Raw genomic sequence first — 144,179 nt, 5'->3', positions numbered from 1 at the left:
ATCACCCTGACACAGTCACCAGCACAGCCCTCATTTTCATCTGACAGAACCACAATTCATTTTACATCTTCATACGTTAGATAAATATGTCCAAATGTCTAATTCCATTATGTTTTGCCATCCATTTATTTAACAATTACTTATGAGACTCTAACTCTATGCCGGGCAATGTTGCCGAGATAGATCAGTGAGAAAAATACAAAGTCCTGTCAGCATGACTCACGTGCTCCGCGTGGTCCTGTATTCTCTTCCTCCAGCTAATAGTTGCACAACACTCAGGAGGTAATAGGCACTACTCACAGCCCTTTACATGCTGGAGGGAGGGCCTTATGTCCACATTATAGGTATGTTACGTTCTAAGTTAGATATACTTAGATATATTGTGGCTTTTCGGGGCAGATAGAGGAATTGTCACGTCCTCTAGTTTTCTCTCTTTATGCTAATTATATTACACGTAGTGAATTTCTAGGCCTGATTAAAAAAAAAAAAACCTAAAAGTGTCATATAAAAGGGCAATAAATAGTCAAAACTGTGGACTGCATTTTCAGATGGCTTTGGCCACAGAATGCTGAGTGATTTTCCTCACTGCTTCTAACTTCAGAAGTTGAGCACCACGTTATGTACTGTCACCCATATTTTAATGAGTCCTTGGTAAACTGCCAAACCTCGGGAGCCATTGACCAAAGAATCCAAACTCTGTCATGGAGCAGCTGTTCACTTAGAAATATCTGGGGGAAACAACTCTACAAAGCCACATATGCTGAAATAAAGAACCTATAGGACTAAGAGATTAGTGTCCGAAATTTCTATTTTTTGTAGTTTCTACCACTAAGAACCTTGATTAAAAATCAGATATTTACGAGGACTAGTTAGAAGTGTTGTAAGCTAATTTTTAAATAGTTTATTGACAGAAAATAGGAAAAACAAAGCAGCATGTGGTTAGAAGAGATATCACAAAGGAGAGCATAAACTTAAAGGCATAGCAAGAGTGCTCACTTTCTAGTCTTGTCCTCAGACACCTCCGAAGAAGCTTTGTCTGTCTTTCCCAGCAGAAGTTAGGGGCCACGATGGCTGTATCTATGGTGTCAGAGCAGTTTGGGTACATGACAAGTGCTCAATTAGTATTGGAGTCAATAGTAATGTGAACCTCCACAAGTTAAAAGAAATAATATGTAATTCCATTGGCTCAGTTCCCATTACTTAAGGAAGATGCCCACAGTGGTCAAGACAGCTACAACACTGGGTTTTCATTTTAATGTCTTTAAGGACTACAATCGAAATCACAGGATTTTAAACTCAGTAACAGAAGGGATAGTGTTTGTTTTCTTTCTTCTTAAATCTCTACTGAGTGAATAATAAATGAGTTGGCAGGGAAATATAGGAGACAACACTGAAATAGGTGGTAAGTAGGAAATGCAGCCTTATTGTCATATGCACCCACTTAATAATGTTTCATTCAGTTATTTATTTGGAGAATAGGCAATGTAGGAAGAAAAGAGCTTTCTTTTAAATCTATATTTTCAAGTCTTTTTCCTCTTGTGCTTTGAGCTTACTTCTGTATGATGGACTCCCAATAAATGCCTATTGACTGTTTTATTGATTTCTATCCTCACTCCAAAATCAACAATCCTAACTGCAATAATGCCTTGATTTAAAATGGATTAAAAATAAACATTTATTTGACTTTTGTGAGCTCATGTCATTGAGACTCATTTTTGTTTGTTAGAACAAATATGCAAATTACTAATACTTCAAAACTCTTCTTCTCACCTTTCACACTCCACACTGCCTCATTCATTTCACCATTCAGTCGTTTATGGAATAATGTTTGTTGAGTGCCCATCACCCACATGTCTGGCATGGATAGACATTCAACAGACAATTCTTTTTGTTTTGATTTGATAAAGCACCCTCTTTGCAATGTGGAAGTTGGGTTGGAAGAATGTAGGCAGGAGGACCAGTTAAGTGTAATTATCTTGACAAATTTTGATCATGCCACATCAGAATAAACCTCCTGAGTCCAAACATCCCCAAAACATGTCTGTTTGTTTATGACATATGAATGTGGGGTACTGCCCTCATATATAATATATATGTTATAAAACATACATAAAAAGAAATAGAAAATGCCATCAAGTTGAAAAAAATTATTTGTCTCTCGTGCTATTTTCTATAATTAACTAGAAATTTGGGGCAAATATATACACTTTGGGAAGATATAAACACCTATGTCAGAGAGTTGCAACTTTCTGAATTCTCAACATATATTATTGGGTGATCGTTGTTTATATGCCATAATACCGCTGCAAAGACTGTGTTCTCCAAATGGGAATATTTCTGTTTCTGTTTGCTTGAAGTCTGCTTGGGCTTGAATTTTTAAGATTACTCTTATTTTCTTGTGGGGGGAGTTGCAGTAATTTTTTAAGCCCTGTATCACGAGGTGAGAATTGGTTTTGTTAAAATGATAGGCTATGGAAACCCACTTTTTAGGTACTATAATGCTTGAGGTAAGTTAAAAGTAAATAAAATTGTTGGTACAACATCAACTCTGCCTCATGTTACAGAACTCTCACTCTTTCCGTGAGATTCCTTTGCCAATCTAACATGATATTTGAACATCTGATGTGCAGATCAAGAAAGGGTACAGAATAAATTTGTATATTTTACAAAAGTAAAGCTCAATTTAAGAAATTAAGTACAAAATAGAACGATCTAGTATTTTTCCCCAGGGAATCATCATATGAGCCCCTGGGGTTCATCTGTTTATTTTTCAGGTCATGCCCTGGAGGATGCCAGAATGAACTGGTAGAAAAGGAGATGTGAAGAAAAATGTGAGTTAGAAGAAAGCTAATGTAGTGCTTAAGTCTTACTCTTTTAATAATTCTTTTTCAATAGAATTTTTTTTAATTCTTCTACGAATTTCATTTTGGTCCACACCTTCTCTCTGAACTTCTGCAAGGTACAACTGTAATTTTAGGTTATTTACATTTTCATATTTGTGCTTATTTATATTTTCAAAATGTTATGCAGCAACCTGCACTGGGAAGTATAAACAACAAAATCCCTTGATTAATGAAACTGAGAATTTTGATATATTTCATAAAGTCATTTTTTTCTGTTTCCTTATACTTTTGCCTATTTTTTCTATTGAATTACTTGTCATTTTCTCATTGATTCATAGATGCCTTTATATAGTCTGGATAATGATATGCATTTGAGATATAAAGATTATAAATATCTCCTAGTTTGTGAGTGGTTTTTTATTTTACTTATTTTGTCCTATAAATGTTTTTAACTTAATATTTATCAAAGTTTTCTTCTATGCACTGTGCTTTTTATGCTCTGTTTAGAGACTCTCTCTAAATTCTTACATGAGAATTTTTAAATCCAATTGCTATTTTGAAGTACCCTCTCTTTTCAACATTATGATGAAATCACAATTAGTACCAAGAATTTAAATTTTTAAAAACAAATATTTGGAAAGAAGTCAATATGAAAAGGCTACATACTGTGTGATTTCAACCATAGGACATTCTGGAAGAGACAAAATTATGGAAATGGTAAAAACATTAGTGGTTGCCAGAGTGTGGGGGAAGGGATCAATGAATGATGGGGCACAGGAGATTTTAGGGTAGTGAAATTATTCTGTGTGTTACTGTAATGGTGGGTACATTATATATTTGTCAAACTGCACAGAACGTACAAACACAAAGAATCAATCCTCATAGAAACTGTGGGCTTCAGTTAATGAGAATGTATTTATATTGGCTTATCGATTAAAACAAATGCACCATGCTAATGCAAGACGTTAAAAATAGAGGGAAATGAGTTGGGAGGAATAAGGGCTGTTTGGGAACTTTGTATTTTGTGCCTAGTTTTTGGTGGACCTAAAACTGTTTCAGAAAATAAAGTCTATTAATTTAAAAGAATGCATACTCTGAAACAGAATACTTCTTTCACACATAAAAGTGATTGGAAACCTTAAGGAAAGAATTAGAGAAGAAGTTTTTGTGCAATTTGGAGATAAATTATCTGGTAGTGAGGATGCCCAGATCAGTATTGGTTCATGCCTGTCGCCCTGGCATAATTATTAATAGTACTCTCTATCACTCTCAAAAGTGTCCCATTTATTCAATAAATTATGTGCGTGTTCTGCTTGTGATTCTACAGGCTTAACAATCAATGATGAGACATACAGGTTTCTTTTGAACTAAAACAGGTGAGAGGATGGTTTATAATGTTCTCCCAGGTTTCCTTATCCTCAGTATAAGAAGCTGTTTGGATTTTGGTGTGATGATTACTTCTGGCTTTGGGCTCAGACATGACAGTTATAATTAATAACTAGGAAAAAAAATCATAGTTTATGCTAGGAGACAGGTGTGGTATCAGTAGAGGTATGTGTTAGAAAGCAACAAATCTTATTCACTAGGAAGAGAAATTGAAATATTCTTGATATGAAACATAAAGATAAGCTTGTAATTCTTGATTCTCTTCTCAGCTCTTTACTTTACTCACCATCCCCCCTAACCACCTCCCATGTGGGAATTCTAGCACCAGCTCTGCTAGGTGGTCTGAGAGAAGCCATTTAATTTGGGGAGAGCATCAGTTTTCTCATATGGAAAATGAGACCCTTGCAGCAGATAATTTTTTTCTTTTAGTTCTAAAATTGCATGATTATGTGTTCTACAATTTTAGCTATACCACTAGAAGGTAAGAATAGTGGGAGATAAGGCTGGAAAAATTAATGAGACAAAAAGCTGGAGGTATCTGAGAAGTTCAGACTTGAGACTTGTACTTCCAGCTGTGAAAGAGTAGCTGTCATCAACCCAACATTCCCACTGAGAAAAACTAATTTGTCTTTTTACTTAATTGATTTTCTTACAGTTTTCCTAGAAAAACTAGAAAACACAATACAATAAACAGCAACTTAAAGCCATTCAACAGAAACAATCACTATTGGGGAGTCCATGTTTATAGAGAGAGGGAACAACATCTTATGCTTTGCCTCTTTTTTCTGGAAATTAGCCGATTCTTCAAGTAGATGTACAGTTGAGAACCTGGGAAGAGCTCTTGCTAAGAGACAAATGAGCCAGCAAAGCCATGACGGTCATGTGGAGCTGCAGGAAAAAACCCTGGATTTTAAGGCCGTCAGCATCAGCAGGACTTGAGGGTCCAAGTTCCTGGGGTGAAGAGGTGCACAAGGAAGTGAGTCTGTCCCTCAGTGTTTCTCCCTTTGAGGAATACACGCTATATTCTTTAACTGCAAAGGACTAGAATTTAAGAACTTCAGCAAAAATGTTCTGAAAACAATGTATAGTTGTTGGTAGTCTTGTGGTCTCAAGGAGAGGAAAAAATAGCACTTAGGATATCTCTAAACGGAGGGGCTCAGTAAATATCCCAGCTTCTCAGTCAGGATCCTCAGAGGGCTATACTCTAGGACTGCTGGGGCAGATGGCGCTGAGATAGAATAAGGTTTACTAGCTCTGAAATCCAGTCTCAACTCAGCACAGTCCTAGGCTAGATGAAACCATTCTGGTTTAACTTCCACTGAGTGGGAAGATGACAAACAATGTTATCTTAAGGCTGTACACATTTTAAAACAAAACTAATAATGCTCAGTAAAGATAAGCATGCAAAGATACATGCAATAAACAGATTTAAAAAAAAATAAACAATAGGAGGTGGCGAATAGGCCACAAACCATCATCACTCAACCAATAATGGCAGGATGTTAACAGAACCAGCAAAAGGGTGGGGACATCTGAAAGGACAACTTAACCACATCTGTTTTATCAGTTTGGAGATAGCATGTTGTAAATAGCAGAAAACCTACTTTTAGCTGACAAAAACAATAAAGAGAATTTGTGGTCTCATTAATTTAAAAATCTTGCACTGTACTGTGCTTCTGGGTATATTTGTTTCTGGGATTCAGCACAGTCACCAAGGACAGCCTTGTATTAGATTACACCAGCTATACCCTTTTCCTCATAGAAGCAAAATGGCTGCAATGACTCCAGCCTTCACACATGCACAATTCTTTAGAAGACAGGATAAGGTTATTCTCTAGTTGTTTTCTCAGAATTATGAGAAGCATTCTAGAGCTGAAACCTCCAGGAAACATTTTTTTCAAAACTAATTGGCACAATTTGGGTTCCATGTTAATTATTGGACCCTTCCCTGTGAAATGGCAGTACTGTAATTGGTTTAAAATAATCAAGCTCTCTTCCGAACAGAGCACTACACTACATTCATTTTCACAGTAAAGGAAGAGGTGTGGGGAAGCACCTATAGTTGCTATAGACATTTTGAAGGAAATACACACATGATGAATGAATAAGCAGTTGTTTAAAAAACTACAAAAAAGGGAAATATATTAATTATTGAAGGTAAAAAGAACATCTTAGAAGAATATGTGCTATAGGAAACAAGACATTTCCCAGAGTAAATGTTGGGAAATATCCAAATTTAAGTTGAATATTTAATACATAGAGGGGTGGGACTTACAAGTGTAGCAATTTAGAAGACTGTATAAATTGAAAGTGGATATCTATATATCAACTTTAAAGAAAACTTGAGTAAAACTAGCTACATTACTGGGTTGATTTATAAATTGAAGAAAAAGTATATAGAATCAACATGGGTATCAACCAAATCAGTACCATGGGGGATTTTCTTAGGAAAATAACACAAAGTAAAGCTCTAAACTATAAAGAAATGGTATCAAAAGAGGCTGTAACACACATGGAGACCAGAAACTGGCGATTAAATACATCAATAATTGGTGCCCCCTGAAGTGGAGAATGACATAATTAAAATGGACTATTTTCAAAGGTATAATAAAAACTTCCCTTGAAATAAGAGAAAATATGATCCTGTACATCAAAAAGTCTGCTCTATACCAGGAAAAATTGTTGACAGAGAACACATAAACACATGCTGGGAGATACTAAATTTCAAGAACAGCCCCTTCTCACTACCAAAAAAACCAAAATCAAAATAAACCCGTTGGCTTTAAATTCAGAAAATGAAAATAACCTGAAAGGATAAAAAAAAATCAATCTGATCCCTAGGCTCAACCTTATTTCACTAAAAATCTCTAGTTTGTGTGAGTGGTGAATATTTATATGCATATGGAGCCTGACAAAGTAATTTAAATTTTTATCAAAGAACAAAGATGAATAATAGCCACAACACACCTAAAGAAGAACAAGAAGAAGGGACTTGCCTTACCAGAGCTAGAGTTACCTAGGACAATTATGACCATACGATATTGATACAGTATGAACAAATAACACAAGTTTAACAGAATCCCAAACATATCAACCTGTAGCAAAGCTTGATTTTTGACAGAGTTGGATTGCAGTTATGTAACAAAGAATGGATTTTTCAATGCATAGTGCTAAGATAATTGGTTAGACATGAAAAAAGAAAGAAATTGGACTCCAGCTGTATACTTCTGTAAAAATACATTTCAACTGAATTAAAGACTGACAAAGTGACAAAACTGTTAAAAATAGGAGAGAATAGTTTTAATATCTTGAGTAAAGAAGGAATTCTTAAACAAGACAGCAATTGGTAAAAGTTAAAGGGAAAAAAAAGGATAAAATTGACTCAAGTAAAACTAGGAACTTCTGTTTATTAAAAGATAATTTAGAGAAAGTATTGGCAAAGGTTTAAAGTAATCAGAACTCTTAAGACTTGGATGTTGGGAATATATAAATCATTACAGTCATGTTGTAAAGCAGTTGGCATTGTCTCATAAATAATCTTAGCAACTCTCCTTCCTTGGTATATCCTAGAGAAAATAATGCACCTGAGCACTGGAACAGAGAATAAGAATGTTGCAGCAGCACATTTTGTAAAAGTACACCACACACACACACAAAACCACTCAAAACAATCCAAATACCACTGAGAAATAGGAAGGATGAATTCTTGGGGTATAGACATTTCACTGATATAAACTCTGTCCACTGCAAGAACATGGATAAATCTCAGGAACATAATATTGAGGGAAACAAAGAAAATCATGGCAGGATACATAGAATATGTTTCTATTCATATGAAATGCAGTTAGAAATGATTTATTAGAGATTATTGAACTAGAAAAAAACAGTGGCAGAATCAAATATGAATAAAATATGAGTTGGATCTTTGAAAAATCCAAACAGAACCATAAACTAGATAAAGCTGCCTAATGTAATCAAGAAACAAAATAGAAATATATATATAATATAAAATGTGTTAGTTTTCTGTTGCTGCTCTAAAAAATTACCACAAAGTAGTTTAAAACATCACAAATTAAAAAAAGAACAACACAACACATATTTTTATTATCTCACAATCTGTAGGTCAGAGTAGTATAGGTGGGCTCGCTGGAAATCTCATTCCTTTCATTCAGAGCTCACAGGATAGAGATTAAGATGTCAGCTAAATTGGGTTCTGCTGAAGCTCTGGGGAAGAATTGGCTTTCAAGCTCATTTAAGTAGTGGCAGAATTTATTTCCTTGTGGTAGTGGGTCTAAGATTATTGCTCCTTTCTGGCTGTCAATGGAGAGCCTCCCTCAGCAACTTCTGGTTTCCTGCATTTATCAACTTGCCCCTCCATCTTCAAACCAGTAAGTGTGGCAAATCCTTCTACTTCCAAACTCTAAATTTCCTTTTGCCACATTCCTTTGGTCACAGAGTTAGATTCTAGAAGGAGAACGTTCTCTGCTTTTAAGTGTTCTGTGCTTTGATTGGGTGCATCAGAATAATCAGAAAGACTCCAGAGGCAGAGTTAAGGAGAAAGGCTGCAAACAAGGTGTGCAGGGAGTATAATGGACTAAGGTGGTGAACCATGGGTACTTTGGTGGAGGGTGAACTGTGGTAATAATATTTGAAGGGAGGAGAGGTGTGTGTCCTATACTCCCAAAATGCAAACAACAATGTAAATTGACATTACCTCAATTTAAAAAAGAGAACACAAAGCAAAACAATAATCAGGAAAATCTCTCCTTCTCAAGGTCTATATAGCCTTAACCACAACTATGAAGTCCCTTTTGTCATGTAGCATACTATATTCATAAATTCTGGGGATTAGGGCATAGACATCTTGTAGGATCAGGGAGACAGGGAATTAATTTGACTACTATAAAAAATGGGAAAGGGGAAATAAATGATTGGTGCAGATAAGCTTAAATTGCAAATCTATGCAAATAAATGTAAAAAGCTACTGAAATGGATGATTTTGTAAGAAAATACAATTTACTAAATTTTACATGAGAAGAGGCAGGAAAAAAAATCTATTCATGGAAAATAAATAAGAATATCGAATTTCCCACAAAATCACCAGTCCAAATGTTTTCACTATTGTTTTTTTTTTTTCAAACCTTCAAGAATAGATAATTTCAGTGTTATATACATGATCCAAGAATATTGAGAAAAAAGTATGTCACATAGTATTGATTAGTACCTATCCTCTTATCTGACCATCTGTGTTCTCTGTATGTCAAGGGTCTGGAAGTACAGCTTTGATCCATCAGCAGGGTCTGGTTAGTTCTGCCAATTGGAGGCACTAAGGCAAGATTAGGAAGGAAAAGGAATGGAGAAGCCAAGCTTTGCTTCTGGCAGTGGTGGCAGGTCCAGCACTGGTGTAAGCAGGCTCATGAGTGGTGGAATCAGGAGCCAGAATGGTGTCCACAGCAAATGCCTGGATTTTAACCCTCAGAGCTGCAGAAGCTTCCTGTACGGCCTGATGTCAGGGTAAAATGAACTTTTCTCTTGCCCTTCCAGTCCTTCCAACTACTTTTAAGCCGAATTTTCTACTTTAATCCTCTCTCTCTGCTTGGAATACCCTGAGTGTTTTCTGTGTTTCTTATTGGAGCCTGACAGATATAAAAGTAAGCTTTTGAATTATTTTTACAAAGTCCATTCAAATTGGTCACATAATCTGATGAAGACAGTATAAAAAGAAAATGACACACTGGTTTTATTAATGAATGTCGACGCAAAACTTTGAAGTAAAATCTTAAAGAAATATTAAAATAAAAACAGTTTAATGAAAATTTTATAATAATAAATCATGAGTAATCAGCTCACCTCAAAATCATTTATCATATTGACATGTCAGAAGAGGACAAGGGAATGAAATCCCAGGTGTAAATTTTCCAAAGGGATAGACAAACTTGTTTTTTATGGTAATATACTTATATAGCCCCCAAGAATCAGCCGAAAAGCTATTAGAAACAATATGAATATTTAATAAAGTGACTGGTTACAAAATTTATAAAACAATAAGCTTTTATTTTAAAAACAATAACTGTGTGAAAGAAAATATCTCAGTCACAAAAGCGAAGAGAAAAATAAAACCCGATATAAACTTTTGAAAATTGCAAACCTGCATAAAGAAAACTTCAGAAACTGATCAGGGGCATAAAAAACAAAAACACTGAAGATATAAAAAGATATTTTTATTAGAAATCTCAACATTAAAAAGATATTTTTTGTAAATTAACACTGCTAAAACCATATATTCCCATCAAAATCTTTAGTGTTTTACTATATTCTACTTTTCATTTTTTGAACCTTACAAAATAGTTCTAAAATATAAATTTAGGTGAATACTGAAAGAAAAAGAAAGTAATGTGGGCGGTCTACTTCCAAAAATAAAATGTACCATGAATGTTACAGTAATTAAAACAGTATGGCACTGATGCAAGAATAGACTTGATGACAATGAAACAGAGCAGGAAGTCCAAAATAAACCAAGTACCTACAAGAACTTGGCATATGATGCAGTTGATATTTCAAATCCTTGAAAATATCTACTTCTTAATAAATAGTAATAGGACAATTAGCTACTTGAATGATCAAGTCTAAATGAATTCAGTTTTTTCCCTCTTGTCATATAAAGTAAATTTGAATTGGTCAAAAATATGATATACAAATGAAAATTATAAATGTTAGAAGTGTGCATGAGTGGTTTAGCTTTTATTCTGGCGTGGAGAATGTCTCTCTAGCAATAAATCAAGAAATGGAATAAAACTGACATATTTTGAACATAAATATATAAAATTTTGTTAGACAAGGTAGATGGATGGATGGATAGGTAGATAGATAAGTAGAATCAAAGGACAAATATTTTTACTGAACAAACTGTTCTAAACATGTCAAGCAAAAGGATTGAATTTTTAAATATATAGAATAGCATGTCAAAAACAATATGAAAAATACTAACAATCTATTTGGTCAAAGATATGACCAAATAGTTGAAAGGAAAGAAACACAATTGATACCTTTAGGAACATTCCTAACATTCTAGAAATTAATAAAATGCAATGTAAAATAACAAAACATACTTTCTCATTAATTACATTAACAAAAATTAATAACTCTGTAATCCCATTGTTGACAAAATAGAATATAATAACTGATTTACTTTGGGTATATATAATATGGTACAACATTTTGGACATAACTGCAATTTTTACACAGATTTTAGATTCATATGTCTCATAAAGGAAGACTAAACTGGGATTTTCCTTACATATTTCACTTAAATATTTAACCCATATTTATTAAACAGGTGTCATTCTTGATGTTATGACCAGCAATACAGCTGTGACCGAGATAGTGTTTGTCCTTGAGGTGCCAGCAAACTAACATGTGGCATTGCATATAATACTTTTAAAAAATGATGGAGGAATCTTTGTGTGTTGGTAATCCATATAGCATGATACCATAAAATTATTAAAGGGAATTAAATAAGCATAAATGCACTTTGCAGGAAAAGTTCATGAATTATCATGAAGCAGAAAAACAAGTCACAGAAGGTATGCATAGTAGCTTTTCCCCTGAACTTATATGGATTCTCAGTCTCTGTCTCTCTCACACACATACACTTACATATAAAGCAACAAAATATCTGGAAGAACACACATTTCATTTAAAAGGTCACTTCTGGAAAGTTGCATGGGGGAAGAGGATGATGTCAGATGGGGCCTCTTAATTTCAGAGAATTCCAACTTGTTTATTTTTCCCCTCAAAACCTCATGTTAATTTTAAATAATTAAAACAACAACAACAAATAACCCACAGATACACCACAGATTCAGAGACAGGACTCTCCAGGGCTCTTCTGGTTTTATCTCACAAATGGAGATCTGCTGGTGAATCCCAATTTCTGGCCCCACCATGGGAAGAGGATTCCTGCCTAATTAAGGCCACCCAGGCGGCTGGGAAGGGACAAGCAACACCACTCGGCACACCTGGACTCGCAGCGAGAGCTGCACTCCTTAATTGTATGGCTGTCCATCTCAGCTAGAATTGATTTTATTCTTGAAGTTCAACACCTTCTAGCTTTGTTGATTAAGTCCACCTGGCAGTTATTTAGTGTTTGGAAGTGCCAAAGGGAGGGCTATCCTTTGTTTTGTAATGCATAAGTAATCGCTGGGTGGCTATTTTGAAACTCTCCCCCTTTTTATTGAGTGCATGACCAAACAGGGAAAAAAAAACCGTGGTCTTGATGCTTCCTTTTGAGAATAAACCTTTTCTGGCTTGAGCGTGGTCCCAAGGCGGCAGTGCCTGCCTTCTTACCCAGAACAGGTTTACAATTTTGTGAAGGTTTTGTCATGGCATTTAAGTGGTCTGACATTCTACAGTGCAGTCATACCTACAAATATAACGGATTATATTTTAGGCACAATGATTGTTTTCGGTGTGTGTGAGGGGGGACCTCTATAGACGAATTGATACCGGGTTCCATGCTGGGTCTTATGCATTAATCATGAAGTATCACGCTTATGCAAATGTGAGGAAGCCCAATTAGGCAGAGAGCACAGAGCCCTGGGAATAATGTTATGGGCTATTGGGCCTTTGAAATACACTCCTTGGCCAAATTTTCAAAAGCAAAGCAGATTTGAGATGCCTTTTTACTCTTGAAAACAGGTGTACAATTGTCTTCTTAGTGCTTATTTCATGCCTTCAACCTTAAAATAAAGCTTTCTCCCAGTTGGCATGATTTTCCCTTATTGCTCAACAGTAGCAGTGGAAATTCTGAATCACTGACAAGAAAATAAAATGTTCATTCAAAATCTAGACGTGCTGAGAATATTGAGGCTACATCAATATTTGGGGTTTTTTGCCACACATTTTGATGTTTCATATATTCAGTTTTCCTCTGGCAAATGCTGCCATCTCTTATATTTTGTGTGATTAATCAAAATATTCTGGTTTCTATTTTGCAAATCTTCTGCACACAATGCAAATATTGTGAGGAAAAAACACAAAATTCTGCAAGACAAGTTCTTGCTTTTTTGTATTACTTCCCATTTCCAAACTTTATTTTGCTAACTTGAAACTACTGATGTCTAACCCTGGCTCTTGTTTTCCTAAGATGCTTGTAGGAACAGTGCCAATATTTAGAGTATGTAAAGGTAAGCTGGAGTAGGGGAGAATAATAAAGATTAGAAATGCTTGCTATCCTCCATTTAAATGTCTATAGCTAATTTACAGGTGGTCATTTGCAACATAGCTATGTCTACACTGCAGTTATTAGATTAGGCAGCTAAACTGGGAGACACGCATTGCTACATGAAAAACAGGTTCACAGGTTAGGAAAAAAAATGAAAATATTTTTGCAGTCATATACACTATTTATTAATAGTTTACTTCTAACTATCTCATTTAACAAAAGCTTCAGACATGTATTTGAATATTTTCTTATTTGACTAGAAACCAGCTTAGGCTCTTAAGACCCCATTCTGTTAATCAAAAATGTCCAGAAAACATCTGATTGATTGGCTATTTTTTATATAACCCTTGCTTTCAATATAGATTTTACTGATGGCTGGAGGTGGGGTGGAAGATTGTCAGGGAAAGGAGGCTAGGAGGGGGAACAGTGGCAGGGGAAGAGGAAGACTAGAAAGTCCAGGAGCAAGAAAGAGGAGACTATCTTTCTTGTGTTTGGCAGTCCAAATTTCTGTTTGGAAAACTCTCCTCCAGGAGGAGAGACTTCCTGACTTTTAAAAATGGTGTTAATCCACTGGTCTGTTTCTTAGATGGCCCCTGGCTATATGAGCAGCACTTCCGATTAGCTCTGGTTTAAAGTTTGCACAGAAATGTAGAGCCTTCCAAAGGCAATTTTTACATGAGGCTATTCAACAAAAGATTGGCTTTTCTTAACCCAAACCATGTTATGGCCTTGGTAAGTTAGTCCAGTCAATCTATTTTTTATATAGTTCCTTCACCCTGGCAACAAAATCATTCTCTCTTTCACACACCCACCACCACCACTACCACCACCACCATCACCACCACCACAACTACCACCATGACTTTAATAATTAAAAGAACCTTTTTAAGTAACCACTGCTCTTCATTATCTGAAGACCAGATGAAAAAAATTCAATGTAATCATTGTTTCAGTGGAGAAATGCAGTTCTAAATATATTATTAATAAAACAGGACAGCAAGTGTTCTTTGTGGGACATGCAGTGTATTTCTTATGGCTTCTGAATAACAATGAAAAGAGAGCCATAACCATGTACCCAAAGCAGGACCTACTATTCAACTGAGACCTCCCCCCAGTTCCAAACTTGGAAGACATCCTCCTCCAAACTGGCCTTGCCCTCCCTGAAACCAAAACTCGACAAGGAAAATCATCAAGGGTGGGAACAAGGCCCTGGTACGTGCTCCCAGGAAAACATCTGGGAAAAAAAAAAAGGTAGAAGCAGCAGCAACTGGAGCAATAAGGTGATGGAAATTTATGATGTTAAGTTGAAATTCATTGAATGACAATTAATAAAGTTTGATGATACTCCAAAGTTTACTTTTTCACAATGAAAGCTATAAGAGGGTGTTTTGCTTGTTTGCAAGTCCAATATGTCTACCGAATATGGTTGCCAACAAAGGGGCAGTGATGATTGGAGCTGAGGCAAATAAAATCATATCCATAAGAACATATACTATGACCTGGGAAAATGGACCCTCACAGGATAGCCTTTGTCAGGGGAGGGTGGTCGTCTCCTGCAGAGAAAGTAGAAAAAAGAGACTTACATTTTCTAGAGTAATCTAATCCATTGCTTCTATCAAACAAAATCGCCAATCCTGCTTAAATCCTAAGTATTATCTTGCCATGAGTCTTCCAGTTAATTGTCAGCATATTTGCTTCAACATTAGCATTATTTTGTCTTCTCCTACTTAGCAACATACATCATTTTGCATTTATTATCTACTGCATTTCCTCATTGAATTTAGCCTTTACATCCTGTTTAGAACATATAGGAATTCTCAAAAGTGTGGTCTGGGAACCCTTGGATGAGGTGCACAACCCTTTAAGAGGTCCTTAAAGTCAAAACTATGTTTTTGCAGGGTTTTTTTGTCTTTTCTAATGTTACTTTTTATAATGTTATTTCTCTTTTTCTCTCACAAGTGTGCAATAGGGTTTTCAGGAAGCAACATGAAGTGTGATATCACAACAGACTGAATGGAGAAGTGGATACAAGATTCCAACTTTCATTAACCACACATTAAAGGAATTTTCGAAAATGTAAAATAATATCATCTTCTCACTTTCTTTTCTTATGGAAAGTGCAGCGATGTTTTATTAAAATATGTTGGTTGTGTTAACATTGAATGGATTTATTATTATTAAATACTACTAATTAATGTTCTTAAAATTTCTGTGTTTTAATTTCTAATATGATGTCTACTGATAGATACAAAACAACCTGATAAAAGCTCTTGGGAATCTTCTGTGATTTTAAGAATATTAATGTATCCTGATACCAAAAAGATTTGGGAATCTTGGCCTCAGAGTGAACATAGCTGAGCTGATTACTGATTTAAGAATTGATGTCTTTAACTTTAGTGCCACAAACTATTTAAAGATTAAATATAACTGGGTCAAATGTATTAATATTAGAATTCATAAGGAAGACATATTTATTGGTGAAATTCAAACTATAAAAAGATTTTGATGATATTCTTTTAGATGTATTTCTGTTTAAGGGTATTTAAAATAGGACCAGTTTTCAAAACCAAGCAATTTTCAGCTTTTTAAAAAAAGATTTATTGCATTTATTTATGCATACAAGAGCTGGGGTATAAGCCAGAGGTGTGGGGGAATGAGAGGATTCACCAGAGACAGAGTGGGGAACAGAACAGGCACAATGACTGAAATACACTGCTGAGGGGAGCAGTAGGCGAGATAGGAGAGGTCTGTTGCACCATGTGGGTTAGCTTTCTGGCTGGGGATCGAATTCATGCTGCAGTGGCTGCAGATAGCTTAATAGTGCTTAGAATTAACCCCTTGCACCACCAGGGAGGCCCAATTTTCAGCTTTTAAGGATACATATAATGCAACCTGGTGAACACCCTGCCTTAAACCTTGGTGGGTTTAATGGGATACTCTTTAGATATGAGAATAAGAGTAATTTCAATGGGCTTTAAAGAAAATAAAATTGAGAAATTTGGCCTTTTTTTTTTTTAAAGATTTATTTATTTATGCATACAAGAACAGGGGTACAGGCCAGAGATGTGGAGGTGAGAGGATTCACTAGAAACAGAGTGGGGAACAGAACAGGCAGACTGACTGAAATACACTGCTGAGGGGAGCAGCCAGAGAGTCAGTAGAGGTCTGCTGTGCCATGTGGATTTCTCACTGGCTGGGGATCAAACTCATGCTGCAGAGGCTGTGGTTAGCTTCATAGATTGTGTCTTAACCCCTTGTGCCACCAGGGAGGCCCTATTTGACCTCTTTTATTAAAAAAAAAAAAAAAAAAGAGAATAAGAGACAAGGGGTCTTCCCAGAGGCACAGAGGTTGAGCACTGGGCTGTGAAGCTGCCCGCAGCCTGTGCAGCGCTGGTTCCACCCCCGGCCAAAGGTGAGGGTCCCACATGGTGTGCAGAGCTCTCCTGCCGTGTCCACTGCTTCCCTCAGCAGTGTACTTCGTCAGTCTGCCTGTTCTGTTCCCCGCTTTGGTTCTGGTGAATTCTCTCACCCTCCCACACTTCTGACTGTACCCAGTGCTTGTATAAATAAATAAATAAATCTTTAAAAAAAAAAGAGAAACAGGGAAAGTGAAAAATGTGACTGGCTCTGAAGAAAGAGATTAATAAATCTTTTCAGAACCAGTTGATTTCAGCATGAGATTTTTTAAAGGTAGAAATAAGGAGAGCAAAGAATCATCCTAGGAGAAATGAGATTATTGATTATTCTTTCAGATTTGCAGCAGGGTGTTGCTATTTGAAACATTTTTTTTTTTAATTAGAGCAGGGGAACTCAATTAAAATTGGGTTGGGTGGAATCAAGGGAATCAGAATTATTCCCTTGGAATGAGAATTAGAGGCCCAAAGTTGAGTTTGGGGTCCTGCAGGGACAGCTGTTTAACGTTTAACTTGGAATTAACAAATGGGTTTGGGGTTTAACAGGAAAGGCTGAACTTGAACTACACAAGAACAAAAGAGAAAAAGAAAAGGCATAGTTAATGAATAAGTTGTACTTAGCTAATAAGAAGAGACTATGCTGGCTGAGTGTGCATGCACACGTGTGTGTGTGTGTGTGTGTGTGTGTGTATGTGAAAGAGAGTATGTGTGTGGTGTTGGTGCCCCGGTGTTTAGATCCTGCAAAGTGTGTGTGTGTGGTGTTGGTGCCCCGGTGTTTAGATCCTGAAGTCTACACACTCTTGGGAGTATGCACTGCTGATATCCTGAGGCGGAAGTTGAGACCCAGAGGCATATGGTCTTTAAGGAAGCCTCTCCTTTGCAAAAGGAAAAATGCACATTGACTTCTATTTCTGAAGTACAGTTTCTGTCCACAGAGTGGCCACAATTACCCCTAAGAGTCTTGTTCTTGACAGCTTTGTAAAGTGCTATGTTTTCAGCAAGGGCTACTAATTCTGACATTTTATTGTCAGTCATTTGGATCAGTTGACATTTGACTGACTCTCGAGTTTACTATCAGAAGACGGTTTTTGCTTCTCCGCAGTTATAATACTTGCTGAACTAATTTTTATCAATTTTTTCAAAATGTCATCATCTTTAGCTGAGGAAAGGACAAAGAACTTTCTTCGAATGAGAGCTTTTCACAGAGTTCGACATAAGCTGAACATAAAAGGTGAGAATGAAAAATTTTGGCCATCTTTACCACAGTTGTGGCCATAGCTTCTACTTCAATTTTCCTAGTTCCATTTAATATATGTCACATCTCGGTATGGCTAAATTAGAGCTACTGTAAAATCAAAGCTACCTAATGATGCTGAACCTTTTTATATGGTTAAATCCCCTTGGCAGGAAGTAGAACCAGCCTTCTTGTTCACATACTATAGAGTTCCAAAAAATTATGAGAAATTATTTTTTAAAACCTAGTATCTAACTGGTCTATAATTTCTAAGTTATCCAAGGATCTTTGTTCCCTACAGCACATACACTCACATGAACACCCCTAAACACACATCCTAGTGAATGCTGTTTAATTAATGAATGAAAAAAATAGGCATGGAAAATAGATACTTAAAAATAGAAACAGAAGCTTGACCTGATAGAACACTTAAACAATTTGTAAGGAAGTAAGCTGCAAAACATGTACAATCATAAATTAAAGAGGAGGGTGGGATCAGAAAAGTAAGGTTCTGTGGAATGACAAGCTAGGATTGAAAAAGGTTAACAGAAAAAAAAAAAAAACAGAGAAAATAGTCCCTGTTTTTACTAGCTGTCCACATTTTTTTGAAGGAAGTTTCAAGCATGAGCTATTGCAAATATGTACTTAAGTTAGTGGGCAGGTTTCCCTCTCAGAAGATGAAAATAAATCTGGGAACTGGAGGACTGCAAAAGATGCTTAAAATCGCCTTACTTCTTCCACCTTTAGAACCACAAATATAGGAACTTCATGTAGCTTTCCTTGCTTGGATTCTATGTCTACTTTTCTTTTACTTAAGAAGCTGCACTGGACTCTAAGTTTGTTCCAGACTCTTAGGCAGGTTCTGCAGTCTCCAATCCAAAGGTCTCAGGATGAAAATGTCTTTGTTGTTTAATTTTGTAAATGTTGTCATTATTATCATGTTCTCATATTTTTAAAAACTAATGGACTAAACATTATACAATGCTTTTTCTTGGCAAACTTACCCAAGAAGCATCAGGACAGTGTGTAATAACAAAAGGATTACTGGGATATTGACTTTGGTGGTTAAACTTCAAAGGGCCTGTGGCATTATATTTCTCTTGCCCTGAAAACCCTCTTGTTCTTGAAAATCTATAATAATTTGCTTGAGGCTGACTGGCTTGACTTTCCAAAGAAGAAGCCCATGGCAGATCTTTAGAGTGAATTATTTGACATTCATTGAGAACTTATACTCCAAACACTATGCAATGCTGAATCTGACAAAATCTCTGGTCCCAAGAAACTGAGTCTTGATGGAGAATGTAAGGAATGAAAAACAAATATTAAGATGAACATAATAAATACTAAAACAATCCAATTTACATTACTATCTCCATGAGGACATGGAACTATATTTTTCCACTACTGTATGTCTCACGAGGATAGCATTTTGTTCATTGCTGTAGGCTGAGTGACCCGGCACAATGTGGGTGCTCAATATGTATCTGATAAGGCAATGAATGAGTGTGACCATGAAGTAAATAGGTGACAGTAGAAATGATGATAACATCAACATTGGAAATGATAAGTTCAGCTACAAAACATAAAGATAGAGAATTTTTTTCTTTTTTCTCTTTTTTCCTTTTTTTCACATTTTATTTAAATTTTATTTTTTATATTCCCCATACAATTACAACCCCCTTATTTTGACCCCATTCCCCACAGAGTGTCTCTGGTTCATAGTTGTTTGTTGATTTTGATATTTTCTTTCTTATAGTTATTCTTTTTCCTGGTCCAAGATAGGGAAATTTAGACTCCTTTAAGATATGTCTTATTTTACATGAATGTTTCACATCATGGAAAAATTCAGAGAAATGAGAATTTTTTTTTTTTTTTTTTTTTTTTGGTAGGACCCTCGCCGGCGGCCCGGGAACGAACCGGCGCTGCAGAGGCTGCTGGCAGCCTCGAAGCCCAGCGCTCAACAGCTGCGCCACCAGGGGAGGCCCAAGAATATTTTTGCATGAAAAAAAAACCCCTACCAAATCATATCAAAAAACACGTAAACCTAAAATAACACTAACATATAGTAAAATCAGGAATGACATGATAAATACATGGCTTGTATAAAATAGTTCCAGGGATAAATATCAGATGGTTTCACTTATGTATGGAATGTAGAGAAACCGAACAAATCATGAGGAAAAAGACGAAACTTGCAAGCTGACTATATAGATCTGAGGCTTACAGCAGGGAAGGGGGAGAGAGAGAGGTCAAAACAAGGGAAGGAAGAACACAAGGGACTGTGGTGAAACAGGGAACATGGGTGCTGTGGTGGAGGGAGAACTTCAGGGAATACACCTGAAGGGAGAAATTAAACACTGTTCAAAATGAACAAGGGGGCCTCCCTGGTGGTGTAGGGGTTAAAGTCTCAGCACTATCAAGCTATCTGCAGCCTCTGCAGTATGAGTTGGATCCCGGGCCAGGGAGCTGACCCATTTGGCACAGCAGACCTCTCCTGTCTTCTGCTCCCCTCGGCAGTGTATTTCAGTAGATCCAGCTGTTCTGCTCCCCACTCTGTCTCTGGTGAATCCTCTCACCCTCCCTCACCCGCCATCTCTGGCCGACACCCCAGTTCTTGTATGCATAAATAAATAAAAAAAGACAAAAATGAACAATGACGTAAGAAAATAAACAAATTTAATAAAATAAAAAAAAGTAAAGCTCATTCCAGTCATATTGTAGCAGGGTGGTCTCCAGGAAGGGAGGAGTTTCCGGATTCCCTGCCCCACCCAAGGGAGGGTGGAGTTGAGCAAAGAGAGGAGAAGAAGCAGCAGAGGAGACTGAGGAAGGAAGGAAGCAGGATGGCGAGCCAGAAGGAGACCTGGAGGAGGCACATGGGGCCAAGAGACACGTGAAGAAACTGTGCTTGCCTTTTGGTCGTGGGTGACTGGGTGACACAGATGTGGGTGAGAGACCCGTGGGGAGGTGACAATGGCGATTTTTGTCTTGATTTTGATTTTGCTCTTTTCCTTCCACACTTGTCTGGTTGTTTCTGATTCTGTTCTGTGGGTCCCCACTGGAGGATGCTTAAGACTTGTGGCAGGTTTTCGGGCCTTAATCTGGGCCACTCCCGTTTGGGTGGACTTCTACCCACGAGGGGACGGGTAGCTTTGGGTACTTGATTTAGAAACTGTATTCTTTGCCTTTCCTGTATTGTTTCCTAATTGTATTAAAGTTCCTTTTCATTCAAGTCTCATATGTTTTGTGTTGAGGTGGCGGATGGCAGAACCTATTTAGAGCAGGCAGGTTGCAGGGTCTGGGGTGCCCCTCTCCCTGCCCTGTAACAATGTGATTCAAAGATTAAAGTAAAAAAGACAAAAGAAAAATAATGGCTCTGGGAAGGAGCTTGGCGGCGCCTGGGGGTGCGCGCGCAGGCGCATTGCCTCCCTGATGGCTGCCGCAAAGCACCAGTTTTGCTTTTGGTCTTTTGTCGTGAAACCAAAATCCTCTCCAGATTTCTTTCCGTTATGGTGTTTGCCATACAACATCGCGCGTGCTGATGTAGGCCTTTTGTATAGGTGAAGTGGTGTCCGTGAACTTTGAAAGGGTGGAATGTCTGTATGTAATACCCACAACCAAGTCCGGGTAAAGTTACGAAGTGAGTGAAATTATTTTCAAAATCTTTCTATTCTTTTTCATCCCTCTTTTTGGAAATATTGCACTTCAACTCCTGGAAATCACCCGTAGGTTTGCTGAATCTTCTGTGACCTCCTTCAAAATATGTTTGTCTATCGTCACAGACTAGAGTAAATTAAGCCCCATAAAAATCTCTCAGTGACTCGATTGTCTTTCAACTTGATTATTGTTTGAATAATAGATAATATTGTCTAGATAGTAGCCTAGCTGTTAACTCATTCTGGATAGTATTTTTTTATTAACAAGATAGATTTAAAATTTTTTTATTGAAATGCATTGCATTTCTAAGAAAGTGTAAGTTTCAGATGTTCATCATTAAGAACCAACATGTGTATGTAATGAATTAATGTCAGGTAAAATAAATAACATGACCATTTTAGACTCTAAAAGAATTGTAACAAAAATATATTTTTAGAAGATGGTCCTTTCAGTTCCCATTAAATCCGACTTTTAGGTGATTATCTATTCAGGTCCAGCCAAATAAATAGGCAGATTGTGGAAATACTATAATCATATAGACATAAACTATAGTAAGTTCTCCAGTTTTAATCACCACAGGGATGAAATGATTGGCAAATATTGATGAAGAAAATGAAAAAGAAATTGATATTATTTATGCTGGGAGGAATTTAGTTAATATTTTTAGGAACTGAATGTGAAATTATAGATTTCTGGATGATTCCATTTGATAGGAACAAAAGAAACATGCCCTAATTGTAGCAAAAAATATTTTGTCACCTTCTGGAACCTCAAATTTAAAAGATTTCCTATTTTTACTCTGTTGGATCATAATGACCAAGTTAGCTAGTTCTCTTGACTGACTGGTTTGCATATTAATTTAATGGCATCAAGTTTCCTTCTAATACCCAGATTAGAACTTTTGGAGTTTCTCAGCCTTACACAAAGCAGAATCAGCAAAAGTGGATGGTTCTTTCTTTGTTGGTAGCTCCTTCAAGGAATATCAAGAATTTACTGAAATCTCTGTCTAATTGCAGAGAATAAATTCTCATGCTGCTCTTTTGCAAATATTTCAAATTATTTGTCTAATGGCAAATTAGACCTGACATGTTAATTGGTTTTGGGAGCCATGCATGATGTTTGCTCATTTGTGACTAATTTCTAGTACATTAGTATTTTTGAAAAAAAAAAATACATCAACTTGAAGAAAAGGGGGTCTAAAGCGCAATCATCCTCAAGTTGTGTTATCAGAGAGACCACGGACACTAACATTAGGCTGAAAAGTGCAAGGGTGGCTCATTCCAGGCCTGAATGATGACTCATGTGACCTAACACACATAATTTCACTCCACCTGTCCTGGGCTTTTTCCTCCAGCAAAATAGATCCAATAATACTATATAACAGCCTCATAAGGAAATTGGCAGAATTAATGAGATAATAAAAATGGGAAATAGATGTTGAAAGGACCTCAGGGTCTTGTATTCATACTCCCTCCTGTGGTGCAGAAACGTCTGACCCATCCAAATCCGTTCTGTCAATGATTTTTGAATTAAATTTCATCTCTTAGGATGGTGAAGTCAAACCTTCCTCCCACTCAGTCCTCCTCTGCTCTCCTGACTTCATGATTGAATCATTTATCACAACATTGAACTAAATTTCCTTTTTGATGGTAGGTAGATGCCATTGTTCTGTGCCTTTTTCAGTGAACATGGAAACAATAGCATGTTTGTAAAACCCCACAGAATTCTGTAGAAATAGTACATCTTGCAGTCATTTTCCCTTCTGTCTTTTCTTAGAATTGGTTTCTGGTGTATGACAGAGCAGGCCTGGACACATCAAAAGGCAGAGTCTCACAATGAACATAATTTATTCCTCATTTGAGTCACTTATCAATGATAAACAGAGACATTTAGTAGCTTTATAAAAGCATTTTCTACCCAATTGTATATTTTTAAAAAATACTTTCAGCGTAGAGCTACAAACAGACCACAACTTGTCATGTAGTTAAGCAAGTTCTTGGCATTTAGGAACTGCTTTGTGAATTTCACAAACTTAGGCCATGAAATATATATGTATACAAACATATATATGTATACACACACAGATATATCAGATGATAATGGTTTTTTATCTGTGAAAGGTCAAAGAAAAAGAGCATGTTATCTTTACCAATAATCCCAATCTCTGGCCCAGTGAGGGAGCTAGGAAGAAAGTATTTTCTTTGAATTTCTAAATCGCATTTGGAGAAACTGAGGCATAGACCAGAGTCACAATAAAAAACAGGGGGGCTGTCAAATATGTGGAATGAAGGTGATTAGCTGCTTGTGCTGGTTGGATAAATGCATTGTGTTAATAAATTCATTTCTAGCATGAGAAGTGAGAAGTATTTGAGAAATCATCTATAGTTGAATTGAATTGTTCTTGGTCATTGGTGTTCTATTTTGTATAGTCTAATTAATTCTAACTGCTAGAGTCTGCACCCTGGGGTGATTTTAAATAAGTAAATACGTAAAGAGTTTTCATTTCCACCATGATGTTGACTCCCTGAGTGATATTATATTTTGGCTTCTATCCTTTCAGCCAGAATTAATTTTTTCTCTTTCTTTACAAATCCCACACACAGAAACACACACAGTGACTATTATATTCTGACCTTACTAAATTTTAAGCACATTTCTGCCTCAATTGTTATGTTTTCTGAAAGACTGTCTGAATATGATGTTCTTAGAAACTGCCATTTGAAATCACACAAATAGACAACAATAGGAAGATAGATTTTCCCTCCTACTATTTAGTATTTTCAGACTATAACCTTGAAATTCTAATATTTGTATGATTTCAGTATCCAATTTTACAAATTCTGCTTTCCCCCAAAATAGTGTTTCAGAAAATCAAAGTATCCAGCCCCATGTATAAACAGGTAACTTCTAATGATCCAGAAAAGTCATCTGCTTGATGGTTTCTGCATTTCTAATTTTTCACCCTTCCCTTCAAGAGTAGGGCAGGGCCCTGAGACAGCAAACATTTTTTGGACTTCGACCTAGGATTTGAAGTGAAATAGAAAGCAAAATGATACCCAAAACCGATGCAATTCCTTTTCACTTCTTTTCCTAATCAACAGCATCAAGTCTGACTGACCTTTATAACCTCAAATTTCTGAGGAAAAATGCAAGAATAGAAATTACAAAACAAAAAAAAAAAAATTGAGTGATGGGTGAGACAACTTGTAGCAAAATAAGAAAATCAAAACTTCCAAATATAGCTATATTTAAATATTGTACTTGAACTCAAGATATCTTTAAATCGTCATATTTTCCAGGAAGAAAATGAAGAGATGGAAGGATTGCCACCTTCTGTAGGTAAGTTAAGTCTATAATAAAGGATAAGGGTGGATATAAAGCCTTGAAATTGGATGCACCAGATAACCAAGAGCCTGCAGAGGGCAAGGATGGATGAAAGTCAGCAAAAGGGAGTTGATCAAAGCCACAGCAATCATTCACCCACTACCTGTAAGTGTGAAAGCAAGCGTGGTACAGGTAACAATAGGCAGTGGGCCATCCTGCCAGAGACCAGATGATTTTCTTGCACACCTGGGGACCTGTATCATACCAGTGTTCCCCACCCATGTCTCATGTCATTAAGACTAACCAGCCACACACCATATCCTGTTCAATTAGTACCTTAAGAAAAGAAACAGGGACTCAGAAATCTCATTTGTGAAATTAAACACTTTTTGTTGGTGTTTGCGAAAGACAATACAATTTAAGATGACTACTTTGATCATTGAATTAGGCTAAGTTTAAACTTTTATTAAATGTATGTTTTTTTCCTGCTAGCTATAGGGTGTTGTCTTGAAGGAATCTACAAATGCAATCAAAGCAATATATTTTCTCTGCATATCTAATTTATTGTAGTGACTACCTAATGCTATTGCATGTGTTTGATATGATACGAAAAGGGGAATTCACCTACGATATATACCAGTTTCAATGTTCTAATGCATTTTCTTTCTATGCATCTGGAAAGCAATTCCTTTTTTGAGAGGGATGCTCTTCAGAGTGTGGTAGAGGTGGTAGCAACCTGTTTATGTATGTTCTAATTGTGAAATACTTGAAAAAATTCAGCTCCATTTTCAATCTGTTTAGTTCTCTATGTTTGCACAAGGGAGTTTCCTGAAGAGCTTCAAAAATTCCCTTCTCCAACACTGATCAATTAAGGCACAGGGTCCCTTGGCAGTTCTGATGTTTAGCCAGGGTCTAGAACCAGGGTCTAGCCTGCAGGGAAGGATCCAATGTGGCACATTTTCTGTACCCTTCTAAATTTGGGATATTTCAGTACTTTTAGCACCACTGAATGGCTGCCAGCTTTCATCTGCACACGTAAGAAAGGCTGACTTTCAAAAGGGTAAATGTTTTTCAATTCTTCAACATCTATTTAAAGTTTTCCTTGCTGTGCTAATGATTTGGTGTCCAATATAAAGCACTGGCATTTTACTGTTCTCAACCATGTCTATTAGTTCCCACATCCCACTCTGTAAGGTAATTGCAATTTAAGTAAATGAAGAAAACCTGGAGAAATGTCTGTCTCTGATTTATGTTTTTTCCAGTCAGTGCAAACATCAACCTCTCGGGTCCAACAGATAAAGGAGGACTAATGGTTTTAGGTATTCATCATATGTGTAACTGGCATTTACTTTCATAAATAGTGAACCATTTATAAAGTGATGACCCCAGAGTTTAGACAGTCAGGGGAACAATTAGTCCAAGTTACTCAGGACTCTGGTCAGTGTTTAACTAGATTCTGAGGCTACTTTTACACACAGTGACGCTTTCCATCAAATCCACGGCCACTTTCAACTTATTAATTTGGATTTAACACTATATTATTAATAGTAAGTTCCCATTTTGGAAATATGAACTTTGAACTTTCTCTTAAAATACTGGTTTTGTAATGGCAATTTTACCACTGGTGAAGCTTAGCAACTTAAGATTTGTTTAACTTTGATATCGTGATATGAATACTCTGGCAATCCCTTGTGCATTCAAATAGTCTTGCCTGAAAAGCTGAACCAACAAATCTTTAACAGTTACAAGAGTAATGTGTATTGAGAGGCAGTTACTGGATAAAAATTGGGTTCAAGATGATTTTCAATCGAGCTGATTCAAACAAAACCAGAGAAGTGTCATAAAAATATAATTTCACACATAAGGAGCACATTCCGAGGCTGATGTTGCAATATTAATGGACAGTCTCCCCTTCCTATTTCTCATCAAAATTCTTAGCCATACAAATGAAAACGAGAGCTTGTTATTTTATTTTAAAACTTGGATGAGGATTTTAGGAGTAGCATCTTAGAAAAGACAACAGTTTCATATAGCCAAAATATTAAACCTTGTCTCTTGTCTTTGGACTTCAGAATTACAAATTACTAAGTGTCTAGGAAACCAGTGAAATATGTATGAAAAAACTTTGAAGAAAAATTTTTAGAAACAATCTTCATATCAGAAAAAGATCTCAAGGTTGTATATACTTAGTAAAAAAAAAACCAAAAACAACCCTATAAACTTTTCCATATATATTGGATTTATTATATTTCTCCAAAGCAATTTGAAGGGTACTGAATTATGTTCCCTTTCAGCTTCTAAAAAATAAAAACACCATAAGTAATAAAAGCAGAAAAGTTGACTCTGAAATTCATTTTCGTATAGATTTATAGGAAAACTGCTTTGATGTCTTTTCCATTCCCTTGCCAGTTTAAAAAAAAAGAAAGAGAGAAAGAAAAGGGAATGTCTATTAAGTTTAACATAAAAAAAATCCACTCTTCAAACCTCATTTATCTTTGATGGGCCCTGGGCAGAGTGCCATAATAACACTATGCACATTATAAGAATTCTATAATCATTCGGAGTCTCTTCCCTTTCTTTTATAATCAGTTGAGTGTTGCTATTGGCCCTCCCTCTAACGAAGTTAGCAAGGCTGGGTTCACACTTTACACAGTGCAGGTTGCTGTACACAAAGGGAGCTGAAAGCAGATTTCAACATGTCTCAATGAGGAAATCCACATTTCACTCTCAACGCATATGAATTTGGGAAGCTTTCTTTGGTATGTTGGGAGCTAATGTCTTAATTAAGTGGAACTTCTCAAGGCTCCAGGTGGTCCTACTGGTGCAAAGCAGACTCTGCCAATGCTCCTGGCAATTGGTGGGGAAATAGATCCCTGGGCCTTTACTGAAAGCTCAGGGTATATGAATTGCTCAGACCTCACAGATGTTAAGTCCTGGCTGAATCTTGGCTCTGGATTGTTTTCTCTAGGCATCGTGAATGCATGAATAGGGAGGACTCAGTTAATATGTTGGGGAGTATTTATGTTTCAAACCAAGTAGAAACCTCAGCCTGAATGGAGCTGGCACATCCGAACTTTTATTCTCTCTCTCTTTGATCTCTTTCTAGCTATTAGAATGAGAATATTTTATGAACTGAAAATTCAGGTAATCAGAGAGCTAATCAAAAATATTTCTGGTCCTGCTTTTTATGTCAGTCTTAAGGTTTTAAAAAAAGAAATGATGTACTTGTAAATCTGGCTTATAGATCTGCTGATGATACTAGAATAGAAAAAGAACTTGGAGGAGAGTAGCAATGAATGAGTGCTTTTGGCAAAGGTAAGTGGTCTCTCAGGATAAGCTCTTTCCTTGGTTTAAGTCCTGGTCAGTCTTTCTTAGACAAAAGTTTCCAAATTGCCTCCAGTCATTTTTTCTTTCAATACATATCTATTTTTTACAGCTGCCAGAAGTTGTTTTCTGAATACAAATCTGATACTACCTATGACTGTTGGTGCCAGTTTGTCCTCACATGTAAAATACTTACAGTTCTTAGTATGAAGACTATGAGAACTAGAGAGGACTCTTCCTGTGTGTGTGTGTGTGTGTGTGAGTGTGTGTGTGTGAGAGTGTGTGTATGTTTTATGTACCTAGGGACTCCACTGGCTTACTGTTCTCTCTTTACACCAGTTATCTGGATGTATTATGAGTATCTTCACAGTTTTGCTTTGTTCTATTGACTTTTTTTTAAATAATAAATTTTATTTTTATATTCCCCATACAATTGCAACCCCCCCATTTTGACCCCAATTCCTCCCCTCCCACCCCTCACCCCGCAAAAAGTGTCTCTGGTTCATAGTTGTTTGTTGATTTTGATTTTCACTTTCTTATAGTTATTCATTTTCCTGGTCCCTTATTTAAATTCTCTAGATTCCTGCTATGAGTGAGACCATCTGGTATTTTTCTTTTTCTTTCTGGCTTATTTCGCTGAGCATGATCCCTTCCAGCGCCATCCATGTTGCTGCAAATTGCATGTGTTTATCTTTTTGAATGCTGAGTAATATTCCATGGTGTATATGTACCACATCTTCTTGATCCAGTCATCTATTTTTGGGCATTTGGGCTGTTTCCAAAGCTTAGCTATTGTAAACAGTGCTGCTATAAACATAGGGGTGCAGGTGTTCTTTGGAACTGATGTTTCTGTGTCCTTTGGGTAAATACCTAGGAGTGGAATTGCTGGATCATATGGAAGCTCTATGTTTAGTAGGTCCAGAAATCTCCACACAGCTCTCCATAGTGGTTGGACCAGTTTGCACTCCCACCAGCAGTGCAGGAGAGTTCCTTTTTCTCCACACCCTCGCCAACATTTGTTGTTGCTAGTTTTTTTAATATGTGCCATTCTCACTGGTGTAAGATGGTATCTCATGGTAGTTTTGATTTGCATTTCCCTGATGACAAGTGATGTTGAACATTTTTTCATATGCCTGTTGGCCATTTGCATTTCCTCTTCAGAGAAGTTTCTTTTTAGCTCTTCTGCCCATTTTTTGACTGGATTATTTTCTTTGTTGTTGTTGAGTCTCATCAGCTCTTTGCAGATTTTTGTGATCAGTCCTTTATCATTAGTGTTGTGTGCAAAAATGTTCTCCCAGTTAGTGGGGTTTCTCTTTGTTTTTGTTATTGTCTCTTTTGCTGTGCAGAAGCTCTTTAATTTGATGTAGTCCCAGCTGTTTATCTTTGCCTTCACTATCACTGCTTTGGATGATGTGTCTGTAAAGATATCTTTGATGTGAATATCACGTAGTGTTTCGCCTATATTTCCTTCTATGTATTTTATGGTTTCAGGTCTTATGTCTAGTTCTTTAATCCATTTTGAGTTGATTTTTGTGTATGGTGTGAGGTAGTGGTCAAGCTTCATTCTTTTGCATGTAGCGACCCAGTTTTCCCAGCACCATTTATTGAACAAACTTTCTTTGCTCCATCTATTGACTTTTTTTATATATTAATTTATAAATGCTAAAACAGAGGTCTAGAATGATGAAATGACTTGACTAGGGACTCATAGTAGTTTCTATTTATTGCCCATCTTTGTACATTATCCTTTTCAGTGAGTACAATGTGGTTTTCAAATTAAATTTCTTAATTTGAAAAACAACCTATTACCTACGTTTCCCTGATAATAGATTGAAGGTCACTGCAGTCATTCATGTTCATTTATTGTAAAGGTGTCAAAGTGAGATATTTGGAACATCTAATTTGTTACATTTCATGTACACAGTCTTGCCCTATAAACAAGGCTCAGGAGCACCATTCCTGTCCCACATTCCTTTTGAAAGCTGCCTCTGAGGAATCTGATGCATGACTTTCAGGCTTACTTCCAGTAAACCCAGACAACACTGCCTAATCTTAGCCTACTTTATTTCTTGCAATGAATAGAAACGTCAGCATGTGAGGTGCAGTACAAGTAAAGAGGTTTGTGAAAACCTTGACAATTTCCTAAATTGAAGCCTGAATGATCTAATTATTTTCCTTGACAGGTATATTGTGACTTATGCCATCAAAATGTGTATTCTAATTCCCTTTGCATGATTCTTAGAATCACCAATTTTGTTAACACTTACTTAAGAAGTTGGAGTCATTTGGGGTTTCTTCTCAGGGCACATTTCCCCTTTCTAGGTCCTTATAGTTAATGAGTTTTTTAAGGAAAGTTTAGTTAGTCTAAAGCAGCCTAGGGGCCTCCATGGTGGTGCAAGGGGTTAAGCACAGCAATGTGAAGCTGTCCACAGCCACTGCAGCACCAGTTCGATCCCTAGCCAGGGAGCTAACCCACATGATGCAGCAGAACTCTCCTGTCTCGCCTGCTGCTTCCCTCAGCAGTTTATTTCAGGCAGTCTGCCTGTTCGGTTCCCCACTCTGTCTCTGGTGAATCCTCTCACCCCTAGCACCTCTGACCTGAACCCCAGGTCTTGTATGTATAAATAAATCTTTACAAAAAAAAGCAGTCTAGCATGAGAGAAAAAGTCTGTCTAGTTCACTGAAATGAACCCCTGGATCCAAAATATGTTGGCCCTATAAACTTGCCCCTTAATAAGCCTTATTTGGGGCAAATTGCCTAAGTTCCTGATTTTCAGTTTCTGTAATTTTTGAATGAAAATAATAATTCATGAACTTTCTTAGGGACTTTCTGAAAACAAGGTGAAACGTAGTTCTTTTTTTTTTTTTTAAAGATTTATTTATTTTTATACAAGAACTGGGGTACAGGCCAGAGGCATGGGAGGGTGAGATGATTCACCAGAGACAGAGCAGAGAGCAGAACAGGCAGCAGGACTGAAATACACTGCTGAGGGGAGCAGCGGGCGAGACAGGAGAGGTTTGCCGTGCCATGTGGATATCTCCCTGGCCGGTGGGGAATTGCACCTGTGCTGCAGAGGCTGCGGACAGCTTCACAGTGCTAAGCTCAACCTGCTGCACCACCGGGGAGGTCCCCATGTATTTTTAAGTTGGAAAACAGTCACCATATAGATGTAAGATCAACATCAATTTTTCTTCCAAACCCAAACACATAATAGTTGACTATCTGCTAGACAATCATGTAATGATACAACATCAGGCTTAAATAGAAGAAATTAAGCTCATTCCTTAAATAGATGTAGAATGGCAGAGGTTAAAATTCATGACAGAGCTTATAGGCTTGGTGATTATTATAACTAGCAGTTAAAATAATGGTATAAAAACATAGTTAATATAATCATATGCTTCATTAATAGTAGTAACATGCCAAGAAGGCAATAGTCCAAGTGGTTTCTTCAATAGACAGAAAATGGCTGACATATTAGATTCAGTTCTTAGCACCGTGATTTGAAGACTGGCATTATCTTTTTTTCAATAGGAAAGAACTTTGATACAATTAGTGTGCAATAGAAAGAACAGAAGAGAAAGAATAGAGTTAAAATAATTTCTAATTGAAACATCCAAGGTTACCCATCCCCTGTGGGTAAATACTCCCCAAATGGGATTGGCCCAAAGCAGGACCACTGAGGCCTGAAAGCATGCCCCATGTCTAGGGCACCTTCTGGTGGGATCCATAGGAAAGGGGCAGAAGGGGCCAGGAAGTCTGAAAGATAAACATTTTCAAATTGTCACCGGCCCAAAGGAAAACACCCATATGGTGAAGTTCTATGCATGAAGAATGGCAAAAGAAACTAGAGCAAGTGTAGCTTAGGAAAGAGAAGGCTTTGGTGTGGAGCTCAGTTGTGTTCAAACAGTGATGTGCTCTTAAGAAAGAAAGGGTTTAAGCCAAAGTTGAGGATTTTCTTGGGACCAAACTATAATAACAGCTTCTCAAGAAATATTAGGACACTCTACTATCTTTACGATCCCTTTAACTATTAGGGAATTTGATTTGTAGTCAGAGAAGCTGTCCCCTTCCTGACTCTGAAATTTCTTACCTGGTTGGAGATTAAAACTTTCCTAGAAAAAACTGACTTCAGCTGAAACATGCTCACCATCCTTAACACTATTTATGATATTTTATATGTATGGTGTATACACACAAAAGAATATTTAAGACTGGTTATATGGAGAGGAAGGTAAGTGTAGTGAGAGGGGGCAATTAAGCTGAGTAGTAATGTTCTTTATAATAGCTTATTTATATATTACAAATTTATATATAGGTGACTTGATAGATGCAAGCACTGTGATAATTAACTGATCTATGTACTTATCATTTATGCATTTTTGTATGTCTACATTATAATTAAAAATAATGTTGCTTTTAAGGACACATATATATTTAATATGTAAAAGACACAAAAATATCTTTGATTTTTTTAAGCTCTTAAAATCACCAGGAAGCCATTATCCAACTAAAAAACTTAAAAATGATCAATATCATTGAATTTATTTATCTGGTGGGTCCACTTTTTCCATCTCTGTTTCCTTTTCTTGGAGGTAACTGCTATCTTGATTTGCAGTTATTATTAATTTACCATTTCTTTAAAAATTAGTTTTTATCCAAACATATGTAACCTTAAAGAGAAGGTGTTTTCTTTTGTGGGTTTTAATACTTTATCAAAATTGCTTGTATGTTATGTATAATTTTCTGCAATTTGCTTTTTCCATATTGTTGTTTGGATGGTTCTTTGTACTGATTTACTGGAGACACACTTCTTGGCCTAATGTGTAGCAAATATCTTCTGGTATGTGACTTGTTTTGTTCTTCTAATGATGTCATTTGAAGAAAGGGATTTTTAGATGTGGTTGCATTTATTATCATTTCTTTTATAGTGAATAGTATTTTAGTATCTTATTTAAGAATATAATTCTTATTCCAAGGTCATACAGACATTCTTCTGTAATATCTTCTCAGTTTTTAAAGAGTTGCATTTTCTTATGTTAAGACTTGTTGTAACTGGAATGAAGTAGTAGTCCAACAAATTTTTTTTCTGTGGGCAATTATATCAACACCATTTGTTGAGTGGTACCTCATTTACCCACTTTTTTTGTGTGTAACGCCTGCTATATTACAACTTTTTATATATATATGTATGTTTTTAGATGTTCTATCAGTTGTTCGTCTATCTTTATGTAATATTACACTGCACTGTATTACTATAAATTAACAATGTCTTGATCATTTATAAGACAAGACCCTTGACTTTTTTTCTTCCTTAGGTTTGCCTTGGTTCTAAGTGACAATTTCCTTATTCATATACATTGTAGTACTAATCAAGTTCTGCATAAGATCCAGCCATTCTGATGACTTAATCATGTTAAATCTTTAGTTCAAAGTGGGCATATTTGACCTCTTTTACTGGTATTGTCATCTTATAACTCCTTTTTTCTTAAGTCTCACAGTGTTCTTTGGAATTTTATGACTTTTTCCCACATAGTTCTCGCATATCTTTATTTTACTATTTTTTTAACCTAGCTATATATTTTTTTTTTTTATTAATTTTTTTATTTTTTTACATCATTGTTCATTTTTTTTTTTTTTTTTTAATAAATTTTATTGTTATATTCCCCATACAATTGCAGCCCCCCCATTCTGACCCCAATCCCTCCCCTCCCACCCCCGCCCCCTAAAAGTGTCTCTGGTTCATAGTTTTTTGTTGATTTTGATTTTCACTTTCTTATAGTTATTCATTTTCCTGGTCCCTTATTTAAGTTTTCTAGATTCCTGCTATGAGTGAGACCATCCGGTATTTTTCTTTTTCTTTTTGGCTTATTTCGCTGAGCATGATCCCTTCCAGCGCCATCCATGTTGCTGCAAATTGCATGTGTTTATCTTTTTTGAATGCTGAGTAATATTCCATGGTATATATGTACCACATCTTCTTGATCCAGTCATCTACTTTTGGGCATTTGGGTTGTTTCCAAAGCTTAGCTATTGTAAACAGTGCTGCTATAAACATAGGGGTGCAGGTGTTCTTTGGAATTGATGTTTCTGTGTCCTTTGGGTAAATACCTAGGAGTGGAATTGCTGGATCATATGGAAGCTCTATGTTTAGTAGGTCCAGAAATCTCCATACAGCTTTCCACAGTGGTTGGACCAGTTTGCACTCCCACCAACAGTGCAGAAGAGTTCCTTTTTCTCCACACCCTCGCCAACATTTGTTGTTGCTAGTTTTTTTAATATGTGCCATTCTCACTGGTGTAAGATGGTATCTCATGGTAGTTTTGATTTGCATTTCCCTGATGACAAGTGATGTTGAACATTTTTTCATATGCCTGTTGGCCATTTGCATTTCCTCTTCAGAGAAGTTTCTTTTAAGCTCTTCTGCCCATTTTTTGACTGGATTATTTTCTTTGTTGTTGTTGAGTCTCATCAGCTCTTTGCAGATTTTTGTGATCAGTCCTTTATCATTAGTGTTGGGTGCAAAAATGTTCTCCCAGTTGGTGGGGTTTCTCTTTGTTTTTGTTATTGTCTCTTTTGCTGTGCAAAAGCTCTTTAATTTGATGTAGTCCCAGCTGTTTATCTTTGCCTTCACTATCACTGCTTTGGGTGATGTGTCTGTAAAGATATCTTTGATGTGAATATCACGTAGTGTTTCGCCTATATTTCCTTCTATGTATTTTATGGTTTCAGGTCTTATGTCTAGTTCTTTAATCCATTTTGAGTTGATTTTTGTGTATGGTGTGAGGTAGTGGTCAAGCTTCATTCTTTTGCATGTAGCGACCCAGTTTTCCCAGCACCATTTATTGAACAAACTTTCTTTGCTCCATCTATTGACTTTTTTTATATATTAATTTATAAATGCTAAAACAGAGGTCTAGAATGATGAAATGACTTGACTAGGGACTCATAGTAGTTTCTATTTATTGCCCATCTTTGTACATTATCCTTTTCAGTGAGTACAATGTGGTTTTCAAATTAAATTTCTTAATTTGAAAAACAACCTATTACCTACGTTTCCCTGATAATAGATTGAAGGTCACTGCAGTCATTCATGTTCATTTATTGTAAAGGTGTCAAAGTGAGATATTTGGAACATCTAATTTGTTACATTTCATGTACACAGTCTTGCCCTATAAACAAGGCTCAGGAGCACCATTCCTGTCCCACATTCCTTTTGAAAGCTGCCTCTGAGGAATCTGATGCATGACTTTCAGGCTTACTTCCAGTAAACCCAGACAACACTGCCTAATCTTAGCCTACTTTATTTCTTGCAATGAATAGAAACGTCAGCATGTGAGGTGCAGTACAAGTAAAGAGGTTTGTGAAAACCTTGACAATTTCCTAAATTGAAGCCTGAATGATCTAATTATTTTCCTTGACAGGTATATTGTGACTTATGCCATCAAAATGTGTATTCTAATTCCCTTTGCATGATTCTTAGAATCACCAATTTTGTTAACACTTACTTAAGAAGTTGGAGTCATTTGGGGTTTCTTCTCAGGGCACATTTCCCCTTTCTAGGTCCTTATAGTTAATGAGTTTTTTTAAGGAAAGTTTAGTTAGTCTAAAGCAGCCTAGGGGCCTCCATGGTGGTGCAAGGGGTTAAGCACAGCAATGTGAAGCTGTCCACAGCCACTGCAGCACCAGTTCGATCCCTAGCCAGGGAGCTAACCCACATGATGCAGCAGAACTCTCCTGTCTCGCCTGCTGCTTCCCTCAGCAGTTTATTTCAGGCAGTCTGCCTGTTCGGTTCCCCACTCTGTCTCTGGTGAATCCTCTCACCCCTAGCACCTCTGACCTGAACCCCAGGTCTTGTATGTATAAATAAATCTTTACAAAAAAAAGCAGTCTAGCATGAGAGAAAAAGTCTGTCTAGTTCACTGAAATGAACCCCTGGATCCAAAATATGTTGGCCCTATAAACTTGCCCCTTAATAAGCCTTATTTGGGGCAAATTGCCTAAGTTCCTGATTTTCAGTTTCTGTAATTTTTGAATGAAAATAATAATTCATGAACTTTCTTAGGGACTTTCTGAAAACAAGGTGAAACGTAGTTCTTTTTTTTTTTTAAAGATTTATTTATTTTTATACAAGAACTGGGGTACAGGCCAGAGGCATGGGAGGGTGAGATGATTCACCAGAGACAGAGCAGAGAGCAGAACAGGCAGCAGGACTGAAATACACTGCTGAGGGGAGCAGCGGGCGAGACAGGAGAGGTTTGCCGTGCCATGTGGATATCTCCCTGGCCGGTGGGGAATTGCACCTGTGCTGCAGAGGCTGCGGACAGCTTCACAGTGCTAAGCTCAACCTGCTGCACCACCGGGGAGGTCCCCATGTATTTTTTAAGTTGGAAAACAGTCACCATATAGATGTAAGATCAACATCAATTTTTCTTCCAAACCCAAACACATAATAGTTGACTATCTGCTAGACAATCATGTAATGATACAACATCAGGCTTAAATAGAAGAAATTAAGCTCATTCCTTAAATAGATGTAGAATGGCAGAGGTTAAAATTCATGACAGAGCTTATAGGCTTGGTGATTATTATAACTAGCAGTTAAAATAATGGTATAAAAACATAGTTAATATAATCATATGCTTCATTAATAGTAGTAACATGCCAAGAAGGCAATAGTCCAAGTGGTTTCTTCAATAGACAGAAAATGGCTGACATATTAGATTCAGTTCTTAGCACCGTGATTTGAAGACTGGCATTATCTTTTTTTCAATAGGAAAGAACTTTGATACAATTAGTGTGCAATAGAAAGAACAGAAGAGAAAGAATAGAGTTAAAATAATTTCTAATTGAAACATCCAAGGTTACCCATCCCCTGTGGGTAAATACTCCCCAAATGGGATTGGCCCAAAGCAGGACCACTGAGGCCTGAAAGCATGCCCCATGTCTAGGGCACCTTCTGGTGGGATCCATAGGAAAGGGGCAGAAGGGGCCAGGAAGTCTGAAAGATAAACATTTTCAAATTGTCACCGGCCCAAAGGAAAACACCCATATGGTGAAGTTCTATGCATGAAGAATGGCAAAAGAAACTAGAGCAAGTGTAGCTTAGGAAAGAGAAGGCTTTGGTGTGGAGCTCAGTTGTGTTCAAACAGTGATGTGCTCTTAAGAAAGAAAGGGTTTAAGCCAAAGTTGAGGATTTTCTTGGGACCAAACTATAATAACAGCTTCTCAAGAAATATTAGGACACTCTACTATCTTTACGATCCCTTTAACTATTAGGGAATTTGATTTGTAGTCAGAGAAGCTGTCCCCTTCCTGACTCTGAAATTTCTTACCTGGTTGGAGATTAAAACTTTCCTAGAAAAAACTGACTTCAGCTGAAACATGCTCACCATCCTTAACACTATTTATGATATTTTATATGTATGGTGTATACACACAAAAGAATATTTAAGACTGGTTATATGGAGAGGAAGGTAAGTGTAGTGAGAGGGGGCAATTAAGCTGAGTAGTAATGTTCTTTATAATAGCTTATTTATATATTACAAATTTATATATAGGTGACTTGATAGATGCAAGCACTGTGATAATTAACTGATCTATGTACTTATCATTTATGCATTTTTGTATGTCTACATTATAATTAAAAATAATGTTGCTTTTAAGGACACATATATATTTAATATGTAAAAGACACAAAAATATCTTTGATTTTTTTAAGCTCTTAAAATCACCAGGAAGCCATTATCCAACTAAAAAACTTAAAAATGATCAATATCATTGAATTTATTTATCTGGTGGGTCCACTTTTTCCATCTCTGTTTCCTTTTCTTGGAGGTAACTGCTATCTTGATTTGCAGTTATTATTAATTTACCATTTCTTTAAAAATTAGTTTTTATCCAAACATATGTAACCTTAAAGAGAAGGTGTTTTCTTTTGTGGGTTTTAATACTTTATCAAAATTGCTTGTATGTTATGTATAATTTTCTGCAATTTGCTTTTTCCATATTGTTGTTTGGATGGTTCTTTGTACTGATTTACTGGAGACACACTTCTTGGCCTAATGTGTAGCAAATATCTTCTGGTATGTGACTTGTTTTGTTCTTCTAATGATGTCATTTGAAGAAAGGGATTTTTAGATGTGGTTGCATTTATTATCATTTCTTTTATAGTGAATAGTATTTTAGTATCTTATTTAAGAATATAATTCTTATTCCAAGGTCATACAGACATTCTTCTGTAATATCTTCTCAGTTTTTAAAGAGTTGCATTTTCTTATGTTAAGACTTGTTGTAACTGGAATGAAGTAGTAGTCCAACAAATTTTTTTTCTGTGGGCAATTATATCAACACCATTTGTTGAGTGGTACCTCATTTACCCACTTTTTTTGTGTGTAACGCCTGCTATATTACAACTTTTTATATATATATGTATGTTTTTAGATGTTCTATCAGTTGTTCGTCTATCTTTATGTAATATTACACTGCACTGTATTACTATAAATTAACAATGTCTTGATCATTTATAAGACAAGACCCTTGACTTTTTTTCTTCCTTAGGTTTGCCTTGGTTCTAAGTGACAATTTCCTTATTCATATACATTGTAGTACTAATCAAGTTCTGCATAAGATCCAGCCATTCTGATGACTTAATCATGTTAAATCTTTAGTTCAAAGTGGGCATATTTGACCTCTTTTACTGGTATTGTCATCTTATAACTCCTTTTTTCTTAAGTCTCACAGTGTTCTTTGGAATTTTATGACTTTTTCCCACATAGTTCTCGCATATCTTTATTTTACTATTTTTTTAACCTAGCTATATTTTTTTTTTTTATTAATTTTTTATTTTTTTACATCATTGTTCATTTTTTTTTTTTTTTTTTTTTAATAAATTTTATTGTTATATTCCCCATACAATTGCAGCCCCCCATTCTGACCCCAATCCCTCCCCTCCCACCCCCGCCCCCTAAAAGTGTCTCTGGTTCATAGTTTTTTGTTGATTTTGATTTTCACTTTCTTATAGTTATTCATTTTCCTGGTCCCTTATTTAAGTTTTCTAGATTCCTGCTATGAGTGAGACCATCCGGTATTTTTCTTTTTCTTTTTGGCTTATTTCGCTGAGCATGATCCCTTCCAGCGCCATCCATGTTGCTGCAAATTGCATGTGTTTATCTTTTTTGAATGCTGAGTAATATTGCATGGTATATATGTACCACATCTTCTTGATCCAGTCATCTACTTTTGGGCATTTGGGTTGTTTCCAAAGCTTAGCTATTGTAAACAGTGCTGCTATAAACATAGGGGTGCAGGTGTTCTTTGGAATTGATGTTTCTGTGTCCTTTGGGTAAATACCTAGGAGTGGAATTGCTGGATCATATGGAAGCTCTATGTTTAGTAGGTCCAGAAATCTCCATACAGCTTTCCACAGTGGTTGGACCAGTTTGCACTCCCACCAACAGTGCAGAAGAGTTCCTTTTTCTCCACACCCTCGCCAACATTTGTTGTTGCTAGTTTTTTTAATATGTGCCATTCTCACTGGTGTAAGATGGTATCTCATGGTAGTTTTGATTTGCATTTCCCTGATGACAAGTGATGTTGAACATTTTTTCATATGCCTGTTGGCCATTTGCATTTCCTCTTCAGAGAAGTTTCTTTTAAGCTCTTCTGCCCATTTTTTGACTGGATTATTTTCTTTGTTGTTGTTGAGTCTCATCAGCTCTTTGCAGATTTTTGTGATCAGTCCTTTATCATTAGTGTTGGGTGCAAAAATGTTCTCCCAGTTGGTGGGGTTTCTCTTTGTTTTTGTTATTGTCTCTTTTGCTGTGCAAAAGCTCTTTAATTTGATGTAGTCCCAGCTGTTTATCTTTGCCTTCACTATCACTGCTTTGGGTGATGTGTCTGTAAAGATGTCTTTGATGTGCAAATCACGTAGTGTTTCGCCTATATTTCCTTCTATATATTTTATGGTTTCAGGTCTTATGTCTAGTTCTTTAATCCATTTTGAGTTGATTTTTGTGTATGGTGTGAGGTGGTGGTCAAGCTTCATTCTTTTGCATGTAGCGACCCAGTTTTCCCAGCACCATTTATTGAACAAACTTTCTTTGCTCCAATGCATATTCTTTGCTCCTTTGTCAAAGATTAGTTGACCATAAATCTGTGGGTTTATTTCTGGATTTTCTATTCGATTCCATTGGTCTGTATGTCTGTTCTTGTTCAAATACCATGCAGTTTTGATGATTATGGCTTTGTAGTATAGTTTGAAGTCTGGGAGTCTGATGCCTCCATTCCCTTCTTTTTTTTTCAGGAGAGCTTTGGCTATTCGGGGTTTTTGGTGATTCCATATGAATTTCATCAATAATTGTTCTATTTCTTTGAAGAATGACATTGAAATTTTGATTGGAATAGCATTGAATCTGTATATTGCTTTTGGTAGGATGGCCATTTTAATAATGTTTATTCTTCCAATCCATGAGCAGGGGATGTCTCTCCATTTCTTTGTGTCTTCTTCTATTTCTTTTAACAGTGTTTTATAGTTTTCTTTGTATAGGTCCTTTACCTCTTTTGTTAGATTTATTCCAAATATTTGATTTTTTTGTTTCAATAACAAAAGGGATGGTCTTTTTGATTTCTTCTTCTTCAGATTTATTGTTTGTGTATAGGAAGGCTACTGACTTTTGCGTGTTGATTTTGTATCCTGCCACTTTACTGAACTGATTGATGAGTTGAATTAGCTTTTCTGTGGAGTTTTTGGGGTTCTCTATGTATAATATCATATCGTCTGCAAATAGTGATAGTTTGACTTCTTCTTTTCCTATTTGGATTCCTTGGATGTCTTTCTCTTGTCTTATTGCCCTGGCTAGGACTTCCAGTATTATATTGAAAAGCAATGGTGAGAGTGGACATCCTTGTCTTGTTCCAGATCTTAATGGAATTGCTTTCAGCTTTTCACCATTGAGAATGATACTGGCTGTTGGCTTGTCATAGATGGCCTTTATGATGTTGAGGTATGTTCCTTGTATCCCCAGAATTTCAAGGGCTTTTATCATGAATGGGTGTTGCACTTTGTCGAAAGCTTTCTCAGCATCTATTGATATTATCATATGGTTTTTATATTTCTTTTTGTTGATGTGTTGGATAACGTTGATTGATTTTCGGATGTTAAACCATCCTTGTGCCCCTGGAATGAATCCAACTTGGTCGTGGTGAATTATCTTATGGATACATTGTTGGATTCTGATAGCTAAAATTTTATTGAGGATTTTTGCATCAGTGTTCATTAGGGAGATTGGCCTGTAGTTTTCCTTTTTTGTGTTGTCCTTGTTCGGTTTTGGTATTAGTGTAATGTTGGCTTCATAGAACGTGTTTGGTATTGTCCCTTCCTTCTCAATTTTTTGGAAGAGTTTGTGAAGGATAGGCACTAATTCGTCTCTGAATGTTTGGTAGAATTCATTTGTAAATCCATCAGGTCCTGGGCTTTTGTTTTTGGGGAGGTTTTTGATTACCATTTCAATTTCGCTAATTGTAATTGGTCTGTTTAGGTGTTCTATTTCTTCTTTATCTAGCTTTGGGTGATTGTAGAGTTGTAGGAATTTGTCCATCTCCTCTAGATTGTTAAACTTGTTTCCATATAACTGTTCATAGTAGTTACTGATTATTCTTTTGATTTCTGCTGTGTCCGTTGTGATTTCTCCTCTTTCATTGATGATCCTGTGTATTTGTGCTTTCTCCCTTTTTCCTTTGTGAGCCTGGCTAGGGGTTTGTCTATTTTATTGATTTTTCAAAAAACCAGCTCTTGGTTTCATTGATCTTTTGGATTGTTTTTTTAGTTTCAATTTCATTTATTTCTGCTTTGGTTTTTATTATTTCTTTTCTTCTACTGGTTTTGGGGTTTTTTGTTGTTCTTTTTCTAGATCTTTGAGCTTCGAGATGAGGTTGTTTCTTTGCGTTCTTTCTTGTTTCTTGATGTGAGCTTCTATTGCTATATATTTTCCTCTTATTACTGCTTTTGCTGCATCCCATACATTTAGGATATTAGTGTCCTCCTTGTCGTTCAATTCAAAAAATTTTTTAATTTCTTCTTTGATCTCCTCATTAGTCCAATGGTCTTCCAGTAGTGTGGTTTTTAATCTCCATGAGGTAGGAAAGTTCCTTGCCTTCTTTTTATGGTTTATTTCTAGTTTGATGCCTTCATGGTCAGAAAAGATGGTTGATATGATTTCAATCTTGGTGTATCTGTTGATGTTTGTCTTGTGCCCCAGTATGTGATCGATCCTGGAGAATGATCCGTGTGCGCTTGAGAAAAATGTGTACTCCGTTTTTTTGGGGTTTAATGTTCTATAGATGTCTGTTAAGCCTAATTGCTCTAGGTCCTTATTTAGAGCTTTGGTTTCTTTACTTATTTTTTGTCTTGTTGATCTATCCATTGTTGATAGTGGTGTGTTGAAGTCTCCCACTACGTATGTGTTTTCTCTGATGTCTGTTTTCAGAGAGGACAACAATTGTCTGATATATTTTGGTGCTCCTTCGTTTGGTGAGTATATGTTAATGAGTGTTATTTCTTCTTGAAGTATTGTCCCCTTGATCATAATGTAGTGACCATTGGGGTCTCTTTTTATCTTTTTGAGTTTGAAATCTGTTTTATCTGATATAAGTATAGCTGTTCCTGCTTTCTTTTTTGGCCCATTTGCTTGTAGGATTGTTTTCCATCCTTTAACTTTGAGCCTATTTTTATCTTTTGTAGCTAAATGTGTTTCCTGGAGACAGCAAAAGGTTGGGTTTTGTTTCTTAATCCAGGCTGCCACTCTGTGTCTTTTTATTGAAGAGTTTAGTCCATTTACATTTAGAGTTAATATTGATATGTTAACATCTGTATTTGCCATTGTGTTTGTCTTTCCTTTGATTTTATTTATTTATTCTTTTAATAACTTTTTTTTTTTTTTGGCCTTCTTTCATTGTTATTCGTCCCTCTGAGGTTCTGGCTTTAGGACTCCTTGTAGTATTTTTTGGAGTGGGGGTTTAGTTGCAATGAAATTCCGGAGTTTCTGTTTGTCTGGGAAGGTCCATATTCTTTCTTCAAAGAGGAAGGAGAGCTTTGCGGGATAGAGTATTCTTGGTTGGCATCTGTTTTCTTGGAGTCTGTTGACTATGTCCCTCCACTCTCTCCTTGCCCGTAGTGTTTCTTCGGAGAAGTCTGATGTCAGCCTGATTGGTTTTCCTTTGAATGTTATCTGTTTCTTCCCTCTTGCCAGCTTCATTATTTTTTCCTTGTCCTGGATTCTTGGGAGCTTTACTATTATGTGTCTTGCTGTATTTTTCCTTTCGTCGTGGAAGTTTGGTGTTCTTCTTGCTTCTTGTATATCAATTTTCAGCTCCTTCTTCACATTTGGGAAGTTCTCTTCAATTATCTCTTTGAATATTTTCTCTGTTCCTACATCTCTCTCCTCTCCTTCTGGTATTCCTATAACTCTTATATTTCCTTTCCTCATGGAGTCAGATAGTTCCCGAAGTCTTTCTTCGTTCTTTTTCCTTCGTACTTCTCTTTCCTTTTCTGTTTTGGTTCTTTTTATTTCTGTGTCTTCAAGATTACTTATTCGTTCTTCCATTTCATCTATTCTGCTTTCATTGCTTTTCCCAGAATTCTTTAGTTCTTCCATTAATTCTTTGATCTCCTGCATTTCTTTTACTTCCCTCTTTAGGGACTCAATTTCTTTCTTCTGACCATTGTTTTCCCTCTCTAGGGACTCAATTGCATTCTTCTGATCGTTGATTATTTTTCCCTTATCATTGTTTTCCTTTATGACTTCTGTCAGTTTTTTAATCACGGCAATTTTAAATTCTCTTTCTGGAAGGCTCAGAAATTCTTCCAAGTTATTGTCTTTGCAATCTGGGGGCTGGCTTTCTTTTTGTGGTGTGCTTTTTCTCTGGAGAGTTGCTAGGTTGCGTGTGGTTCTTCTCCTCCCTACTGTCTGTTTTCTAATTTGCCGTATGCGTTGGGACACTGTGTTGTTGGGACTGGCCGGCATCTTGGGTGGGCTTCTCTGTTCCCCTCTGGTTCTTCCAGGAGTCATCTGTCAGTTTCAAGCAGCCGGGCGGCCGGGGCTGTGTGCTGGTGCTGGTCTCCTCCTGGGCGGGGCTCTCTTTAATGGCGCCTGGAGCTCACCTCCGTGGCCCTGCAGGGTTCGCCTCAGCTCCCGTTCACGGGGTGTGGTGGCTGCAATAGTTCCTTTCCACTCACAGTCCCGCTTGCTGTGTCCGTTTTTCTTGTTGGCCGTTTTGGTTTGTTGTTTCCTCCTCTCTGCCGGTCGGAGAGTTAACCTAGCTATATTTTTAAGAATTATTCCTAGATGCCTTAAATATTTTGCTGCTATTATAAACTTTTTGAATTGCATTTTTGTATTGTTTATTTTTGTGGTATAGATATGAAATTGCTATTTCAATGTTGGGATTTTATGTAGCTTCTTTTAAAGCTCTTATTAATTTTAATAATTTATAAAAGTTAGCTTGACTTTTTCTATATGGAAAATCAGACATTTGTGAGTATGACCATTTATTTTTTATCTTCTGATCATTGTCATTTTGCCTCCTCTCTTCACTATGTACCTGTTTTTGCAGTAAATCTTCAAATAGCAGTGGTTATAGAGTGCAAACTTACCTTGTTAGTGTTTTTGATTTAAATACTTAGAAGGACTTCTTGTATAAACATGATTTCATAAGATGCCATCTCTCCTTGAAAATTGCTCAAATTAACAACAATTTTGGTAAAAAAGGATCACAATCTCTATCTTCATTAAAACTGGGAACAAATTGAGTTCACAGATGTAAAAATACATGTTAAAGCCTCCAAAAATAACTCAACAAAACAGGACAAAATCATGCACAGTTAAAGAAAGAGTTTTAAAAGATTAGTGAGAAAAAGGCATTCTAGAAGACAGGCAACCACTATCCAAATGATGCACAGCTGCAGTATCTGCACAACAAAACCAAAACAGTGGAACAGAAAATAAGGTGAACACACAACCCAAAAACTCTTCCTTGGGATTTAAAGATTTAAAGAACAACACACACACAAAATCCTTGAATCTACACATAGTAAGAGCACACTTCATCTAGGAAAAAAGATAAAAAAAATCTGACCCAGAAAACTCAACACTGGACCAAATCTAGTGAATTTTGTGGACTTTAAAGGTAAAGAATCTTTTGGACAGTGGTATAAATAGAGTAAAACACTTGTAGGAGGGAAAACAATCAAGCCATCTATATATTTCTCCACAGCAACAGAGCAGAAGAGCTACATAACACTCAAGGGAAAAAATTGAGTGCCAAGTATTTTTTCATTCAACCAAAATGAAGTATAAAGACCTAAGGCAAATAATTTTGAACATGTAAAACCAAGGAATACTTTCCAATGAGCCTTTCTTGAGAAAACTACTACAAATTAAGACAGAGAGATAAACTGGGGAAATGCTTGTGATATTATTTTGTTGAACATTGAACATATGTAACTATAAAACCAGAACTCAAACAAATGTGTGTTTCTGGTGACAAAACAGTATGTGACAATTACATGCCTATGCATGGAGAAATGATATCTAACTAAAATTGAAAGGAAGGAGGGAAAACATTCACTGATTACAAAGATACTCTACTAGCTAATAGTTAATGGAATCCTGTAACACTGAAAAAAAAGTAATGTAATTCCAGATGTATTTAAATGCATAAATGTAAATATTGATAAAGTTAATATTAGCAACAAAAATTAAGAAGTAAAAAAGAGGAAATAAAATGGAAAACTATTTTATTATTCATAATAGGGATAATTACTGTCAAAAGAAATAGATAAATAGCAGTATTATAGAAACTCATAATTATAAAGGTAATGACTAGAACAAAAAGAGAAGTCTTCATAACTATTAAAAATACACAAAGAGTAAAGTGAAAAATTGAGACTATTATTTCAAATCTCTTTAAAAATATGTTAAAAGCAAAACATAATATAAAATTACAGAAGTGAGATCAGAAATATCTTCCATATCAATAAAATCAAAATGATTATATCTTCAGAAAGATTTTATAATTGATTTACTTCACACCTAGAATAGAGCTGAAGATCCCGCATGTAGATCAGTTGCAATTAGAATGCATGCATAATTAAATCTGTTAGGACCTATATTTATTTCCAACTTTATCTGCCTTTGTACAGATGGGAACATTGAGAGTTGGTAGGAATCATCATTCTTATGTTTTCTAACTTTTAATGATGATGATAATCTTGGCAATTTACATAAGAATATGGCATTGCATTTTGCTTTCTTTTGAGTTTCACTCCCTGGATCAGAAACTCAGTGTGGAAATTCTACTAATTTATTTCAATTTTATCTTCTGGAACTGAAAACATAACCATGGACATTTGAGCATATCATGAGGCAAATGTAGGCCAGGTTCTATATGACATCTTACATTATTAGTTCTTTCTTTGACTAAAGGTATTGAAGAGGTATTTGAAATCTCAGAATTTGACTAGCTATATAGATTAATTAATTAATCCATTTATTTGAGTCCTAAGGACACCATGTTATTTGGCTACCATCAAATATCTCTATCAAATATTACCTACCTGGTTGCCAATTCTTCTCTTCTGCCTGTTATATTTGTTGTGTTCATCTTTTCTCTTGCATTTGACTTGTGCCCCTTTATTTCTCATTGAAATTAGGGATCTCAGGTCAATGGAATATCTCTTACCATTATCATCCAGAATCTTCAGGAGACAGACACCATAGAGCTTTGAAAGATGTTATGCTCCACTCACTTAATGCACTTTTCCATGAACTGAGTGCCTTCTAGGCCCTTTTGAGAAAGTAGGAAATTAAATGGATCACATGTAATTCACTTTGACATTATCAAGCTGCCCAAGTTTCTGGATTCTTTCCTTTACCTTATACTATCAAAATTATGTCATCTAGATATTGATTGTAAGTCACTTAATATAGGTCACCTTTGAATCCTTGTTTAGTCAATTAACAAAGTCAGCTATCAGAGCCATTTCTGGTTGCTCAAACTAACATGCAAATTTCAGTGTCTTGGATAAATGTCCCCAAAGTAAAAAATTTGATTCAGTGTAATACTATATTCCAATCCCTGTGGCATGACACCCTTAGAATCTATTCCTGTTCGTATTATCCAGGTGTCTACAAATTAAAGAACTCATAGAAATTAGAGAAATCATGTAAACATTGCCGTGTTTAAGAAGTCATTTCCTGGGTCAGAGTTTATACTTGTTCCCCTTAGGAAATACAAAAACAGAATCTAGTTGTAAATGTGGGAGTAATGGTGCATGGTGAGGTTTTCTTTTGGGGATAGTTATTGTCTTGCAAGGCAACTCCTTGGGTAAGGTTATTATAGGATGTTGGAGCAAGGGAAGATTAGACTTTTTAGTAAAAGGATGGAGTTGCTTTTTTTTTTTTTTTTTTTTTTAAAAGAGGCATGTATATTTATTTATTTGTTTGTTTGTTTGTACATGCACTGGGTACAGTCAGAAGCGCGGGAGGGTGAGAGAATTCACCAGAGCCAGAGCAGGGAGCAGAGCAGGCAGAAGGACCGAAGTACACTGCTGAGGGGAGCAGCGGGCGGCAGGAGAGGTCTGCGCGCCATGTGGGACCCTCCTCCGGTGGCTGGGGAGCAGTCGGGGATCGAACCGACGCCGCTGAGGCTGCGGGCAGCTTCGCAACCCAGCGCTCAACCGCTGCGCCACCAGGGAGGCCCTGCTTTTTTTTTTTTTTGCCAGGAGTTGCTCTAGATATAAGTATAGGTTGCTTTAGATATAAGTATAAGTTGTGTAAGTTGCTTTAGATATAAGTATCTAAAATTCCTCCTCATATACACAAAGTTTTCATTTTAAGTGTCAGAATCCTCACTCTTTCCCCATCAATGTTTTAGTTTCAAATGACACATGTCACAAGGGTATGAGTTCAACTTATGTTGTAATATAGTATCCTGCATACCAAGATTTGTAATCTGGTTTTCCACCATATCTTCCCAGCACTGAAATAAACAAACAAGCTAGGGGATGAATGAATGAATGAAAGATTATTTTAGGGCTATTATATAAATATTTTGACCATGCCTTGTGTTGAGAGTTTAAAACCCTGAATTTAGGGTTTCAATTCTGCAAACTCTTCAGAGGCAGCCATCTTACTCCATGGTACTTAAAAATCACCACTACTATCATAATAATTCAATGCAATGCCTAATTTTTCTCCCACATTATTCCTTTCTATAGGCAACTTATCCCAAGCTATCTCAGTTGATAACTTTTAGGTTGTATTATTTTTTATTATGGTAGAGTTGGTTTTTAACATTGTATTTAATTTAGGAGCATAGGTTCATACCTCTTCAGATGTATTATTATCATACCCTTCACCAGTAATCATCCACCATAGTTCATGAAGAAGGGTTCCCTTTCCTCATACTCTCCATGCCCCAGCCTCATTCTTTGGTAGCCTTAATCCCACAGTTAGATTTCTAGGGTTTGTATTGATTTGGTTTTGTCTGTTTGCTTGTTTTGTTTATTTATATTTCACATTTGAGTGAAATAATCTGGTGTTTGTCTTTCTCCTTCTGACATATTTTGCTTAGTATACTTCCTTCTAGTTCCATCCATGTTGTCACAAATGGCAAGATTTCATCATTTTTATTGTTGAGTAGTATTCCATTGTCTATACATAGCACATTTTCTTAATCTATTCATCTTCTTTGAGCTCTTAGGGTTTTTTTTTTTTTCTTCTTCATAGCTTGCTATTGTAAATAGTACTGTGATGAACATTAAGAGTACATCAGTTGATAATTCAAGAAATCGTGATTCCAAATGAATGCCATAGATAGCTAGTATCCCATTTTCCCGTGGAATTTATGGCATCCCTGTAATTAAGCTGAGACATTGAGGCAACTCACTATAAATCCAGTTTTGGCAAATCTGTTTCATTATTTCCATTTAGTAATAAATGCTGGATACTTATGGTTTAGCTGATGAAAGAGAAATGATGTTTTGTTTTTCAAACAGTGGTGATTTAATATGGGTAACTAGTTACATATATGTTGAGGAGCTGACATAACACAAGGGGGAAAATGATGTAGCCCAGAGATGAAAGCAGGATGCAGCGCATATCCTTAAGTTTGGGGTAACTAAGATGTGTCAGTGATAGGAGGTAAAATACACCCCAATGCTGTATGACTTGGAGTGCAGAAAGGGCTTGATACCTAGGGAAGGACTACTTAGTCAGAGATGGAACACAGAGTAAGAGCTATGAAGTACTTTGCAACTACTCGTTTATCTTTTAAGTCCAAGTACAGTACTTGAGATAGTATTGGCAACACCAAGGGGGTTCTGAGGAGTCATGTTCTAGGATGGCAAGATGGTGTGATATATATTGGAAATAAGAGACTCCCGAGTGCTGGAAGTGCTGAAAGGTGCTCTGAAAAGGAAGGCTTGAAAGAAGAGAAAGACATTTCCCTCTCCCCCATCTTCCAGTATCCCCTAGTAGCTCTGAGTGACAGAACCTCAATTTTATTTAGGTTGAAGAGGTTGTCAAGTACTGACATAGAACTCAGAAGGGTACCAAAGTTGGTAAAGAATATTCATACAGATGACATTGTCCTTACTTTTCTCAATTGTTCCAAAGGCAGGGAAAGTCAATTCTTCCAAAACTTGTAGTTCAGTATATCTCTTTTCTTTGCTCTAACTTTGATACTTCAAAGTCACTCTGATTCAGTATTTATCTTTTTATTTTTCATTTTTACTATTGTCATAATAGTCTGAGACCCTTCTGCCTAACGCTTCCCTTGTTTTAACCTTCAAAATAGAAATACACTACAAAGGTCTGTGAATTTTTATCTTCAAATTAAAATTACTTTTTAAAATATATACTGGACTCTACGTTGAATTATTGACACATTAATCAGGATGTGTAGCTGTGAATTTATTCTATGCTTTGTCTTATGGTAAAATGGATATAGAATGCCTAGGCATTCAGGAAAGCAAATAAAAACTGAATAAAACAAAGAGCTGTGTCATTGTCAATTCTAAAACCACACAATTCAGAAGACAGATTTATTATATCAGTGAAACCTATTATATTCAGTGAAACATATTAGGTCAAGGATTACTTAGCTACTTTATGGTATGATTGCAAAACTCTTTATTTACCTTTCACACCCCCATTCCTATTATATATCTCTAGACATCTTTCACGATGGGGTCTTGTTCTTTAGACATGCCATACTCTCACAGTTCCATAGATCATTCTCGTCCAACTTTCCCCTCTCCTAGCCTCCTTCCAGCTCAGTAAACGCTTTTCACTGAGCCAGACCCTGCTCAGTTGCTTCACCTTTGCAAAGCCTGTTCATATCATCTAATACATTTCCATAGAACTGTGTTCAAATATTTGTATATCACTCATCGTGTGTCTTTAGTACTTCACTATAAAAGTAGCATAATGAGAAAGGTAGATTTTCATTGGTATAGTTTACCAGCTGTAACTAACCAAACAGGAATTTCAACTTTACTTTCCATCTTTGATGCTGTTTATCTTCTCCATTAAGTTATGAGCTCCACTTTGAAAGCAAGAAATATATGTAAATTGTATTCTATTTCTAGCATCTACTTCAATGCTGGGTATGTAGTGGGCTTCAATAAATGCCTAATGTAATTTAATTATATACTACTGGAAGGATGCCAAAATTCACATATTATAATGCTTTTGGATGGTGTGTATATTTCTGATTTTCCTACTGCTCTGGTCTGACAAGTACCAATTTTCTAACCTTTAAAAACATCTGACAAATATTATTTTTAAAAGTTAATATTCCTACCTGAAATTATTCAACTATTTCATGCAGACAGTGGAAATCCTGAAGAAATTTATATTGTTTCAATTTTTATGAACATATATAAGTTTTACCTGATTAGCTCTTGTTAGATTCCACCCAGTTTTAATCTTACACTCATCATGTCAATAATTTAAACAGAAAATTGTCCTTTGGAAAACTAACCTTTCTAGAAGGGAACTTATATAGTTGTCCATTTTATCATATTCTTGATTGAATTACAGTACCATTCTGGATGGCAGTTGTCATATCTTATATTTGATTTTTTGAGGAAAGGTTTTGAGATGAGACTAAACAGAGAAGGTGCAGTCAACTGTACCAGTGTAATGAAACAACTGCGACAACCTGAGACAAAGGGCAATCTTCCCAAAAGCTGCAGAATCATGAAGCAGGACATTTTTCTATAAGCCATGTTGGCACATAGGATTTCTGTGGCTCATCGTAGCATATGACTGCATAAACTTTACTTTGGTTAAGGTAATTTTTTGTCCTTGATTTCTGAGTATTTTTGTTCTTAATATCAAAGGCCCCCCAAAGTAAAAAAATATCAATAAAAGAGAAATGCATTCTATACTTAAACATAGATGGGGGTTAGAGCATTAGGATATTTCAGCTTCAGAAGCTAGTATAGCTTATCCTAGTAAACAAATGGGCTTTCTGTCTGGACAAAGGCCTGGTTGCCCTTCCAGTGGACTATACCCTGCACACTCATGGATACAATGCTAATAGAGTCCAGTTCACTCTTTTTAAAACTCATTTCTTTTCTCTGCATCTTGACACCATATCAGTTTGAGACAAGCTGTGGCAGGCACATTTCCTAAAAGGATATCCATGTTGGGAAGAAGCGGCTGAAGGCTCAGTGCCAGTATTAGCCATTAGCAGTAGGGGAAAAACATTCTTCTTGTTGTCTTGTTTGCTGAAAGACTACCCACTGGCATTTGAAATAGTTTTGTCCTGTCAATCAAACAAATTGTTTTGCAGATCTACTAGGTGTTTAGAGGATACAGGGATAGAATTTTCAGATCTTTAGGCATTTTGCAGGAGCCAATCTTCATTCTGTAGCAATATCTGAATTTTTTAAAGGATGGACCTTCCTCCAATGGTGTTGTTAATGCACACATTGTGCCTAGAGATTACAGGAAATAATGGTTTTCAGGGGTCTTGTTAAATTGCCACCCTTTTGGAGAGTATCAATGATAATTTGGATATAAGAATATCTTTATCTTTGTCTCTCAGGATATCAAGTTTATCTGAGTTTTCAGAGCAAAAGATAATGTGATAATGTTAGGAAAAACTGACAACTTTCTTTTTTAATCTTCAAATCACCTTTGCCCCTGATTCCACACTTCACATTTTCTCTTAGGTCTTTTACTTACCCTGATTGGTAAAAGATATATCAGTTTACAGCATAGGCTGAGAGTGGTGCTTATGAAGACCTATATATGTACATTAATGTATTAAATTTTCAATTATGTAAAAAAGAAAAATGGTAAGGCCCGTAGGGAATAGCCACCTTTGTAATGCAAATATTCCTCCTTCTCTACTACAGTTTCAACAGGAGGTGTCCAACTTTTATCTTTTATTTCTTTACACTTCCATGTTGAAGCTCCTCTTTATGTTTTATTTAGTCCCACTTCTGATTAAGATTTCATCTGAAGAAAAGGGTGTGTTACTAAAATTTATTTTTTTTAAAAAACATTGAACTAGGCACCCTTTATGAGACAGAATAAAGTAAAATATTATTCTCCAAATTTCTTGAATTAAGGATTATCATTGGAATTGTTTATTCCAGTGGGAATTAGCCTGTGAAAGATGTCCAGCCCTTTGACAAGGTTATCACCCCTGTGACATTTCTTTTTTTTTTTTTTTTTTTTATAGAGGCATGTTTGTTTATTTATTTATTTATTTATTATATTTGTTTGTTTGTTTTGTTTATACATGCACTGGGTACAGCCAGAAGCGCGGGAGGGTGAGAGAATTCACCAGAGCCAGAGTGGGGAGCAGAGCAGGCAGAAGGACCGAAGTACACTGCTGAGGGGAGCAGTGGGTGGCAGGAGAGGTCTGCGCACCATGTGGGATCCTCCTCCGGTGGCCGGGGAGCAGCCGGGGATCGAACCGGCGCCGCAGAGGCCGCGGGCAGCTTCGCAACCCAGTGCTCAACCGCTGCGCCACCGGGGAGGCCCGCCTGTGACATTTCTTAAGAGTTTCTCAATTCTGCCAGGTCCATGTCCTCTCGATATTTACCAAAACTCCCAGAGTCATAAAGATCTAGAGTTGCTATTTATACATTATAGGTATATTTTTATAGTGCTTTTAAGAAGTATGTTTTCTCATTTAAATATAAGGCATGGTAATTACAGACAATTTGAAAACATGGTGTAGATTTTGTACAGCCAATATATCTTATATGGAATTATATTTCCCAGCACTCCTTTTCCTGTAGGGTTCAGGCTTAGGGTTGGACACAAGATAAATTTTTCCCATTTAGAATATGGATGTGAAAGAGTAATCATTATATTCTAAAACATGGTTGAGAGACTGTGGTGTGTGGACCAGATCCAGCACACTGCCTGTTTCCTATGTAAAGGACAGAGCACACTTGTTAATGTAACATCTATTTACCTACAGCAAAGACAGAGTTCGATGAACTCAACAGAAACCATATGAGGGGCAAAGCCTTAAGTGTCCTATAGAATCTGTATCCTATAGAATCTGTGTTCCAGTTTGTCCAGAATTTTCCATGCTGTGGGTCCAGTTTTTGTCCTGACTGCCTTCCTTATTGGCCTACAGTGACTTCTGGCTCACCATTAGATGTGGAGGCAGCAGGCTTCCTCAAACTTTCTGCTGACTTCCCTTTGTTGTCTCTGGTTAGTGACATCTCTATGATCATCCAATTATTCCTGATTATTGTTTTCCCAGAAGCCCCCACTATGATATAAGGTTTTATCTTTCTAATAAATCCTGATTCCATGTCATTCATGTTTGGTGGTTTGTTGTACTTTTCTTGATTGACCTCTAGATGTGATAGTCATTGGTGCTGGGGGTGGGTTGCTGCCATTACAGAAACCTAAAATCTGTCTTTGGATTTGGAATGAAGCTGTGAGTCTTCTCATTTTTTTAAAAAATTGACTTCTCTTTTTTGTCTTCAATCTCTCTTTTTCTATTGAGTCATTCATTCTCATGTACTCTATTTCTCTGCTCCCTGAACTAGTCAAACCTCTCCAAACTTTTTCTACAAATTACATTTTCCTGCACATCTTTTATCACTCTTTTCCCAGTATCACAGGACCTCCATATCACTAGTTCACCCAAAATATCTTTGAAAATGCTACCAATAACTGTATGTGTCCTCATGTAATGGGGTCTTCTCTGTTCTCTGTTGTCTGGGTTGTATCATAAATCGTCTAACCATCTATCTGCATTTGTCACTTTGACCACACCTTGCTTTTGAAAATCTCTTTAATTTTCTTATTATTCACTCGTCTTGTTCTTTTCCTGGTTCATTTGTCATTCCTCATTTTCCTTCAGTAACTCCTTACCCTCTACTTAATATCTTATTATTGGAGTTGCTTTTCATTTGACATTATATCTCCAAGTAAGATACATTTTCAGAGAAAAAAAAAAATGCCATCTTCTGATGATTACTTGATTTCCTAGTGTAGCCCCTGTCTAGATTGCTTCTCTGAGCACCAGATTCAACACCAGCTTTTTATTTAACATCTCCACTTCTATATACCATAGGATATAAAATTTAACATACTTTCTTTGGGGGAATTTCCTAGAATCAATCTTAACATTTGGCAACAAGTGATTTAACAGAATGTTCTCAGGGAAACCTATAAAGGAGTGAGGAAAGCAAGCTGAGGAGGGTGAATGAGTTAAGCAGGAGTATGCTTTCAAATGAATTCTAACTTCAGTGTGATGCCCCTGGAGCTGCGGAGTGAAACTTGAATGTCAAAATCTGTCCTGGGTTGAGTCTTTAGTACAACACACCATACTATGTGCTAAGTCAGGGACTGGGTAAAATTACCAGGCATCCTTGGATATGACAGATCTAATAGCTTAAATAGAGTCCTTATTATTCTTCAGGGAATGTTGCAAGAGTGGTCCTTAGCAGCAGAATCCTGTACAACTAGGGAATGGATACACTAGAATGGTATAAATCCTTGGGTGGCTTATCACTAAGTGCTTTGAAAAATATTGCTGTTTTATAAGAAATATGTTATTTATTAACAGACAAAGGGTTTCTTCTGGTTATTTTTAATGAATTAATAAACATTAAAAAAGAAAAAATTAGGGCCTCCCCGGTGGCGCAGCGGTTGAGCGCTGGGTTGCGAAGCTGCGCGCGGCCTCTGCGGCGCCGGTTCGATCCCCGGCTGCTCCCCGGCCACCGGAGGAGGGTCCCACATGGCGCGCAGACCTCTCCTGCCGCCCGCTGCTCCCCTCAGCAGTGTACTTCGGTCCTTCTGCCTGCTCTGCTCCCCGCTCTGGCTCTGGTGAATTCTCTCGCCCTCCCGCGCTTCTGACTGTACCCAGTGCATGTATAAACAAAACAAACAAAGAAACCAGCAAACAAATAAATAAAGCATGCCTCTATAAAAAAAAAAAAAAAAAAAAAAGAAAAAATTAAAATAAAAAATTCATTACTTAGTTACACCAGTCACACCTGTCACCAGTCGAATCGGCACAGTTTAAGTGCTCCAGAACCACAAGTGTCTAATGGCAATCATACTGTACAGTGCAAGTATAGCACATAGTAGGCACTCAAAAGATTTTTGCACAGGTGTTGTGATGACTTCATCTATGCTATTGATTGTCTATTGATTCACTGTCTCACAGCCATTTGCTCAAACTGTTTCTCAGTCTAAAAGTAATCTTTTCTTTCACTTCCATTCTCCCATACCAAAATGAAGAATAATTGCTTATTTTTCAGGCACTCATCTATCTATGAATATTTTGACTCTCCCTTCTTCAAAATAATGAATTATTTCACCCCCCTATTCCACTGTACTTTGGTGGGATTCTGTTCTAGGGTTACTTTTCACTTTTTCTGCATTTTTTTTTAAGATTTTATTTTATTTATACAAGAACCAGGGTATAGGCCACATGCGCGGGAGGGTGAGAGGATTCACCAGAGATAGAGCAGGGAACAGAACAGGCAGACTGACGAAATACACTGCTGAGGGGAGCAGCAGGCGAGACAGGAGAGGTCTACTCGCCATGTGGGTTGATCCGTGGCCAGGGGGATCGAATCGTCACTGCAGAGGCTCTGGACAGCTTCACAGCACTGTGCTCAACCGCCTGTGCCACCAGAGAGGCCCATTTTCTGTATTTCTTTATACCGAAGTCTTCCGAAAGCCAGGAACCCAAGTCTTATTTGTCTTTGTGTTGTCCATATCTGGCATAATTCTGGTAACTAGAAGTTGCTCAGCAAATGCTAGTTAAAGATAAATGAATGTAAGGATCTCCCTCCTGTTTTTATTGCTCGTGTTCTTATAACTTCTATTATTTTTACCTCACCTATTTTGACTCTCAGCTAACTTCTCTTCTTTTGCATACAAACATGCAAAAAAAATATTTTCTATTTAAAAGTCACAGTTATGAAGTTTTCTCAATGTCATAATTAGAGATTACAATGACTGGATATACCCATTTTTAGATTTATAATAGTTTATTTATGATAATAGTTAATAATGTAGAAAATCTACCACCTTTATTCATAATTCCAAAACCTTACATGTTCTAAATATCAAAAGATTTCCTTGTAAATCCCTATTTGGTATGCATGGACATGAGACTATTTGTAGTCTGTTGAGCTTAGCCAATGTGAATATGCAAATAGTATTTGAGTATATGTGTCATATTATTGTTCTGAAGTCATAAAACTTCTGACTTCTGAAAAAGTCTAGTCTCAAAGGATTTAGATTGTCTGGGGCCTTGTATATGATTATGGCTATTTATCCATAGCATATATATGTATATTTGTGGCAGTAATATGAAAACAGTTTATCAAAGACTGTTTAATTGGTTCATTCATAAAAACAATTCTATGGTTAATTATTGAAGTTTTGAATTTTCGACAAGAGTTCTATTTGTAATTTAATAAAAAATATTATTCTCAAGATTTGGAGGATGTAAAAATCAGCACTCATTTTTATTCAGATAATCACCAGATGACTATCAAATTTTGGTTTTATTGTTGAGAAAGAACATACTTTTACAGAACAAGTGCTCTAGAATGATTCTAAAATTTCTGCATTACATTGTTTATATCCAAAGTTTGTAGGATACCCTAGTAGACATAGTTCTACTAGGCACAATAAAATCATCTTGAAATGACAGGGCAGATACTTGACAATTCAGTCACATACAAAGGTTCATACTCCACAAGCTCTCATGGAATTTTAAAGTGTGATTTGTGCTCAAAGATTATGAATCTCCCCTAAATTTGTGACTGCATTTCCATTGAATTGCAGTTCTTCAGTAACTTTTGTTCCATTGACTGTAGGAAAGTTTAGCAATGGACTCTGGTGGACATTGGCCCAATCCAAATGAACAATTTGAGTGTGAAGGCATTGACTTCCTGAAACAAAACTGCAATGTTCTTATTTTTTTTTTCCTCAGGTAGTTTCAAGTTCATTGTGTTGAATTACTCTATTGTGTCAGTAAAAAATACAATATTATGAACCACTGGTGAGTCAATAAACTGGAGATCTCAGAGATAAGTTACTTCCAAAAAGAGACTGACCTGGGGAAGCAATACGGTGAGCCTCTTCATCAAGTTTCAGTGACTGTGTTAAATACTAAGCTAGAAGCTAACCCACCCAATCATACTCAGCTTTGAGAGGATGGGACTGGGATTCTGTAAACTGCATTTCTGTTTTACCACTTGACTCCCTTTTGCACTTGGCTTATAAGAGATGCTAGAGAGAGATCAGGAGATTGGAAATGAAGAAGGGACAGTTTCCTTCTTGTTTATTTTCTTGCCTGATTTTTTTCCCCTCTCATTATTACCCTAACGATTCTACCTCACTCTGGTAGCAGGTTTTTTTTTTTTTTTTCCTAGTAGCAGCAGGTATGTCAGTTTGCTGTTTTTCCAATACTCCCTAAACTGTCTTCTTCCAGCCCCTTCAGAGATTCCAGCAACAGCTGGCAGGTGCCCTTTTTGCAAAGTTTGAGTTCCAGCTGTGCAGTCTCTTTCCTCTGAGTACTGAGACACCAGTAGCAGATGCCCAGAGACTCTCTCCGCAGAGATGGCAGTGTTTCTATTCTCTGGTGCCCCGCCTCCTCTTTCTAAATTTTCTTACTCTAACCTCAACCTCATTCTCGCCCAGGCTAAAAATGTTTGTAGCTTCTTCCAATCTCTTTAGTGTCTTCTTCCTTTTTTGGCTTTAAAAATTTTCCAATACCTGGGTTAAAAAAGTCTTTTTTTTTTTTGTCACTGCAAATTGTTTATTAAAACACAAAGCAATGGACAGTGCAAAACATCCTGATTTTTTTACTTTTTGGGGGGAGTAGGGTGGGGCATGGAAGGGCTAGGGACATAGTCATGCCCTGTCTCTGGGACCCTGATTGATACAGTGACACTCATGGGATTGCACTCAAGTAAACTGAAACCTAAGACTTTAATCCAGTTTCTCCTAAATACTAACTAGTTAAGAGCTCAAGTCCAATGCACCACCTTCATCACTTCCACCATTCAGCAAACAGTTAAACTGCATTTGTAAGTTCAGAGTAATCATTCTTAAGGTAAGTTTCTTCTTGTAAACTTTATGTGTTAAGTGCTATCACCCTTTTTTATATCACTTGAAATGCTTGGTGTAGCAAGTAAACTCATTTTACTCATTTCGACTAAGCTTCTCAAATATGTTGCAGAAAAGACAATGTTACACCTTATTAGTCAATGATGCTAAGATAATTAAGAAATTTTTTTTCTAAATTCCTGTCGGCCTCCATTTGACCTTCAGGTCATTGGTTGGCTACTCTCTATGTAGAAAAATGTCAAAAACTAAAGTTTGTGTTAAGAAGTTTTGGTTTTGGTGTTTACTCTTTTAAAATTATATTGCACATGGACATTTGCCTTTACATGTATGACTGGATGCTGGCTTAAGAATTTCCAGAGGCATAAGTTTAAATGAGTACCAATATCTGTTACTAAGCATCATTTTTACACTTTTTAAATCTATTCTAAGGATTCCTCAGTGAAGATTTTCTGTGTGGGAGCTGGCAGAAACTGCATAGAAAACAAATCTGAAGTCTTTGGTTTTGTGGAAATCAGTTTTTGCAAGCTTTACCATTCAGGTTCTTTTTTAGAAGCTATTCCTAAATGCCCTGAAATGAGAAGTAAATCAAAACAAATCTTGGGGATTATTCTTACTGCTATCACATGGCATATGTAAACACTGCTTTCCAGTGGGTAAGCCTAAGTAAGACAGATCCTGCCCAGAGAGTTTACCAGCTTACAGGGAAGCTACAAAGGAGGAAAACAGAGAAGAGGCTGTTTTGCTTTGTTTGAGATTCACAACAGCTGTTGTATTCTTCTTGACTGCTTCCAAATTTAATAAGGCCCAATAAATCTCTAAGAAAATAGCCCTGAGACACTGCTATTGTTTTTATTTGGTGTTGAGCTCATAGTACAAAGTTTCTCTCTCTTTGGCACTCTTTCTGGCTAATTTCTGATTAGATCATGCCAAACATAAACCCCAAACATTAGCCCAGGAAAGCACAGAGAAAAATCACATCTCTGGCAATGAATGTCAATTAACAGAAAGCTTCCCTTAAAAACTCATTCAGACTACTAGCAGCTTAAATCTGGTGTCTCTAAGATGGCCTGTCTGGCTACCCTCGAAACCTTAATTGTCCTCTTCAAGCCGTTGCTTCAAATTATTGGCAGTTGTTACCTTATAAATATTTGGGGGGGAAATATAATCAAAAGCTTATGTAATTTCACTAGTCTGCAAAATATACCCCAGTCTGCTTCACTGGGATCACTGTCATAGAGATTACACACCCAGTGTAAGCAGCCGAAAGGAACATACTACTGATGCAAGTAATATATTTTCAATTTTTAATGAAGTGTTACTTGTCCACAATGTTATCTCTTTTAGGTTCCAGGCTGTGTGCCAGTGATAAACTGCATAGCTCAACATCTTATCTATTTTTAAGTGACCAATCTTTAGAGGTAAATTCCCTGCTTCCCTCAGTGAATTGATTCAGTGTTTGGCTACTATCAAATGCTTTACACAGTGTACAAGATGTGATTTTTTTTTTCCTAGTGGGGGATGGTGCCTTAAATATATTTCTGCTTTCCAGGTTGTACAGAAGTTTAAGTAAAATGCACTTCTGAGTGTGCACAACTGAGACAATCTTCCAGTGAGCTCTTGGGATGTCTTTGTGAGGAGGGGAACAATTAATTATGCCTGTTATAAATGTGAGCAAGTCTGTCTGCTAGATAATGGGGTCAAAGTAAGGAGAATCATCCTCCATGCTTCAGATTATTGGAAATAAGTGCAAGTAACACAGCTCCCAGATAAGAAGGGATAAATAAGCCAAGAAACGAGCCTGAAAGAAAACAATATCCCCTGTGAAGATGGAAGAGAATCAACAGCAATATTTAGGGGCTGTTAGATGGAAGAACATGGCTGAGGAGGAGGAGGGAAAATGCTGAGACACTGAACCTATTTGTTAGAAGCAGAGAGTAATAAGAAAGTCTCACGGGGAGCTACAAATGTAATGAACAGGTACTGGCATCAGAAGAAGTCTTTCCTTAGAGGCACATAAAGGTTGCTGCATCCAAATTTGAAATGACTGTCTAAAAGGTTGAGTATCGTGTTCCTTGAGCATGTATCTGATATTTTCTAGATGATCCAGTGAAAATCCTACTAGCTGTTTAGGCTGATATACATGAAACCATGAGAACTTACCTTATTTCCCTAGCAAATCAAAAGTCCTGTTAAGGTTGAAAGAAGGCAGGCTGTAGTTTAATTACTTTCTTTTTTAAATTCAGATTGTGAATCTTGAAAAATCAACAAGGATGTTTGGAAGACTCTAAAACATCAGAATTTGATATTCCCAACCATCACTTAGGGTACGCAAACAATGGAATTAGAAAAAAGGTTTTGTTGGTATGTACTGGTCAAAATAAGTAGACTTGATACGAGGGGAAGGCATTAAAGAAGAAATATAAGCAGGTAAAGTAAAACTTACTAGTTGGTTGATAATGGCTATATCTTAATGTAGTATTGAAAGAGAAGACCTGATTTCACAGAGGAATTAAATAAGGGCATCAAGTGCTTCAGACAGGTATAATGTCAATATGTAACATTAATTATAAAGAATTTATTTAAATATGTGAAATATTATCATAGATATCATCAAATCTTGACACAGGGACAGAAGATAGATATTTTTAGAAAAAAAAGCTGAGAAAAACCTGAGGTTGAAAAAAAAATCTATAATTTTTTGGGTAAAATATATTATTCTCTCTAAAATCTCAGCTGTCTTACTAGTAATAGAAGGATGGCAGCACCCAGACATTAGTTGAACCTCATTCTTCTACAAACTAAATATCTTCTAAATTATCGCCTTGCTTATTTGATGACTTGTTCTTTCTTCAGAGTGCTGAGTAATAACCAGAAGAACTGACCTCCTAGATCTGGGATGTCCCCTTGAGTAGTACAGTGAAGAGAGAGCATTTGTCTTTGCAAAATCCCTTCAAGGCGATTCAGATATCTTTCCCCTTCATGTTTGAAGACCACTGCCTTAGAGTTGTTTCTCACCAATATGAAGCAATCAACTGTTAAAGGACTGCTAATAGATTGTTTCAGAAAATGGGACTGTCCTATCAAATATTTAACAGATCCTATTGCTAGATTAAGTAGTCTAGATATTAGAAAAATAGATTTTGAAAAATTTAGTAGACGGGTGGAGCTCGCAACTATTGAGCAATTTCTCTGAATTTGGCAATGAACCAGATACTTACAAAGCTGAATCAAAATTATTTAAAAGCCACAAGTATTACATTGCAACATATAATAATTCTCAAATTACAAAGGAGAAAATGAAAATTTAGAAATTCAGAAAGAAAAAGTGAAAATTCAGAAATTAAATCACTTGCTCCAGCTACTATAGACAGATGGGGTAGAGCTGTGAGTTGGAACCATATGTCTTGTGTGAGGCCCAGGCTTAATGAGTGTAGGCTGTGACCTGAAAAACTTGTGAGTCTAACCACTCTCTTAAAATTCCCCTACTCAACGGCACCCAAATAAACCCTTACAATAGCGAAGAGAATTTCCAATGAGTTGAAATTTAAGAAGAACAAATGCAAAAACTAAAAGGTGGACATTCCAAAGAATGAAATAATCCCAATTAAGTAAATGCTAGGAAGGCTATATTCAAATATTTCCAAAAAAGAAAGAAGACTTTATTGATCATTTTCTAAGCAAGAGAGAGACAGAGAAAGAAATGAAGAGAGAACAAAAGAGCAATCCACTGTTGCTTAGGGAAGACAACATAATACTACCAAATTACACTGAGGCAAAAACTCTCCCCTTGCCTGACTTCTGTGTTCTACACTGTATTTCCAAGTGTAGCAACAGTAATCTAGTATGCAAATATCTAAGAACTGTAAAAAGTTTGCATTCCATTACCCCCTCCAACTGCTAAATCTTTAATACATTTGTAATCTCTTTTATCATCTTAGGTTTTTCCAATCTTAATTTACCTTTCTGTATTTCCATTGTGCTCAGACAGTCTCTAATTAACTACCTAAGGAAAGTCACTGTGCACTCAGAAAGAGATCCACAGTTGGTTTCATTAGAACCAAAAAAAGCACTATTAAAAATTAAAGTTTCATCTGGTGCCTTTATGCATGCATAAGCCATATGTATACATATTCACCTATATGTGTGTATATGAATATATTAGATGTGTGTGTGTATATAAAATTGCATTTAGTCATTTTTTACATACTGCATGTAAGCTATTAATTGTTATTCTCAGCATGTGGTCAGTGGAAATGTTCAGTATGTTTACTAATTACCTTGGCAATTGCTTATTTCTATTGAAAAGGCTTAGTATCCAACAACCAGAAAGGTTGTTGTCAAGCAATAACTCAAGTCCTGGTAGATAGGTTAGAATAGTAGCCAAGATCTGTATTGCTATTTTTGACACAAGAAAAAATTTCACTTCCCTCTGTAGCTTTTTCTATTCCCCCACTACCCATTTTAAATGTTTGAAATTAGATAATGATGGGAAACCTGTAAGGTTACCTTCCAACTTAGCCTAGACATGGTCCTGAACATTCAGTGTGCTGGAAGTTAATCCATCTCCCAAGCAGAACTTCACTGGATAAGTGTGGGCCTCCAAGATTCTGGTTTACCTGCTTTATTAAAGCACAGAGACTCTCAGGTAGCAATCTGTACCCTTTCCAATGGAGCTTTTCTGTCTTTGGTGCTTCTCTTCTTTGACAGGGGTGTTCTGTACCAGACCTGCATTGACTCATGATAGCTTATTGTTAAATTTTCAAGAATTTTGTGAGTTGTATGATATGCTGTAGGAACTTAAAATGGGCCGGAGTATTTACACAGCAGAAATCAGCGAAGACTATAAATCAGGGGTTCTCCCGCACTGAGGGACACTTGTTAACATTTATGAAGTGGTGGTATGCAGTAATTCCTTACTATTGTACTCAGAGCTAATCGACAAACCAAAGAGCAAATTCTTTTGTTTCTTATTTCTGAAAACAGCAAAGAGCTGCACTAATACAGCTGAAAATATCCTAGGAAATATCCCAACACCCCACTCCCTACTTCGCCTCTATTCTCAGTTTTTTATTTTCAAGTCTCTTCCCTTTCAAGTCTGTAGTAGGTCAGAAATGTTCCAAGGCTGTTTCTTTTGGTAGTAATTTCATTAAACAATCATTATGTTATTTATTTGTCTGCCATGTACCAAATCTAGAGCCTTTATTTTAAGGCTGTAGAAATAGTTTGTTAAAGACTGATGGTCACAATTTAATTTTAGGAAGAAACCCAAACTCATGTTTAGGTAAGTTCTCTTTTATTCACAATTCTGCTGAGTCATTATAATAAGGCAGATGTAGTAAAGGAAGTCTTGATGTCAGAAGACTTGAGTCTGAGTGTTGGACACATTTTTTTAAAGATTTATTTTTATTTATTTATACAAGAACTGGGGTACATGCCAGAGGCATGAGAGTGTGAGAGAATTAACCAGAGTGGGGAGAAGAACAGGCAGATGGACTGAAAGCACTGCTGAGGGGAGCAGTGGGCAAGACAGGAGAGGTCTGCCACGCCATGTGGGTATCTCCTCGGCCAGCTAGAATAGAACCTGCACTGCAGAGACTGTGGACAGCATCACAGTGCTGTTCTCAACCCGCTGAGCCACCAGGGAGGCCCATGGGCACATGGAAGGGAGGGTGCCTTCTGCCTCCTGACTTTTTCTTCCCTGGAGGGAAGATGCTCCACTAGATTAACTCTCCTGAGTTTTCTTTATCTTCTTGCATAGGTCTCTAGGAGATGTGCAGTGGTGGCTTCTATTATTCTTGTGTGTCAAATGCTACTCTATCCTTCCTCTCCTTGCTTATAGAATCCAATTACCCAGGAAAGAATCATTCTGTCCCCTCCACCAGCCTTCATGCTGTATATTTTATATGGTGAGACCTTCAGCCAATCCAGTTATCTGAAACTGGTAGGAAAGTCTGTCTAATATTAGGGTTCTGTATTGATTCTTACACATCTATATCATGTTACTTGATTTAGTCTAAGTAATAAAGGTGATATTCCAGTCTCTATTTTCAAACTCTTTTGTCTTCCTGATAGTTCAGAATATAGAAAGAAAAGAGGAGTGTAATTTTTTTTTTTATCTTTTATACACCAAAACTAAATTAATCTTGGGAAAGTCTCTTAAGTTCTGTTAGTAAAAATGAGGAAAGTTACCAATACTGTAGGATTCCTGATTCACACAGTATTTACTACTTATACTATTTACTGGGTGCCCACTGTGTGTCAAGCACTGCCCAAAGCACTAGAAATATTATGTCCCAGATATGATGAGGACAGTTATAGATATACAAAAAAGAATTCCTACTTGAATGAAGCTCATAATCTAAAACAGAGCTATAATACCCACAGTTTCATAATAAAAAAACTTATTAAAAAATCCTATTGACAATTTCTGGCAAGTATGTTAATGAAATAGAACTAGAAAAAAAATTTAAGCTGGTAATTGATGTGCTGTCACTGACCTTGAAATATCAAGAATTGGCCACACCAGCATTTGTCAAACATGTTTCCTTGGACTATAGACTGACTGGTGGAAACAATAGACAATCGTTTCTTATGATTTTTCTGGCTAGAAGTTCAAAATGAGGGCACTGGCAAGGTGGTTTCTTCTGAAGTCTTTTTCCTTGACTTCATGTATTCACATGATCTTCCCTCTGTGAATGTGTGTGTCCTTGTCTCATCTTATACAGACACCAGTCATATTGGATTAGGGCCTTCCTTAGTGACCTCATTTACTTGGTTACTTCTTCAGAGGCCCTATCTCTAAATGCACTCTCATTCTGATAAGAGGTTAAGAATGTCAACATATAAATTTCAGGGGGACACATTTCAGTGCGTAACAGCTACTTTGTGTGAAGTATCTCTAACAGTAGGAAGGAATCCTGTCAAAGTTTTGATATTCAACTTTTCTGAGTGACCCTTTCCTGGTGCCAATCATTTGCCAGATTGTCCTTAGCAAGAACAACATTTTCCTCTTTATATTTCCATTCTTCCTGGATCTGGTGGTAATACCAGCCCATTTCAGATGGTCTTTATGTATGAACTATACAGTTATGAAATAGTTAAAAACTGGTGACTTATTAAAATTCTCTATTTTTATTAGTGGGAAGAATTTCACCGCAGACCTTGGTATACCATATGTTTCTTAATCTCTCTCGTTTACTTTTTCTCTCTTATTTCTTGTAATATAAGAATTGCCCTAGGTGGTAAAGTGAAGGAACAGAAGATCCATCAGAAGAGCTGAATTCATACAGCTGCTCTCATCCTGCTGAGATCTCGGTTTATGTATATTTTTCAGGAATTTATAGAGACTGTTTAAAGAGTGTTTGAGAAATGGAAAGCTCTTAGTATATGATTTGCTTTAGGTAAGAGACCTGGTGGAAAACATCTTATATCTGAAATTATCTAAATGAGAATAGATTTTAATGCATATTAGAATTCCATTGATAATAAGTCTACCATCTCCTTTGCCCTATCTGTGATATACCTACAAAATGGGGCTGAAATTCTATTAGCCTGTGCAATATATACTGAATCTGGAATAAAATATCTTTTTATCCTTAGTCCTTGGGCCCTTGTCATCCTACCTTCTGTTTCATCACATACTACTTTTCTGTCTTTATTTATTTTTAATTATTTTAAAAAATATTTATTTTATATAATTCTTACATCATTTTTCATTTTTGCACTATGTATGCACTTTCATGTTGGTTATATTCCCCATACAATTCCTACTCCCCTTATCTTGACCCTAATCCCTCTGTAGTGTGTCTCTGGTTTATAGTTGCTTGTTGATTTTGATTTTTTTTTCTTTATTATAATTAGTCTTTTTCCTCGTCCCTTGTTTAGGTTTTCTAAATTTTTGCTATGAGTGAGACAATCTGGTATTTTTCTTTTTCTTTCTGGCTTATTTTGCTGAGCATGATCCCTTCCAGCTCCATCCATGTTGCTACAAATTGCATGAGTTTATCGTTTTAAAAGATTTATTTATTTATGCATGCAAGAACTGAGATATAGGCCAGAGGTGGGGGGGAATTCACCAGAGAGAGAGTGGGGAGCAGAATAGGTGGATCTACTGAAATATACTGCTGAGGGGAACAGTGCAGGCAGGAGAGGTCTGCTGCGCCATGTGGGTAGCTCCCTGGCCGGCTGGGGATCGAACTTATGTTGCAGAGGCCGCGGATAGTCTCACAGTGCTGTGCTTAACCCCTGATACCACCAGGGAGGCTCTGTCTTTATTTTTAAATGTATTTTATTTATCTTTGAAATCCCCCCTCTCTGCATTTTATTTTCCTATTTTGTATTTTAATAGATTTCCTTTTCTGTTTTTAGGAAAATAGTTCAGGCAGAAACTCTAAAGAAAATAAATATATTCAAATTAAATGCACCCAATTTCATGGGCAAGTGTGTTCAAAGTAGTAATTCATTTGAAGGCCCATGTATCATTTTATACTTTACTAGGTGAAAATCACTAATAGAGAATATTTCAGATACAGTCTAAATTTAATAATGAGGATCTTGTTTTTCTTTGAATTTTGGTGATGTTAGTGTTGAGTTCTTTGAATTTCAGGAGCAATCAATTATTTTGTGTCAGTCTCATGAGACACACCATTTTTCAAAGAACTTAAATGTAAGTGCCACATTAATTAATTTGTAAAAAAAAAAAAAAAGCCTTGCTAAGTTTTAACAGTTTTTCTCTACCTGCACACATAACTACATTTGGAACTACTGAATTTGTTAAACTGAATGCTAGTCAAATTAATTTGTCTCACTTCCATTCCAGGTTATTTTATCAACCTACTAAATAGCAAAGCCAAATACTTGTTTTTCTCAAAGCTCTCTCACCATTTTAACCATTCTGATTTAACAGCCAATAGACACATCTAACTTGAATTATTTGAAAGGGAAATTTCTGATTGATTATAAAAGCAATTTACTATCTCAAAAACTCTACTTCTCTGAAACTTTTTCCAATAAATATTTAAGGTAAGATATTTTATATCATTTTATAAAAATGTAAATTGACTTAGAAAAAATTAATGTATTTCTCAAATGCACGTAATAAGGGAAAAGGGAATTAGGTATTCAGGAAGAAGAGAGAAATTGTGTTAGAATATTAAAATTTTAATAATGTTCTGCTCCTTGCCACAGATGTAATACTTATGTTTGAATCTTGGAATAAGCCTTGGGAGTTTTATTTCGAATAGGCAAAGTGATTTTCTTTCAGCTTTGGGCTTTCTTGTTTTCTAAACTCGAACTGTTTTGTTTATCTGATTTTGTTTTTATTCCTTTATTCTCTTATGCCATTTTTTGCTTTCAGAGTCTTTCTTTCTCTTTCCTTTTCTTAGCTCTTGTCCCCGAAGATTTTCTTTCAAAACATAGGCATATTTCTAAGAAAATGACTTAGGGAGTGGGCTCCCCAGAGCTCAGGTCTCAAGAAATGAAATGGTTCAATATAAATAAAACAAAGAATCAGTGCCAGACCTGGTTGAAAATACTAAAAGAGATACTGGATCCTTGGCCTGGCACTTTCTAACTTCATGACAATTATCACTTCATTTCTGAGAAATACAAGAAGTCTCCTAAAAAATAAGACTAATTAAGATTTTAAGACAATTGAGTGTTAATGTTTGCTGTTTGGTTTGGATGGCACAATTCCAATCAATATTCCTAAAAATGCTTTAGATCCTGAAATACCGTGTTCTCCCACATTCTCAAAAGATATATGGTGGAAGAAAGCTGGACCAGCACATAGGTCCTGTACAGACGGGAGTTATCTGTCCAGCTTGGTTGATAGATTCCTCCTAACCAACAGTTTCCCAAAGAAGAAAAAGTTCAAATAAAGTAGCACCCAGGACTTGAGCACCATTTAGATGCTTTTAAATTACTATAGAACTGATATGTATTTTCCGGTGGATCATTTATTGTATATTTCAGAGTTGCAAAAGACTTGAAAAATAAACCTAAAATGATACTGTGACCCCAAAGAGATCCTTCTAATTATAAGAGCTTTCTCAACATAATATAGTTTCAGTAGTGAAAGGTACAATGAATGAGCAAAGTTGAAGCCTCTGATTTTGTAGCAGAAACTTCATGGTTTGATATAATTCTTTGAGTTACCATGGAAACTGCTGCCGCCTGCGGAGAGGTCCCCAAGGGGGCAGACTTACTGGCACTTTTTCCCTTACCAATTCAAACTGGCTCTTACATACAAGAAAGTGCTTCTGTTGGTGCCCTTTAACTTTATCAAAGATGTGAAAAAAGTTCTAGAATTTGGTGATGTTTAGGCAAGAAGTAATAGAAAATATCTTCAGTTTTGAAGTGGTTGCAGTTTACAATGATTACTAAGGTCATTCTCTGTGAGGGTCTTCACACTTTGAGATCTTAGCGTCAACTTTGTTTCTCTCCGTCATGGTTTATGTTCCACCTTTCGAACCAAATATAACCCATGTGCCTGATTTAATCCTTGGGTAACGGATATATTTTTGCTTACAGTATTGGTCTTGGCCAGGGAGTAATCTGCTGCTATCCACAAGTGCGACACTTCTGTTGCTTTTTTGGTTTCTTTTCCAGTTTGTTTTTTTTTTTTTTTTTTTTGTGGTTTCTTCAGACCTAAATCATCACAGGCCTCTGAGGTTCGACTTTCCTTTCTTATTTCATAAGTTGGAATTTTGCTTGCTTGCCCTCCATACTCTGTTTAAAAATCCTGTGGCATTTGTGACGTGATATGATAATAAAATTATCACCCTTTTTTGTGTATCATACTCTAGTTTCTCCCAGGAGTGCTGTAATATCTCAACTCTGCTTACATCTTTTAGATTTAAACATTTAGTGGAAAAGGTCTTATTTTGTTAAAAATTTCTTAGTAGCTATAATCAAAATGCCTTGCATTTGAGGAGGCATGGCTATCTCATAAATGATAAATTACATTTACATTTTTATCTCGCTATATGCATACAAATATAAATAACTATATATTTAAGAAATATATGCGTATTATTTCTTTTAAGCCTGAACAAATTCCAAGGTAAGGCCTTAAGTATTTTTGAGAGTTAGTGTTAACTGGTTGATCGTAGCTCAACTTTATAAATTTTCAGAACCTGTATTTATCTGGATGCCTGTCTGAGACTGTTTAGCCACAACAGCAAACATTCTAAACTAAACCATCTATATTAAAACTGTAGTTGCTTATCTGTGAAAAATATTTGTTCAAGAATTTGGTTTTAAATCTTTATTTTTTATGAGAGTACCATAATCACTACATTCCTTCCTCTGTCCTCATTGCTACTCAGAATCCTTACCTTACCTTACTTTACCTTACCTTACCTTGCCTTACCATTCTTCCCACTTATCTCTATATTTGGGCTGTGCTTTGGCACAAAGAAAATTGTGCAGTTTTGAATTTGCTGCATACTTACTTGACCTAAATAAATGGTCTGGAATTTTGAATAATTTATTTAAAATCTTTCCAAAGTTTTAGATATATTTTTCTCTCACAGCCAAAGACAGATTATGAGGCTAGCAAGTACTTTAGTTTGGGATAAATTCTCATTACTGAATTATCAAGCATTGCATAAAATACTTCCAAGCACTGACTCATGACTAAATGTTCTTAGAAAAATATTTTAAAATATTTGATAAAACATGTTGAAATGTAATATATTGGCACAACAGAGATAGTATTGGAATTTTCTAAGTTGTTATTTGGTTATCACTTTGGAATGTGATCTCATTGTGTAAAGGTCTTGTGATTCAAAATGCAACAATGAAAGAGGGAGAATAACTTGAGATATGTTCATCTTTAAGAATCATTGCTCTTTGCAAAATATTAGATAGGATAATAAATGTTAATCGGGGTTGGACAGGGTAAGTTACAGTGTGAGAAGGAAACTAGATATAGACAAATTAAGAAGTACTATAATTTAAAGGGATAAGCAACTCCTAAAAGTCGACATGTCATTCATAAATCAAGTATAAAACAACTGCATTCATCTTCTCAGTAGAGATACTTTGAGTGACTCAAACAAAAGGGAAGCTCCAGTGGTCGGTTGTGTTATGGTATTCTTTTCCTCAGAAGAGGTATTTATCCATTATTTCAGTCATTTTAGAATACTTAGTTAAGGACCTTTCATGTTAAATGATGTTTTCAAAGTTCTGAAGGTTTGACACAGTAGAAACCTAGACATAGTGGTAGATCTTCAAAGAATCTTAGAAATTGCACTTAAGTATGAGCTTTTTAACAAATGAAGAAATAAAACTGATATACTGTGCCTAATCATTGTTTTGAAAGAGTTTTTAAACTACCTGAGTCAAACAAACAAACAAAAACTTGTTCTTCTTTATATACTGTTGATGGGAAAGTTTTCCAGGTGCTTCCTCAAAAATTAAAAATAGGGCCTCCCCGGTGGCGCAGCGGTTGAGCGCTGGGTTGCGAAGCTGCCCGCAGCCTCTGCAGCACCGGTTCAATCCCCGGCCACCGGGCGGGGGCCCCACAGGGCGCGCAGACCTCTCCTGCCACCCACTGCTTCCCTCAGCAGTGTACTTTGGTCCTTCTGCCTGTTCTGCTCCCCACTCTGGCTCTGGTGAATTCTCTCACCTTCCCACGCTTCTGACTGTACCCAGTGCTTGTATAAATAAATAAATCTTTAAAAAGAAAAATTAAAAATAGATCTAGGGCTTCCCCTGGTGGCTCAGCAGTTGAGTGCTGGGCTGCGAAGCTGCCTGAAGCCTCTGCAGTGCTGGTTTGATCCCCGGCCACCGGGCGAGGGTCCTACATGTTGCGCAGACCTCTCCTGCTGCGCCTGCTGCTCCCCTCAGCAGTGTACTTCGTCAGTCTGCCTGTTCTGCTCCCTGCTCTGGCTCTGGTGAGTTCTCTTACCCTCCCGTGCTTCTAACTGTACCCAGTGTTTGTATAAATAAATAAAGAACGAAATTTAAAAATAGATCTACCTATGATTCCATATGGTACCATAAATCCCATCAATTCCACTCCTAGGTATCTATCCAAAGAATATTAAAACATTCATTTGAAAACATAAGTGCCCCTATGTTCATTATAACAGTATTTACAATAGCAGATATGAAAACAATTTGCGTCCAATGATGGATGATTGGATAAAGATGTCATACATATACCATGAAATACTAGTTAACTGTAAAGAAAAAAAACAGATGAATTCTTGCCATTTGCATCAGCATGGGTGGAACTGCAGGGGATTATGCTAAGCAAAATAAGTCATAAATTGGAAGGAGACAATTACAGAATGATTCCATTCATATGTGAAATATTAAAGAACAAAGCAAAGAAATAGTTAAAACCAAAGAAAACCAAACCCTTGGATTCTCACTGAAGACCTTCTCCCACCAGAGGGGGAGAAGGGTGGGAGCAGGGTGGGGCTAGTGGATTATGTGGAGAGTTACTGGCACTTTGGGGTGGACAAAGCATGGCTACGTTTGAAGATTTGTGAACCTGAACTCCTAAATCATACAGAATGTTGTAAACTAGTGTTTAACTCAACATCAACAACAGAAAGCCACACTTGTTCCTATGAAAAACTATATAAAAATGTTAAGCTAGTATTCCATAGTGGTAAAAATGGGGACATTTGAACTTTTTTCTGCCGTTTATTAGCTGTGTCACTTTTGGCAATGTTTTTAACCTGAAAATGCAGTTTCATCATCTACGAAGATCAGACTTTGTACTGTTATTCCAAACTTCAACAATTAGATGTGATGATATTTTTTCCAATGTGTACACACAGCCTAACATGTGTGATAAGTGCTCAGTAAATGATAACCATTACTATGACAGCCTTAAACAGTCACACTACTAGCATAGATGTCTGTTGCCCTAGGAAACTGAAGTCTAGAAAGGCAGTGCCAAAGAGAACTGTTTTTGCCTTTGTTTTCTCTTCTTTCCATTTACTTTTTAATTGTGTTTCATCCTACCCTCTTAGCAAGTAAAGTGACCCTTTTAATGACTAAAAACCACTCTTCTTTTGTCTTATATCCCAATAGTGGGTGATGCATGACCACCACCTACCACTGAATGTGTGTTACCTTGAAGGCATAAGCTCTCAGGACATGACAACTATGCTGGGTTAGCTACTTTGGCTGGGTCTGTCAGAGCAATAACACAATTCAAAACTTCAGAAACAGGCAGCTAGGTAATAGTAGCTGTCACTTCCCTTTTAGAAAATCTTCATTTTCTCCAATATTAGTGTTTTTGCAAAGCATATTTTTGAAATAAGTATAATAAGATAATTTCAAAACAAGTTTTATTTCCTGAGGATAAGTCAGGGATTCTTCCCTGCAGGGAGGGAAACAAGATTATTGCCCAGAAATTCTACTCTAGCAGTGTCACAAGGCACGTCATGCTACTTTCTGATTCTGTGTGAAATTTTTTTAATGCCATTTTTTCTCATTTCATTTAATTTTTCTTTCTGCATGACCTATTCCTTGCCTTCCTCTTTGCTTGAGGTTTTGATTGCCTCGCCGTATTATTTTTCAACCTTTTTACATATTTATTGTTCCATAAACTTAGATGTTGATTTTCTTTCATACTTGATTTAATTTATTTTGTGAGTTTGTGTTCAATTTATGGATTTTGAGATAAATCTCTCTCATTGGTTCTTTACACTATAGACTACATAAAATCTGATTTATAAAAGTTCACTTTGTTTTTGATGTAAAAGCAAATATCACATTTGATTTGGCCTTGGTCACATGGGGTTATTAAGGAGGGGAAATGCTTTTGATACTAGTAAAATTAGCCCTTTTGATTTTCATTTGAAGTAAAGAAGAGGGATATTGACATTTGCCTGAGTTTGATATTTGAGCTGACTTTGATCTTTGATTATTTTTAAATGTTTATGTAAATCTGGGTCCTGTCTAAGCAATCTACAATTAATGGGATTTTAGCAAATCAGCAACCATAGCAGAGCCAGATGCTTTTTAAACTATTAAAACCACTTTATATTTTTCAAGACTTTTTTTTCCCCACTTAATGTAAGGATAGTGGTGATCAAGCTATTTCACAGTGGGTTCTATGAAATTTTCATGAATGAGCTAGGTAGGCCCTAAGAATCTATTCCTATACCAGTTCAGGATACCCATTTTTCACCTGCTAAGATCTTTCAAATAAAATTTTATAAGATATATATGTATATCACTTAGCATCAGACATAATGCATATTTAAAGGAACTGCCCAGAAAATAGAAATTGTTCTTTAAGTGATATGTAGATTTTTATAAAATATTTAAAGAATTAATAGTAATTACATATAACTGCTTCAGAAAATAGAAGAGGAAGAGGGACACTTTAATTCTTTTTCTGAGAATGGCATTAGCTTGATACCCAAACCAGACAAAGACAGTAGAAAAGGTAAACCCTCACGGACATAGATTTAACAACATTCAACAAAATACTAGCAAATTAAATCAAACACTATGTAAAAATAATTATCTACCACAATCAAGTACAAAGCTGATTCAATATTCAAAAATCCGCCACATCAGCAAGCTAAAAAAAAGAGTGAAATAATTCTGTCAATTAACGCAAAAACAACCACATGTTTGATGAAATTCAAAACCATTTATGATAAAATCTCACAGTAAAATATGAATAATAATAACCTTCCTAAAGTTGATAGTAAGCATTTTAAAACACCGACAGCTGACCTCATACTTAGTGGTGAAAGATTTAATGCTTTCCCTTGAAGATCTGGAACAAGGCAGGATTTCTATTCTTACTATTCTTATTCAACACTGTACTGGAAATTCTAGTCAGTGCAATCATAAAGCAGGAAAAGGGATTATAGGGCAAACAAATTGGAAAGTAAGAGACAGAGTGGTCTATATATGTAGATGACATAATGATATACGCAGAAACCACACTGATCTCAGTGATAATACCCAGAATCTTTATTTTCAAAAAAACTTTCCTCCATATGCTATGTTCAGAGATGGAAACTGAGTCACTTGAATGCTTAAGTGATTCCCAGGGATTGCATAGAAAACCATTAGCATAGAATTAGGGAAATCTAAGAAAATCAAATACAAATCCCTACAAATAAATGTTCACTATTCTAAGTACTCCAATAAAGACTACACATGTATTTTTTATAATAAACACATGGATTATCAAAAAGGTGGATGGGGCTCTCTCCAGAATAATATAGGGGTGTCAACAAGTCAGATGTTCTTAAAAGTCACATCAGGGAAAGTGACATTTTGTTGAATATCACAAATCAGAGAAACACATTTAGGGTCATTTTTAATATGTAAGTAGGCAGAAGGAATAGTCACTGACTCTGTTTCTCAGATATTCCTTGCTCTGCAATCTGTGGCAAATACTTAAATTCACCCCAGCAGGCATCCTCCTGGAATAATGACTTTTTAATTTAGGCATGTGTGCACATATCTGTATACCTTAACCAAAACTGGCCAACATTTCTTTTTGTCATATTGCCTCTCCCTTGAGGAAAACACAACTTCTCCAGCCTCCTTCTCTGTTTGATAGATCAAACAGTAAATGCTTAATGTCTGAGTTGTCACATCCAAAAGAGACCTTATAAATCCAAACTCTTGTTTATCTTTTTACACTGAGATTTCTCAATTGACATTCCATTGTATTTATGGTGTCTAAATTGCTCTACCAGATGAAATTTTATTCAGGGGTCATTGAGGTTCACTTTGTAAGGTCACTTGAAAAGTTTATTTCCAAGAGCCTTTTGTGAAGGGGGGGTTTCCTAGGTATGATGAGCACATGCTGGCAAGTAGCTCCTTGCTCCGAGGAAACCGGGGCTGTTTGCCTCCAAACTTGTTCTGAAGTAAACATTGTTTGTTAGAGAGAAAAAGACAGGATGCCGCTTCCACCTAGAAGGGGGAGGGAAGGAAGAAATAGTATTTTCTCAATATAAGTCTCTGTGATAACACCAAAATGTGAAACTTTATGAATGCTGTTTGAGAGATTCTATTTTTTGATAACTCAGAAATTGCATTTTTGGCAGGGTGGTTTCAAAAAGGGAACACTAGTGCTTTGATTTGGTCCTCTGTTTTTATCTGCAACTTTAATCTATATACAGGGAAGGTTTTCTTTGACATTTGTAGCAGCATTTCTGAGATTGATGCTGCTGCCTATTATTATACAGGAGAACATTTGATACTAAAGGTTCCCGCAGCTCCCATCAGCTTTCTATAGCAGGTCTGCTCTCCTGACATTTAATGTCCCTTAAGCCTGATATGGTCTGATAACTTCAGCATGCAGCTGCTTTGGGGAAAAATAAAGAACTGCGGTATCCTTGATTCTTCATAGGGACTGTCACTACCTACATCACTAGTCACCCATCACCCTTTTCCTTAATATGTGTGAATTAAAGTCTCAGAAAAGTACTTGCTTTGTGTCCATGTGTATGAGTACCAGAAATACCAAGATTAAACCAGATTAGAGAAAATGTAGTCTTCTTATAAACACAGCCAAAGGACCTGGTGTCTGTCACTTGTTGAGATGTCTAGATTATCTTTCTTAAGCTAACTTTTGAGTGGGTCCAGTTAAAAGGGAAAGTTTCCTATGCCTCAAACATCAATTTTTCACAATCATTTGTATAGTTTGAATGAAGCAGTGTCTTTGCTATAAATGCCTTTACTAACAAAAGTTAGGTTTTTATGCATAATTCAGAATCCAGATTGGATCCTGATGAAATAAAACTGGTATATCCACATAATGGATGAGCTGTCAATAGAATAATATGTAGCTATGGTAAGAATGAATATTTTCTCTATGTTGTGATCTGAAAGAGTCCAGGATATTTTATCAAATGGAAAAATGCAAGGAATTGCCCTTCATAAACTATTTTTATAGGGTAAGGAAAGATAAAATATTCTTATCTGTTTCTATTTGTGTAAGAAAACACTGGAAAAACATTCAAGAAGCTAACAAGTAGAGATTGATATAGGGTCAAAGAGGGATATCTTTTATACTATTTTAATTTTTAACCATGTGAGTATATTACCTATTCAAAACTTTGTAATATGTATTTGAAAAATGTTAAGACTTTCATTTTCATTTGAACTTTATTTAATATCTGATAGTACTAAGTAGGCTTTAGGAGACCTGGAATTTGCATTTGGTTAAATCAAGATCTCTAAATTATACCACCCAGTTTATGGATGATTCTAACTAAAATTTGGAATTTGTGCTTTATTGTTTGTGTGTCCATTTTCTTTAGCCCATCATAAGTTCATAGAGGGTAGGCACCATACTCTGGTTTCACTGCTAACAGATGTTCTGGCTACTTCCAGGAGTATATATTGCATGTTTGAAATAAGAAAAAGAATGATGATCCACTTTCTTAGCAGTAAAGACTGATTATTTTTTAAACTCATAGTATTCTATATCCAAGATAATAGTTTATAAGAATGCTGTTTTCAGTCCATTGCTCATGAGGAAAATTAACCTTTCTCATTTTAGTCATCTTAAGAACTGCTCAATTTCAATACAAATGAGAGAACAGAATATGAACTCTCTGAAGTTATCTTCTTAGTGTATGTAATCCAAAAAAAAGGCCATCATTATACTGTAGTCAACATGCAGTGAATGCAAAACATGGGAAATTTAGAAATGTAAGCTTGGAAGAAGCATGCCATGATAGCTTTGTTAAACTGTGAATGAGAAATTAAGTTAACTCTTTCAGAGCTCCTTAACTAACCTACCTAAACAAAATAGGGGGGGATATACTTTAAATAACAAATTGTCTTGTAACATGACTGAACGATTTAGCAAGGTCTCAGCAATTACCCAAGGATAACACTTGTTCAGAGAAAATATGGTACCAACAGTATTATAAATGCTGGAGAGAGCAGATTCAGCACGGGTCCAGAAAGATGATGGAATTTTCCAAAAGAAAAAGTTCAGATTTGATTTCTTTACCTAGATTCATGAAACCAGGCAATCCACATCATGATTGGACAATGTAACTTGAAATGTTTTTTTTTTTTTTTTAAATATTAAATTTTATTTTTATATTCCCCCATACAATTGCAAACGCCCCATTCTGACCCCAATCCTTCCCCTCCCGCCCCCCACCCCCCAAAAAGTGTCTCTGGTTCATAGTTTTTTGTTGATTTTGATTTTCACTTTCTTATATTCATTTTCCTGGTCCCTTATTTAAGTTTTCTAGATTCCTGCTATGAGTGAGACCATCCGGTATTTTTCTTTTTCTTTTTGGCTTATTTCGCTGAGCATGATCCCTTCCAGTGCCATCCATGTTGCTGCAAATTGCATGTGTTTATCTTTTTTGAATGCTGAGTAATATTCCATGGTATATATGTACCACATCTTCTTGATCCAGTCATCTATTTTTGGGCATTTGGGTTGTTTCCAAAGCTTAGCTATTGTAAACAGTGCTGCTATAAACATAGGAGTGCAGGTGCTCTTTGGAATTGATGTTTCTGTGTCCTTTGGGTAAATACCTAGGAGTGGAATTGCTGGATCATATGGAAGCTCTATGTTTAGTAGGTCCAGAAATCTCCACACAGCTCTCCATAGTGGTTGGACCAATTTGCACTCCCACCAACAGTGCACAAGAGTTCCTTTTTCTCCACATCCTCGCCAACATTTGTTGTTGCTAGTTTTTTTAATATGTGCCATTCTCACTGGTGTGAGATGGTATCTCATGGTAGTTTTGATTTGCATTTCCCTGATGACAAGTGATGTTGAACATTTTTTCATATGTCTGTTGGCCATTTGCATTTCCTCTTCAGAGAAGTTTCTTTTTAGCTCTTCTGCCCATTTTTTGACTGGATTATTTTCTTTGTTGTTGTTGAGTCTCATCAGCTCTTTGCAGATTTTTGTGATCAGTCCTTTATCATTAGTGTTGGGTGCAAGAATGTTCTCCCAGTTGGTGGGGGTAACTTGAAATGTTTAATCACTAGAAACTGTAAAACAAAGGCATCTGGGAAGAAGAATGAAAGAATATATGCAGATAGGGCCTCCCCTGGTGGCGCAGGGGTTGAGTGCTGGGTTGCAAAGCTGCCCGCGGCCTCTGCAGTGCCGGTTCGATCCCCAGCTGCTCCCCGGCCACCAGAGGAGGGTCCCACATGGCGCGCAGACCTCTCCTGCCGCCCGCTGCTCCCCTCAGCAGTGTACTTCGGTCCTTCTGCCTGTTCTGCTCCCCGCTCTGGCTCTGGTGAATTCTCTCACCCTCCCGCGCTTCTGACTGTACCCAGTGCTTGATAAATAAATAAATAAATCTTTAAAAAAAAAAAGAATATATGCAGATAAACAATTCACACTGAATGTGCCAATTGATGTATAATTTGAAATATTTGAGCATACGTGTGATTTTTCTGCATGACTCTTTTGGAAATCTTAGGAAAAGAGCAAAGTCTTGGACTAATTTTCTTCTTAGGCTGACTGTTAGTGGAGATATGTTGACAGGTTATTAACATATTGGCCTTAACATTGACAAAGAGGGAAAGGGGAGAATATTCACCTTGAGATGGGAGTCTGATGAAGGAGAAGAGGAACAGCAGTTCCTTCCTGCTCTCATCCCAGCTTTGTTGGTTCAACTTCCAAAGGATATGTTTCTGTGGAGAAGGTTTCTATTCTTTCCTCCTTTCCTGGAGGCAGCGGTCTGATTTCTCCAGTTCAGCCATGGTCTGCCTCCTGACCATGGTCTGCACGACTGACCATGTCAGAGGGAAGGCACAGAGGGGCAGGTGAGGACTATAATCCTTCCCTTTCCTGTGCCACCTCATCAGGACGTGTCCTTGTTCTACCTTGTCAAATTATGGATGAACAATGGGTAACCAGTTAATAAATAGAAGCTCTGACCTAATTCTTTTCACTTGCTGTCCCTCTGATTTTTAGGGACTCCTAATGAAGAAATGCTTTGGGGAGGATAGGGAAGTTTACAAGTTCCACAGTATTTAAATAATTTAACAATCTCTAGAATGAATTTGCATTAATATAGTCAGGGCTCCCAGAGTGTCTATAATTGATTTTACTTTCTTACTCTCTCTGGGCACCAAATCCCCACCCCATCTTTACTGCATTGGGATTGTCTTACATTTCAGTAAAAAACAGAACTTTCTAAAATATTCTGTTTGGGTATACCAAAGCCTTTTCATAGTCCAATCTATGTATTTCTTTAGAGCTGAACTAAAACGGTGGGAACTTCTGCAAGGTGTGTGACTTTATTGTTCTGACTGACCCTCAAGGATTGCCCCAGAGAGCAGCAGTGCCCACTGCGGGTTTATGCCATGACCTGCACTATTTTAGTGCTTTTCAAGAGATTTGGCAGATGGATTAATTGTTGTGCCTGACGGCTCTGCATAGCAGCCTAGCATCACAGGCATTTGCCCAAGTTGCTTTGCGATGGTTGTCTGACTCTGCCCCTCTCTGTAGGGTTTCACAGGTATAATAGAATTTTACTTTCAAGGTAGCAGGCACGCTGGCTGGCAAAGAATCCACTCACAGAGAGGATGTGCTACCCTTCCCACTCCCTCGCCGGCACTAGGAGTCTTTGATTTAGAGCATGACAGCTGCTGCAGTTCATTACTGCACATTTTAGAGTCAAGCTTGACTGTATCAGTGGGTTACCCCCTAAAGTGCTATACTCATTGTGATAATAGCTGAGGATATTACAGACAGGAGGAGTGCATACTGCCTTTAGAACACCACTACTCTCTGCCTTAAGTGGGCTTCCAAATAAAAGGCAGAGCACTACCTTGCAAACCAGCCGTCCCCACTCACAGGGTTCCTGTGAATTATGGTTGTTCACCCAGTTCAGGTTATAAGGTTCCAAATGATGGTCAAGGGCTTATAACCTCCACTGTTTCATCCAGAACTGGTAAGGGGTTCTGAGCATCATAAAAAGGGAGACCCAGAGCTGAGGAGGATGTGGGGATTCAGCACCTTAATAACCTTTCTGGTGTGCTGTTTGGCTCCCTAGTCATGATCTAACCACTCCTTTGCTCAACTCACAACAAATGGATTTTACAAGAAGTAACAGTGTGATACAGTGTTTGTTGGCCCCGGAAGGGAATGTCCATTTGAATCACTCAGATCAGAAGGAACAGAGACACCATATCCATGACTTCAGGGATTATAAGAGAGACAGTCCGGTCCAGTGGATTTAACAGCGAAGTAGGAGTCAGTGACCAAGGCTGTTTTTGCCTTTGTTGTTGAGTTGTTCTGCGACTGTGTAAAGCCTCTTTCCATTTTAGTGTTTTGATTGGGAAATTATCATACTTGCTGGCTGATGAGACTCCCAGGACTGTACCTTTCAGAGGGGCACTAAAGCTCATCTCCCACCTAGTCCACACCATCCCCATGTACCCCTGCTTCTTTAAAATTTAAATAACCGCTTCTTTAAAATTTAGTAAGGATTCACATGCTAGACCTTCTTGCAGGTAAAATTTCTACCTTTCTGCATATAAGCATAAATGTAGTAATATTATATTCGTTAGGCTACTGAATAAAATAAAAATATTATTGCAATAATCAATACTACATCTGGCAATTGTTACTAATAATACATATTTATGTGACAATTTATATAACCATCTCTTAAAATTTTTCTGCTCTACGCTGTTACTCAATAGGTGTTTCACATTATACCTGTCCTCAAAATAGCTATTCAAAAGGGACTGTTATTCCCATTTTACAAGTAGTGAAATTGAGACTTAGAGTTTATGCAATTTATAAGCTTGTCTAGAGCATATTCCTTCACCCCTACAGAATACACTTCTTTTGACCCATTCTTGCTATAATTTCACACTAACTCACCCAACTTTATTGAGGACAATGGCATTGATTTATTTTTATACAAGAACCGGGGTACAGGCCAGATGCACGGGAGGGTGAGAGGCTTCACCAGAGACAGAGCGGGGAACAGAACAGGCAGACTAATGAAATACACTGCTGAGGTGGGCAGCAGGCTTGACAGGAGAGGTCTGCTGTGCCATGTGGGTTGCTCTGCAGCTGGCCGGGATTGAACCGGTGCTGCAGAGGCTGTGGACAGCTTCACATTGCAATGCTCAACTGTCTGCCACCAGGGAGGCCCCTATTTTTCTTTTTCTTTCTGGCTTATTTTACTGAGCATAATCCCTTCTCGCTCCATCCATATTGCTGTGAAAGGCATGAGTTTATCATTTTTGATCACTCAGTAATAATCCACTGTGTATATATACCAATTCTTCTTGATCTAGTCATTTATTTTTGGGCATTTGGGTTGTTTTCATAGCTTATTTATTGTAAATAGTGCTGTAGTAAATATCGGGGTGCAGGCATCCCTTTGAATTAATGTTTTTGTGTCCTTCTGGTAGATTCCTAGAAGTGGTATTGCTGGGTCATATTATATCTCCATTTTTAGTAGTTTGAGGAACCTCCACACAACCTTCCATAGTGGTTGGACCAGTTTGCATTCCCACCAGCAGTGTAGGAGAGTTCCTTTTTCTCCACAACCTTGCCAACATTTGTCATTACCTGTTTTTTTAACATGTGCCATTCTCACTAGTGGTATCTCATTGTGGTTTTAATTTGCGTTTCCTTGATTACAAGTGATGATGAACATCTTTTCATATACCTGTTGGCCATTTGTACTTCCTCTTTGGAGAATGATTTTGGATATGGGTTTGTTGTATATGGCCTTTATTATGTTAAGATACATTACTTCTAGCCCGAGAATTTTCAGGGCCTTCATCATAGATGAATGTTGAACTTTGTCAAATGCTTTCTCAGCATCTACTGATATGATCTTATGGCTTTTATTTTTCTTTTTGCTGATGTGTTGGATTACATTAATTGATTTTCAGATGTTGAACCATCCTTGTGCCCCTGGAATAAATACCACTTGCTCATTGTGAATTATCTTTTTAATGCATTGTTGGATTCTCTTGGCTAGGATTTTGTTGAGGATTTTTGCATCAGTGTTCATTAGAGAGACTGGTCTTTAGCTTTCTTTTTTGTGTGTTGTCTTTGTTCAGTTTTGGTATTAGTGTAATGTTGGCTTCAGAAAATATATTTGGTAGAATTCCTTCCTTCTTAATTTTTGAAAGAGTTTGTATAGGATAGGCACTAGTTGTTTCTGAATGGTAAAATTCATCTGTGAAGCTGTCTGTTCCTTAGCTTGTGTTTTGTTTTTGGGGGGTGTGGGGGTTGATAACTGTTTCAGTTTCACCGCTTGTAATTGGTCAGTTTAGGTGTTCTGTTTCTCTTTATCTAGCTTTGAATGATTGTATAGTTCTAGGCATTTGTCCATCTATTCTAGATTGTTGAACTTGTTTGTATATAACTGTTCATAGCAGTCTCTGATTATTCTTTTGATTTCTACTGTGTATGTTTTAATGTCTCCTCTTTCATTTATGATCCTATTTATTTGTGCTTTCTCATGTTTTTTTCTTTGTGAGCCTGGCTAGAGGTTTCTCTATTTTGATTATTTTTTCAAAGAACCAAGTTTTGGTTTCATTGATATTTTGGATTTTTTTAACTTCTATTTCATCTGTTTCTGCTTTGATTTTTATTATTTCCTATATTGGCTTTTTGGTTATTGTTCTTTTTCAATTCTTTAAGGTGGGAGATTAGGTTGTTTCTTTGAGCTCTTTCTTGTTTCTTGATGTGAGCCTGTATTGCTATCTATTTTCCTCTTATAACTACTTTTACTGTGTCCCATATGTTCTGGAGAATAGTGTGCTCATTGTCGCTCATCTCAAGGTATTTTTTAATCTCTTCTTTGATCTCCTTATTGATCCAATGGTCTTCCAGTAGTGTGGATTTCGATCTCTATGAGGTAGGAGGGTTCCTTGATTTTTTTTTTTTCATGGTTTATTTCTAGTTTGATGCCTTTATGTTCAGAAAAGAGAGTTGGTAAGATTTTGATCTTAGTGTATCTGTTGATGTTTGTCGTGTATCCCAGGATGTGATCAATCCTGGAGAATGATCCATGTGCACCTAAGAAAAATGTGTGTTCAGATTATTTTGGGTGCACTATCCTATAGATGTCTGTTAAGCCTATGAGGTCTAGGTTTTTATTTAGAGCTCTTGTATCCTTCCTTATTTTTGTCTTGTTGATCTATCCATTGGCGAGAGTGGTGTATTGAAGTCTCCTGCTATGTATGTAGGAGGAAGAGGAAGGAATGTAACAGAAAGAGAAGACAAAGTAGAGATGGTATTGTTAAAGGGAGAAAAAAAGAAAAATAGAAGAATCAGAATACAGAAATAGGAAAGACGGAAAGGAACAACAGACAACCAACTGACCAATAACCAAAGAAACACACAAACAGAAGCGGGGGTGCGGAGAATTGCTTCTCAGGACTCTGATGGCTCCCTGTTTTGGTCTGGTTCACCAAGGAGTGCCACAGGGCTGGATAGGATAGTCTTCCCTGGGCTGCTATCTCCCTTGTAGTGTGTTGAGGGTGGATAAAAAGAGAAGAGCACCAAAAGGCATAGATTGACCTGCAGCTGTGGATGTGGGTAGATCAGCATTCTTTCTGGGCCCATGAGGTAGTTGAGTGGGTGATGGGGCTCCTAAGGCCTCCTTTTACCTGACGTCTTGAAATACCAAGAGCCCCCTGATATACGGACCAGCCCTATAAATCTCCCCCTGATGTCTTTCCCACTGGTAAGTGTGAGCAGTTAAATGGTCCCACTGCTCTCCAGGAACCAGAGGGAAAGAAAGAGCCACACAAAGGGGCTCGCACCTGGCATTGTGTGCCTGCCCAGAGGCCCTGTTTGCCCACCTCTCTCTGTCCAGAGCTCTCAGATGTCTCAGTATTTTTTGGGTATCTGATTTCCAAGCTTTTTTCTCATTTTCTGCTTGACAATGTGGGCCAGCTTTGTGGGTTCATGGAGGGGAGTGGGAGTCCGATGATTTTCTCTCTCTACCCTTCCCCTGTCATTCCAATTTTCCTCTACATCTGGGTGAATCACCAGCATTGCCGAGTTTGTTTAAAGTGTCTGGGTCCTCCCAGGAACTCACCATTATTTCTATCAGTTGTTTTTACGGAAGATCTTCATCCTAGCATCTCTTTGCCACCATGTTGATCTCCTCTCCACATTCTTGATTTTAGGAAAATCTTTCACTGCCAGACATTTTTTTTTAACCTTTTTTTTTTAAAGATTTATTTATTTATTTATACAAGCACTGGGTACAATCAGAAGTGCGGGAGGCTAAGAGAATTCACCAGAGCCAGAGCAGGGAACAGAACAGGCAGAAGGACTGAAGTACACTGCTGAGGGGAGCAGCGGGCGGCAGGAGAGGCCTGCGCGCCATGTGGGACCCTCATCCGGCAGCCGGGGATAGAACCAGTGCTGCAGAGGCTGCGGGCAGCTTCACAACCCAGCATTCAACCACTGTGCCACGGGGGAGGCCTCACTGCCAGACTTCTAAAGCATACTCTCCCACTCTCTCATACTCTCTAAAAGCTCTATTACTTACTAATTCTCATTTGTTCTTTCTATAAACTTCGCATCACCTCAGCCTTAAAACTAGATCATTCTTTTTGGTAAGTTGACTCTTTCTTTTGCCCACTCTTTCTTTTGTCTGTCTTTTTTGATACTACCACATTTTCTATTTGTTCTCCTGACCCTTTGTTTTCTTCTCATAGTTACCCTGCAATATTCCAGTTTTGTTTTGTCATCTTTCCTCTCAGTCATCCTTTGTCTCTTTAATTCCCACTCATCCTTACCCCATAATGTTTCACACTTTTACAGTGTCCCGTACTGTTTCTTCATAACACTTATCAGAGTTTGTAATTATACAATTATTTAATTTACTTGATTTATGTCTTTCCTCCTCACTAATCTAATGCTGCACAAAAGCATATTCCAGGTCTTTTTTACTTACTTGTTGATGCTCTTTAATTTCAGACTCTTCTACTCTCCAGCAAAACAAGATAAAACAAAACAAAAGAAAACAAATCTGTTCCTCTTTTCGATGTACATGCCATCTGTCATGTACTTCATACTCACTTTCCTCTTTTTTCTTGAATCAAACTTGGGGCATTTCCTTATTTACTTGGAACTTTTTATTCTGACAAAATCATTCTCATATTTCCAACTCTTCTCATTTGCTTCATAATTCTAACCTGTAAGGGGATGATCTACCTAACACTCTTTCCTCTGTGCATTTCCATCTATTTTTTATCCATTATTCCAGCCACCCACTCCCTTGCCATACACTGCCCCTTGTTATCATGAGAAATTGAACTACTTCCAAATTTCAAAGTCAAGCATCCAAGTCTGGCACTGCCTTCAACTCACTAGCTCAAGATTTCTCACTGCAACAATCCTTTGATCTCATCCAGATTTCCAATTCATTGACCCTATTAACATTTCTCTGCTTTCATTTCCTTATCACTTCTATCATTATAAAGACTTCCTTATGGATACACTCAACCCTATCATCTTTCCTCTCTGTTGAACTCATATTCTAACCTACAGTCCTTAATGTGCTTGATTATCACACCTAATCAGCAAAATGTTTCTGGGGGAAAAAAATTCACCGATAATTTTTGCTGTAAATTCACTTTCATAGTCCTCAAACACAAAAAGAAAATATTCTAGGCTCACTCACAAAAAGAAAATATGAATAAACAGAATCAGAAAGAAAAAAGAAGTTTCAACGGTATCGCAGAATATAGAGGATTGAGACTATCTATGAGTATTTTTGTGCCTACAAATTGGAGAGTCTAGAAGAAATGGACAGATTCCTGGAATCATACAGTCTTCTAAGATTGAATCAGGAAGGAATGGAGAACGTGAACAGACCAGCAGGAAACTGAAACATAATCAAAAGTCTTCTGAAAACAAAAGATCAGAACCAGATGACTTCTCTGGTGAGTTCCACCATCCCTTCAATAACAAATGAATGCCTATCTTTTTCAAATTTTTCCAAAAAAACTGAAGAAGAAGAAAGCACATTTTATGTGTTTTCATACACATTTTATGAAGCCAACATTACTCTGATGCCAAAATCATACAAGGACGTAACAAAACAGAAAAGAAAACAAAAGAAAACTACAGCTAAATATCCCTGATGAACATAGATGCAAAAATCCTCAAAAATCTTAGTAAACTGAAATCAACAATGTATTTAAAGGATCATGTGTCATGACCAAGAGAAATTTAGCCTATGAATGCTAGGATTGTTTAACATATAAAAATCAATTAATATAATCTACCACACCCCCAAAAGAAAAGGTAAAAATCACATGGTCATATTAACAGATTCAGACAAAATTTAACATTTATTTTTGATAAAAATTCTCAATAAAATGCATAAAGAAGGAATGTAACTCAGCATAATAAAGGTCATCTATGACAAACAAAAAAGGCAAAATCATACGCAGTGGTGCAAAATTGAAATCTTGTCCTTTAGGATGAAGAATAAGACAAGGATATCCACTCTCACCACTACTATTTAACATACTATTGGAAGTCCTATCAATAAGATAGGACATGATAACATACATAGAAAACCCTAAAGACTGCACTAAAAAAAAAAAAAACCCACATAACTGTTATAAACAACAAAATCAGTACAATGAAATGGCAGTCTACAAAACCAATATAAAAAATCAGATGCATACCTATATGTAAATGATGAACTAGTAGAAAAGAAAGTCAATAAAACAATCCCATCAAAAAAGAATTAAGTACTTAGGAATAAACTTAACAAAGGAGTTGAAGACCTATACACTAAAAACTATAAGACATCATTAAAAGAAACAGAAAACACAGAGAAATGTGAAGTTATTCTTTGCTCATGGATTGGAAGAATTAACATTGTCAAATGGCCATCTCACCCAAAGCTGTATATAGGTTCAGTGCAATCCGTATCAAAATTTCAATGGCATTTCTGCTTTGGGAGAAAGTAAAGATTTGGGAGAAAGTAAAGATTTGGGAGAAAGTGAAGATAAACCATTGTGTATGCGCAATGGTGGTGGGCTCAGGGTGATTTGATGGCGGGTGCATTATTGTGGCAATACCTGATGGGGGTGTATCTTAATATTAAGTCACGTAAAAATGAAGAAAATTTTCAAAAAAAATGGGTGTGTGAGAGAGAGCGAGTGGAGAGGAGGGAAAGCGGGAGGGGGAATGGAAGAGAGAGGATGATTTTTCTCTGAAATAGAAGGCAAGGTCAACTTCTGAGGAGTAGAAGGATAAGAGAGGGGGTGCTTGAGGCTTTAAGAGTACGATAAAAATTGAAACAGCATTCATGAGGGTGGAAAAAGAGGTATATGTGCCCAAGAGTACCTCTGGGAGATGTGTAAAATGCTATCACCAAGGCAAGTGTCATTGTGATTTTTTATTTAAGTTAGTGTGAAGTCAAATACATTACAGGTGGAAATGATGTGCTTGAGCATCCTGTCATTTAGATGCAGATGCAAAACTGCTCTCACAACAGATGCTCTATTGCCTTGTTCAGACTCACCTTAAATGTCCTGACTGATAAAATTTCTCAGCTTCCCTTGGGAGCCCACTCTATCATTAAATAGTTCTGTGTGTCAGGCAACATTCCCTGTGTTCCTAGCCATACTTCTTTATTTCCTTCTGTTAGTCATCTTTATTATTATTATTATATATTACATCATTGTTCATTTTTGTACAATGTATGCTTCTGTGCTTTCTCCTTTCAGGTATAGACCCTTTAAAATTCCCATCACCAATTCACCTGCGAATCATCACCATAGCCCCTTGTGCTCTTCTCTCCCCTGTTTTGATTCCTCTACCCCCCCTCCCTTGCAGAATGCCTCTGATTTATAGTTGCCTGCCTATTAATTTTGTTTCTATTTACTTATGCATTTATTATTGTATTTTTTTCCTTATCCCTTGTTTACTTCCCTATATTTCTTCTATAAAAGAAACCAACCAATATTTTTCTTTTTCCTTCTAGCTTATTTCATTGAGCATGATCCCTTCTAGCTCCATTCATGTGGCTGCAAATAGCATTAGTTTATCTTTTTTGATTGCTGAGTAATATTCCATTGTGTATATGTACCACATCTTCTTGATCCAGTCATCTATTTTTGGGCATTTGGGTTGTTTCCATAGCTTACCTATTGTAAATAGTGCTGCAGTAAGTATAGGGGTGCAGGTATCCTTTTGAATTAATATTTTGTGTCCTTCTGGTAGATTCCTAGGAGTGGAATTGCTGGATCATATTGTAGCTCCATTTTAATAGTTTGAGGAACCTCCACACAGCATTGCATAGTGGTTGGACCAGTTTGCAATCCCACCAGCAGTGTAGGAGATTTCCTTTTTCTCTACATCTTCACCAACAATGATTCTTCTTCTATGGTATTTTTGTTTTCTATCTCTTGTCACACCTCTCTCAGTTATCATTTATGTTACCAAGTGTTTCATTTTTTTTATTCTTACTTCATCTATCAGTTCTTCCACCCCCTTTATTGATGGGGGCTGCTATCTTTGGTACATTTATAAATCTGATATTTCTTCTGTGAAATATAGTTGGCAGAATATTCACAAAATTAACTCCTACTTATATAATTCTGCTGTTTCTTTGTTTAAATTTCTTCCCTTGACCCCTCAACCCTGCTTAAGGAAGCTTACAGGGAAATCTCTGTTATGTTAGGTAATAATGTCTGCTATAGAGTGAATGTTTTTGTCCCCTGCCTCCTGACCCCTAAATTCATATTTGAAATCGACTCCTAAGTGTGATGGTATTGGAAGTGGATCCTTTGTGAGGTGATGAGGTCATGAGGGTGGAGTCTTCATGGATGGGATTAGTTTCTTTATAAAGAGATCACAGAGACTACCTTTTGTCCCTCCAGTTATGTCAGGTTATAGTGAAAAGAAGGCCCCCATTAAGGCAGGAAGTTGGCTTTTACAAGACATTGAATTTGTTGGTACTTGATCTTGGGTATCTGCATCTGTGCAAACATGGGAAATAAATGCCACCGTGCAGAAGGCCTATCGTGTTTGTTAGAGCATCCCTAAGGGAATAAGGCAATATCCCAGTAGCCTCCACACAGACACCTATCTCTAATCTCTTTCTTCTCTATGTACATTGTGGTCTATTACCAAATTAAGCTTACTCAAAACTCTACTTTCATGTTCACTCCCTATTCAAAACTTTTACTACCTACCCATCATGTAAATATTGAAGAACAAAATCTGTAATCCATTATTCCTTTCACAACTGACTCCCAAATTACCATTGCAAATCCACCTCTAACACTAAATTCTGAAGGCGCCAGACATTTATGGTATTTACTTAACTGAAATATTCCTGCTTATCTAATTCCTATTTCCATTATCTCATTCCTATTAGTTCTCCACTAGTCCCACCCTTTACTTAAAATATTTCTTGATCTCTCCTGCCTTTGAAACCTTATGCTGTTAACCTGACAATAATCAGTGCTGTGTGGCTAGTTTCCCAGTGGCATATTTTTGCTAGTTGTGCTGTTAATTCTTTATGTTGTCCTTGAAACCAGGTTGCATTTCTTACCAACTAATTGAGCAACTTTGTTAAAGGCACTTAATTTTTCTGTGCTGCAAATTTCTCATTTATGAAACAGTGATGGTAATAATAGTCACTTCACTGAGTTGTAATGTTAAATACCTGAAAATATTTGACTATTAAGTACTATGTAAATAGTAATAATAAGGTATACTTTTGTTCACATATCCTTCATGATGCTGGGTTTTTACATGGATGGAAGTGGAGGGAGTTATGGCAATTGGAATAAGTCAGAAGAAAGAGAATGTGGAATATAGAGAAACAAAGTAAAAGTTCAGGAAAAACTAAACCAAAAGCAAACCATAGAAACTGACTGTAAAATTGAGAATACTAGAGAGGGAAGGGAAGATGGAGAGGAAAGGAGGAGGGGGCCCAACAGACTATGTTGGTGGACTGTGGATGATTTGGTAGTGGGTGTGGCATGATAACACACATTGGAAAGGTATAAATCTGTACCTCCAATCATACACATGCTGTGAACCAATGCTACCTTAATAAACAAACAAACACAGTACTGGATCTAATAGGTGCTCCATATATATTTGGTAAAGTAAATAATTAATTTCTTTACTTCAAGTAAATGACCTTTCTGTAAAATTTCTTGCATTTCTTTCTTTCTCTTAACTCAGAACATTTCCAGGTTCTGGGTGAAGTTGATCTGGTGCCATACCCATTAGAAGATAATGAACTGGGCTGAAAATGAGTAAATACTCATAAATGTTTGACTTTGGTATTTCATTGGAATTGATTCCATTTTGATCTAGCCTTCAGAAAAGGAATACGGAATCATTTAATTCAAGTATATTCGGGGGGTACTATCTTCATTGGCAGTTATCCAGGAAGGGTTATGTGAAAGTTATCCACCCCTCTGTCCTAAGAATCTTGTGAAGATTTCTACAGATTACTCAAATTATTTTTCTATTTTTATTTTGTTGGTGGTAATATAACTGAGGGCAAGGAAGTGAGGACATAAAATTGAACATGACAGACAGATCTTGCTTCTTATTTTATAAAGGAGATAATTTTTAGAAAAAACGTGTATTTGAAAAACATACCAGATTAATTTTCAGTCACAGCATTAGAATATAGAAGAAAGCATTGGTCACAACCAAAATAGTAGCAAACCCTTGACATGTGACTGCAAAACTGAAGCAACTGGGAAGGGAAGGTGGTAAGATGGGAGGGAGGCGGCCCATTGGAGCTTAGTGGAAGATTTTGAGGGGTTTGATGGTAGGCACAGTGAAAAAAAGCAGAAGTTTGCACCTATAACCCCTAAATCAAATACAATGCTTTAAACCAACTTTACCCCAACAACAAAAAGTTAGACTCAGCATCAAAACTGTGGATAGTCTTCTATTAAATGTTTTTTTTAAAGATTTATTTATTTATGCATACAAGAACTGGGGTACAGGCTAGAGGTGTGGGGACAGTGAGAGGATTCACCAAAGACAGAGTGGGGAACAGCACAGGAAGACTGACTGAAATACACTGCTGAAGGGAGCAGTGGGTGAGACAGGAGAGGTCTGCTGCGCCATGTGGGTAGCTCTCTGGCCAGCCAGGGATCTAACTCGTGCTGCAGAGGCTGCGGATTGCTTCATAGGTTGTGTCTTAACCCCTTGTGCCATCAGGGAGGCCCTCTTTTGTTAAATGTTAATAAGGCTTGGTGCTGACTGTCATGTGACAGAGCACTAATAAGACTCAGACCAGAAGCCCTATTCTGAACTGGGAAAGTCACCTCTACATTTCCTGGCTGTTGTTTTGAATAGAAGAATAGCTGCCCCACATATAAGTTAGTTCTACTTACTTTTTAGCAGTAAATCAGGCTATTATTTTAATGATGAAGGTCTTTTTCCCCCTGTTATAAGGTTACTGAATTTATGGTGTCTGAGAACTGATTAGTCAACCTATATAAGCTATGCAATTTTAACTGTTCATAGCATCCAAAGAGCTCCAATTAACAGACTTTGGGGGAACTTCAAACAGTTAGAGCCTTTGAATCTAAGCCATTCCCCAAGGCAGCATCTACTCGGCATAAAGTAAAAGTAAAAGGGGAGATCTGGCAGTTAGTTACTCTCTTGATTTGATCAGTGTAGCTAGTCAGGGCTCTATTTCCCTGCTGAATTAGCTGGTTTGGCTGCCTACACTGATGAAATCAGATGGACAATTGTCCAGTCTCCCTTGCATTTGGAATCCTACAAACACAGTTTAGAATAAACAGGACTAACTACAACCAATAACTGGTCCTCCTGCTATTTAAGGATTATTATTATGCTAATACTTGGCCAATTCTCTAAGGTCAGAATGCTCTGTTGGTTTGTGTCAAGGTGTTTTTGTTTGGTTTGATTCATTTCCACCCACTGAAAACCAAATTAGCCTATTCAGAGGCATTTAACATTGGTTGAAATCTTAGTATCATGTTCTGCCTCACTGTGAATACCAGGAAAGTATTTGAAATGGAAAATATGACACACAAGCAAGGTGCTACCTGAGTTTCTGTTATCTAAAACATAGCTGCTATTCTCTCCAGCCCATTGAACAGCTCTGTTTCAAAAGCCAGAGTGTAGTAATACTAAAGTAACATTAATAACTTAGTCTTGGTTTTGCATCATTAGATACTGAGGCCACTGATGTTTTACCACTTATCTCTCACCCCAGGGGCATTTGCTAAGACCTGTCTCCCATTTTTAATGATAGTACTAAGCTATAGAAAAGTCTACCCAATTGTTATTTTTCTCTTATGAATGGTGAGTCAAAGACCATTCAGAAGTTTTATTACATTCTTCTGGTGGCGCTCCCTTAGAAGGTGACTTTAATAAAAGCCATTTTGTGCTCTCTTTGGGGAGCTTGGTCTAAATAGAGGGGACCTTTTAAGTGATTTTCCCAGTATAAACTATTGACAGCTGTGTCTTCTCTTTCCAAAAGACAAGAGAAACAACTTGCATTGGAAAAGCTGATGTTCTGAAATATTAATAAGAGAAAACTGAACTCAGTTCTCACAAACAGTAGGTCCTTTACTGGCAATGGAGGGTTGCCCATTGGACTTTAAACTCTGCATATTGTCAGATTATATATTTGGTATATTGTCACTAACAAGATTGTTACAGTATCAAACAGTGTCAGTTACTAAGGCTGTTCCAGCATATCACTTTTTTATCATATTCTCCTGGATTTTCTCCTACAATGTCCCATTCTGAGCATTTTCTCATTCTCTAAACTTTTCTTCTGATCTCCCTTTATCCAAAATAGGTTCAGTAACTCTCCACACTTTCCCTACTCTTTTCTTCTTCCTGTCCCCCAACTGTCCAGTGCATGAAACTCAGCATTCCTGATGCCGTTCATGCAAAACTAGCAGATTTTCAAGTAAGCTCAGGAATACACTAGTTATCCCCAAAGCACTTCAAAGTAAACAAGTCAATTGAGAGCTCTTAAATAACAGAAAAACGTATCTTCCATTTTCTCAGCTCAATATCAGTATCATTTATAGACTGATAAGGGTTGTTACAATATTAGCTCATCCCACACCAGAAATTAACTAAAGCACAAAAACTTTAGTTAGGCTAGTCCAAGATTTCCTTACAAGGATCTCCATTCAGAGTGTGTGTATGTTTCTGTTTGTGGGAAGACAGTGGTTGGTATGAAAGGAGCATATGACATTGTGCTGCCATTCCCTAGTTCTACATTTAAGACACAGGTCCCTAAGTGGGCGTTGCATTCTTTTCTAATGAGCCAAGTACAGTCCAAGCTTGCTGTTCAATATAGCCCTCTATTTAGCCACAACCAGTTGGAATTTATTAGGAAATCTATTTACACTCATGACCTAGACAATCTCTGTTCAATCCCCAAAGTCTGTAGGTGAATCTATTCATGTTTTCTTTTGAAACTAGAAGCTCTCCTTGTTGGCTTTTTAATTCAAAATTGGAATGATCTTTATTCAGGGCCTTTTGGGAATTCTACACATCTCATGAAGCAGTTATACTTTTGTATGTCTCCAAAACATCTGTTCCCACTAGTAGGAATTTGTGTTACTACATCATTCTTTATACTTAACTACTAGGGAATTTCAAAATTTCATATGCAGGCAGACATATGATATATTTTTAAAATTTATTAAAATGTGGTGTTTTCTAGAAATTGTAAAGGAAATATAGGCAATTTGTGATAGATTGTTATAGCATAATACAATATAGAGCAAGATCTTACTTTTGATCTAAACATAATTCCTTACTTTAACTTGAGCTAACCAAAAGTATAGTAGTTCAATGTGTGTATATATATATAAAACACATTGAACATTATACATTATATATATGTGTGTGTGTGTGTGTGTATATATATATATATATATATATATATATATATAAAACATCCAGCTATATGTCTAATGCATTTTGGAGAGGCCATGGGCACAGTGGTTATGAGACAGGTGACAGCTGGCCTGGGTTGGAATCTAATTCAGTTAGTCACTAGCTCTATGATTTAGAGCAAATTACTTAATATTTTGGTGCCTCCTTCATATGTGAAAGAGAGATATTAATAGTACTATCTCCTAGCATTATTTTGAGCATTTGTTGATTAAGTTCATATCAAATGTTTAAAAGACAAAATTCGCAATATTAGGGATTATGGTCAAACAATTGATAGCAAAAGTAACTACACAACACTACTTTTAGCCATTCACTACCCAACCAGCAATATGGATCTTAGGCTGTCCTTAGCCTTTTGCTCCCTTAGCTCCTAGAATATTGATGATTTTAAGAAGGTATTATATATATATATATATATATATATATATATATATATATTAACAAGACATTTAAGCAAACTGATCTTTTATGTGTGTGTATGTGTGCATATATATATATATATAGACTGATAAGAGTTGTTATCAATATTATATATATATAGACTGATAAGAGTTGTTACCAATATTTTATATATATATATTTATATCTCAACTGTTACTATATAGCTTATGCCAAATGAAGTAGTTAAATACCTAACCTTTATTACACACTATTCACCATTATAAATATGAAAGCTGAGACTCGGAGGAAAAAGTTATTATCTTTGATACTCCAGCTAGTAAGAGCCAGAGACATCATTTAAACCCAAGTCTGTTTATTCTGTCCTCTTACCCTTGTGAGAGTCTTGTAAATGCACACTAGCTATCACTGTCTTTGATGAATACATATTTCTTTGCTTGAATTGAGAGAATCTGCTGTGTTAAATATTATTTAACATAGATCCTTAGTTTTCTGAGAAAAAATTGGGTAGAAAAAAATGTAGTATTCAGATGGCTCATTTCATTCCCATTGTTCTGTTTATGGGTTGCTTTTATTTTTAATTACCATTTTCACATAGTTAAAGAGCAACTTGTCAATTATATTAAAAATAACTGGTCAATTGATAACCCATTTATATAGCCAAATTATTTAAGATTCAATGAATAATAGTTCAAAGGAAATAGAGCAAAACCTGTCATAACAACCTGTCTTCTCAGGTTCAACATCTCACACAATATTTCTAGGAGCTTTGTCCCATGGTATTTTGGGACAAATATGGTGTTTTGGGGCAAGTATGAATCCAAACTCAAACTTCACCAGTAATGGTAGTTGTTTTGTATCTCGGGTCCTGCAGATACAATGGGATTCCTCCAGGCAGAACACTGAGGGATGCTTTGGCAGAGTGTACAGCACAGTGCAGCAAAAACAAGATATACCCTCAGCTGCATTCCTGTAGGCAAAACTCCTAACCTCCTCAATCCATTCCCATTTCTAATCTGATGAAAGATAATGTCTAACTTTTATACGAAGAAAAAAGAATGGATGGTAATGGTATTTTTATTGCCAGTATAAAAATCAGCAGAGGAGACTGATTTGGGAGAGAAGGGGCAACATGAACCATTTCTTGAATACCACAGACTAATTGCATAGCACCTAAACTATCAAATGACCTCCAGAATTCAAACTTCAAGATATAAAAAAAATAAAACCGTTGCAATTGTGATTCTGTTCTGAGTTCCGTCAATACAATTCATCAACAGATAGTTTTCTTCTCCAGGTTGAATGAAAAAAAGAAAAGGAAATCATTATAGGTTTCTTCAAGTTCTACGCTAAAATATCCCAGAGGGTATAAACTCAAGATTGCTTCACCAACCCTACACAATTTTTATGGATGATGAACAACCCTGTGGGATATAAATTATGATAGTCAGCTAGGAAATGGAAAATGTCTAAAAATTTCTAAAAATAATGATTACATTTCTACACTGTTTGACACATAGCCATTTTTACAGAAACACATGGAGTCAGTGTTAAGAACGGCTGCTGGTGCTGTTGTGAAGCTGTTCTTTCTGAGTCTTCCTTCACCCAAGAGGTTGGGAGGAAGTAGCCTTCCATTTCTCATCCTGGAATGGTTCATCTTGTCCCCTCTCTCCCAAATCAATCTTCTCTCCTGCTTTCTGTGTCTTGGCAATAAAAATACCATGATGAGCCATTCTTCTTTCTTCCTATAAAAGTTGGAGCATGTCTCTGAATACTTCAATATTTGAATTTTAATATGTCCCTTTCCTCAAAAAGAGTGCCTGCTCTGATGCCTTATGGAAACTATATCTAAGGGGAAAAAAAATCATCCATTTATTTTTTTCCCTTGGTAAAAAAAAAAAAAAGTACATTTGAACACACTGAAAAAAATGCAAAGATTCATCAATCTTTTTATGGTAAAACATTTTATTACGAGATACAACTTGAATTTTTCTTGCTTAACTCTCACTTTAGTGTGTTTTTCTTTTGTGTGTTTATTTTAGCCCTCTTCTGATATATCTTGTACCCTAATAATAACCTCTCCTGAAAGGTAATTTTGTGTACCATATCAAAAATAATAGTGTCTTCTCAAATTTCTTTATTCCTGCCTGTTCTCTATTTGACCCACCATCAGTGTCTATATCAGTTAAAATATCTCCCATTGGCCATTATACTGTCTGTGTTTCACTCACATAGCAAAGAACCTTGCACATAGAAGGACCAACAAGTCTTCATCGGAGTGGATCTGGTGAGCAGCAGCTTTTTGACCCAGGAATTCAATATTCCAAATCTGAAGAAGAGGCTTAGATAGAACCCTATTATGTACAAAATAAAGAAAAGAAACAGTGCAAAGGTAGAACTGAAATAAAGGAAGCTGACTTTATTTGGTATTTGCTAAGGAGAGTAAGATTGGCTTAGGGTGATTTTTCTTAACAGAGAAAAGCTTGGCCTACCAAACCTAAAGATTGCACTAAAAGGAGACCTAAGTTTACAAATGACAAGACTCATATTATGACTGTCATTTATAGAAAATTAGCTTAGTGATTTAATTGGCTGTTTGCATGTATCTCTTTAAGCAATGTTTGTATTTTTCCAAAAAATTATGGAATTTATTTTACCATGTGGTCGTTCCAGATTCCAGCAACTAGTGATAATAGAAATATTATATATAGTCCTCTCACATTTACTAAAACACAAGGGGCTGTATTATTAAAATAAAATCTCCTAATTATGTCTTAACTTTGATTCCCTACACTACATTTTTCTATTAAAATATATGTGTCACACCTTAAATTCAGTGGTCTTATTGAAGGTATTCAATAATTCATAGGTGAAAATATGACAGCAAAAATCATGCACTCTTTAGGACATTTTGCTTTAAAAATTAATAATTCATTTGTAATTCTTATAATAAAGACTAAATAAAATAAAAGTATCAGCTTTTATATTAATTACTACCTTTTATGTTATTACACAGCTATATACCATACAGTGAAATGGATTTCTCAAAACTTGAAGTTTGGTCACTTAGAAAATGTTAATTAAATTTTTACTTAATTTTACAAATGTTGGCATTCCTGGAACAATAATATATTTGATTTTTGCTTTAGTATGCCAGAGATTTGTTTATATTATTTGTTTTATTTTTATTATTTAGTATTTGTTAATTTATATAATAATTTATATAGTACACACAGGAATTCATCACCCAGCTAATACACTAATATCATTGATTTATCTGTATGTTCCTTCCTTATTTTATCTTCTAGACCTACTGCACTCTATTCTACATTTTCATATTCTATCCAACTGCTAGATTTTGTGTTTATCACTCCTTCACTTTTTATTTTAAAAAAGATTTCCCACATGTCAAAGTTATTGCTAAAGAACATACAAAGCACATGTTTGCTTTTAACACAACATTTTAATGAACTTTGTTATATTGCATACTCTCTGGAACTTGTTTTTACTTATTACTAAAATTCATACATATTGTTCATAACGATGTTTCTTAATTAACTGATTTATAAATACTTCATTAGCTAAATATATCATTGTTCATTTAATTATTTATTTAAGTATCTCCAGGTCATGGAAATTTGAGTTGCAATTATAAGACTGCAACCACTTTTACATATCTACTGATATATCTAGGTATGCACATGATCAAATTTACAAGTCAGATTAAACTGTTTTCCAAAATTACTAAACCAGTTTACATATTTACTGATAGTGTATGAGGATTGGTATTATCAGACTTTCATTTTTCCCCCTATTTAGTGGGTTTAATATTAGTCATTTCTTATCTTAATTTACATTTAATTGATTACTAATGAGATTTAGCATCTCTTTAGTTGATTATTTGCCATTATTGTTCCCTGTACTAAAGTATGCTTAATAATTCTTTTGTGTTTTTTATTTCTATTAGGTTGTCTTTTCTTATTGACTTGTATATCCTCATAAAGTTACTAATTTTATTTTTTTAAACATTTATTTATTTATGATTACAAGACCTGGGGGACAGGCCAGAGGTGTGAGGTTAGAGGATTCACTAGAGACAAAACAGGCAGATAGACCAAAGTACACTGCTGAGGGGAGCAGTGGGCGAGTCAGGAGAGGTCTGGTACACCATGTGGGTAGCATCCTGCCCCTGGATCGAATTCGTGCTGCAGAGGCTGTGAACAGCGTTACAGCACTGCCCTCAACCTCTTGCCACCAAGGAGGCCCCAAGTTACTAATTTTATTCCCCTAATGTGTGTCTTGAATTGCCACTTTATTTGTAGTGCTTTTGATAAACAGAAAATGTTGATTTTAATAGTTAATTTTATCAATCACTTTATGGCTAAACATTTTTGTGTTTCTAGTTTAAGAAATTCTACTGTGGCGCAGGCGGTTGAGCGCCATGCTGTGAAGCTGTCCAACGTCTCTGTAGCGCCGGTTCGTTCCCCGCCAGCCACGAGGGTCCAACATGGCACGGCAGACATCTCCTGTCGCACTGCTGCTCCCCTCAGCAGTGTGTTTCATTCAATCTGCCTGTTCTGTTCCCCGCTCTGTCTCTGGTGAATCCTCTCACTCTCCCGTGCCTCTGGCCTGTATCCCGGTTCTTGAGTAAAATAAATAAATAAATCTTAAAAAAAAAAAAAAGAAAAGAAATTCGCCCCTTATCAGATCAAAGATATATTCCTGTATATTATACTAAATGTGTTAAGTGCCAATCACTTCATGTCTTTAATTGTTTTAGGATTAATTTTTGTGAATAATGAAAACAGAAAAACATAATTTTATTTTCTTCTAATTTGGAAAAGCCATGCTCCAGCACATCAGTTGTGTGTATTTTCTACAGTGATTTCCAATATCACATCTGCTATATTTAAATTTTCATTATGTGAAGAGCTATTTTTGAACTTTCTACTCTGTCTTGTTAGTCAGTTTTTCTATAGTTATACCAAGACATTATTTACTAAAAATCTTTAAAACCTCAACCTCTGTATCTCTACTTTTACTGTACCTCTCCCTCACTCCTCTCCTCTTCATCTTTAGAGGAATTTCTGGCTATTCCTGGGCCTTTTTTCTTTCATAGAAATGTTAAAATTAGAATGAAAAATTCCTTTGATATGCTCCTTCAATTTGGTTAAATCTTTAAGACCCATTAGAAGATTAATTATTTTTTTCAATATTGAGACCTTCTATCCATAAATATATAATTCGATATATAGCTCTATACTGAAATATGTAACTTGGTATATCTCATTTGCATCCTTTATTACTTTGATTCATTGGTGCTTTATATTTTGCTGATAATACATTGTGTTTTGTTTGTTTGCACATGTTAATTAATTCTTTTTTAGTTCCTAATATGTGTCAGATATTCTTCTAGGATAGACTGGTTAAAAAAATTAAGAAGGAAAGCAAGTAAAAAAATTAAAGCAGGGCCTTCCCTGGTGGCACAGAAGTTGAGCGCTGGGCTGCAAAGCTGCCCGCAGCCTCTGCAGCGCTGGTTCGATCCCCGGCCCCTGGTAAGGGTCCCACATGGCGCAACAGACCTCACCTGCCGCGCCCGCTGCTCCCCTCAGCAGTGTATTTCGTCAGTCTTCCTGTTCTGTTCCCCGCTCTGGCTCTGGTGAATTCTCTCACCTTCCTGCGTTTCTAACTGTGCCCAGTGCTTGTATAAATAAATAAATAAATAAATCTTTAGAAAAAAAAAATTAAAAGTTTTTTCCAGAAACCTTAAAGGCTGTGGTGGCTGGACAATAAGCAAAATTAATCAGTAAAACAGTAGAAAATGCTATTACAAAACATAAAAGAGGGAAACAAAATAATTAGTGACAGTGGGTAGTAGTGGGCTGCAATTTTTTAAAAGATTTATTTATTTTTGCATAAAAGAACTGGGGTACAGGCCAGAGATGTAGGGGGTAGGGGCATGAGAGGATCCACCAGAGACAGAGCGGGGAACAGAACAGGCAGACTGACTGAAATACACTGCTAAGCGGAGCAGTGGGCGAGACAGGAGAGGTTTGCTGTGCCATGTGGGTAGCTCTTTGGCCAGTCAGGACTCAAACTTGTGCTGTAGAGGCTGTGGATAGCTTCACAGTGTTGCGCTTAACCTCTGTGCCACCAGGGAGTCCCAGTGGGCTGTAATTTTAAGTAAGGTAGTAAGAGTGGTTCTTACTGAAGATAAGATTTGTGAGTAAATTCCTGAAAAATATGAGTTTTGTTTTTTCATCACAGCCTATTACATGGGTTGGTTGTTGGTACCTAGAGAATGAAAATTAGTGTTTACATTTATCTTATATTCAATTACCTTGTTAAACTCTCTTATTAATTCTAAAAATTTTTCTGTAGATTATTAGGTAGACCATCACAATCAGATATATTATCTGTGATTTGGAAATAAGTTTATTTCTACCTGTTTCTTTTCATTGTTCAAATCCTTTTTGGTCCTTGTTTCACTAAGTCCTCTTTGACAATGTTGAATTTCTATAAAAGATGATAAGGAGAATTTTGACGTTGTTTCTGATATTAATAGAATCTTTAAGGATGTTTCTCCAGTAAGAATGATATCAACTCTAGGTTTTTGTTTGTTTTTGTAGATACACTATTATATTTAAAATCTTCTTTCTTGTAGCTCATATTTGTATTACATTTCTTTATCCTGAGAGATTTTCATTTTTTAAAAAGGGTTTATCTACTGATACATGGTCTTTTGAATTTTCTTTTTTGATTTGTAATTGTTGTGATTTTATTTAGAAACTTTATCAGACTAAAGCATACTGATATAAAACCAACCTAGTTTACCATACTACTGAGGTTTATTTACTAGGACACTTAAAGGTTTTTGGTCTATGTTCACAAGAGAGAATTATTTTTAAAAATCTTACCCTTATATTAAGTAACATAAATAAATTGAGAGTGGTTTCACTTAAATTCCTTTAATGATTTTATAGTTACACAAGAATTTCAAATTTTCCTTTAATTTTACTAAGTTTCAAGGCATATTCCCTGGATGGCTATGCTGATGAAGGCTTATACCTGAAGGAAAATCTCCCTTTAAATTCTATTTAGTTTACCTCCAATGCTTTCTGTTTTCTGTGTGATTTTCTGCTGGTCATTATTTCCTTCTTTGAAATGTTCTTATGTTTACCAAATTCAGCAATTTATTAAAACCTACATTTCTTATATTTTATCCAAAGTCAGATTACATTTTAGCAGAAGGAGCCTTCAAAATAACTTACTGTATTTCTAACCATTCTTTCAGTACTATACTAGTACTTTAAGTACTATACTAGTTTAGGACTGTTTTATTTACCTTTTAAAATTTCAGTGTAAAGAATATTCCTTGTAAATTAAGTTAAAAAGTCTATGTAATATTTAACAAAATTATACCATAGACAAATGTATATCATACTAATCAACATGTAAATTTTCTTAAAAGATTTACCAAATGTATTTTTATGAAACTATTGGAAATCTAGATATTAATAGACAGGGATAATTTTTTCCATCACTGTGAGGACAGTAGAGGCATTTGGAATACATACAAACCAAGAGTAAATTGTTTCTCACATGTTTATTAGTTTTCCTTTTCATTAATTGCATCTGTTTATTATTCAGAAGATTCCTTTTGGGGGATAAAAATAACTTGATAATAACACAAAACCATTTAACTACAAATTGAAAATTCCCTTTTTTCCCCTCTGGTGATGAAAGTTACTTCTTCAATTGTATAGTTATGGTATTTATTGTTTAATTTTATTTAAAGACAAGTTGAATATTCATGGTTTTTAATGTATGATAGATGCATCAGTATGACAAAGATAAAATATGCTTGAAAACAATGGTTTTTCATAGAAAACATTATTTTATGTCAGCAAATCACCATTTTAAATATAAGTGTAATAATCTTATATAAATAACAAGTTTTCTCCTTCCATTCACACATAGGCATAATACCTTACCTACAGTTAAAATGCAAAAAGTTTAATTAAATAGAAGTAACCATTGAGAAATCTTTCATTTGTTCTAGTGCACAAGATATCTTTAAAGAGGGACTGAACAATAATCAACAATCTTGAAAATGTCAATGCCAGTGCATTTCTGTGATTCACATGATCAATTTCCACTTAAGAGATAAGACTGCATTGTAACATTAGGTGAAATGTTCATCTTTTGTGCAAGGAATTTAAATATTTTGCATAAAAGAAGTAAGAACTAGCATTATGAGCTCATTGTGAAAGATGGTCGTTTTTCTTTGTTGCCACAACTACACTTTCCACAGCCAAGGATACAGATGGGCTTTTATTTTTTTCTTGACTTTTCATATTTGCTGATAATTGTTATAATTAATTTTTAATCCGATGACTTGTAAAGCAATACTTGTGGATTTAGCAAACCAAACTTGTATTAATGAAATGCAAACTTTCCAAATAGTCTCTCTATATCAAAATTCACTGAGCAGTAATGACTCTTTTCTAGTCAAGGGTTGATCTCAAAGCATGTGGGAAACAAGATCCTTTGGAATGGTCATCTATAATATGCCCATATTTAAAGGTGATGGAGATCAATGTACTAAGTCAAAACTACATTTAAAAAGCTCTTGAAGCAAAAATACTGTCATTTATTGTGTATTTATTCGCTACCGAGAGTCCCAGTTCTGGTCTATAATGAAATTATTAAGGAACCCACTGAACTTCTAAAAATTTAGTATTTTTAGATGGTTTCCATACCTATCTTCACTTCTGCAGATGGCATAGTATTCTGACTTTCTCTTTTCTCCATTTAGAAACTGAGAAATTTAGTAATCATTTTCCCTAAATCATGGGTGTTCAGAATATTATCCCATTAATATACTTCCTACACTCATAATTCATGACCAAGTCCTTTTTGAGAGGACATTTGCCATGCTGACTAGAACAATACAGTTTTAAAAGATACCACCTATGAATAGCAAACTATTTGCTAAACACTGTGCAAAAGTCTATCAAATATGATCTCATAATTCTCACAATACTCATAAGTTTTATTACCTTTATTTTACAAGGGAGAAAATTGAGACCTTGAGAGAATATATAATTTGCTAAAACTCACATCATCAGAAGGAGAACGGAAACTTCAGTTTGTTACAGACATGTCTGCCTTTCCTAGAGCTTGTGTGTGAACATGCCTTAACATGCAGCAACTTCACAGATGTGAAATACACTCTTAATGAAATAGGAAGCATGAGACATGTACTCTCTAACCAGTCAGTTGACATTTTAAATTAGCTTTTCATAAATTGCAAGACATATCTGAGGAGAAACAGGAAGCTTTTTCTGTGACAGATACTGTAATGTGGGTGGATTTCAGTTGTTTTCCTAAGCTTCAAAGAGAGCTTTGGAAAATGGGATAGATATGATTTGTCAGATGGACAATGAGAGATGGAAGGGGTAAAGAGAAACCATTCACACCAGCCACCTTTTTATTTCTTTTCTCTTATTCCTGTCAAAGAATGGTTCTACTTTTTGCTCAGAATAGCCTCTAAGCCTTGTCTACAAAGCCACATGTGTTCCCTTATCAAACACTTGACTCCACGCCAACCTCCCCAAGGACCCTGACTGATGATAGGTGGGATAAATGCATCCTTTGCCGCTTCCCTGACAATGGCATTCCCCAAACACTCTGCTTTTAGAATTTTAAATGTTTTCAACAGAAACAAAAGAAGAAAATTATATCTGATTTGTTATCTTGTTTTGTGTGATTGTAAATTCAGACACTCTTTTGACTGTTTTGTATTACATGAAGGTCAAGAAATATTTAGTGCATTAAATGGCTAATTTGGCTGGTGGAATACAGGCTAGAATATTTAGAAATGTACTGTAAGAGAAATAGTGTGAATATTCAGCTAGTTTCCTAGACAATAATTATGACCTGATGTCTTAGCTGTGGTGTGTTGTTGATGATAGGTCATGGAGAGAGATTCATAGTTTCATTGGGAAAAAGCCACCCAGGGAGAGATGGAGTAGATCTCTCCCTCCTGCTCCAAAAAGGCATGGAGGAGGTCAAAAAAATTCTGTGGTGGAGATGATGACAGAATTTTTTAAAAGGTTGGGAGAGGTCACCATTCCTTTTTTGCAAAATAGTTCACATATCCATTTTTAGCTCTGTGTTCATAGACTATCAAAAGAGGACATCAAATTCCTAAGGTCCCAGAAAGGTGCAAAGGGACCCTTCGTTAGGGGGTACAGGCAGGAACTTCAGGGCTTAGTGAAATGAGCAGGAGTATTAGGGGACAGATTTACAAGTTGACTATCTGAGGTAAAGAAAATATTCCAAGACTGAGAATTTGAAACTATTTCATTTGCCAGACTGCATTATGACTGTATTATCTGACAGTTCAACTTCTCAACCACCTTAAATGCCATAACAATAAGTGAATGTGCAATATACAGAGTTGGAAGAGGAAAAAAGACTACCATTGCTTTTGAAATCATAGTAATTCTCAAGAATATGATAAAATTAAAAAAAAGGAATTCATTCCGGTGCCTTTGTTATGATGACAATTACAGAGTCACAAACATTGCCTAAATAAATTAGCTGTTTTACAAATTGCTAGAGATTTTGCTCCTCACAGTTGCTCTGACACACAGGCATTGATCTCAGCAGCTATGGAATATACCCTTTTGGTCAGAGAGAGGCAGGGCCATCCATCACAATTACAAGGGGAATATATTCTCTGCAGAATCTATGAAAGGGCTACAGCAAGTTCACTTCCTGCTATTGGTGGAAGTGTGGGTTACATTTGTCTGGTTTGAATGTGACTCCCCGCCAGGCCTGAAGGTGCATGCAGCACACCCAACAGCCCGCACACAAAGACAGATCAAGTTGGCCTGCCCTTCTCTTTGGAGCTTTGTGCTCACTGATCTCAGTAGAGTGTCACTGTCCTCTCTATGACAGCCACTCATTTCCTAGTCCTGCTGGGTCTCCAGACTGCCTTCCTATTGTATGTGTACACAGACTGATTATAAGTTCACCACTTCTTTCCACCTTTTTTATACAAAGTATTATATATGACAGATGAGTGCAATAAAGTGAATCCATTTTTTTCTCCTCTTGCAGCCAGCACAGTGAGTTCTAACCAACAAAGACACATTGAGGTAAATCTTTAACAGTGTCGCCACTTTGACTTTCATCATTTTCACCTTTCCTTTCACTGATTTTTATCCCTGGAGTTGTAAAACATAGTTTCACATTGTGACCGTCCTCTAGTCCTCAGTAGAATTAGTTACACTGACAAGAACATACTCTTTTTCATAGACACTCCATCACAGCTCAGACTTCTTTTCTCTCTCTCTCTCTCCAAATTCTATTATATAGATAAAAGCTTAGAGTTTCAAAGGATGAAAAATTTTCAAAAAAGTCAAGCTTTCATTTTAAAAAGATAATACAGTACTGGGAAACTATTGGAAAAATATGATGGAATATTTAATAGGAAGGTAAAATGTTTCACACATATTAAGAAAAATTCAAAACAGGATATATGTGATTTTATAAAATTTTATTTTATAAACACTATAATGTATAGAAAAAGCAAGATTGTTTACTTTCACAAATTTTTCATTTGTTATTGTGGATAACTTGGTTTCATAATAAGATTTAAAAATTTGTCAAGGCAAAAAGGAAAACAAACAGAAAATAAAACACAACAAATACCCTAATGTTCTTATTTCAGACACTTTAGTCTACATAAACAAAAACCTATTTGAAAATAAAAGTGGTACAATTTGTCATTTTATTTAGTTTTTTACTGCAAAAAGGAAAGATATTTCAAAGAGAAAGGGGCATACAAAAACCACCACTCTTAATAGTTATTTCTATTTTACTTAAGGCAATTTGAAAATAAAGCAGGTTGCTTTGTAGGGAAAGCACATTTCAAGGCACCTATTGGGAACATTTTTGAAAGAATCCACTGGAAAAGGAAGGCACAGAACCTAAAAGCTTACTCTTATCTATTTAATCATGTAAATGATGCCATCATTTTCTTTGCAAATTGTTAATATTTTATTATAACATAGTATTTATTATAATATAATATTGTGTCTGATCTTTGGATTAACCTCTCCCTTTTCCATTTCATTTAATCAACTGGTAATGAACCTCCTACTATGTTGCTCTCATTCAAATCTTTACCACCACCTCAGTGGATAAGAATCTCTGTAAGAGCAATGTTTAAAGAAAGGAATGGACTAAGAAGGTAGATGGTAAGGACCAAAAAGGGGCCCTTGGGTAATCACATTCTGGAACATAACATATTGAAACAAAAGGAGAACCATGGTGCATTATAAAGGCAATATGGGAGGTGATGTTTTTTCTTAGAGAAAGAAACAAAAACAAAATAAAAAGGACATATGAGAAAAAAATTACTTTTGGATGAAATTTGAAGTCTAAACAGAGGGAAAGCTAAATAATTCATTGTAAACACCAAGAAGTAAAATTTGGAGTCTCTGTAGAACTTGCTCCAAACAAAGGTGTCAAGGTCTAAACCTAGTTTGTGCCTCTGGGAATCTTATACTTTAGATTCAATTAACTTGCACCTGAATTAGTCAAGATCACATCCTTGGTACTAGTAGTAATACCAATATACTAGTATCTTTGTTAGATAGCCTCTGTCCTTGACAGGTGGCCTTGTTCATTAGATGCAAGGCAAAAACACTTTCAGATCTATTTTGTATACATATTTGTGAATTGAAAAGAATATTTGTGAGCTATACAATCTTTGTAAATAAAGTACAATTATGGTAAGTTGAAGTTACTGAGGTTGCCAGATTTGCAAATAAAAATATAGGACTGCCAGTTAATTTGAATTTCAGATAAAAAACAAATAGCATATTTGTATAAATATGTCCCTTGCACAAATACTATTTGTTATTTATCTGAAATTCAAATTTATCTAAGCTTCTTGTATTTTATCTGGCCACCCTAGAAGTTAGAAAAACAATGAGGGAAACATTAGTAGTTGAGATTATTATAATTCTTTTAGAAAAGGCAGGGAAGAAAGGAAAGTAGCAAAGAAAGAAGAGGATGAAGGAAGAAAGGGAAGATGGGAAAAGGAAATCTTGATGTTCCAAGGAAAGGTGACAAGCCATCTTTCTACTTTTCTAAAAGGTATAAAAAAAGAGAATACAGCAATATGAATACTGACTGTGTTTTATAGAATGGTGTATTTTTTTTACAATTGTTTCACCAACAGGACTAAAAAATTCAATGCAGATGGTTATGAGTTGAAGACAAAATTTAGAGTTTTGAATTGAATTAGAAAAATACAGAAAGCAATGTAACACAAACAATTGCATCTTATCACAGCTTTAACAAATTGTTGCCATTTTCCATATGGCTTCAGATCATCTTTTCTAAAATGAATATTAAAGCTGGAATTGAAGTTTCCTTTTATCTTTTCTAGTCTTGTTCTAATTTCTTCCTTGACATGTCACTATTCTGAAGTTTCTTCCTGACATTTTCTACAGTATTAATCAATGTATTAACATGTCTATTTATACATTTATGTACACATATATGTATCTACCCATAAATGAGTTAAAAATTTCCATGAAAGGCTCCCTTCTTCAATTTGCATTATTTACTAAAAAATATGGTTTTGCCATGTACGCACAATGACCCATGTAGATCTGGTTGTCATTTAAATGAGCATAGTAGGCACAATTTATCAATTACTTTCTTGACAGTGTTTAATCTGTTTCCAGTTTTTCACTATTATAAACAATGCCATCATGAATATCCTCATACACATGTCCCGTAGCACATATCTAAAAATTCCGGGCCTATATCCGAAAATAAAAGTGCTAGGTTAGAAAATATATGTATATTTTCAATTTTGCTAGATATTAATAAATTGCTCTTCAAAATGGGTTGTCAACTTTACTTTCCCCACCAATATTGTCTGCGATTTCTCACTTGATTATTCTTTTATCTTAATCAACACATAGTATTTTTAGATATTAAAATTTAACCAATCTGGTGAGTGTTGTTAAATTTGCATCTTCTGTTCATTAGGAGAAGTAGAATATGTTTTGATATGTTCATTGGCAACTTCTGATATCCTCCTCAATGTGTTATTTTCCTTTTTCAGTTGAGTTGTCTCTCTTAGATCAACATCCCCAGAAGCAGAGAATGAAGTGAGAGTTCTTGTACAAGGAATTTATTAAGGGACACAATCAGGAGAAACCTATAAGGTAGTGGGGCAAAGTAAAGAAGGAGAAGTTCAGTAAGAACATGCTTTCAGATGAAATCTAGCCTCAGCCAGAGCCCTCAAAGGACTCTAGGACAGCCATTGCATAGCAGGATCTGTCTGTCTTGAGTAAGGGATTTGGTCTTTTCTACTAGTTAAAGGTGACTGCTTCAGATAACAATGAGTAGTGGTAGTTGCTCCCAGACACTTCTTACTGGGGAAATTCTAATTGGCCAAGGCCAATTCTACAGAGAACTTGCAAAGAAATCAGCAATTAGAGCCTCCCCTGGTGGCACAGGAAGTTGAGTGCAGCACTGTGAAGTTGTCCACAGCCTCTGCAGCGTGGGTTCAATCCCCTCCAGCCAGTTAGCATCCCACATGGCATGGCAGACCTCTCCTGTCTCACCCACTGCTCCACTCAGCAGTGTCTTTGGTCTGTCTACCTGTTCTGATCCCCGCTCTGTCTCTGGTGAATCCTTTCACCCTCCCACACATCTGGCCTGTACCCCTGTTCTTGTGTGCATAAATAAATAAATGTTTAAAAAAAAACCCAGCAATTAGCTTCATCAACCATAGTAGCAAGAGAAAAGGATCCCTGAGGATCTGAGATGGGAACCAACCAAGTTTTACACAATTACCTGACTTTCATAATAAATATTTTACTTTGCTGACTGTATATTTTTTTCTTCCTCAAAATGGACTTAGTTATTTTTTTAACTTTCCCAATAAATCTTAGTGTCAGCTAAGACCCTAAGACCCATAAAAACATGGTATCTATTTAACTAGTTTTCATTCCACAATAAAACATAATGACCATACTCTCTCTTACTGTGCTTTGCCTTATAACCTTTCATTACTAATTTCCCACCCAAGACCCAAATGTCTTCTTCTGTCTTTGCTGATGTTGGTATTTAAATTGATGGTTTGGGTCAATATTTGGGAAGTACTCTGTTTTCTGAGTCTCTCCCGTGTGTATTAAAGGTATACATGTTATGAAACTTTTGTTTGCTTTTCTCCTGTTAATCTGTCTTTCATTCTTTTATTACAGGGATGTCTCTGTTAAGAATTTAGAAGGGCAGAGGGAAAATTATTTTTCCTTACCTAAAAATCTTCATTTACACACAATTCTAGTTGGTTATTGCTCTTATCTAGAAGTCATTCTTTTAAAATACCTATTCAGATCTGCAATTAGGCTCTCTCATATTAGTTCTAATAATTTTGTGTACATATATTTTCTAGTTAGATAATCTAGTCACCTGAAAAGTCTTATTTCTTCTGTATTTCTTTTCCTCAGAAACTTGCATTAGTTAGGAGTCCCTGAAAATGTTGAAGAAACAGAGTAGATGACCTTGCTTTTCCCCACTGATTTAAAAAAAAAGTTTTAAACCTTTCACCTTTAGACTTTTTATCAGATTAAGGTAATAACATTCTATTCTACATTTGCCAGGAGGGTGTTTTTTGTTGTCATTTTGTTTTGTTTTTAACAAAGGAATGAAATATTTTATTGTTTTCAAATTTCTTTTCTGCATATTTAAAAGGGCCAAATTGTTTTTCTACTTTAAATGATAATGTAATAAATCATACTAGTATATTTTTTAATGTTAAGCCATTCTTACATTCCTAGGACAAAAGTTGCTTGGTCACAAAATGTTGTTGGCTTGTTTGTAGTGAACAAACATATTCAGAAAAATGAGTTTGGCTTGCTAATAAATTTTTAAGAAATTTGGAGCCCTGTTTATATGTAACATTGAGATATAAATTTAGTTTTTTCTGCTTTTTTCTGGTTTTGATTTCAAGATTATTCTAGTCACATTCAGAGAGGGGAGCTTTTTTGCCCTTTGCTACTCTTCAAGTATTATGTATAAGAGAGAAAATGTCAACTTTATGTATATGAATGTTCCCGTGTGCTTGAAAAGAATAAGTATTCCCTATTGTTAAAAATCATTTAATTATTTTATTCAAATTTTCTATATCTATGAAGTTTCTTTTCTCTGTATAACCTCTTAGTTTCTGAGTGTCATGTTAATATCTCAAATAACAGTTGTTAATTTTTAAAATTATTTTCAAAATTCTGTCAATTATTGCTTTATACATTGTATAGTTATAGTGTAACTTGCCTACAATTCAGAATTGATAATGTTCCTGGTAAAATATTCCTTTTATTATTAAGTAATTACACCTTTATACCCTAGAATAATTTTTTTATGTTAAAGCTATTTTTCTCCAATATTGATAGTGCTACATTACCTTTCTTCTGAATGCTCATATCTTTCTTTGCTCTTTACTCTCTGTCATTTATTTTATGTCTATTATAAAATTAATATAGCTTAATATCAATATTATTTTTATTCAGACAGAATCTGTTAACAGATAAGCATAATGTGTTAATATTTATTGTGCTTACATATGTATTTGAAATATTTCTGGCATTAATCTCATTTAATGTTTTTTTTAATGTTGTCATTCTTATAAATTTTTTTGCTTCTTTTATACTTCTCTCATTCCTTCTATTGGGTTAGATTTCTTTATGTCTTATTTTTCCTCTATTCTTTTTATTGTTTATAGTATGCTTCCACTTTTTGGTGGTTATTGTTCAATTTTTAAATAATTATAGTTGATTGTAAAAACTCTAAAATTTTTATCCCTAGATCACTCCCAAGCAGTTGAAAATACTTAACTTCATCTCTGATCTCCCATCTCCATCTTCCAAACTATTTTACCAGTTAGTCATTATTAATATTAATATTTATATCTAGTGACTATTTATATGTGCCAAAATACTTGTGAATGTCTTGCTTCCCTTGCTTCCCACACCCATCCATTGTTCTGTTCTTTCCTTAGGGTACCTGTGAGTAGCAGACTCTCAGTAGGGGGTAGACCTTCTCTCAGCCTATATTTGAATATATCTAAAGAAAATTTTCCTTTTCTTGCATAGCTGCATAGGTAAAAGGATTCTACACTGATAGCAACACTTTGTAGATGTTTTCCAAAGGTTTCCTGATTATTTATTTAGGTATTCTGCATTTTCCACTGGTTGCTTTTAAGGCTTTTATCTTCATCTCTGAAGTTCTGCTATTTTGCAATACTATATCAAAGTATTTTTTTTCACTTTTCCTGGTTTATACTCAAGTTACTTCTTTTGAACACTTAGATCTTTATCTTTACTTTAGTTCCAGAATATTCCTAACAGTTATTTCTTCAAATTTTGCCTCTCTCCATTCTCTAATTTTCTGAATATTCAATTACTATATGTTGATACCTCCATATATTATCTTGCATTTCTCTACCATTTGGCATATTACCCCTTTTTCATTGCCATGTGCTACATGCCATATGGTTTCCTTCATCTAGATTTAGCTTTGACTAATATTATAATTTCACCTTTCTATTGTGTTTATGTGTTGGATTCTGTGAGCATTTCATGGCAAATTTTCATTTTAATGTTCTATCACTTTATGTTCAAGTCCTCCAGTTTTAAGTAGTATTGTTATTTTCCTCCATTATGTCTTCTAATCTGTTTTTAACCTCTGTCATAATAAACATTTTATATTATAGGTTACTTGATTGTTGTATAATTTTGTATCATGGGATGCTAAATCAATTTATTTGGCCTGCTGATCCTTTCTAGTGGTTTGCTTTACTTTACCTGTATTGTGCACATATGGATGGGTTTATCTTTTTTGGAACACTTTTTGGGAACACTTCATCTGTGTTTGAATGTGTACACATGTAAGTTCTTTGTGAGTGCTTCATAAAGTGATTCATTTTGCTTCTGACAAAGGTTTTAAGAAGCATTTTAATGTAAACTTCCCAGTTTGGTGTCCAATATAAAAAAGTTGGTAAGTGTTTAGGTCATTGTTTAGATGGTAAAATTTTAGATCACCTTTGGTGATCTAAAATAATAAAGATAGTTTTAAAGATGATCAAATGACTCCCAGAGATTTTTTCTGACACTGTATTTTTCTGACACAGTGAATTTGCTTTAGAATCCTTAGCATTGTAATCTTTGAGAAAAATATCTGATTATTGTCATAAAGGTTAAGAAAAAAAAGCACAAATGTTTGCATGCTATATTTACTTGCATGTATGGTAGCCCTAAAATTGGAAGAGTATATACATGTGCAAAAGGGAAGGGAGGAGAGTGGGGATTCTGTATAGTTGTTTTGAGGGGAAGTGTGGATACTCATTGTTCAGTATGTTTTAATTTTGCTTTGTACCCTATGGTTTTTTGGTCTCCGGACCCATACTTATCTTCGCTTCTCTCCCTTGCCTCCCCACTTTACTCTTCCTCTTATCTTCTTAATAGTTAACAGCTCTCTACAGAATGTAAATTAATTTGTAGAGAAATTATAGTTGTGCTTGGAGAATGCAGGAAAAAAAATTGGCTCTTCCTCCTTATCTCAAGCCCTTATTATCCCTACTGTGGTTTAATTTCATTTCTAGGATTTGGACCAGTAAATTTGTTGAAAACACAAAGCCAGTTTTCTCAGTTTATTGACCTTCTGTTGAAAGCAGGCACAATTTTGCCAACATCTGGACAGTATTTGTCAAGGCCAAGTGTAACTCAAATCCAGACCAGAGAATGAGTTGGTGCATTTGTTAGTTAAGCTATTTGATAAGCTTATGAATAAGATAAAAACTTAAAAATAAATAAGCCAGCTGCCTTTAATCCTGGTCTAGGTTTATTTTCAGCAAAACTTTTATATCCAGGGTATACTGACATATACACTTTCTTTCCTTCTAGTGCCTGTAGGAAGCATTATACCTAGGTTGCTCTTGAACCCAAGTTTCTCCTACTGACTAAACTACTTACTGCCTTGGACACTGGCCAACTTTGGCAGCTGCCTTATCTCTTTCAAATGTTAGCTTTCTATTTATTTACAAGAACCATTATAGATTGTCACACTCTCAGATTGACCCGGAAGAGGTGATAAATGGAGGACCTTCTGCCTGCATCCAGTAACTTGGATTTACTATGGAGAGCAAATGGGAACTAGGGAACAAATTGTTGGAGAGATGAAAACATGTATGTTGAAAGGTCAGTCAAGGGGAGATTGAGGTTATTTATGTATAAGACAAACAGTACTGGGTCCATCAAGGTGGTACCAAGTATGTAGATGTGCGACCCAAGTGGTAGAAAGGGAGGCATTGATCTTTGGATTTAAAACTTTATAAAGGCAATATATATTCAATTCCACATTTGTGCAATGAACCTAAAAGGCTTCTTCATTCTATGGTTAGAAGAGGAATGGCATCGCTCCTGGGAGAAACAATTCAGCACATTTTTTTTAAGTGGCTGTATTCTTCCCATTGTTTTATTTGTGATGTTTACACCAAACTAAATGTGGGGAAATGATTATACCTCAACTTCTTCTTGTGAATATGAAGTTAACGTTAGCCATTAAGTGAATAATATGACATAAAATTCCTTTGATATTCTTTTGTGACACCTGATTTAATATTTTTTCAAAAGGTTATTTGTGTCTTCTGACTAGAGTACATGTATGTCTACATAAGTTACAGGTACTTAGCTGGACTTTGGAGAGAAGGTTCATAAAAATGCCTTCTTTAACATAGTTTATTGTGGTTACACGCCAGGAGAAGGAACTATCTTTAGAACTTAAAGGACATACAGTTGTTCTGAAGGGAATTGCTGATTCTTCTTTTAGTTTGATCAGTACCACCCTTTATCAGAGATTGCTAAAAGAGGTGGAATTTTTTAAAAAGTTCACTTGCAGTTCATTTTCAAGTGTGGCAGTCAATATTTTAGACTAAGGTTGCCAAAGTTAACTAGCCATTAGCTCTTCTGATCAAAATCTAATCAAGTGGTTGTAAAACAGAAAACTGGGGAAGTTCTCTTAGGAAGGATTTGACTATTAGGAAATGCCCACTGGATGACCTTCTCTTTCCTTTTTCTTCTAGGCATCTTAAATAGATACAAGTTATTCTTTTAAAATCACCACAGTTGCTGATTTGATTTTTATCTATTCTAAATTTTTTTTTCCTCTCTCAGCAGAGGCCTAATTCTTATATTAAAGAAGATCTGCAGCGTAAAATGACATTATTTCTTTGTGTAAGCAATTTTCTAAGAGCGTATGAATCCCTTACATTTTATGAGTTAGAGTACTTTTATATTTATTTCTTAAAATGCAAATTAAAATCTATTAATGAAAGAATTTGGTTAATCAGTGAAATCTGAAGAAAATTCACACCCCTTTCCCATAATCTAAAGCCAGAAAAATGCATTGTAGTACATTACTTGGGTTTCTGAAATATTATTTACCAGACATTAAAATTCAGACTAGTGGTTTTTAAATTTCTAATTCCATGTTTCTTCTAGCCATGTTTATTGCTTGTCTAAACTTCTTTTCAAATTGGTAATCTCGATTACACTTCTTTGAATCTAACTGAAGACAAAATAGCTTGCTTTTGGATGTCTCCATGTCATTACAATTTAATTTTGTCTGGTTGATATGCTAAAGATAATGGCTTCTATTTTGCAAAATGCGACCTAGCTACATGCATCACCATTGCCAGAGCCTATTTCAGATGCAGGAGCCAACTGTTCTCTCATTCCTGCAGAGTTCAGGCTTGAAGATTTTGGCAACATTTCCATGGTTAGACCGGAATGAAAAATTCTGTTGGTCTCTGTAAAAACTCTAGCCTAGCAACTCAGCGGTGTGTGTTGTGGAACAGGAGCAGGCTGCTGAGCCTTCCTTCTTTGCCTGCAAAAAGGGAAATGAGGCTGAAGAACTCTTGACTTTTCTTCCTTTTCAGTCTACTGTCCTCTAAGAATATTGCCACTGCTCATTGCTAATCACTCTCATAAGCAGGGATTTGGGATGACAGTCACTTGACCATCCTTAATAAATGTTAAGTGTTACCAAGCCATTGCAGAGGATAGTGTAATATTCCAGTTCGAAAAGTTCAATCTTTTTCTAACCTGCGACATCCACGATCTTTTCTCACAGCTGTCATTGTTGATCTTGTATGGCTTTTTTGTTCCTACCATCAGGGTTATCTTTCTTCCATGGAGCAGAATGTCAGTGAATTAGATCTTGAAAGTGCTTTTTCCAGTTGGAAGGCAGGGCAGCAGTTTTTAGGAGGCAGTGGAGTATGCGATAGTGTGGTGCAAAAGGTGAACTTCCCTACAGCAGTCAGAAAACAGGAGTTCTAATCCAGGGTCTGTCAATTGACTCAGGCTTTTACCAATGTTTTCACCTGTCTGGATATCCTGATTCAATGACGTTAACTCCAAAAATTACTTCCATAAATTTGCCTGATTGATTCTGGAAGAATTTAAAATAACTATATGCTGACTCATTTGGGAGATTTTATTGATCTGTTTCCCCGGACTCTTCATTTTCCTTCCTCCCCTAATATCTTCTTGAGGTCATTGCAAAAGAGGTAGCAACTTGGCAAAGGGGAGCTTGATGAAATTGGTTAACAAGGAAAACTGCAAATGTATTAAAACATGTAGACCATCTGAAAATTTCTACTATATTTAGAAGAAAGCCCACTGAGTCTTTTAATTCATTTGCATAAATAATGGAAAAAATAGGATGATCAAAAGGTAAAATGCTTTTTACAAAAATCTCAATCAAATATCCAGAGAACCAGCCCAGGCCAAGGAGCAAGGGACAAATTAAGAGACTTAATGTGCTTACATCAAACAAGCAAACAAACCCCAAAATCTGGCTAAGAAAAATCATCCCATCCAATAGGAATTACTCTAAATCTCACAATTAGTTCAAAAAAATGTAATTTTGGAGAATCAGTTGGCTGATACTTTTCTGCTCATAGCTTATTCCCCCACCCAAATCTGTTCATCTTCAGGATGGATGGGATACAATGAAAACTTGAATCTTGATCTCCTTTTAGGTACACTATTCATAATTAATACTTCATTTTTTTCGGTAACTGTTTAAAACTGTCTTTTTTATTATTAAATTTGACAGATGCCAACATGATTAAAGGGCTGAAAATATGACCCATGTGATCATTGTTTTAGTCACACTAGTTTGACAAACAATGCAATAAAAATTATGATTTAAAATTTAGCATGAAACTTGTGAAACATGTTATCAAGTACTATATCAAATGCTTGAACATGTTTTTAATTGGCAAAACTTTAATGCCATTAAGAGTTTTGCATATGCTTCAGCTAGCTTTTGTGCAGTTGAGGAAAAAAAATATCAATACCCATCTGTCACTAGAAGTGGAGCACATATGGTAACAGAAGACCTTAAAATACATCAGATGTGGTTTCTATTATCCAAGTCACTTCAGCTCCAAAAGGAGTTCAGCCACTTTGATATAGCTTTGACTATTAGAAGTTTAATTTTGCCAATTAAAGTTGTTTTGTTTTTTGTTTTTTTTTTTGCATATAACGGTGACAATTTTTCCTTTGCTCCTCTACTGCTATTAACAGTTTTAAGTAAGAATTCTGAGATTGCAGAAATCCTTCTGTTCTGATTTAGATTTCTGCAATAGCAAAGGCAGTGGCTCTGCTTTCAGGCAGACGTCCTTTTGAATTGGTTAAGTGATCAGTGTTGGCAGAGGCCCTTTGTAGATGCCTTTTGTCCTTTCTGGAACTGCCCTAGTTTGACTTACAGATTAAAGTGAAAAGGGAGAGTCGAGTCAATATTCCAAATATTTTAAGCCAAGAATACTAGTGTGAAAAAAGGGAGATACTTTTGACATGGGGAGAGTTGTGTAATTAAATCTCACTCATTTGTCTAACATTTTCTGAGTGGCTATCTATACTGAGTATCTATGGTATACACGGTGCTGAATACTAGAGATGAAAAAATACAGGTTCACAGGACCTGCCTTCAAAGCATGTAAAGATTCAGTCAAGGGGAGCAGATACATAAGCTTTGCAGTCTAATTCCCACTATAGAGGTGTCCAGAAGGTTCTCTGAGAACACAGTGGAATAATGGTTCCTGAGGAAAATCAGAGAAAACATTAAAGGAAGGATGGAGTAGGGAGTTACCATAAAACACATTGGCAGGAATGCTTCTAAAGTCAGTAGGGGGAGCATACATAAGACATGATTTTGGGGTTGGAAGTGAGGAGATCACAAGGGAAGATGGGCTGCAAAGAAGGCAGAGACTACTAGATCATAAAAAGTGATTTGAAACGATACCTGTGTTGATTGGAACTGTCTATTGAAGATATTGGGGATCTTGAAAGCATCCTGGAGCAATCAAAGGACCCAATCACCTTTCTTCTTCATAAAAAATCTGCTCTGATTTGCAATGGCTTCATTTGAAGAATTTAGAATTGGAAGCAGTGAGTTTATTTTCAGGTTACCAAGAGTCAGTGGCAGTGGAGTGATGGGAGGTTAGGGTGAAGGGGCGATTTGGAAAAAAAATATTTAGATTATGGAATCTATAGGATTCAGGGTTTCCTTGTTTTTCTTACTGGTTATGTTTGCCATATTTTGTTTCATCTTGTATTTATTTGCTTTGTCAGTCTTAATAAAGCAGGAAATGAAAGATTGCCAATTTAGTTAGGATAGGGGTTCAGTTATTATAATCAGGACTCACAATGACAATGATTTTCAGTCCAGGCTTAGCAGTCTAATATTACTTTAGAGATTAGACAGATCAGGTACATACTCACCCATCTCTTAACTTTGCCAGCCATAGAGTGTTGCTTGGACAGCATGATTCAAAATGGTTCACTCTCTTATCCTCATTTCAGCCAGGAAGAAGGAATGCAAGATTATTTCTTTATTCCTTTGATAGGCACAAAGTATTTCCGTAGCTATTTAAAATATCCCATTGGCCAGAATATATCACATGACCACACTAAGATGCAAGAGTTGTGGGGGAAAGTGGTCTTTTTTTCCTTGACTACATCTGAGTCCAGCTAAAATATGTAACTCTAGAAGAGGAGAGTGGATATTGGGAGAGAGCCAGTGGTTTTTGACACAATAACTCTATGACTTTGAATCACCCTTTCAAGATAGGTTATGTCATTTCACAAAACCCCTTCTTTTGCCTTGGCTTTCAAGAGCAACTGATTCTTTTACAGATCACATAAATATTTATTATCCTTGTCATCCACATGTTTCACTATTCAGTCATTTAGTGAGCATCTACTTTGTGACAAGTTATATCATAGAAGCCGGAGATGGAAAATGAAACAAATTAATCTCTTTCTCCATCTTTACATTTTAAACAGGGTAAAATAGATGGTAAAGCAGAAATTGCCAGAAACCATATTGTCATAATGTATGGAAGGGACTCTCCTCAGAGCCTGCCACATCCCCGGGGGCCACAGAATAATTTGCTGACATGCTGATTTCTGTGTTCTTGCTTCCAAAGGAGAATATTTTTTCCCTGTCCTTACTTTCCTTTTGGGATTAGAAGGTTGAACCATGGGGTATGAGTTCTGGTCTCTCTTGCGTGGTGCCATTTATAAAGTTCCTTTAGGTAGAAAACAGGCACCTGACACTCTGCTTTAAGGCTTTTGTTTAGGTTCCTAGGCTGATTGCCTATAAAAAAGCTCTGCTTATTTGTGGGGACAGGCATGGACTGGAGCACTTACAAAAATTGGGGATGACCCCTGAAAAGTAAGGTGAGCTTCAGGCAGGACTGAAGGAAAGAGGAGATTGGTCAGCAGAGAGTGGGTGTGATGACAGGGATCTGGCTATCATTTTGATGCCACAGCTTTCAGGAGCTTTGTGGGGGTCTATGGGGCCTTTTCTTATCAAGTCCCTTTTAACTCTCACTTCACTTCTGTCATTTTCTCCCTCTTTCACTCCACATAGCCCCACTGGCCTCTGAGTGTCTGAGTACCCAAGCTTGCTCCCACTTAATGGACTGCACACAAGAGGTCTCTTTTTTATGGATGCCTTTCCTCAAATTGTGTACCAAAATCTCTGATTTCTTTTAGGTCTTTATTCACCTTCTCTGTAAGACCTTCTCTGGCCACTTTTTCTAAAATGTTAACCTTCTGTCCTGATGCTATGTCTTTTTCACTGCCTCATTAGTTCTTAGCACTGACTATTCTTTACTTGATTTCTACTCTGAACAGAGATAAATAGACAATAAAGAGATAAATTTCATGGAATCATGGATTTTTGTCTGTTTTATCCTATCTTTAGGAAAATGCCTGGCGCATGATATGTGGTCCATAAATGTTTGTTAAATGAATGAATAGTGAAAAAATCCCCTCCAGGCAAGTTAGACACAGAGGAAGCTAAATCTTCTTCGTTTAAACTGACCATGTCATTTAGACAATCAGAATATCTGTAGAAATAATTATTTTTAAAAATTTTATTTATCTGTTTTTGCATAGAAGAACTGGGTGTAGGCCAGAGGTGTGGAGAGGTGGGGAGCAGTGGTAACAGGATTTAGTGGAGACAGACTGGGAAGCAGAACATGTAGATCTACTGAACTACACTGCTGAGGGGAGCAGCAGGGGAGACAGGAGAGGTCTGCTGCACCATATGTGGTTAGCTTCCTGCCCAGGTATTGAACTCAGGCCATAGCAGTGATGGTGCTGAGACTTAACCCCTAGGCCACCAGGGAGGCCCAGAAATTCTTGATTTTAAAATGGAAGCCTTCCCTAAGATTTCTGGGAAGTATAGGGTATCTTGCACTTGAGCAACTAGGGGCATGGAGTCATATACAATTTAATTTCTTTAATGAATATATGACATTCCTCATACGTGGGTGTGTTGAACAAAATTTTTCCAGTTCATCTTGAATAGGTGCAGAGGCAAGTTGGCCTCACACTGCTATTTAATGCTCCAGTGCTGTTTTTATTTGTTTGGCTTGAAAGTGGCATTACAGACATGCCAGGGTGCTGGTATGGAGGTGAACAATGGCAAGTGCATGGGACTAGCACAGGAAGTAAAGGGTCAGTATCTTCACACCAGCCATTACTATCCAGTTGATAGGATACTGCAAATTAGTACTATATGTGTATGTAGATAGGTGTGGTTGTGTGTGTGTTATTTAATAAATGTAAACTGCAAATGTACACAGTTGGGCAGTGAATTTGATGCCTATTATTGACTATGTCACTATTTCCATTCCCTTCTGTCTTGACATGTATGAAAGTTTCTCCTTGTTCATTACCTTACTTTGATAAAGATACTGGAAACAGGGCCTCCTCTCTCCACATTCCACTTTTCCACTCTCTATAACCACTTTCCTCCTTTGTTCAGCACTCCCTATGGCCACAGCATATTACAAATTGTAATCGAATGTAGATTATGTTGCCTTAAATTTTTTCTTCTCTTATTTCTTAAAAGACTGGGCAGAAATAAAAGGAATGAACCAGAGTAAACTGACAAAGCTAACTATCCTTTATTTAAAAGAAAAAAAGTCTTACTTTCAGAGGCTAATTCAAGTTTATTTAATTTCTACAAGAGAGCTTAAAAACTCAGTTAACTAAAAAATGCAAGAAATAGAATATTAAAATACTCCATAAGTTAAAAGCTCAGAAGTCACCTTTTATTGAATATATACAGGACATCATCCAACAATTAAGTAATTGAATAAAGAGATTGATGTTACTCATCCCATTTTACAGACAAGGAACCCAAGCTTCAGGGATATTAATAAATGTCAAGGACATGTTACTAGTCAGTAGAGAGGCTGGATTTATATCTCAATATATCTGATTCTTACTAAAATTTTCTGCTCCACCATGCTGGTTTCCAACTATCTTTAAATTCAGAATGTTTTAAAAATGTTCACACTGTACTTTCATCCTAAAGTTCTTTATTACATTTATAAATAAGATCATCTTTTCTTTTTGCCAGAAATAATATCTTTGATTGCTCTAGTCCTTGGTTTGTATGAATTGCTTTCATTTTTTTTATCAATGCCAGCAGGGATTTAAAGTACCTTGCTATTCAAAACAGAGATGAGTTACTTCGTTATTGAAATTTCTACAATGCATAAGTTTCAAAAGCAAAAACATGTTACTGTGAGAAAATGTGGCTCTGAAATGAAATCTCAATCTCTCTACTTATTTGCTGGATAATGGTGGGCACATTACTTAATTATGAATATATCATGTCAGTATATTAATCTGTAAAATGGGGGTAAATAATGTTATCGATATAAGGATTAAGTTAGTTAATATGCATTAGTACAATTAAAATGTTTTGAACAGTCTAGTAAATAAAAATCACCAATAACATTTTTATTTCTATCTACACACAGCAATTGTAAAAGGTAATAGTTTACATTGTCTAGATTGTAGGTCATGAAAGTTTCCTAATAGTCCTTTTCCACAATGTTTTCCCGTCAACTCTCACCTAAAATCAAAGCTTCTGAGGCATAAACTGGTAGACTATATGAGTTGGGAGTAATGATTTTTCATTGGAGAACAAGACATCTAAAAATAGGGCTACTTTTTTATTGTTTAAATCTATGAATTCATAATGAAGAACAGAATTAGCTGATCATCAGTGGAGGATTCTCCTGCAAGAACATGATGTTTTGAAAATTGGTAAATATGGGAACAGAATAAAGAGTTATTTTGCCTTTCTATGTGAATTGTGCTGGTAGGTAAACAACAATGAAGAGATATTTCTTTTCACAGAAGAATGAATGAATCTAAGCACTGATCATCATTATCTCCTGATATCAAAGAGAGAAAGGGACCCATAAATGGACAGACCTTATGTGCTTCCATGTGAGTAAACACAACTATAGTCTTACCTAAAATGATAATTTACAGGAAATAGAGATAGGAAAATGTTTAAGTAGACACAAAAGGAATGCAATCAGCAAAAACTGTGAGAAACCCTATAGGATAAATTCTTTTCATCAATATACAAATTGCAAAAAAAAGATAGGAGGAAGGTCTTACACATAAAAAGATGCTTAAAAGTCACATAACCAATTGTAGTGAGTAGAATGTTTTTTTCACCTTCAGATCATGATTCAAACAAACTGTATCACAAATTTATGAAAGAATCAGAAATTCAAACACTGGGTATTTGATAATATTAATATTCTTAGGTGTAGTAATGGTAAATAACTATTTTTTAAAAAAGCTCTCTTCCTTTGTTAATGGACACAATCATCTGGCCAACATTCAGGAGTTGACCATTATTAGAACTGAGCAGTGGATACAGAGAAACTGGAGTTTTGTTGCAGTATTTTGTTTATTTTGTGAATTTTAAACTTTAATTTAAAACAGGTTTTTAAATTTTGTGTAAACTTTAGGTTTTGACTAGAAATCACTTGTAACTTAGAAGCAAAAAATATGAAAATGTTCATTTCAATATTATAGTAAGTTTGAGTATGTTTATAAAATCTAAATGGACTTGAACATTAAGCAATGATTTATTTTAAAACTGAAGAACACGGGCTACATGTCTACCTTGTTCTTTAGATTTTGAAGTTGCTTATCCATCTACTGGAGACAGCATTCCTCATTTCCTATCAATATTGCAGACCAGAAAGGGCGACCCATATCCTCAGCAAGCTGAGACCATGCTTTCAGCAATACAACCCAAAACTACATCTAACTACATTTTTTTGCTTTTGTGAATAAGAATATTTTAACTTGAGGAAGATTTAGAAATAAGTATAGAAATATTTAAGAAAACCAAATGCAAATATAGCATTATATTTAGTATTAGGGAGTCTGGGCATATTTTATTCTTTAAGTACACTCGTGTGTTATTTAATGTTTAGCCAGTGATGGACTGTACAGGAAGGTGGGCCCAGTAGGCTGTAATATAGAAGCAAGTTGCCTGCCAGGCTACCCCACCTAGGTCTGTGCCATTATACTCTGACAGTCAGGCAGCAGGAGCATTACCCAGTGAAGCCTATCACAGAACATAATCCCTATTGTTAAGGGACCTATTGACCAATGAATGTATTATGACATTTAAGAATTCAGCCAATGGGAAAAACAAGTCACTTTTAAATTACAATTAAACATATTGATTGGTAATTGAGTCATACTTGTACATTTTAGTTCACATCTCACTAAACCTATATTCAGTTTGGACATTTAAGAGAACCTTGGGATTCACCTTGGTTTGAGTTTATCAGGACTGCTGTATTAAAATAACTAGTAAAGTTTGTCAGTTGGACAGTTGAGGAAGTTAAATAGGAAATAGGATATATTCAACCGATAAAACCAATTTGAAATATGTGAACCTTTAAAAAAATTTTGTGAATGGGACCAAATTCTAAGCAAAGTCTCCCTTACAAAACTGTTTCTGAATCTGCCACATTTACGAATCGAATAAATTATACAGATGGGAATCAAATCCCTAAGGAAAATAGACTTTTAAATATGTAACTCTAATATTTCACGTATTAATTTTAAACATTAGTGGTTACATTATTTAAGCGATTAAGTGGGGTTTTCTGTGCACAAAAATCAACCTCTCCCAGGACCCAACAAGCAAACCAAAAAAGCTCTCCCATTTTTAACAAGTGAATTGCTCAATCCACTCTCAAAAAAGAAAAAAAAAAGTTTAATGCAATGAATAGAAGTGAATTTTTGGATGCCCTGATAGGAGGACACTCTGCTGAAATGTCACTTTTTCTGAGGCTGTCAGACAGGCAAGGGCAGGGGCGGGCCGGCGGGGAGGACTGCGGCATTAACATATTTCCTAGACGCTCCATCTCCTCGGTCCAGCGTAATGGATGCCTCCCAGCTCCCTGTGGACACCGAGCCCATCAGGCCAGAAGCAGATTAAAGCTCACACACTTCGAATTGGCGGCTTGCCGCAGCTTGCCAGAAGGCTAGAGTTCAGTGCAGCTTTAATGGGGACGTCTCTAAGCCTTCTTCTCTCCATTTCCCTTTTGCCGCCTCTTCAAAAGGAAAAGGCACCCTTGGCAAACCTGGGGCGGCCTTCTGTGCGCCCCCTGGTTGGGCGGTGGTGGCCGGCTCCTGGGCCGCGGCTCCGGAGGGCGCTGGCAGCGGGGGGCAGAGGGGGTGGCCTGAGGAGGGTTTGGCTTTAGTGATCATCTCCCCTCCATGCCCAAGTCGATGGTGCTGCGCACACTGAACTGTCAGCGACGACTGATTTATAAGACCGATTTACCTTCTGGAGAGTGTAATTATGCTTATAGTTAAGAATTAATCAGGTGAGAATTATGGAACAGTCATTCCCCGGACTTTGAAGGACAAACTAAGTGGAGACACAATAAGGCAGCTGCAGAGTCCTCCTGAGGAAGTCCTCTGCCTCCTTGCGGGTTGAGAATGCGGGAGGAGGGCTCTGAGCTAGCTGGCTTAGTAAAAGTTCAGACAGGGAAAGCTTACTGAGTTTCTCCAGAAGGGTAATTCCAAGTCACCCAGCTTAAAAGGTGGGGAGAAAGAGTTTTCTGAAAAGAGAAATTCCTAGAGACAGGATTATCTCTGAATAAGAATTTGACTTTTCCTGTTAGAATTATAGCTGAGCTGACCTGCTTTAGCTTACGCTCTAGAACAGCCAGATTTACAGAAATATGTTTTTGCTGTTTTGCTAGTTTGTATTTTTTTCACGTCAGTGGTAGGACTTGGTGACTTCCACAGTCAGAGGTGTGTTCCTTTTAGATGAGAAGCTGTTGGGGTTTTTTGTTTGTTTTCTCTCCCTTTTTCTTTGTGAGCAGTTTTCAAATAATTTAGTTTGTTTTTCAAAGTGTGTCACCACTCACCTCTCTGCGCAAATCCTGTTAACATTGTCATTTCTGTTGGGACATGGTAGACTATTTTGCATTATCTCAGGAGAATTTCTGAGAGTCCCATAACAATTACCTTGCAGTCCAACCACATATCCTAGCTAGTACTGCTAAATTTTGCAGAAGAGTGGTTGCAGTAGGAGCCAAGGCTGGTAGTTTATCTGAAAACATTCCTACCATTTCCATTGTGAGACAACAGCAACCTAGCCTAAGGTTTCTAATCGGAAGGAAGGGCCATGCAGCTCGTAACTTCAAGCGCCTGTTTGGTTAGACTATCAGGTATATGCACAGAACTGAGAGAAAGAGTTGATGACAGCCTTTGTGTGTCATATTCCATCAGCTCCTTCTTACCACCACCATCCCATTTCACATATTTGTTGTAAGCCGCCATTCTCTGACCCAGAAATTGCCCTTTATCTCAGAGCAGTGGCAATCCTCCCTCAAATCTCCCATTTCTTCTCTCCTTCCCTCATGGTTTCAGAGTCTTTGACCATCTTTTGTACCCTACAACTAAGAATACCATTTTCTTGAGTTGCCAATGCTTCAGCTTCTGCTATAGATCCCAGGAGTAGTAGAAGGGGGGAGATGAGGCAAATGGAGGTGGCTGCTCTCAGGGTGTGGTATGAAGATATTCAGACTTTCCATAAACCAAATTCACAATCCTGTGGGTTTCTCATCTGCTTTATTATGCTGAAAGTGACTATTTTAAGAGAAGAAAAAAATTCTAACTTGTAGATGTGAATGGAAAAAAAAAAAAGGTCAGCTCCGCAGTTAATGAATTTTGTAACGGTACTCCAAGGCAGCTGTTGGGGCCATACCCTCATCTTTGGTTTCGCAATTGGAAAGGTAGAAAATCCATTACCACCACCTGCTTCCTATTCAAATGTAGAACTTGGTGACCTGTGCTGGATCATGCCAAGTATACCATGCTTTCCCCAAACCTCACCCTACCACAAGTCCTCCAGACATCTCAGAGCTAAAAGGAAAGATGTTCTTCATGCAGAAGTTAGATACAAAAATAAATGTCAGTGACTCTCATTTCAGTGGGAGAACATGAAAAATTACTTCTGTCTCATCGCTGTTGGCCATTCAGATGTTTATTTCCAATAGTCAGTCAACAAATGATTTTTTTCCCATTTGTCTCCATTGCTCTTCTCTACGCAGGCAGGCACCTGCACTCTTAATTAATTGGCATGGTGGGAGAGTTGGAACAATCCTTGACTGGGAGCCAGGAGACAGGTTCCAGTTCTGGCCCTGCTTTCCCAACAGCTGGCTGGCCTCAGGCATGCCATTTACCTCTTTGGACCTTGATTTCTGCAGATGCATATTGAGAGGACTGGACTGGATCAGTCTTTCTATAGAATGTGATACTCATATGACAGGTAGGTTTGGAAAACACTGCGCATTCTCTTCTTTCTTCTGAGGGACCCACCGTGCACATAGATGCTCAGTTACAAAGCAGTGTTTTATAATAGGTTTAACCAGGGATTTCCTCACCTAATTTAACCAGAAAACACCCTTATTTGTTATCTTTTCTCTTTCCTTCTTTCCATCCCTCCCTCTCTCCCATCCTTTTTTTTCCAAGTGTATGGTTTATTAATAATAGGCAGAACCAATAGTCTATGGAACTCAAAATGGGAAATGCAGGATGAAATAAATTTCTCTGGGTTTGTTTGTTTTTCCTCTACATAGGGAATCTAGATCCACTCACAAGTGTGGAACCAAAATATATTATTTTAATTATTGCATTTGATTATTTGATTATTTCTAATCAAATATGGACCACAAAAACAATATAAAATTATCTTTAACAGAGAGTATTGCCATATTTGTTTACCGTTCTTGGGAAGTGAGGTGACCTGTATTTAATAACATCTACATAACTAGAATGTACCACTAAACAGCAATATCATTTTGTTTCTGTTATTCATTTATTCACGCATTTGAAATAACACAGAAGCTCTTAACCTTTTATAGTACCTGAATCCCATTGACTGAGGAATCTTTCTGAAAACAATGTTTTTAATGCAGTAAGCAAAACATATAGGATTGCAAATGACACTTTTTAAAACACATGAATCAAAATATTTTAAAAAAAATTTCTGCTGAATATGCTACATTATTAAGGTATTAAATAACAAGATCTAGAAGTATATCTAAAAACTAGAGATAATGTAATAGATACTGTAATATACCTGGCAGAACCCAAATGTAATGGGGAGAGTGTACTGGAGAAGGACAGTGAGATGTGGACAACGTGGGGAAAATGATGAAGAGAAAGGATATCATAGGAGCCAATGGCTATTTCTAACTCTAGATGCCCTCATTTGAACAGAGATTTGGATTCACACTTACCTTGAGGGTCCCCAAATTACTAATAGCTTACTATGAATGAGTTGTATGCATGCAGATGATTTATGGGCAGAAAATAAAAGATTAAGAACTACAGCCTGAAATTAAAATAGGCACGACATGAAAATCCTTTTTGCTTGTGCTGATTGAAAAATCCTAAATGGGCTACGATTCCTTTCCTTCTAAGAAATTCTCAGAATGTAGTTTAACTTTCGTGGTGACTCAGAGTTAGTTTTATGAACACAAGACCACCATCCTTAGAATTAAATGAAATCTTCAAAGGCAGTGGTTGTGGAGATGATTTAGCTTTCAAAGAGCTCCCGTTGTTCTATAGTTGACTACTTAGTGGTTTCGTACCACTCTCTCCCAGGGGTTGTTGTGGTTTGTGGTCTCCCACACTATGATTTCTTCCTCGCTGGTGGTTTTATACATGCTTCTCATTAGGTACTACTTCCAGCTTTCTGTGGGTCTGCTCTGGCTGTGTTTATGACTCCCTCTTCCCTATCTGAGTGATTATTGCCTGCCTCGGTGGCTTTCCCTCTATTGCACGTAACTTGTACGGCTTTCAACGGCTGCTGTAACAAATGGCCATATATGTAATGTCTTAAAATAACACAAATTTGTTATCTTACAGTTTTGAAAGTGAAAAGTTTAAAGTAGGTCTCGTGAGCTAAAATCAAGGTGTTCATAGGGCTAGACCTAGGTGAGAATTTATTTGTCCTTTCTACCCTCCTGGAAAACACCCACATTCCTTGGCTCCTTGTTCTCTTTCTGCATCTTCAAAGCCAGCAGCATTGGGCTGAGTCCTTTTCATATTATTATCAGTTTGTTTCTCCCTCTCTGCCTCCTCTTACCTCTATATAGCAAACAGGATAATCTTTCCATTTCAAGGCTATCTGGGGGCAATATTCTGACTACCCACCTAAGAAAATTCCAACCCCCCCAAAATAACCAAATAATGTGTATAAATTCTTTAAATGCAATATATAGCTCAGAAGAGTACAAATTTTGTGACACCGGCTTTTTATCAGATTTGGTGGCATTTTCCCTTCAAACATAAGACTCTTTTGGAAGGTTGGATTTGCTGGAATCTGACTATAAGATCAGAAAGGCAGAGGCTGCTCTACATTAGTTTTTATTTTATTTATTTATCTATTTTTTATAATGTGTGAGCTTTTTTTTTTTGAAGATTTATTTATTTATACAAGAACTGGGGTACAGGCCAGATGTGTGGGAGGGTGAGAGGATTCACCAGATACAGAGCGAGGATCAGAACTGGCAGACGGACCAAAGACACTACTGAGGGGAGCAGCGCGAGGCAGGAGAGGTCTGCCTCACCATGTGGGAATCTCCTGGTTGGCCAGGAATTGAACCGGTGCTGCAGAGGCTGCAGACAGCTTCACAGCACTGTGCTCAACCGGCTGCACCACTGGGGAGGCCCCCTCTACATTAGTTTTTAAACTGGACCAATTTCAGAAGATTAATCTGTATATTCAGATAGTAAGTCGATTATTTCAAATATTAAGCAACAAATAACAAATCATGGTAGACCTTAGTACTAAGTTTCTCTATGTTGTCTAGTTAGTGGCCCTTTGAAGTAGATCCATAGTCAAGGGTACTAGGATCAACCCGAAAGTTTCAGGTTGTATCTAAATTAGATTTACTTTTTCAAAGAAGCAGGCATCAAGAGGATCTTATTTTTGTTAGATTCTGCTCCAGGGTTGAGGCAGATGCAGAAGTTTATATATCTGTTGGGTTGAATTATATTATAATTAGCTATTTAAATTTCTATAGTTTACTTGAGGGCAGGAACTGTGACTTGTTCAACTTGACTTTCTAATCTTGAGGCAAGCTCTAAACAGGTTTCTGATTCGGAGGGGTAGAAGATTTAATGGTCTTTAACAGGGAGAGGATTGTTTGATCATAGGGTACACTGAGATTGCCTGTGAAGGGACAGCTCTGTAACAAATCAATCTGACTTTTGTGAACAAGTCTGGGATCTTTTTCACAACTGGATTCAGACCTCGGCAATTCAGCACTAGATCTCAGCTGTATCTCACCTTGAGCAATCCAAGTACCCTGATAACGGAATGTGTGTGTGTGTGTGTGTGTATCTGTGCATTAAGTGTGCTTAAATGACACCATTTTAAATATAGATGGTATTGCATTGAGTGAAGTACTTGTTTTGAATCAGTCAGAGCAGGATTTGAGGCTTCTATTAGGCAGTGCCATCTTATTGTCTCTGTGCCTCAGGGCTCGCCTCAGGCTTAGGAGATCTGCTACATTTGATCTGAGCTCCAAGGAGTTGCTGGCCTCACTCTGTCTGCTTTTCCTTCTTTTTCCTTCTCTGGAGTCAAATTTTTCATTGTAAAATCCTCCTTCCTGTGACTTATTCTTCCAGATTTGCTCTCTTTTCTCATCCTGACCAGCACCTTTTCTTCCAACAACCCCCATGCCCCCTCCCATACACAGGGTTTATGATTTAGTATTTCTAACTCGAAGAATCATAGGACCCCCCCCCGCCACCAGGGTACACCTACATCTGTCTGCTCTTTGCAGATTCCCACCCACTCACTTGTTTGCAAAAGCTTGAAGTTGCAAGAAAACTTCATGTTCTTCAGTGGACATTAGTTTTATGATGTGAAAAGTTATTTTAAATATTATAAGTTTGAGGCAGAACCGGATATAATATGGTGTAGGAGTAAATAGACAACTCATTTTTAGAAAAATAAAAACTTGACAGATGTTTTGACAGCCTTTAGGAGACTTTAACTTCCTCTATATTTTACAGATTTTCTTCCTCTGTTTAAGAGGGGGATTTTGGGGAAATTTGAGAGCATGGATCTAAATTTCTTATCTCACCAAGGTGAAATAAAAATGCAAACAGGAATAAAGCTCAAGTCTCCTGCCCAGCCCAGACTTTCCCCTTCTAAAGCAACTTCCCAGAACTGGAGAAGGGAATGGATGTTTTACTTTCCTTTTCAAGGTCCCATTGCGTTCTGGGGAGAGTGACCTACCTGATCCCTATCATGATTAATGTGGTTTCTGAAGCATGAGATCTGATTATGACCCCATGTTGTTATATTTAATTACAAATCTCATTACAGTCCTGGCCATAACACCATGTAGCCCTCACTGAAGTCACCTCTGCTGATCTGGCTGCCTGAAGGTCCATCTTTATGATTTACTCTAAATTGCTTTAGAATCATGGACTTCTAGAGCTGGAAGGGAGGTTAGAGGTCATGAAGTTCAATCCCCTCGTTTTACAGATAAAATTACAGAGGCCCCATAGAGAATAAGTCATCTTCCAAAGGTCACTTAGATGTGGGATTGGAACGTGGGGTGCCTGATCCCCTGGGCAGAGATGGTCCTCTCTTTGCTACACTTCCCTGCTGGATACCACACTATATAACACCATCTCCTTACCCCCCTTGCATCCTGTGATGTGATAGCTTCATAAGATGCACAGGTTATATTGTACTATCTTTCCCAATACTAAGTTAGTCATCAGTCAAATCAGATTGCAAAGTTCTTTAAATTTTGAGGCGGAGGATACTTGATCAGCGAATTCAGCTTTCTGAAACTGTTTAATAACATGATGCAGACTAGCCTGCTAACTATGAAGAAAGATGTATCTTAAAATAATAGCTAAGTAGCTATAAGTATTTTCAAATAAAAGCAAACTGGGACTTAGGTAAGGAGAGACTTTGTATGGAAAGACTATTGCTGTAGGAGAATGCCCACACAATAAGGTCTCTAAACATCTTAGAGGTTAGGCAGAAATAGGCTTCTCCTTTCTAGGGATGAGTTAACACGGCTAGAAAGAATTGGGTGTGGGGGCATGGGAAAATAGGGTGGTGTGGTTGAACAGTTTATTGGGAAGTGTTTGTCTTCATGGTCAGCTGATTTTCGGGGAGAGGGGTCCTTAAGTAGAGTGTGACTCAGGCTGAGCTTGAGTCAGTTTCAGGGTCATGAGAAAACTAGAAGTTCGGGCAAGTGTCTTGCCAAGTATTTTGTTCATACTGGTCTGTGGAGAAAAACAGTTCAGGTATTCACTTATAACACAGAGAATTGTCTAACTTTGTTAAAGGTAAACCAGGAGGCCATCCACGTGAGAGTCTCTTCCAAGTCATACAGATGTTTTCTTTATACTAAGCCATTTCCTAGAACACAAAGGAAGGAGGGCATGCTACCAAAGCTCCTTCCAGGAGCACAAGACTCAGATTAGGGTTAGCATCTGTCAGCGCTTAGTGATTCTGTATCTCCTTTTGGAGCACTTTCTCCTATCACACGTCTGTTTTTCTGACTTTCTCCTTCCCCAGGAACAGGCAAAAGTGGTAGCAAGTCTTGCATTGTATCTGAGGAAATTTGCCTACTGATCAGCACTTGACAGATCCTTCTTTGCCTTCTTAAAAAATACCCACTTAAAAGTGGGTATTTGCCCACTTTTTCCATGGACCATACAATAACGGAATCAGGAGTCATAATTTTTCTCTCTGTCTCTCTCTATCTGTCATACTGGACAATGCTTAGAATTGAATGGAGTATATAGGCTCTTTAGGGCGTGAATCTTGCCTCTGTGAAGTAAAATGTGCACTTTTTATTGGCTTAGAAACAGCCCGGCAATGAACACTATTAATTCATAGGACCAGTGAACACTCTTGTAAGAGTTATGCATTATACCCTATTGGTATGAGGTTGCAGAATCCTTTGCAGTCAATCCTAGGAATAGGAGGGTGGGTGGAAGCAGTGATTCAAGTTCCCTAAAACTTATTCACTTGTCAAGAGGGAAGGTTTAGGGCTTTTAATTACTTCTAGACCTGCCCCTGAGAATTACCATGGAGAACTTGCCGGCTGTGTGAAGGACTTGACCATTTTGCTGTAATGCTGAAAATCTAAAAAGAGGCAAAGTGACTGCTGGAGGTCAGCATATAAGACAGTTTGTTCCATCTTTGATCAAATCAGGCTTTGCAGTTGCTAAACCTCAAGGTCGATAGGTAGTCTGCAAACTTAGTGACTCAATTGAGGTGGGCAGCAAAGTTCAAAGTAACTGACTTCTTCCTCCCACATTCATTGTGGAAAAAAAGGTTTTCTTTTCTTTTTTCACTTTTACATAGTCTACTGAGATTTCATTTTAAAATACTAAATCGCTTCAGCCAAAGATAACCTAGAGATACAAATAATGAAAGTCAAACTTGTTCTGACACTGCATCTTTTGCACAGGAATCTCATATCACCTTTCTAAATTCCTGGACAGTACAGAAGCACATGCTGAGCCTTTTGACATGACCCATCTCACCTGAAGGGTAAATAGGTTGCTCCCTATTGCTGGTTTGGTTTGAAGGCCCTTGCAATTGCTCTTCCTATGGCCCACCAGCAATTCAACCAATAGTTTGTTCTTTTAAGTAAATTCTGCACTAAAGTGCAGAGTAACCTGGGGGAGGAGAGAGGCAAGAGAAGTTAAAGCATCACTAGTTTAATTTTGATTCAGTTTTGTAGAGCTGGTTTGGATTCTGAACAATGTGGAAGAGACTTTCTAGGCTAGGTAATCAGGAATGAATGGCAAGGTGAGCTTGATGGCGATAATATTACAGGTATTCAGGTGACAATTCTCTCAACTTCCCTTTACCAACTCTCTCTCCAATTTTGTTTCTGCCTCCAGAGGAAGGGAAGTTCTGCTCTATCTATGATGTTGATCTCTTCACCTGTACCCACCATCACGTAGTCTTATCTAAAATCTTCATCTATCACTCATTATTTTTCGGGAATGATGTTTTTTCAGCTTCTCACTCTCCCTGTAGCTTACAAATTATCATGGATTCTTCTTTAATGAAAATATAAAATAAAATGAAAACAAATACCCAATTTCCAGACAATAAAGCAAAACATATCTTCCCACAATTTTCAACTCCTTATGTCCTAGTTACTGTCCTACTTGCCCTCTGCAAATTATCAAAAACATGACTAACAAAATGAAAATGAGCTTATTCTTTTTGCATATCAAAAAACCTGCAGTTAGACCTTTACTGGTATTAGTCACTGGTGTCATTATGGATCAAAGATCTTTTTTATAGTCATCTGTGATGGCATTTCATCTATAGGTTGTCACCTCATGGTGCCAATACAGCTGCTGCAGCATCAGGCATCACAATTGAATCCAAGTGGAAGTAAGGATATGGGCAGTGCTCTTCACCCTCTGTACTTCCATGCCATGACTATCTTTAATTGGGAGAAAAACAGCTTTCTCAGTAGACCCATAACTTTAGAACTTGTTGCTCAAATGTGATAATCTCTATTTTTAAATGAGACTCAGAGAGTGGGTATTTGTTGTTTTTGCTTATAGTGTACAGAAATGTTATGGAAAAGGGAGTGGAGAATATTTTCAATGTGGCCAAACTATGTTTGCCATAGATTCTTAGCTTCTTTAGCTCCGAGTCAGTTCTCAATCACTAAAATACATCTTTAGCCCTCATTACTCTGGGACCTGATAAGGTCATCAGTAACCTTCCAGTGGGTATATCCAATGAATGCTCTTTATCTTGTATTTGAGCCTTGTGTTGTGTTTCCATTGTTGATCACCCCTTGTTGAATCCCCTTATGTTTTTTCCCCCCTGTATTTCTGCTTGTTCCTTCTCTAGGTTTTCTCTTCCTCATCTACGTATTATATGCCAGTTTTCTGGGATTTTTTTCCTGGCCTCTTTTCCCTTCTTTTGTACAATTTACTCAAACTATCTCATATGTCTATGGCTTCTACCTACGTGTTAATGATGCTTAAAACTCTACTTTGAGCTCAGATTTCTCTCTTGTGGTTGTGGTCCAGATCTACCTACACAATTGCCTACCTTTTCCTGACTTCTTAAGCCAAATATTCCCCAAATTAATTTATTATGTTCCTTGGAAAATTCTCTGCTCCCTGTATTTCAAATCATTTTGATTCATACCACAATTTCCATCATCATCCAATGAAAACAAGAAAAATGAGAGTAGCTTGGACATCCTTCCAGTCTCCATCATATCCTAAGTTAGATGGAAGATTCTCATTATGTAGTTTACTGACCATTTTTTTTTAACACCCACTTCTTTCCATGCTCATTTCTCATGTCTTAGATTAGTGCTCTATAATTTTTCACCCACATTACAGCTTTAAGTTATTATCCAGTTTCTTTCTAGTCTTCCCATTTACATTTTATATTACATATTCCCACTCATATACCCTCCCTGCCCAAACTTGACTTTTATTAAGTTTCCTGCTGTATTAGACAGGGTTCCTTTGCTATGGTTACCTGGCCTATAAAGGAGAACAACCATGGGGTTTTTAAGGATGCAGACAAGTCTATTCTCTAATGTAGTTCTCAAAACCCACTGAATGAATGTCTTTTGTATTCTCTCTCTCTCTTTCTCTCTCTCTCTCCCTCTCTTTTTAAAGATTTATTTATGTATACAAGAGCTGGGGTACAGGCCAGAGGCATGGGGTGTGTGTGAGAGGATTCACCAGAGACAGAGTGGGGAACAGAACAGGCAGACTGACTGAAATACACTGCTGAGGGGAGCAGCAGGTGAGTCAGGAGGGGTCTGCTGCACCATGTGGGTTGCTCCCTGGCAGGCCGGGGATTGAACTTGTGCTTCAGTGGTTGCGGATAGCTTCATAGGTTGCGTTTTAACCCCTTGCGCCACGAGGGAGGCCCTTGTATTCTCTTATAGAATGTATCTGGAGGTAGGATTGTAGGTGACATTTAATAAATTCAAACGTTCCTATTTCCTTAAACCTTTGAATTCCCTAAGCCTTTCAATTCCCTCCTATACATCATGCCAAGGCATCCAAATCTCATTAATAGCAGGTCACCATTGAGTCCAAGTTTCAGTCGAATAGCCAATGAAGTTGTTAGAATCACTTTCAGCTAATAAGGTAACACATTAGATCAGAATATCAAGTAAGAACACATATATCAATGAATTCAGCCAGATCTAGTGTTATTTTCACTCTCCATCATCTAATACCCTAAGAATTTATTCTTATAAATACATCCTGGATTTCTGCCAATATTTATAAGCAAAATCTTGCAAGATTTTGTGTGTACAAGCTATTTCATAATGTGTGCATGCTGTCTTTGAGCATATGTTTCACACTAGTTATAGGTCTAGAGGCAACAGGAGGTAGTTGTGGAGTGTCTCAAGGAGGATGAGCATATCTTTTGAATGTGTTTTCCCCAGGTGAGTTTATCACAGGGCTTTCAAGCAGAGGAAATCTAGTCTTCTTGGACATTGTAGGGCAAGTTAATTTCACTAGAGAAGGAGGCTCTGAGTAATTTGGGATTCAAGAATGTCAGTTATATAATGTCCACAGTGAAAATTTCAGGATTCCATGTTTTCCCATTAAATACTCTGACATCCATATATGATACTTTTGAGATTGTGAATTCAACTATTTTAAATTGAAAAATCAGACAATTGATGATTACAGTGGATTTTCAACTCTAGCAGTCAATAGCTATAATTAGTGAGATTCTGGTTCTCAAACCTTGAATTGAATTGAAAGTTAAAATAACTAAACTCATTATTTTCTTACTGTAAACACTCCAGTGCACACAAAAGAATTTATCTCATACCCTGTCTCATACCCTTGGATTACTGTCATAAGGGTCAAGTGCTATTATATCACTTGGGTTTCCAGGACACATGCATCATTGATAACTAATGACAATCATCTGCAGGTGGTGGCTTGATTAACACTAATGCTATAATAGACCATGGATTACTAGCATTCTGCTTCCCATTGGCAAGGAGTTCAGTACTCAGCTAGAGCACTGAAGTATGACCAAATGAATCTCCAAATTCTACTTTCTGGATCTGTCTCTTGAGATCTGACCCAGTGCCAATTCTGAGTCAATTGTGATCTAATCAGGAGGCACAAACAACAGAGTAACTTGAATAGAAAGAATTCAATATAAAGGATTATTAACAGGGGATTGGAGTTATTGGAATGGCACATGAAAGGGGACAGAAAGTAGCCACTGTGTAAATAGAAGTAGAATATTTCAGTTAGGAACTAAAATAGAAGAGCCTCTTCACTCCCACATGTATCCAGCCCTCATTATAAAGGGTACAAACATGGGTTACATGAACTTGACAGAGAACTCTATTGAATTGTCCCACTGACATCTCGGGAAAGCCATTCTCTGGAATGCCCAGAAAGTGTACACTTGACATTAAAGTGTACATTGGAAGACAGGAATCAAGCTCCTTCTTCATCCATGGTATCTCCAGCACCCTCTATTGATAAAGCATAGTATCACATAGCTGGTAATGCAAAAATAGTCCAGTGTCACCAGTTGGTCAATAAGGGATGTGATTGAACTGAATGGCAATGGATTGATAAGCCCATCTGGACATACCCCACCACTGTGATCTTCAGAATCTTTAGAATGACATGGAAGGAAACTTTTCCATCTATGACACATTATTGTCTAGCCATGCAAAATCTCTTTGGAGTCTCCTAAATATGCCTTTTTCTTCCCTCCTTTACATTACATATAGTTTTCCTTTAAAATTTTTATTTCCATATTATCAACCTGGTCATCTTGTATGTATCCGGCTAGGCTCACCTTAAGGAACACATTTTCTAGAAAACCTTCCAATCAGTGCTAAATTATTGTTAATTGAATAACCTGTACTTCATCCTAAGATTCTAAGACTGAACTGAATGTTCCTCGCCTATGATATCCTACATGTTCCCCTCTCATAGACTTAGTGAAATATATTATAATATCTGATTTTCTTTCTTTCTCCTATGATACTAGAAATTCACCTATGGCAAGATGTAGTTCTTATTCATTTTTGTAGCCTTTATACCTTACATGGTATTGGAACACAGCAGGCTCAGGGTTTACAAGGATAACTGTAAAAAGCATTTCACATTATTATTATTATCAAAAGAAAAAATTTAAATCTTGATGTAAATATCAATGTTTGCTTAGAAAAGATCATGTCTTAATAAAGAATGATGAACAATTTGCCCCTACTGCTTTGAGATATAGTCTTATAATGTCAAAAGGCATTTTTTAAAAAAAGATAACAAAATTACTTGGGATATAAAAGTAGTTTATTTTCTGAAGGATTTAGTGATATAAAATTTTATTTTGATAAATATGTTTTTGTGATGATAGAATGTAGGAAATTAAGAAGAAATACTTTATCTAACTACACAAATCCAAGACATTGTTCACATAAGTCTTTTAATTGCATTAAAAAATTGGTTTCACAGAGGTGGTGCATTTATAGAACATGGGGAGAGAAAGAGAATTAGAACATAATTCAGATAATTGAATGCATACTTTCTGAAGCTGCAATCCTGAACCTCTTACATAATTCCCTACAGTGTGTGGGATATTCAAGTGTATTGAGGACATGGTGAAGAAGAGATAATGCACCATTTCTAGTAACTGCCAAGTTTGTAGTTAGTATTAATTTAACTATAGATAAGCTACAAATGAATTGTAGAAAACAGTTCTCAGTTAAATTGTCAGGTTAGTCAACACAGGAAGTGCCTTAAGAAAGATTCAAGTTCATGAGAAATTTCTTGTCAGCCTGGGAAATGGTGTGGGCTATCAGAACATATAGAACACACTTTCAAAAGTATTCTACCTTTTCTTCTTTCAACACAAAAACCATGTGTGTTGAAAAATCTGATCATTTAAGTGGTAGTGAGAAACTTGGGGAGGTATGATTCAGTTTAGGGGTTTTCTGTCTTTACAGTTCAGTTTAATACCTTTCCCAGAATTATATGTGTCCTGTGAATATTTTTGGTAATTATTTCAAAGAAAGTGAACATCAGTTGTAATTTTTCAACATAGGAAGAAAGCAAATGATAATAGGTTTGCTTGAATATTATCTGACATGGTAGAAAAGCTAGTTGCTGAAAAATAATCATTGCTCCAGTGTTTTCTAGTAAATAACTTAAGGGAGCAACCTGAACCCAATTTCCATTTATTTTATAAATGGTGGCTCAACAATAGAGAAATTCCAGATTTTCAGTCTCTTTTGTGATTCCTTCTCTAGTCTTATCCCGAGACGCTGATTGCAACTATCCTTCAGATTTGGGGATTTTTTTTTGGGGGGTAGCCATTATTTCATGTGTGTAGAAATATAATTGGGGTGCAAAATTTCAAAGACAGAATTCAATAAAGATAAAGCAAGGGACAACATATTTGCTTTATTCCTTCTCTATCCTCACTCATACCAAAGGCAAAAATCTATTATTGTTGAAAATAAACAAGCAACAATGACAAATACCTTAGATTCTGGGCTGTAGGGAAGGTTTAGTGTTCCTTCTCTGTTACTCCTGCTCAGGGAGTTGTTTCTCTCCTTACACTCCTGTAAGGGCAGGACTGGATACAGTGCAGGTTTTCTGATCCCATGAAGACCGGGTAAAGGAGGAGTCAGAGTCCTCAGTAGTTTTGCAGGTTTTTTATTTGGGGTTCACCAGGCATATGGCAGGCAGGGGTGCTGGCTGGGGGGCTGGGAGGCTGGCAGGCCTCCCAGCCCCCAGCAAGTCCTCACTCTATCTGGGCTCTCTAGCGTTCGTTCTGCTGCTTCTCGGCTTCGGCTTCGGCTGCGGCGGCTGCTGCTGCTGGTGCTGGTGCTGCTGGCGTCCCCCCGTGATGCTGCCCTTAAAAGCACAGTCTTAGCTCAGCTGAATCCCATCTACCTATGCCCACACCCTATTCCAGGTGCCCACCATCAGGCATGCATTCAGGACAAGGATCCATCATCTATCCTGATGGCGGAAGGGCAGAAAAGCCTGATATTTTCTTTACCCTACAGTCCACCCCCTCAGGGTTTTCTGCCATACAGTCTATACATATATACACAATTTTCTAAGCAAACAAACAATGCAGCCATGGCCCACAAAAGCAAATACATCAAATAACAAAATACAACATAACAAAATACAACAGAACACAAATAAGTCCAGGCAGGGCACCAAGTGCAAAAGACAATTATTGGTACCAGCAGATGAGCCACCAAATCTGCTGCCGAAGGCACTGCTCATACGAGGGAGGGGAAATCACACACAGCATCTGCTATAACACACCAGGAGCCGTCAGGCTTCCTGGCCTTCTCTGGCTGTAGTCTCGGCTACAAGGCACACACAGCATCCACCCCCAGGATGCACTAGCTCTGGGATTGGCAATTTTATTCTGTTGGGGGTAATCGCCAACCCTCAGGATTTCTGTCTGCAGTCGCTCCAACACTCGGCCTTCATGGCCACCCATGCGACTCACAGACCCCTGCTCTCAAGCCAACCCACTGCACAAGCACATGGGTTGGGGATCCAAACTTTGCATTTGGCTTGGGCTCCACCCCAAGCCACATTCCCCACCCGTCCCCCAAGGACGGGCTCCTCAGCTCCTCACCCTCACTCAAGAATGAGCAGGGCATCACCCATAGGTGATTTTACGAGACTCACAGGGCTTCAGCATACCCAGGCTGCTTAACAGCCGCTTTAGGGCTTCTCAACTTAGCATCAGTACCAGCTTTTGCCACCTTAGTTGGCTTTTCTCCTCCACCTGGCCACTGGGCATACACAGGCTGCTTTTGGCCATCTAGGCCCACTGGCCACCCCCAGATTCTCAAAAAATAAACATAACCTGCTAAGGTCCTCCGCCTTCTGGCGGGATTGTCAGTCCAAAATCATCAGTTCATCAGTCTATCAGTCCATTGGCCTCTCCCTGCTTCAGCAATGGCCTGCTGCCTCAGGGGTCATTGGCTGGTCCTTTCCGGTGTCGTTGGCTGGTCCTATCTGGTGTCGTTGGCTGGTCCTATCCGGTGTCGTTGGCTGGTCCTTTCCGGTGTCGTTGGCTGGTCCTTTCGGGCGTCTCCTTCACGCCAGGTCTCATCCTGTAGCTTGTGGACGTATCCATCTTCTATACCGCCATGGTGCCTCCAGCGTCGTCACAGGCAAAGTCTGTTCTCCTTAGTCCCTCCAGGTCTTCGGAGGGCTCCAATACCCGTCTGCATGGATCTTGCCGACATACGCCAATTGTAAGGGGCAGGACAGGGCACAAGGCAGGTTTTCTGATCCCATGCAGACCGGGTAAAGGAGGAGTCAGAGTCCTTAGTAGTTTTGCAGGTTTTTTATTTGGGGTTCACCAGGCATATGGCAGGCAGGGGTGCTGGCTGGGGGGCTGGGAGGCTGGCAGGCCTCCCAGCCCCAGCAAGTCCTCACTCTATCTGGGCTCTCTAGCGTTCGTTCTGCTGCTTCTCGGCTTCGGCTTCGGCTGCGGCGGCTGCTGCTGCTGGTGCTGGTGCTGCTGGCGTCCCCCCGTGATGCTGCCCTTAAAAGCACAGTCTTAGCTCAGCTGAATCCCATCTACCTATGCCCACACCCTATTCCAGGTGCCCACCATCAGGCATGCATTCAGGACAAGGATCCATCATCTATCCTGATGGCGGAAGGGCAGAAAAGCCTGATATTTTCTTTACCCTACAACTCCTTTCTAATGTCTGCTGGCGTTCAAGATGTCTCTTTCTCGCTGCCTCCAGGTCTCTCTGTTCCCTGAAGCTTTCTTTGTGCTTTTCTCATGTCTGTTCGTGCTAGGCTCCTTTTCCTCACATCTAATCCTGGAGAATCTCGATAGCCACTCAGGTGTTTCAGAGTTTCTGAAATTCATCTTTGCTAGGGAAGGACACCTTTTTGCCTGTTACCTCCACAGTTTGAAATCTGAATGGAAGAAACTAAAGTGCTGAGCTGTATTTACAATCACAGTAACCGACATTTATTGAATTTCACTGTGAGTCAGGCACTATTCTAAGGGCTCCATATGTGATCGCTCAGTTACCCCACACAGCAATGTTAGATGGTATATTTATAGTATTTTCCTATTGTACAGATGAGGAAGCTGAGATCCAGAAATCTTAGGTAACTTGCCCAAGTCTAGGATGTCTTGGAATTATGATTCAGGTCCAGAGTCTGTGGTTTCAGAGTTTGTTCTCTTAATGAGGAGTTTATAGAGTTAGAATTTCATGTTTTACAGCCCTTGAGCCAAAGTCCTCTGGTACATGCTGTTAGTTATCATTTACTTCATCTACCATTACTGCAGTTACCATTTACTGCAAGTCAGAAGTGATCACCAGATTGGAACCCTCTGTGCTCTGACATCATGTTGACACTTACGTGAAGGAACACATGTGCATCTGGAAGTAATACAGACTTTCCTCACATTCTGAAGTATGATTGGCTTTGATGGATTAAACAAACGAGTGCAATTTGTACTTGGAACAGACTTCCCTTTTTCTGGTCTCTAGGTCTGACCTCTTTGCATAGTCTGTGTTCGTTTATCTGCCATGGTGAATCCAGGATGTGAAGGTCCATTGCCCCAAGAGTTTCAGGGTTTTTTTTTTTTTTTTTTTTTTTTAATAGAGGCATGTTTTATTTATTTATTTGTTTGTTTGTTTGTTTTGTTTATACATGCACTGGGTACAGTCAGAAGCGCGGGAGGGTGAGAGACTTCACCAGAGCCAGAGCGGGGAGCAGAGCAGGCAGAAGGACAGAAGTACACTGCTGAGGGGAGCAGCGGGCGGCAGGAGAGGTCTGCGCGCCATGTGGGACCCTCCTCCGGTGGCCGGGGAGCAGCCGGGGATCAAACCGGCGCTGCAGAGGCCGCGGGCAGCTTCGCAACCCAGCGCTCAACCACTGCGCCACCGGGGAGGCCCAGGGTTTTTTTTTTTTGAGTTTCAGTTTTTTGACAAAGGCTACGAATGGCAGCAGACTAGTCCCTTCCCCTTCCGTGACCACCAGTGCCTCTTGTCATCTTTTCTCATCAGACAAGTATGTTCATTTCTCTACTATTTCTTAAGACACGATGAATAAGATAGTTTCCCTTTGACTATAAACACATAGTATTTACCCTGCTCTAGTAAGATTATCCCCACATAGAACAAAATACCTTTTCACATTTTGCTTTGAATTTGACAATCTGTTTGGATTTACTTCATTAATATTTTTCTTTTTCTTTATTAACTAAATGTTCTAAGTAATATGGAATTATGTTTTCAAAAAAAAAAAAACACAAAACAATTTATTGGGCGTGATTACTAGATATCATCACTCCACATTCCCAGAGTGGATTTCCTAAGAAAATACTAATAATACAAGATTTGGGCAGTTGGTGGTGGTTGTCTTGGTTTCTGGGGGGTTTCAGATTTATCTCCCCTCTTTACACACTAATCAGATACTTCCTCAAACCTTCCCCCCTCCTCCCTGGGGCAAGTTGATGCTGCACACAGTAGTTGGTAATCATCTCTGATCTTTAGATCGTAATTACTCCAGAACAAATTAAAGAATACCTGGGAGTTCAGGCCTTCTCTGATGTTTATAGCTTCAGCATGAGAAAATCTAAGAAAAAAAATTGGTAAATTTGATCTGAACCTAAGGGAAGGAGAAAAGCTTGTATTTCTAATTAAATCGCGGAGTTGGTTTCAATCAATACACACCTGAAAAAGATTTGAAACAAAAGAGAATTAATATTTGCTTTGGTCTTGCTAGCTCCTTTTTCTTTTCTTTTCTTTCTTTTTATTTTTTGAGAA

At 36.8% G+C, this 144,179-nt stretch overlaps 1 long non-coding RNA gene across 1 annotated transcript; it reads left to right on the top strand.

The window, feature by feature from the left end:
- The first annotated feature begins 60,393 nt into the window (after positions 1-60,393).
- On the top strand, positions 60,394-123,238 carry LOC129144908 (uncharacterized). The gene is made up of 3 exons (XR_008549718.1): positions 60,394-60,461; positions 61,287-61,367; positions 123,157-123,238. It is a non-coding gene; the product is annotated as an uncharacterized LOC129144908 (long non-coding RNA).
- Positions 123,239-144,179: the final 20,941 nt, after the last annotated feature.

Source organism: Talpa occidentalis, unplaced genomic scaffold, assembly GCF_014898055.3.
Source record: "Talpa occidentalis isolate TD23 unplaced genomic scaffold, MPIMG_talOcc4v2.1 talOcc4.11, whole genome shotgun sequence".
Classification (NCBI taxonomy): domain Eukaryota; kingdom Metazoa; phylum Chordata; class Mammalia; order Eulipotyphla; family Talpidae; genus Talpa; species Talpa occidentalis.
This window is presented reverse-complemented; position numbering and strand designations above follow the sequence as displayed.